The 144,179-nt window shown below is 37.6% G+C and overlaps 4 protein-coding genes across 7 annotated transcripts in view; 3 read left to right on the forward strand and 1 right to left on the reverse strand.

Moving 5' to 3' along the window:
* rbpjb (recombination signal binding protein for immunoglobulin kappa J region b) overlaps window positions 1-13,242 on the forward strand; it is a 40,603-nt gene extending 27,361 nt beyond the window's left edge. For both annotated transcript variants that reach the window (XM_046852011.1, XM_046852012.1), the window contains exons 3-11: window positions 1,604-1,699; window positions 4,082-4,247; window positions 4,879-5,053; window positions 5,612-5,749; window positions 6,710-6,822; window positions 8,376-8,516; window positions 9,698-9,853; window positions 10,206-10,309; window positions 11,629-13,242. In XM_046852011.1, the coding sequence (XP_046707967.1) occupies window positions 1,604-1,699; window positions 4,082-4,247; window positions 4,879-5,053; window positions 5,612-5,749; window positions 6,710-6,822; window positions 8,376-8,516; window positions 9,698-9,853; window positions 10,206-10,309; window positions 11,629-11,911 (1,372 nt within the window). In that variant the 3' untranslated portion in view covers window positions 11,912-13,242. The remainder of the gene's footprint in view (window positions 1-1,603; window positions 1,700-4,081; window positions 4,248-4,878; window positions 5,054-5,611; window positions 5,750-6,709; window positions 6,823-8,375; window positions 8,517-9,697; window positions 9,854-10,205; window positions 10,310-11,628) is intronic.
* Window positions 13,243-20,510: 7,268 nt separating this feature from the next.
* Window positions 20,511-27,358, reverse strand: cckar (cholecystokinin A receptor). 2 transcript variants are annotated; one of them, XM_046850815.1, is made up of 5 exons: window positions 27,008-27,358; window positions 25,704-25,955; window positions 24,480-24,741; window positions 24,195-24,322; window positions 20,511-22,708 (listed from the first exon to the last, which is right to left on the reverse strand). In XM_046850815.1, the coding sequence occupies exons 1-5, from the start codon at window positions 27,147-27,149 to the stop codon at window positions 22,104-22,106; spliced, it is 1,389 nt and encodes a 462-aa protein (XP_046706771.1). In that variant the 5' UTR covers window positions 27,150-27,358; the 3' UTR covers window positions 20,511-22,103. The 2 variants fall into 2 exon arrangements, with proteins under 2 accessions (XP_046706771.1, XP_046706770.1); XM_046850814.1 differs by having other exon boundaries at window positions 25,704-25,958.
* Window positions 27,359-31,846: 4,488 nt separating this feature from the next.
* tbc1d19 (TBC1 domain family, member 19) lies at window positions 31,847-52,520 on the forward strand. Of its 2 annotated transcripts, none has more exons than XM_046852558.1 (21): window positions 31,847-32,064; window positions 32,209-32,312; window positions 32,436-32,481; window positions 35,891-35,966; window positions 36,076-36,150; window positions 36,481-36,544; window positions 40,361-40,407; window positions 40,821-40,931; window positions 41,093-41,165; window positions 42,910-42,948; window positions 43,376-43,488; window positions 45,146-45,220; window positions 45,679-45,741; window positions 47,394-47,478; window positions 47,932-47,976; window positions 48,122-48,154; window positions 48,567-48,676; window positions 48,771-48,862; window positions 49,244-49,359; window positions 49,559-49,629; window positions 51,149-52,520. In XM_046852558.1, exons 2-21 carry the CDS (start codon window positions 32,255-32,257, stop codon window positions 51,221-51,223), a joined length of 1,467 nt encoding a protein of 488 aa, XP_046708514.1. In that variant the 5' UTR covers window positions 31,847-32,064; window positions 32,209-32,254; the 3' UTR covers window positions 51,224-52,520. The 2 variants fall into 2 exon arrangements, with proteins under 2 accessions (XP_046708514.1, XP_046708513.1); XM_046852557.1 differs by having other exon boundaries at window positions 32,209-32,281.
* Window positions 52,521-57,534: 5,014 nt separating this feature from the next.
* stim2b (stromal interaction molecule 2b) lies at window positions 57,535-108,782 on the forward strand. The gene is made up of 12 exons (XM_046851645.1): window positions 57,535-59,288; window positions 89,111-89,241; window positions 95,485-95,596; window positions 97,055-97,166; window positions 98,239-98,354; window positions 98,515-98,692; window positions 99,351-99,528; window positions 99,940-100,101; window positions 100,933-101,033; window positions 102,494-102,732; window positions 102,853-103,036; window positions 103,271-108,782. Exons 1-12 carry the CDS (start codon window positions 59,162-59,164, stop codon window positions 103,797-103,799), a joined length of 2,169 nt encoding a protein of 722 aa, XP_046707601.1. The 5' UTR covers window positions 57,535-59,161; the 3' UTR covers window positions 103,800-108,782.
* Window positions 108,783-144,179: the final 35,397 nt, after the last annotated feature.

Below are 144,179 nucleotides of genomic sequence, written 5' to 3' on the forward strand. Positions count from 1 at the left end.
CTCCTACATCTCTTTCTCACTCTCGCTCTCTCTTTCTCTCTCTCTCTCTCTCTCTCTCTCTCTCTCTCTCTCTCTCTCTCTCTCTCTCTCTCTCTCTGTCATACACACACACACACACACACACACACACACACACACACCTCCAAGTCTCAGGGGCCCCTGTGCTTTCCATAACAAAGGACTGTCGAATTTGAGCGTGTGGAGGACGCTTGTATGGCGAGGGAAGACTGTGTGTGAGTGCTCCCCCCCCAACCCCATCCCACCATTACTTTGTGTCTGTGTCTTCAAGGCGCTCTTGCGTGTCAGGTGTCGCAAACATCTGTGCAAACGGTACGTTTTAGGCGTGCATAATTGAGTCCAAATACTTCATGTGCATTTTTAAAAGGAGCATCAATTATTTCCCAATGAGTCAATAAGGTTACATATATAAATTCCCCCGAGCTGGAATGGCGTAGTGGTATAAATCTGTGTGTGTGTGTGTGTGTGTGTGTGTGTGTGTGTAGAGCACTCCACATTAAGAGATTACACGTGTGCATGTGCAGCACCGTTTCCTTTTGTTTTAGCTGAAGTAATTGGAAATCAGAATTCTTCAGTTATGAGGTCGGATATTCATCTCCTCCTTCCAATCTTTCCTTCTTAGTCGTCACCCCCCTTCTTTTCCGCTCACACGCGTACACTCACCGAGGAACTTTCATTTGTCCTTTTGCCCTCTTCATTACCCCCTCTCAAACATGCACCCCCCCTTTTTTTTTTTCACTTTTTTTTTTATAAAGACCCCCCAGCTGTGGAGGTTGAGGTTTTTGGCCGTGCTGCTCATATGCTCTCAGCAAGCAACACATATTTGTGCTCACCAGAGAATTGGCTAATCAAAGTTGGGCTTGTGTTTCCAGTCAAGCTCTTGAGGTTTGGGCTATAAAGCACATGCGACCTTTCTGCAGGCTTTCTCTTTAAATATATACACACGGTCCCAGAACAACAGAAGGAACATACAAGGTTGTGCACACGAACAGTGCTAATTGAACCGATAGTTGTTTTAAGCAATAAGTTGATCACTGTGGTTAATTTAGAATCTGCATAATGGGTCTTTATGGAATGCTGAAGTGATTCCAGCAAAGCACAGTGTTAGGCAGGGGTGTGTGCAGCAGCAAAATACTCGATGTAACAGCTAATGTCTCAAAATGCCTTCAAATGTAACACATGCAGCCTTTTGAGCAAATAAACATAAATATGTCGTGAAAAGTGGAGTAGTCCAAAAACATCAAGTGAGAAACGGTTTGTCCTGGCTTGTTCTTTAAAGGAAATATCCACCCGGAGTGCCTCGCATTATAATAATAACATGATCTTCAGTGGTGTCATAGATTTATTTTCTATTGAATTTTTATTGTACTATTGACTTTTTTTTTTTTCTTTCCAGATTGCACTTTTCATTCAACTTATAAAGACTTTGCCTTTTCCTCAGCAAACGTTGAGCACTAACTAATGTAATTCGATTTAACATGGGTGGAAAAAAAACATCTTGTGTTCCTACATTCTGTGAAACCTCACCATGTTTACTCACTCTCTCTCTCTCTCTCTCTCTCTCTCTCTCTGTGTCTCTCTCTAGAGAAGCGATGAGAAATTATCTGAAAGAGCGAGGAGACCAAACCGTTCTGATCCTCCATGCTAAAGTTGCACAGAAATCCTACGGCAATGAAAAAAGGTAACACGCACCCACACACTTTTTTTTTTTTTTTTTTTAGTTCTCCAGCCCATGAGATGAATGACTACATTTCAGCGAGGATGTTTTGTGTCATGCTTGTTGACCTCTCGCTCCGCGTCTCCCCTATGAAGCAGTGGAGGAAATGAGGTTTTCCTTCGTCCACAGCGAATCGCAGACGAAAAGGGAAAATGAGAGAGCTGGAAAAGAACAGGGGAAAAAACGAGAGCGAGGAGAAAAGAAAGGAAAACGTGGGGAGGCAGGAAGGTGTGGACAGATTGATCATAGCGAAGAAGAGTCAGTATCTGGGGAGCTCCTGTCGTGGTTAGATCTTGGCTCACTACTCTTGGCTAGGAAAGTGTTTCCCTTGTGATCACACCAGAAGTGCCTGACTGTTAATCCAAAAATTCACAGCCAGACAGAGCTGAAAGAACGAGAGAGCGAAAAGAAGACAGACCAGAAATCTTAAACCTGATGTGCAATGTTGTCCGTTATACGAGTTACACACAGAGGGATTGAGAGATGCTAATTGGAAGTGTGTTTGAACTGGCTTAACTTTAGTCATTGTGTCGTTTCTGCTTTCGTTTAAACTTTTGACCCCCGTGTGACAGGGATCGTTGGCGTACCAAACAAACATAGTAATAGATAAGGGAAGCTCAAACGTATGAGTGTGCGATCACCTGATTTACTCTCGGTTCTAAATGCAGAGTGTAACGCATGGAACCTGGTTCAGAGACAGTGTTTTAAACCTGCACACGCAGCATCATGAGCGTTTCGAGTGTTACGCACTAGCAGGATGTGAAAGCAGACACCAGAACCCTGTAGGAGGAACTTAACACTCCTGCGCTAGACTAAATACCTTTTTAACCCCACCCCCCCCTCCAAAAAAAAAAAAGACAAAGCATTTGAATTGATACCCTTAACCATGTCTTCGATTCCACCCAGACACTGTTATGACTCATTAATGATTTGTTTGTCTGACCCTTACAAGCACTTTCGTTTTGAATAAGGCGCCGCGTGGGGACGTTATTTAGACTCGCATACCATCGCCGCCATCTTTCTGAACAGCAAAGTAATTATTATTAATATTCTTTTTATTCTAATAGGGGTGCGTATGTAAACAATCAGTTCAGCATTTCACTTTTATTCTGTCTTTATCTTTTATTTTTTTTTATATCCTTTTACATGGATATGTCCTCAGTGAGCACTTCATGGCATGGATACCAAAAGATAACGTGAATCTCATCCTCTATCACACTGACCACTGAAGAACATATTCTTAAAACCAGTGGGATTTTAAACTCCCAGGATGGGATTTACATGGTGACCATTGATAGATTGTGGCCTTCAAGTGATGATTAGTATTGAGGGGTGAGAAATTCTCCACACTGTTACACCACTTCCACCAGTCTGGACTGTTGACATTAGGCAGGTTGGAACATGCGTGCCTTAGTAATTGTCCACTTGGTTCTTTGGTGACAAAAGTGGACCCGATTGTGGTCTTTTGCCGTTGTAAATAATTCTCCTAAAGAATCAACATGTTGTGCATATTTTTTTTTTTTACAAATGTGCGGAACGATTATTTGGGTTACTGTGTCCTTTCTGTCCGGTTTGAACCGATCCGTCCGTTCTGCATTCGTCTCGTGTCAACAAAGTGTTTCAGTGCACAGAACCGCAACACTCTCGATGTTTTCATCATTGCACTATTCTCAGTAAACTCTAGAGACTGCTGTGTGTAAAAGAAAAATCCCAGGAGATCAGCAGTTAGATAAATACTCAAACCTGTATCGCACTGTATGAGTGTATTAACGCAGTGATTAGATAATTGGCTGAAGAAGTGTGTTCAGTTGGTTCCTATTACATTGCACTTCATTCAGTGGTATTTGTTGACGGTTGATCACCATACTCATGAGATCCACCATAAATCGCTGTGGATGTGTGAACAATGTGTTTCATATATATTTTATATTCCAGTGCCTATTATTATATTATAAGGACTAATATAATCTGTGCAGCAAATGTAATGCTTTTTCTCCAACACACATAATCTGCTGAAAGTGTGCAAACTGCTCTACCGAGACTAATTAATTTTTTATAAAAAAAAAAAAATATATATATATATATATATATATATATATATATATATATATATATATATATATATATATATATATTTCCATTGTGAATATTGGACGCCCGCTTTGTCTTTAGCCCATGAAATCATATAAACGTTTATAGGGTGTGTGCTGCCATCTCCTGGAGACGTGACGCAAATGATAAAAAAAAAAAACATTTTGAAATCATTGCGTCTGTGCTTGCATTTTTAAAACAAGGTTTAATCGTATTTGTGATGAGATTCTCTGCCATTTCTGTGTGTTCATGCAGGTTCTTTTGCCCTCCTCCCTGTGTGTATCTGATGGGCTGTGGCTGGAAGAAAAAGAGGGAACAGATGGAGAGAGATGGCTGCTCAGAGCAGGAGTCACAGCCATGCGCCTTCATAGGTATCGGGAACAGCGACCAGGAGATGCAACAACTCAACCTGGAGGGAAAGGTACAATACAGTTAACACATACAACTGACACAGATGAGAATTACTCTGTGTACAGAACTGGTAGTTGCTGCAAGGGTTTGGAATAAAATAAACAACGTGTGAACATGCAGCAAGAAATCAACCCAGAAAATTTTAAATACTGTACAAACCTGTTACTTTTGGCAAACCATTTTAAAGTAGTATTTACCGCTTTCTAAAGGAACATACGTAAACATTTCTCGACTCTCTCTTTAGTTCAAATGAAGTACGTCACTGTTTTTTTTTTTAAATTAATATTTATATTTTAATTGACACTATTGATAATGGTGTCGGTTACTTTGTGCATAAACACATAGTTTACAGATAAGATGGATAATGGGGTTCAAATGCAGTGGAGTGGTTACAGGCTGATACAGACTTAATATTTCTGATTAAGATATAGATAGCAAAGATATCTTTGATGGTTTAAGTGCCGACACTAAGCAGATTTTATAGCAGTCATTAAACCTCGAGTGGTTCACTTGTCCCTGAAGACGAAAAGCATTGCGTTTGTAACATGCCATTTTATTAACTATCCTTGATTATATATATATATTTTTTTTTGAATATCTGTTTACTATATCTCTAATTTTCTCCCTGATCCCCTCTGCAGAATTACTGCACAGCCAAAACGTTGTACATTTCGGACTCGGACAAGCGCAAGCACTTCATGTTGTCGGTGCGCATGCTGTACGGCAACAGCGCCAACATCGGCGTCTTCCTCAGCAAGCGCATCAAGGTCATCTCCAAGCCTTCCAAAAAGAAGCAGTCGCTCAAGAACGCTGACCGTGAGTGTTACAAACACACGCCGCCTAATCCTCTCTCTCTGTTTTTTTTGCTGAGTGTGTAAGGATTTCAGGTGCGCTTCCGAATGTTTTCTTTTCTCTTTGTCTTTTATGATGTAAAAATGTAATGATACACATTAAAAAAAAAAGAATTATGACCATGAGAAGGGGCGCTTTAAATAAGCTGAGATTGACTGGCATCCAATCATCTGTCCCTCGCTTATTGTTCTCATGACCTATTGCTATACCGGACCAAGATGAGAACAGGGGGTTTGTTTAGATAAAGATTGCATCTCCACCAGGGGGAGCCACAGCCAACATTTTTTTTCTTTCTTAATACATTAGATCGGCTGCATGATTAACAGGGTCCGAACATCAAACCTTGAGCAGTGTGTTGTTTGGTGTGGTGCTCCATGCACTAGCAAATAGAGCTCTTTTTTATAATTGAACCGCTGCCTCTTAAACTCTTAAACATAAATATTTGATGAAGTCTAGAAATGCCAAGCTTATGGCTTTCTTTCTTCCCTCTCTCTCTCTCTTTGTGTTTGGGTGTGTGTATAGTGTGTATAGCGTCTGGAACAAAAGTGGCACTGTTTAACAGACTGCGTTCTCAGACAGTCAGCACACGCTACCTCCATGTGGAGGGCGGGAACTTTCACGCCAGCTCACAACAATGGGGAGCCTTCTATATTCACCTCTGTAAGTCTCCCTCTCCCTCTCCCCCTCTTCCCCTCTCTCTCTCTCTCTCTCTCTCCCTCACACACACACACACACACACACACACACAATAAGTAACCTGTCAGATTAGTTTTAAAATACTGACTGAAGTTTTAAGCTTCATATTCCTATGTGTCAGATACTCTTACAGTGATACTCCCACAATAACACAGAGGACTAGATGACTTCATTGAGTAGCAGAAAGACAAGCAGAGGGTGCTTCATTTTAAGTGTTCGTATAAAGAGCACATTTCGATAGGTTTATAGAATTGCATTCAATTTGAAAGAAATACTCCACGATCGACAAAACGGACGAGGATGGCGGGTCATTTAAGCCGCCTGTCAAGATGATAGCAAAAAGCAGACTTGTGCACTTCAGCAAAGCTCCATGTAAAGACATGTTACACAGATGATTGTCTTGTAAGTAAAGGGCCCTAAGCCCTGCAATCTGGATTTATATTTAGGTAACAATTTCATCACTGTTATTAATAAACACTTAAGCGGGATGAGTAGCCGAGAACCGTGTCAGTTGATCTTTTATCTGTTCATTCACAATGCTTAGAGCTTTAATTAAAAATCATTCTGCACATTTTTGGCTTTGATTACATAATCTTGATTAGTGAAAGCAGTTAATGCACAGCGGACAAAATATAACAATTCTGTTGAAAGCACTTAATGCTTTAATTGCCAAGAGAAACACGCATATATAAAAAGTCCAGTGAAGACACTGGCTTTTTTTCCAGCCTTGTCCCAACACATAAACAGAACTCCATCATCCAGACAGACACAGTTACACATGCTTACAAACCCACACAATCATAAACATCTTCATCTTATAGCTGGCATGGCCAAAAAGTAAGAAGACTGCTAAGGAATGCACAGACTGATTTCGTGCTTTCTCTGTGTGTGTGTGTGTGTGTGTGTGTGTGTGTGTGCACGTAGTGGATGATGAAGAATCCGAGGGAGAGGAATTCACCGTGCGGGATGGTTACATTCACTACGGCCAAACTGTCAAACTTGTCTGCTCTGTCACGGGAATGGCCCTGCCACGACTGGTAATGTCTGACTTTTTGTCTGTCTGTTTATTAAATCGCAGTAAATGTTAAGACTAGGGGTAAAACATTTTTGTAAATAATGCAGAGGTGGGAACAATTACAGTTTAGCTACCCTGTCAATTTTTAGAGAAAAACAGCAGCCAGACTTTATGCTAATAAAATGTACAATGCAGAAATGACAATTCAAAGACGGTGAAAGGAGACAAGATGAAAGAAAACTTTGTTAATATTAATTTATTTTAATTTTGCACAAATTTTACACAGATGAAATTTTGAGCTCTAAATTCACAAGCCTCTGTTTTGTGAGTCAATAGAATCCAAAAAAGTCTAATGGTTGAGCTGTTTTTTTTTTTTTTTTACATAGCAATAGGTACAATAGGGATTTTGTTGTAAATTTCTTTTTTCTTTTCCTTCTTTTTTTTTCTGACACTTCAAGAAAAATTTATCCAGAAGCATCCCAGAATTTTAACAATCTAAACTAGAAGCTATCAGCATGAATCCATATATTCGATAGTTTTTCCAGGTTGCGTCTGCGCTGGAGCCACTGGGAAGGTCCGCTGTCATTATACAATATGAGAGTGGCCTCTAGAGGCGTATCACTGACTCAATGTGCTGTGTGTTTTTTGTTTTTTTTGTGGTTTTTTTGGACTTCTCTTTCATGAGTTTATAATGCATTAACAAAATAATGTTAACAGATAAAATAAAAATGTATCAAGCATTCATTAACTTCAATTAATGTTGCAAATGTTACTTTAAACCATTATCATTTGACATAATTCCAAACGTTCTTGCTTTAAATGGCCATCTTCAAAAGGCCAAAAATTTTAAATTACATTTATTTTTCTTTTTTTTTCATGGAGTGTTATTTTTATTTTATTTTTTATCCTGGTATCCATTTTAAAAACTGTCGGTTGATTAATCGGTTATTGGTCGGCCTCCGATTTAAGACTTTTTTCGCTTGTCTTTTTAACAAACAATTAATATTGCTCTGTTTTAATTAATCCTCCAGTGCTATTTAGTCTCCCTTGTTCTAATGCATCAGCAGTAGCACAAACAATCATTTTTGAGGTGTTGCTTTCTACTAAAAAAACCCATAAAATCTTAAAAACTCGCTCATTAATGGACATTTAACAACAGCTGTAGAGTGCTTTCATGAATTGTTCAGGCAGAGGTATTTACTGTGTGCATTAGTCCCTTAAGAGACTGGCTTTCTTTTTTTTTTTTTTTTAGAGTACACTGTGATGCTTCATACAGCATAATTAACGCTGTGCAAAGTGAACATGAATGTGTGCACATGCATGTTTTGGTGATCAAATTAAGAGTCAGAATCTGATTACAAACCGTGTAAGGAAACCGTGTCTCCATGTAGGAAAAGTGCATGTCATCAGAGCTTGTTTTAACTGCATTGCTCAGATTCTGGAATGTTGTATAAAATTGTCTCTTGACCTTCTCTAGTGTCTTGTGTGGAAACTCGATCATGGATTTTATTCAATAAACCCCTATCATTTAACAATTCTTTTATGTGTATGTGTTTTGGAAATATTTCTGTACAGATCATCCGTAAGGTGGATAAGCAGACGGCCTTGCTGGATGCAGATGACCCCGTGTCTCAGCTGCATAAGTGTGCCTTCTACCTAAAGGATACAGAGAGGATGTACCTGTGCCTTTCCCAAGAAAGGATCATCCAGTTTCAAGTAAGAGCTCACATTGTGTTAAAGAAGTTAAAGAAAAAAAAAGTGTCCAGGTCCTGATTGGTACATAAATATTAGGATTTTTTTTCTTCAAAACAAATGGAATCCTAGTGTCGGAGAGGATGTGTGTTTATAAGAGATGGCACTGGTCCTGATGACCAGTATGGCTATCTAAGATTTATACCAGTTTAAAGTGGTCGGATTCGGAATTTTGTAAGCAACATCGTAGATTGCAATTGGATTTGAAAAGTTCAAATAAAGAAAGAGGATAAAGGGAATTGTTTTTTTTTTTTTTTTCATTTTTACATTTTACTATATTTAATAAAATTAAACTTAATATGTGACTGACAATATAATTGAGTTTAATTGAAAAATATTTTCAGTTACAGATTTTTTTTTTTTGTTTTAGAAGAACCGACATTGATCCAAATCTTAAGTGTTAACTTGACTTGAAGTGACGAGAATCTTTTTTTTTCCCTCTTCTTTTTTTTTTCTGTTCACAAGCTCAGATCCACAATACAGTAATTTTTTTATTTTTTACTGTTTAAGCCATAAATCATCCTCCCACACACTTTAAACACACGCAAAAAACATTTGCAAGAATATAGTAATTATATTTTGATTAATAAATTTCATTATTTCAACATAAAACTCCATAAAAACGGTTCCCTTTAAGTTTTTTGGTCTATCGTGCTTTTAGTGAGAGACCGGGAAAATCAGCCAAACAAATGAGTCATGTGGCGAATGCAATTCCGCATTAAACCAACCGGGGGCGCGAGATTCGACCCGCGGTAAAGCGGGGGATTACTGTACATCATAAACCATGTAAAAGTTTTTGTTTCCCAGTTTCATTCAATACAATAAGGATTTACCCTAAACTGCATCCTATATTCTATGTATGCTCACCACATAAACCATTTACCATAATAACATTGTAGTTATTCCATCTAGTAGAACCCAGAGTTTGGCAGTGGAAAAAAAAAAATCCATACACACGCACGATTGCATTATTGCACTGTGCTGTAATATTTATCAGCTCATCAATATTTTTTATCGGCTTTCCTAGGTTGTCTTGTCTCGAAATATTTATAATTGTTTCATCAATAATGCATGCACCCATTTACTGCATTATCTTTAGCTCTCGTGTGTGTGTGTGTGTGTGTGTGTGTGTGTGTTTTGCTCAGGCCACTCCATGCCCGAAAGAACCAAATAAAGAGATGATCAACGACGGTGCCTCTTGGACAATCATTAGCACAGATAAAGCAGAATACACCTTCTACGAGGGAATGGGTCCAGTTCACTCGTCTGTCACCCCTGTGCCTGTGGTTGAAAGCTTACAGGTACACAAACACATTAGTGCAATAGAACTGATTCTTAGTTATCATTCATACAGATAATGCAATCAAAAAATGTGTTGTTGTTGTATAACATAAGGGGAAAAAAACCCCTTCCCTGAAAAACGAATGCGCTCATTTGTAAGTCACATGTGGTGTAATTTATCCCATCACACAGCGTGCCAGATTTCACCTCTCTGCAACCGCCATTAACTGTGCAGATCTGTCAGAGATCTTCACTGAAATTAATCGGCTGCAGCAGGCAGAAATTACACGTAGCCACGCTTGATGAGGCAGCCTTTTTTTTACGTAAACTAATGGACTGTGTGTGTGTGTTTGTGGATTTGCCTGCATACAGTTGAACGGCGGAGGAGACGTAGCGATGCTGGAGCTAACAGGGCAGAACTTTGCTCCAAACCTGCGTGTGTGGTTTGGGGAAGTGGAAGCTGAGACTATGTACAGGTAGGGTTTTTAATATGTTTATGTTATTGTTATTATTATTAGTAGTAGTAGTAGTATTTGATTGATTGATTGAACTGAAAAGTTCATTTCATACACAAGTGCACACACACACACACACACGGATTGTAAATGCCGCCTGAACTGTTCAGAGCCGATAAAGCTTTTAAAATGTCTGTTCAGGTGAAAGTAAAATATCAAGAAGGTTGTTTATGTTAAGTGCTTTCACTGAAATGATGAGCCATCCTGGTGTTTTACTTTATTATCAGCGCTGGAATTATTGGGACCTAAGATGAGTTTTAAGAAAGAAGATGAAAGGCTATATAAATAAAGCAAAAGGCTTTAGAAGAGTGTGTAAATGCAACAGTTTGAATCCTGATATGGCCACAAAAGTGAATTCCTAGGGATGGTTATGACTACTGTATGTCAGTTATATAATCACTAACCAGTCATATGAATCATATTGTTTCATATAATGAACTAATGATTTATTTTTTGCCATATATATATATATATATATATATATATATATATATATATATATATATATATATATATATATATATATATATATGTGTGTGTGTGTGTGTGTGTGTGTGTGTGTGTGCCACCGGCACTTTTCTGGGAAGACGTTCCATGAGGTTTTGGAGATTTGTGGTCATACTGCCACAAGGTTTATTTTTTTTTAGTTCCAGTTCATCCCGAAGGTGTTTGTTATGGATGAGATCAGCGCTTTGTTCCAGGCCACTCAAAATGTTCCATTCCTACCGATGTAAAGCATATCTTCATGGAGCAGGAGAACACCTGAACCTGTCATGACACAGAAGACAAGAACATCTGACCATAGCAATGCATTTAAGAAATATGTCTTTAATCCCCCACGCAACCGCCTTCACCCACCAACATCTACACACACATGGTTTTATGGACCATGGTCTCCTAGTTTAAGTGAATGGAAAATGTAAATCTTATACGATTTAGTGCCTCCAAGTTTGCGGAAACAGTTTGTGGAAGAACCGTGGATGGAATTCTGGTGTCCCAATATGTTTGTTTATACCAGGGGTGTCCTGTCTTTTCCACTATTGGCCTGTTGTGGGTGCAGGTTTTCATTCCAACCAATCAAGAGCCACACCTGATAGTCATTGAAAAGATGACAGTCCTTAGATTTAAACAGGTAGAATTTGTTGCTTGTGGAAAAGACTGGACACCCCTGTTCTATACAGCGTACATCAAGTCATGAAGTCACTAATGCTGTTCCTCTAAAACACTTGTGCATTCAGTGTGTAATACCGTGAGTAATATACCTCCTGTTTGTGTTGCAGGTGTGGAGAAAGCATGCTGTGTGTTGTACCGGACATTTCAGCATTCCGTGAGGGTTGGCGGTGGGTGAGACAGCCGGTGCAGGTTCCTGTAACACTGGTGCGGAACGACGGCATCATCTACTCCACCACACTGATGTTCACGTACACTCCGGAGCCGGGCCCGAGGCCTCACTGCAGCGCGGCCGGGGCCATCCTGCGCTCGGCTAATAACACCTCCAACACTGACACACCAAATTCAGTCACGGCAAACTCCTCCAACGCCACAGCCGCCGTGGTCTCGTAACACACGTGGTGTTACCAAACAAGAACTTAGTACGCGGTTGGAGAAAAAAAAACAGAAAAAAAACTCCAGGTACATTTCAACAAAGTGCTGCATATAGAGTTCAAAAAATGATTTCAAGAACAATTTTATTTAGGCACCGTCAACACAAAAGTCGAGGAATACGGCGAAAGAAAAGAAAAGAGGGGAAAATGAGGAGGTAAAGGAGGTGATGAGATGTTTGCTCTTGGTGATGGACGTGGCCGTGAGAACACCTGAACCTGTCAAGATACAGAAGAAGAGAACATCAGACAATAGCAATGATGCATTTAAGCAAGAAGTCTCTACTCCACCTTAATTTAAGCCCCACCCCCACAAAAAAAAAAATACACACACACCCAATTTGTGCTTGTGTGAAAGAGTGAAATCTCCTGTGGCTCGATCTGGACGTTATGAGACGAGGGTCAGGTTCATTTGTAAATGAAACGTAGTTTTTATGGACCAAGGTTATTGTATAAGCTTTAGTAAAGGTACATTTTTCCTCCATACTTTTTTTTTTTTTTTTGTATCTAAACAGTAGTACGCTTTTGTTACCAAATAGTTTCTTTTCCGACTTTTTACACTTTTTCAGTCATTAGGGATGTGGGCATAGCAGGGCGCTGTGGCCCATTCTTGATTTTGTGTATAGCTTTTTTTTTAATCTATATACGTATAGATTTCTTTATACGTATTTCCTTTTTTTCACATTTGCTCAGAATTTTTGATATGGGACTTTCTTTTCTTTCTGTTCTTTTTTTTTTTTACTTTGAAGTTGTTTTGCTTTTCGGAAGAAAGTCAGAGGGTCTATTTTTTATTATTGATTTTTACAAATTCTCTGAAAAGAACAAAAAAGCTTTAAGCAACGCCTCTGCCTTGTCTGCAATATGATGTGTATATGCTTCCTTTAAGGATTTTATATTAGTGTGTTTAGGTATCGCAGGAGGTACAGTGACCTCCCTCTTCCTCCTGTTCAAACCAGTGAAACCAGAACGCACCGTTCGCAATACAGAGGCGTGGGACGTGCGCGGCCGCTGAAACGTAGCCATTCAGTACTGAGCGTTTCAAGCGCGCACGCGGTGCACGATGTCCCGAAGCAGCCTGCTGCGTTCGTGTGCTGTTACTATCAAAGTGTCATAAGTCTGGATGGACAGATTTTCTATCGCTTGTGGTCTGAAATCATGCTGTCTCCTACAAAACTAAACAAAAAAAGTTTTTTTTTTTTTTTACATTTCTTTGTCTTCCTAATTTTGCTAAAATGTTTTTAATTTTTTTGGTTACAAAAAGACTGGATTATTCGAATAAATAATATTCTTCCATTAGACGTGGCCTTACTGTAACAACACATTTGGTTCAAGTGCAGTTCACACCTTAAGATCGTGGCCTGTGACTGTAAACTCTTGAACTCAGCCTTGTGTTGTTGTTTTGTTTTGTTTTCCCCCAAAATCTTTTTTTCTCGATAGTCATTAACAAGGCTGTTTAAAGTTCAGACTGGTCAAAAAAAAACGTTTAGATGCTCTCACATTACCCAAAGATGTTGCGATACGTAGTCGTTTCGGTGTGTGGACATTTTTTTGAAGAGTGTGTTGGCAGCCGTGGCCTCTCGTACACCAAAAGTAGAGCTTTACTTCCGTCACTTCTTGATTTGTTCCTCGTGGCCTTGCTAACACACTAATGTATATGAAGATGATTAATGCCAGCTAGGAGAAACTAACCAATCAGCCTGCTGTAGTAGTTTTTGTACAGTAGATTAACTTATGAGGAGCATCACTCTGCTTCCGTTTTTTGCTAAACCTGTTTGTATTTTCATTACGCCTGCATCTCCGGCTCGTAGCCTAGCAACTGTGGTATCTGTTTTCCGAGCAGTTTCGGTGTGTGGTGACAAGAGACTAGAAAAGTGCTCTAATAGAAGCTTAATGCCCTTTAGATGTATGTTGGTTGTTCAAAGATATATGCATACAGCAATATTGTATAGGTTCTGTGTCTTGGTCTGTGGGAATAACCACTGAATTTCACCAGCCTGATCCACTGTATAGTGGTTATGATCAACAGCATCTCGTGTTCACTTCGCCCATCACATTCCTTTAGACCACCACTTCCCTGCTCAAGAAGAGAAAGCAGAAGGACGGTCTTGAGCAGACAGGCATCTAAAACCAACAGAAACATTTACAACGTTTTTGTGTTTAATACTAGTGAAGAAAGCGCTAGTCAGTTGTGCTGTTTGTCCATTCCTGACTATTGTTCACAAGACAGTTTACTAAAAGACATCGATCCTCCCTTTTTTTCCCCTCCCATTTCCTTTTTTTGTTATTGTTTTTGGTTTTTTTACTAATATGAAAAGTAGCTTTAAAGTGTAATATTGTATTTTTTTAAATTATTAATGAACTCTCCTCCTTGTTTCGAGTGGCGTCACCGTTGAAGTGCTTTAATGCCACCTTGCTTCCAAGTTGGGGAAAAACGAAATCCCCGTAGTGTTTGAATTTACTGAAAACGAAAAAAAAAAAACAGCCGTCGCTCCTGGTTGTGTTCTCAGCTGTTTGAGGACGACAGCAGTTCAGCCTGTATAAAACGTTCTCCAGTAGCTCCATGTCTCCATTCGCAGTGCTCACCTGAAGCAGTGGCAAGTCTCACTTTTTTTATTGCTCTCCAAACAGGCTGATATGACAATCCTAGCTTCTTTTTTTGTTGCTGTTGCTGCAGAGCTTTAGAATGAAGGAATTTTCAAGAAAAATGAAAAAAACAATCTGAACTGGTCGTGCTTTTTATTACTTACCATGTTGAAGATTGACTAATCTGACAAAGCTTTGTTTACTTGTATCCATGTCCTGGAGAGTTCAGACGCATAGAGTTGAACAACACCGCATATCATCCCAGCTATCGACCGTTACAACCCTTAAACAGTAGGAGCTGCGACCCGGCACAAAACAACCTCTCATTTAATCCTCTTTGTGTCTGTGACAGCATTTATAGTCCAGTGGTAACATTTCTCGCATCGCACTTGGCTTTCCATGTTTTACTGGCTCTTCCAAATGCAGCTGTTTTTTTATGAGCTCTGATGGATGTATGTGCGTGTGTATGTCCTCTAATATGCCAAATGACTTTTTTTTTTTTTTTTTTTTTTTTTTACTGACTTTCATGCACTGCCCAAGAAAAAATAGCACCAGAGGCAGCTTTGGGGAAAAAAAAAACAACTTTCATTGTATTTTATGATGAGTTGTAAAAGCAAGTTGAGCAAAGCGTTACAATTTTGAAATGATAAACAACATGCAAGATCTCTCTTTCTCTCTCTCTCTTGTTCTCTTTCTCTCACACATTTTCTTTCCTCCCTTTGTGGGTTTGCTCTGTGATACTTTTGCACTTATTCATTGTACCTACAAAGAATCTAATTTCTCTTGTTCCTTCTAGGTGACTGTTGTGTGCCCAATTCTACAGTTTGTGTGTGTGTGTGTGTGTGTGTGTGTGTGTGTGTGTGTGTGTGTGTGTGTGTGTGTGTGCATGTAGGAAAGCCTAGCTTACTTCTGCATAATACTCACATTCTTACACGAGTAAAAGCCCCGTCTCTCTGAGTGTATTGTTTTAGTGATAATAAGCCGAGGTGTTGGTATGGTAGTGATATCAGTCCTGCCAGTAGGATCCTGTGCCGTCTGTGATATTTTAGCAATAACATGAATCATGGGGGCAGTTTGTTATCTCGTGTGTGTGTGTGTGTATGTATGTGTGTGTATATATATATATATATATATATATATATATATATATATATATATATGTATGTATATATATATATGTATATGTATGTATATTTGTGTGTGTGTAGAGCATAAGTTTCAGTTGTATGTCTGTTTGTCTGTTTTTGTTTTATTTTTGTGCATTATTGCACCTGCTCAGTTTCATATGTCATTAAAGGAATAAAACAACTTGCAATATTGGCATAAAAATCAAGAAATAAAAAAGTGAGAAATATTAATATTGAATTGTTTTTTTTTTCTTTTCTTTTCTATGAGTCTTTTTTGCACTCGATTTGTAATGAAAATAAATAAAATAAAAAAGGTGCTCATCAGCCAGATGGTTTGTCTGATAAATGTCCCCACAGTGGCACATATTGCAGCTTAATCCACATCTGTTTAGATGGTTTTCAGCTCACTAGTCACTAAAGATACTAAACACGAAAGAGCTGTTATCCTCACCGGTGCACTGGCTCATGGGTAATGTCAGTGGTGCCTTGTTTGAGTGCCATCCTAATCCTAACTCTTTAACTTCTCTCCACTAAGGCTGTTAAAAGCTATATTTTGCTTGTTCTGATTACTGCAGTGCAAAGGAAAGTATTCCACACGAGCACATGTGCGACAGTAAGCGTTCCACAGGCACCCAGAGACATTTCCATTTAGCTGCCCAAACATTTTATTGGGTTGCTGTGTGTGTGTGTGTGTGTGTGTGTGTGTGTGTGTGTGTGTGTGTGTGTGTGTGTGTGTGTGTGTACAGAAGAGCCCCCAATTCAGAGCGCTTAAAAGCTTTATTTAATCCTTTGCCCTTCAGAAGGTAGCCATTTTACCTTCCAACATGTACTGTTGATGGATAGGAGGAAAAAACAATTTATACAGTCCACTCTAAAAGCACTGGAGCAGCATGGCCAGTTCTTTTGTTCTCACTCTATACTGAAGACATTTTTTTCTTGTGTTCTCATGTTATATCTAGAGATGTATAAACAACTTTAGAACATGACACCTTTGGGTGGCATGCGGACAGAATGATTCTACTGACTTCTAAATTTGCTGCTGCTACCATCATGACTTACATAATCTATTAAGATTAGTGAACATGTCCTGAAGCAGCAAACAATCCGTGACACAACCGCCACCATGCTTGACTGATGAGCTCATATGACTTTGGCTTTTCCATTACTTTGCTAAACATGATTCCAGAAATTTAGGGGCTATATATATATATATATATATATATATATATATATATATATATATATATATATATACAGTACAGACCAAAAGTTTGGACGATTGGGTTCAGGTCCGGTGACTGTGGAGGCCAGGTCATCTGGCGCAGCACCCCATCACTCTCCTTCTTGGTCAAATAGCCCTTGATGCCTTCAGTGTGACTCTACAATTTTCATAGTCATGAAAATAAAGAAAACTCTTTGAATGAGAAGGTGTGTCCAAACTTTTGGTCTGTACTATATATATATATATACTACTTTGCAAATCCACCCTCCTTGTTCTGAATACTAATGTGTATTTTGCATCTTGTGGTATGGCCTTCTTTGGTACACTGGTGCATTGTTCTACCTTTACCTTTGCCCCATGATGTTATTGGTGACCTATTGTGTATTTATCATCACAGTCCTTACAATGTTATCATCAACTGCATTTTTCCTATGGGGATATTTCAAGATATTTTATTGGCTATGCCCAATACTTACAGTGAGGAAAATAAGTATTTGAACACCCTGCTATTTTGCAAGTTCTCCCACTTAAAAATCATGGAGGGGTCTGAAATTGTCATTGTAGGTGCATGTCCACTGTGAGAGACATAATCAAAAAAAAATCCAGAAATCACAATATATGATTTTAAACTATTTATTTGTATGATACAGCTGCAAATAAGTATTTGAACACCTGTCTATCAGCTAGAATTCTGACCCTCAAAGACCTGTTAGTCTGCCTTTAAAATGTCCACCTCCACTACATTTATTATCCTAAATTAGATGCACCTGTTTGAGGTCGTTAGCTGCATAAAGACACCTGTCCACCCTATACAATCAGTAAGAATCCAACTACTAACATGGCCAAGACCAAAGAGCTGTCCAAAGACACTAAAGACAAAATTGTACACCTCCACAAGGCTGGAAAGGGCTACGGGGAAATTGCCAAGCAGCTTGGTGAAAAAAGGTCCACTGTTGGAGCAATCATTAGAAAATGGAAGAAGCTAAACATGACTGTCAATCTCCCTCGGACTGGGGCTCCATGCAGGATCTCACCTCGTGGGGTCTCAATGATCCTAAGAAAGGTGAGAAATCAGCCCAAAACTACACAGGAGGAGCTGGTCAATGACCTGAAAAGAGCTGGGACCACCGTTTCCAAGGTTACTGTTGGTAATACACTAAGACTTCATGGTTTGAAATCATGCATGGCACGGAAGGTTTCCCTGCTTAAACCAGCACATGTCCAGGCACGTCTTAAGTTTGCCAATGACCATTTGGATGATCCAGAGGAGTCATGGGAGAAAGTCATGTGGTCAGATGAGACCAAAATAGAACTTTTGGGTCATAATTCCACTAAATGTGTTTGGAGGAAGAAGAATGATGGGTACCATCCCAAGAACACCATCCCTACTGTGAAGCATGGGGGTGGTAGCATCATGCTTTGGGGGTGTTTTTCTGCACATGGGACAGGGCGACTGCACTGTATTAAGGAGAGGATGACCGGGGCCATGTATGGCGAAATTTTGGGAAACAACCTCCTGGCCTCCAGCAGCACAGTTCTGTCCCTGTCAGAGATCTTTGACAGCGTAAGCTATAAATGCCTCTCTGTTGAGGCAAGGGTGGCCATGGACCGGCCAACGGCCTAAGTGGTCTCTTTACGGGCTCTGAGAGCCAAGTCCACCGTACGGCGGAGCTCTTGCACCTGACCGGCACAAACGCATAAGGAAGCAATAACCAGGGAGAGATAGCTTGCTAGCATCTCTTCAACCTGGAGCATCGCTCTATAACTGTGATCTTTTAGCCCCATGACATTAGAGTATAACGTCGATTTGAGGGGAAGGGCCGAAAAGCTTCGTCCATGTTCAGAAAAGAATGGTAGACTTCGACGTGGAGGTTGTGACACCGGGAGCAAGAAGCGTTTATCGAGCTTACTGGACGGAAGGGCTTTCCGCTCATCGGCCGGCCAAGCTAGATCCAGCTTATCCACGGCACATGTCACAACTTCCATTAGCTTCTCTACTTCTGATTTGCATAGTGCAGACAGACAGACTCCTAAACCCTTCAACCGCTCAGTGAAAGTGAAGCCAGAACCACGAGGAATCAGGGCACCCTCCTCAAAGAGTGCCCATTTGGGAGCGGAGCGATCACATAAACATGCGAGTGCAGTGCTCGCAGTCGGCTCCCTCAAGAACTGACTTAGCATGCTCTGCTCCCAAGGAAGCCACACAAAGACTGTGTGTATGTTGCCGGCTTTAATCCAAAAGCATTTTATAGCTTCCTGGTCACCCCGCCGGTGATGCCGCCTCTTCTATTGGACAGATTACACACGTGATTCAGAGCGTGGACAACACGAAAGCTTTCCAAAGCGTTGCAACGCAGCTAGAGTTCCTGAAAGGGAAATGCACTCTTCAATAGTGACATCCAGGCATCAGGCCAAGAGTAGGTATTCAGAGATTGAATAAACAACAAAACAAAAAAAACCCTGTCACTTAAATGTTCCAATTTTTTTTAAACTGATTTCAAACAAAAGTTATTATGTTCTATGTAGTGCAAATTATGTAGATGTAGATCTCAAGAAACGAAAGAAGAAATTCCCATACATCGTCGCTTACTCTTTTTCGCTCTTTTCCCCAATGTCTTCAGTTTAAAGTGAAAACAAAAGGAATGATGTTGCTCTTACAGTACTTTTAGAAGGATTCAATTCCATGTCATGAATACTGTCCTAATATAGATATTTTCTATATTCTGTGCATGTCCTCTGAATTTCCCCAAACAAAACTGTTTTCTTCAAATCATATTACTTTTAAAGGTATGTGTGTGATAAAAATTAGCAGACTCACATAACCTGCCAATGTTACACTATATGGACAAATGTATTAGGACACCTGACCTTTCGTGCCATATGTGCTTTTTCCCCAAAATGTTACCACATTGATGCGGTATAATACAATTTTGTGTTCACTTGAACTTGGAAACCCAAACCTGTTCCTGCATGGCAATGCCCCTGTGCAAAAACTGACCGCTCCATGAAGATATGGTTTACATGTTTTGGAGAGTTTTGGGACACCTGACTTTTTCAGCATATGTACTTTCTCCTCAAACTGTCACCACAGAGTTGGAGGCACACAATTGTAGAGGATGTCTTTGTATCTTTACATGACTTCGAACTGGAAGGACCCAAACATGTTTCAGCATAACAATGATGTGCACAAAGCCAGTTCCATGGAGATATGGTTTACATATTTTTGGTTTGAAGAGTGAAATCTTGATATTTGCCTGCTATAGAGCTCTGACCTCAAACCTACTGAACACCTTTGGGATGAATTGGAACACTGACCGCACCCCAGGACTCCTCACCCTACATCAGTACATGACTTTACTAACACCCTTGTGCCTGATGAACAGAAATGTCAACGAGCACACTCTAAAATCACACTAATGAAGCATCTTTCCAGGAAAGTGGAAGGAATTATAGAAGTAAATTTGCAGGTGTGGAATCCAAATGTGGAATGCAATGCTCAAAAAGCACATACCATACTTATGAGCAGGTGTCCACAAACTTTTGGCAGTATAGTGTATGTCTGCAAGATAAGTGTTTGCATAAGTAGAATGAGGCTGGGTTAAAATATCAGAGACAGGTTTTACACGTAATCAAGCCTTTATTATGGTCAGTGTTCCATACATGAGCAATTACACTGTTCCGAATGCACAAAGTAATGCGATATATTTCAAGCATTCTACATACAACAAAGGAAACAAAAATAAAACATGTTTCAGCAAAAATTGCAAGTCATACAAAATGCTACATTTTTCTTTTTGAGAGGTAAATGTCCAGGTGCAAGTGACAGGCCTTGGCTTGATGCGTCTCGTGCTGCTCACAGGTGAGAAAAGTCTCATGGTAAGATAAGAAAAGGGGGGCGGCAGATCTAATAAAAGGTACAATCTGTACAGGTTCAAAAAACACGCAGTATTTGGATAAAGAATTTACTGTGTACCTTAGCAAAAAATGTTGGTGTTCTGCTGAACATAGAAGCTGAACAAAGAGCGTCAGCAATGAACTGGACCGAAGCTTTATTTACACGTTTCTGCATATTTGTGTGGCAATGACAATAGATTGTAGCTACAGAGGAATGCAGGCTTGCCAGGATGATTCAGTGTATTTACATATAAACAGATGCAAATGCTGTTATATTTGTGAGTTGTGTTTTTTTTTTTTTTATCTGAAAAATAGCCCAAAAGAGAAAATTATGCATGGCTAATAATATGTACATAGAACTTTAAAGTGGCTTCTGGATATACTCATTTGACATTATACTGAAGGGACTGCACGTGGTTCGGCTATACTGGAGGTCTGTACAGCCTCGGAAAGTGTTTGCTGTGTGTTTTCGTTGAGCATCTGGACAACCTCAGTGCCTTGTAGCTGGATTGTGCCACCGAATCTACATCTAGTGGTGGGAGGTTTAATGCTGCAATATTTATTCCTAACACCCAAAAATCAGATAAAGTCATCAGTTTTATGTGAAAATGGCTGAGTGCAGTATATCCATCCAGTGAAGGGGAAAGAAACTGCTAGACTGGTGTCAAAGTTGTTTATTTCTCTGCTAGAACTAAGTATACCATGACACAACTCAAGTTTTTCCATATCTTATCGTTTTTGCTAGATGAGTGGTTCCACACCTATCAAACTTCACAGAGGATAAAATCATATCGATGCACAGATACATTTCAGCTCCTTAAAACCAAAAAGAATCCTCTCTTCGTTATCTGCGCATGATTGAAGATGGGCCAGGATCAATCCATCAACTCCTATGCTTTATAAAAGGCTTGTACACGAGTCAGTGCCTAATGCAGACTAGAGCCACTCTCCAGCCATGCACAGTCATGCTCCATTTGATGTGTCTGTTTACTCACCAGTGACATGAATTCAAATTTAAACACTGGAGTCTAACATCAGTCTCACAATGTTCTTATCCACCAGCGCATGCAGGCTTAATGTCTTATATATCGGTGAGTGGTTTGGTTCGCAGTTAATGCTGGGTTTTTTTCAGGTTATAAGTCCTTTTCCGAAAACTGCCATCAAGCCGCCAGGATTGAAAGTAAAACAAAGAAAGAGGCTCCTCTTAAGAAACAGATTAAAAATAAGTGTTTGTTTCTCACTTAACAATCTTATCAAAATCCAGCATTCCAGAAAAAGAAAATTCTCAGATTCAAACTAAGTCCTACAAACCTCCTTCTTTCAGGTCGCTATGCCTGTGCTGACCCGCGGACGCTGCTGGAGGTCAGCCTGGTGAGTGTACCACTGGACTGTGTGTTCTCCTTCCCTTCTCCAACAGCGCATCCCAGAGTTCCAAGCGCACCACCTCCTCCTGCACCTCCTCCGGCACTAAGGCGCCCGCTGCCGCGGCCCTCTCTCTCGGGTTGCCCGGTGCAGCATGGGAATGTGGCCAGCATGCCTTGACGAAAGCGCTTGTTCATGAAGCAGTAGATGATGGGGTTGACGCATGCGGAGGTGTACGAAAGCAGGTGGATGAAGGAGATGGGAGCTCCGGAGAGCAGGCGGTCAGCCGAGCGCTTGTCGAACGCCCGCCAGGCATTCGCCGCAAACACGGGTGTCCAGCAGAGAAAAAAGAGCACCACGATGACCAACAGCATGCGGATCACACGTTTTTTGGCCATCAGGTTGGCTGTGGGGCTGTTGCTGCATACACGGTTCAGCTTGGGTCTGCTGCTGGAAACGAGAAGGGCCGACTGCTGACTGATGGATGCATCTGAGCGCTTCTTTTTGGAGGGCTGAAGATAGCAGCCATCACACTCACTGGGCTTTAGGCTTCCTGTGCTGCTCTGTCTCTCTGAGAAACATACAGGAGATGAGTGCTGTTTATATATTATATATATGCATTACACAAAAAGCTACAGCTTTAGTAGAAAAATTGCTTGGTTTCAACTAATACATAAAAAGACAATAAAATCCCTAAAGCATGTGGACCCCAATCCTACAGACCACTTGTTTTTGGTATAATATAATTTCAGTTTAGTACACATGTATCTTATTATTCATTTAAAGATTTTTTTCAGCCAATCACGTGGTGTAAATAATATTATGCAGATAACAGATTCAGGTATTGATATCAGCTCCAACTATCAGAATAGAGGGAAAAATGTGATCTCAGCAATTTTGTCCAAGCCAACGGTGGATTGGATCGTTTCTTTAACTGCTGATTTTGCTCCTTGAGGCAGATGACCACATTGAGTTCTGCTTCTGAGAACAGAAAGCTGATGCTTCTGTAGACGATGACTCACCATAACTGGACATTCAAAGAAAGCATTTCTGCTAAGAAACACAAATAGTAAGTTCAAAATGTTTGGCACCAACAGCATCAATCCATGAACCCCTTCGGCCTTATTTCAACAGTGGTGTAATGGTGTAGTTTTATTTAATAAAAAATAATCATCACTTGAACGCCATAGCACGTTTCAGTATCACGTGCATCCCTTCATGTCCACGGTTTTCCATCTTATAAAGGTTGCTCCCTGCACGATAATGCACCAGGTCACAAAGCAAACGTCATTTCATACTGGTTTCATGAACATGACAAAAAGTTCACTGATTCAGTTTTCCCAATCACCAGATCTGAATCCAATAGAATCTAAAAGTGCACTTGAGAAATCTGCAGGATTTACATTATGCATGACCCAGAATATCAAAGGAATGTTTCTAACATCTTATGGAATCCATCTTTCTTCTCATCTTCTTTTTATTCTTCTTCTATCGGTTGCTCTCATTAAGGGTCACCACAGCAGATCATCTGTCTCCATACCCCTCTTTTCTCCACATCTGCCTCATCTTGTGAGATTTTATGCAGTTAAGAGTGGAGGCTGTTTAAAATCAAATCAAAGCCAAACTTGTTTTAGTATAAAATTCCTCAAGTGCTTCATTAGGGTTTACAGATATGTTGTTATATTAATATAACTCTGAGCGAAATATAGAAAATTCTTATTTCTTGAAGCTCACTCAGAACATGCCAGGGGTCCATTGTTGAAAAAGGGTTGAGTACCACTACTATAAAGAAGAATCCTACCACAGAGTATCATTTACTTTTATTGGCAAAGCCCTTATCTCAGGCAATTGCCAGGAATGACCTGGTAATTTTGGATCATAAAATCTATCTATCTATCTATCTATCTATCTATCTATCTATCTATCTATCTATCTATCTATCTATCTATCTATCTATCTATCTATCTATCTATCTATCTATCTATCTATCTATCTATCTATCTATCAAAAGGGTGAAAACGGTTGTATAATTAAAAGTGTGTAAATCATATGTTTACCTCGGCTTGCCTTTCTGTTCGCCATTTCAAACCTGATTCCTCTGTATAGCTCAACAGAGATTAGCCCATATGCTGTCATCATCACAATTCCTGGCACCAGGATGAGGATCAATAACAGGAACACGTACCTGAGAAAAAGGAAAGTTGCACAGCTCGGCGAATCAATACTTTCCAATACACTTTCACTTTCTACAGGATAATGTTTCTGCAGTTATGTCTGCAACACAAACAGTACGCAGGAAGCACAATCCCGGCATAAGGCTGAGGGGATCATGTAAATGTTACCATGACTGCTGGATGATGTCGCTGGGCCAGATGTGGCGGCACATGTTGCCCGTGCTGTTGTTGGTGCGGCGATAGGGCACAAGCGTGCTGGAGATTGGGTACGGCACCATGAGCAGGAAGGACAGCAGCCACGTGGCGCTGATGACCTTGGCGGCGTGAGATTTGGTCTGCCATGTGCGCGATGTTAGTGGATTGCAGATGGCGCTGTAGCGCTCCAGAGAGATGGCCACCAGGTTGAACGTGGACACGGTCACTGAGATACCTAAATGTGTGTTAGAAATGTATAACTCGTGTGAACTTACATCATAAGTTTTTCACTTAGTGAGCATGGAAATCCTGAAGCATATTCCCCAGAGTAGGTATCTCAGTGCTAAATATATCAACACAAATAAAAGTGTTGAAAAAAGCTGATATGCTGATATGATTTGCTGCTGCTGCACTTGGCAAAGTTTACTAACGAGAAAGAGTGCAAGAGGCTGTTGTATTGGGCTGCCTACTAATGAAATTCAGACCTGATTTTACACTGAAGATGTAAAGACCAGAGTTTTTAGTTGCAAGTTATAATAACCGCATGAGCTGATGTTAAAAGTATGCTGTACTCAGTATGCTAAGAGACTCTGATGTTTGACATACTTATTTCAGCACTGGCCAGACGCTGATCTAACATACTGTCCTTACAAATGATCAACAAAAACGATCTGTTACCTCTCAGGCCTGACAGACCCACACGGCTATAACGATGTGGCTGGTAAATCTAGGTTGCTTTATCATATCAAGAGGTGTATACACATGTAAAGCATGAGGCTAACTATTACATGTGTGTACAGCTGTAGTACTCCAAACAAAACAAAAGGTTCTGGCAAAACAGGAGCTTGCATTTACAGTTCTCCGATATATTCTCACCAAAGGAATGCAAATGAGCACACAAGCGCTGAGTAAGGAACACAACACTTCGTTAATAGTTAAGTATGACCCCTGAGAATCACCACTAAGTCCACTTGCTAAGCAGGCACACATAATGACAGAGATATTTCATCATAGGTGTAAAACCCTTCTCAAGAACCATTGTGTACAGCACATTTCCCCTTTCTTCCAAACTCTTCATTTATTTTGATTTATACATCCTGTCAAACTGCAGTATTCCCAAAGGAACAGCTGCAACTCTACACTCCCAGAATACGACATATATTATTTACGCCTGATACGTCCATAGGTGCTACTCACCCATAAAGTAGGTGGCCACTTTACAAATACCGCTGCCAAAGACGAAGTTCTTCATCAGGTTGGGAATGAGGGTGAAAGGCATGCAGAACACGCACAGCATCAGGTCGCTGACTGCCAGAGAGAGCAGGAACAGGTTGGTGACGGTTCGCATGCGTCGATTCCTCACCAGCACTGTGATGATCAAACTGTTCCCCAGAACACTCAGCAGGAAGATCACACAGTAGAGAATGATCCGCACCGTCTGGTTTATATCTGCTTTTCCAAACGAAGGACAAGACAAATATTTTGATAGAACTGTTGAAGAAATCCGCAGGTTCTATGCCTTATACAGGTCTGGCTGTTTCTAATAAAGGGTTTCTTAACTTCAAGTCTCTATGCTTAAATATATACTTTAGAAACACTTCAGATATGCGTGTGTAAAAAATAGATAAATGGGAAAAGCCAATTTTCAGTGAACACTTGTGTAAGTGGCCATATGCTATGGATACAGTTGTTCATTACAAATTTTAACAAGGGATTTTTTATTTAATCACATTCTTCAATCAACAATCAACAATCTTCATATTAAATAAAAAATATTTCATTTCTTTCGTTTAGATTGTTTTTCTTTTTTTTTATTTCCCAAATTGTTAATCAAATTTTTACTTGAAACCCTCTCCAACTCTTGTAAAATCTGCTTTCCATATGCTGATGACTCAATCACTCATCAAATGTGCTTTCTCTAAAGGCATTATTATTGAAACACAACTTGATCATTTCTATTTGTGCACCAAACAAAACATATTTCAATAAGGGTTCATAGCTTTTTAGAAATTGATCAAAATTAAAACATGTATAGACCCTGTACACAAATCCTTTCAACAAAGAGACACTCCAAATGATGAATGAAGGATTTAGATGTAGGGAATAAATAATGCATTCCATGCCTTTTGTAAACACAAAACTCATATTTGCTTCTCTGATGAAAAAACTTCAGCAACTAAAATTTGAAACAAACGCCATAGATTTATATCGTTGTCCTATTTTAGGAATGGATTTATTTAATTCTTGCAGTGATTTGCGTCAACTTGCTTATATTTATTTAGATTTTGTCGCATATTTGTTTATTCCACGATGGAGAAAGTGACCTGCGATTGTGCGCACTGGAGATTTTGTGCGTAATTTTGGCGATCATCCGGCACATGGATGCGTATTGCTTTTCCACAACTGGAAATTGTGGAAGATAAGATAAGATTGTGCCGCAAATAATTCTTTAATAGTCGGAAAATGTTTTTGAATGAGCTGTAATGTATATCATGTTTTACCTTTAGGCTCCAGGGAAGGTGAGAAGTTTGTCGGGTCGCTCGCGTTCTCGCACTCGGACATGTTCCTGAAGGCGAATTCACACAACAGTTTGTAGATGTCCGTGCTGTTAATGAGCATGTCGTGTATAGTGAATGTCTCCATGATGTCCAGATCTCCAGGGGGGAACAAAAATCAAAAAACAGACTTCTTCATTGACAGGAAAACAAAAAACAGGCGATGCGCGACTGCATCATTTCTGTTCCATAAGAATGTATTCTGGGATCAGGTCATGGTTTATTTCTTCGAAAGAAAAGACAAAATTCGTTTTTTTGTTTTTTTTGCAAAGTGGTTCCACAGAAACGCAAAGTGTGTGTGTGTGTGTGTGCTGGAAGGTGTCCTGAAGTGAAAGTGGAGAAGGTGAAGTGTTCAGCGGCATGTCCTCTCTCCAGCAGCGCGCACACCACAGACCCCGCCTTGCTGAAGAAATCCTCCCAGTCCTCTGTGCATGAAGCTCATCTCCCTCAACCTCTACTGCCTTCTGTACAGACACCAAAGAATGCAAGGCGCTTCATCCAAAACACTATGGCAAAATAACATTTCCATCTTGGGCTGAGCATCTCAAACCCCAGACCTGTATGGGGAGCTCAGTGGTATCGGCAAGCTGCCACTCTTGGGGCCCTTGAGCAAGGCCCTTAACCATCTGTAATTCATCTGTGTATCATGGCTGACCCTGCCATCTGACCTCTGCTTGCTTAAATTGCTGGACTATGCAAAGAAAGAAATGTACCGTGCATGAAGTACATGTTTCTTTTCTTTTATCATTGTTACAAATACAAAAATTAAGCATAGATGGAAAACATGTATTGATCAATTTAGTCAAGCAATAAGGGAACTGGAAAGTAACTGACCTAAGTAATTGCTGGTCTACAGGCTGACTAAGCAGGACTGAGCAGGGATAATACTGTATGTATGTTTCTGGCTTGTCCGTCTGATTTACTGAAATTTTCAGCCCACCCTAAGTGACCACCTTATCAGAGAGGATCACACCTACATTTGGATGTACAGTTTCTGGTCATGTATGAAGTAAGCCTGCTATTTATTATTAAAAACATTTAAAGGTTTGTTTAGATAGTTTGATATATTATATTTATTAAATAAGTTGGTTAAAGGCTTCATTTACCTTTTGCCTAAAAGTGTAAAAAAGTTTGTTACATGATTACTGAATAATCCGTTAGATATGGTGTTGGGTTCACAGCCCAATGTAACATATTGATTTGACTGTTGGTGGGGATTGGGGGTAGCACTGTCACTGTCATAAAAATGGTACAATAGTGGTGATAATCGAATGGAAGTGCATGGCTGAAAAAGTGTGCATAGATGCAAGATGAGAAACTGCATACTTAATTCTACACTGCTGGTATAGAGAAAAGGTGTGTGTAACTAATAATAATATAATCTGCCATAGTGTATAATACATTGTCATCATCTTCCAGAAAAGTATTTAGTAAATTGAATGTTGACCAAATGGTAATGAAAACAATTTTTCGAGCATGTATTTAATAAGGTTGTCATTTATACAGTTTTTGGATGGAGCCTTATATTCTTCTTCAGGATTCATCATCCGTGTCTCTTTAAAAGTCTGCAGTTTCCACTATCCATTTCCTAGGCAGTGCAAATGATTTGTGAAATCAGCCAGGACAATTTTATAAATGCATGAGAACAAGTTGAGAATTACATTTCATCCAGTGTTGCAAAACACTTCATCATAACAACTGTATACACCCTTTAAGCTTGCAGAATATTAGTAAGAAGCTCAGTTATGAGAGTCTAGGCAACTCTAAGAAGCAAATAACTGACAGATTGAAAAATAGGACAAAAATCCTTTTAGTTTGAAAATACCAAGCGAAAATACATTATATAAACTATTCTAGGAAAATCTATCATGACACATGATTATACTTTTATCAATCGCCAATATGTTTAATACAAAAAGCAAAAAAGTATCAGCATTTACATACTATTTTTCTCCCCAAATAGGATGTTATGTTTACTTGGTAAACACGTACAAATCTATGAAAAGTATGTAAAACTTTTTTTTCGTGAAAATTTGAAAAATTGTGGAAAAGGCTGAATATTGGGAAAAAAGATGCATGAAGTATTTGTTATGCATTTCCTAACAGTCTGCACTAATGATTTAAATCACACAATTTAAAAAGCCAATTAGAACTCTTGAATGACGAATCATTTAATGGGACTGTTTCCACCCGTGGTTCCAGTAACGACGCTAATGAGCTCATAGATACTCAATTAAACACGATCATTGTAATGTGGTGTTGAAAAAGAATCAATGATCACTGTTTCTTGGTATCAGCTAAGAATATGACAGTCTAATTTTTATAGTAGTGTGTAAAAGAATAGTTTTATCCTGAATACATAAATAATAAATGCTTTTCAGGTTTTGTAGTCTAGAATAACCAGATTTCTTTATTATTACTTTATAAAGACTTAAACAAAAGATAAGAGAAACAGAAGCATGAAACATGATATTATTTCTTCAGTTTTGTTTGAATGATTTACAGGTTGCACTTAGGAAATTTTAAATAATGGTTTGGACATCTTCTATTAATTCAATTGACTACAATAAATAATATATAGAAAGTAAGCCTCAAATATTTAAAAATAGGAAGATTAGTGCAACCAGTTTGAGACTAATCAGTTAAGACTGGCTGAATATATACTTAATAATGTTATAATCAAAATAAAGCAGAGCCCATGGCATTTTAGAGTGGACTCAGATCTAACTAAACTCTCAAATATACTAATAAATATAATGAACTGGCCTTAGTGATGGAGAATTTCTATTAATATGTCATTATTACAGCTCTGCACTGCACTCACCTACAAGATCAGTGTTCACACCTATGCCAAATTTCACACCTAAACTGAGACTAAAGGTTATCTTGTACTCATTTGTGTTAATTGTCATTTTCTCCTTTATTAGATATATTTTGTGGACTGCTATATTTAGTGTCCTCATCTGTGGTTCTTGTTTAGTCTTTTTTTTTTTTTTTTTTAATACGTTTTCAACATCGAATCTTGACAACCATAAGGTTTCTTTTGGTAGCATTTTACATCACAAAAAGTTTTTTTAACAAAGCACGTACAAATTGTGATTAGCTAAAATCCCTGATAATGACACGAGGAAATTAAAGATATTTTAATAATAACAGGATAACAGTAGCTGAATTCAGTGAGTTTGCAAATTTTTTAACCAATAATGGCTGACTCATGGAAATTAATGTTTCAATCATGCAATGTTAAATGTATGTATGGATTAATGATTATAGGCGATTTTAAGAAAGAAAAAAAAAACTGCAGGCTTTTGCTGTCAAAACAGCTTTAGGACCTTAGATTGGGATTTATTAATATTCAAGAAAACACTGTTAACATATCTTGTTTTCTTTTATTTTTGTACTAATTTTTATATCTAATATCAGTTGGGCACAATAGTCCCCCAGTCATGGACTCAATATCACTAATATGTCGGTGCTGGTCCTAAGAATAATGCACTTAAATACAACCACGTTGGTGGTAATTAGACAGCCTATTGTCAGTAACCGTATATCCCCATGTGTTTCTATATAGTAGACTTTTCTGATAAAAGGATCCATTAGCCCATTTACAAGGTGGATATAACTAATAAGGTACATCAGGAAGAGCACAGGTTATCCTCTGTGTCTAGTTACAGTACTCTGAAGATGTCTTCCTCCTGTTATCTTGGGAAGTTTTCTTCTTTCCACTCTTGCTTCTGGCTTGCTCATTAAAGGTCAAAATCAATTTCTATATGTCTGTAATGCTGCTTCATGACAATGTCTATTGTCAAATAAAATTATATTATTCTTTATAATTTACAATAAAAGCATTATGGTGGAATATCTTACAGCTGAAATGGCATAGTATTACAGCAGAAACGTTGAGGTGTCTGTGAACTTATATCCGGGCTTGTGATTTTTAATTTAAGTAGTGCAATAAAGAAGAGGTGGAAATAAATAAACGTTTAAAAGTTTTTTTAATATATATTTTTTATTGGGATATATTATTTACTGCAAATCAATACTATATATATAGTTTAAAGGACACCTGGTCATAATTATGGTATGTGCTTTTTGAGCATTGCATATGACATTTAGTCCCGAATTGCTTTTATAATTCCCTCCACTCTTGTTCCACTAGATTTTGGAATGTACTTGTGAAGATTTGTGCTCATTCAGATACAAGGGTGTTAGTAAAGTCAGGTAGTGATGTAGGGTGAGGAGACCTGGGGTGCAGTCAACGTTCCCATTCATCCCAAATGTGTTCAGCAAGGATGAGATCAAAACTCTATAGTAGGAGATCTTCACTCCAACCCATAACTTCATGGTTTGTTTTGTGCACAGGGGCACTGCCATGCTGGAACAGGTTTGGGTCAGCTAGTTCAAGACTGCATCCAAAGACATCTTATACAAATGTGTGCTTTGCGATAACAGTTTGGAAAATAACCACATATTGCCCTAAAAGTCCGGTGTCCCAATATTTTTGTCCATATAGTGTATATAAAGACTTTGTCATTAGTGTGGTTTATTTTACAGGGTTGAAAGCAATGGCGAATACAAAGAAGCACACTGAACAATATTGTAAATATTTCTATCGACCTGGCAAATTATAGTTATAATCCTTAAAAGAAAAACACAGAAATGATGCATCAGAGCTTACTACTGTGGTAATAATGAAATGTGCTACATACTGGGTAATACAGTATGAGTGCGTATGGGGAACAGGAAGTAGAGATTGGAGGTAGGAACCGTGTTTCAGGGTCCTTGTTTCCTTCCGCGTGCGCCCTTTAGTTGCTAAGATACGGTGCTTCGTGCATAGATGATGCTCGACTAAATGACGCTGAATTAATCCCATCAGAAGAGATTTCCGAAAATTATTATTTATTAATATGGACGAAGGAACGGAAATATCTGTCACCATTGCTCAAGTTGTCCAGCGGCTGAGGGGAACTCATTTACACTCCCAGCTGGAGAAACAAGCCAAAGTGAGCAGGCGCAGTGTGCGCATCCTGCACACATCACACTAACAACACTGATTTTCTTCGTTATTAAACTGCCAGCAGTCGCACAGTGAGTAAAACGGTCAATTCGATACGGGGCTACTAATGCAATTGTATATTTGATTGCAGGAATGTTTACACAGCCCGGAGATAAAGCTCGAATCTTTAAAAGAAGATGTCCGGAATTTCCTCAGAGCGGCAGGTACGCAGGGTGCGCCGGCTTCCTCATCCGGGTACTGCAGAGACTCTCACTACAGCGATGATGGAGAAATGCTGAGATTGTTATTTTTCTCTACAAACACTTAAGCTAATCTTTTTCTTTTTAATTTTTTTTTTGCACTTTTCCTGGCTTATAGGTTGGGAGAGGAAGTTGCAAAATGCAGTATACAGAGAATTGCACATGTAAGTTAAAATATGTATGTTTTAAAAATCATTTTTAAAGGTAACACTATAACAAATTTTGTAGGTGATGCACTTTCAAGGTACAAAATATGTACACTGGATGGTACCATGCCATAACCGAATGAAACCCTTGTTTTTGTTTTCTTTTTACACGCACTGACGCACACGAACGAGATGCACTGTATGGGAAAATGTTTGGAACTAAGGGGTACAAACCTGTTTGAGCATGACATAGTGCACAGATTACGCTTTATGAAGATGTTGTGTGTTCAGGTTGATGTGGAAGAACTCAGAAGTTCTGACCTCAGCCCTATTGAACACCTATAGGATGACATTTTGGCCTCTTCACCCAACATTGTCTAATCTCACTAATACACTTATAGCTGAATCAGCACAAATCCACAACGCCAGGCTCAAAAATATAGTAGAAATCCTTCCCAGAAGAGTGGAGACTACTATAAAAGACAAACGTGACTAAATCCTAAATCAACAAGCACATATAATATATGGCCTAAGTATTGGGATATGTAATATGCCATATGTGATTCTCCCCAAACTGTAAACACGAAGTTGGAGGCACGCAATTGTATAGGACGTCTTTGGATGCTTGAACTAGGAGACCAAATATGAACAAACAATATGTGCTCTGAATTGATATTTATATTGATATTCACTAATGGTTTAACTTTAAACATTGTGTGCTCTCACCATTCAGCAATGTTACGACATTTTACAAATTGGATTTGAGAACCCCTGGATCATTAACAACCAACAGAAAAAAGCATTACTCAGATAGACCAATAGAGGTGCCACTGAGCATGTGCAGAGTTTTAAATAAAACACAGCAACACTACTCAGCTGGGGGGTACAAACTTTTGCACGTGACTGCAAAGGGGTTGCTGGATTAACCTTCTCTGATTTTGCCTATGACTTTAGTTTCTCTTAATGAGAAGGATCAGAAGTAATAAAAATAAATAGACTAGTTGTGCCAGTTTAGAATGTTATTTAATCTAAACTAAATATCAGTTCAAACTGGCTGATGAACGACTTGACACTAAGTGGTGAGTAAAAACCTTTGAATGTTTTCTACTATTGTCATATGAGAGCTGTGCTGAATCAAATGACCTCTGTCCGATGTAAAAAGAAAAAAAAAGAAGAAGAAGAATGGAGATATTCTGCTTTGAGCCAGTGAGCCATTTGTATGCCATTTCAAGATGATGTGTTTATACAAATTCTAGTGCGTTACAGTGGTAATGGAGCTCACAGGAAAAACGTTTCTGGAGCTGCTGCTGTTCAGTCACTTAATGGGATGGACAAAGATAAATTGTGTCAGGTTTCCTGCAGATTGTGAAGAATTCTCATAGCAGTTTATAGATTAGGTGAATCTGCTATATATCATTTATTCTTAGGAATTTAGCGATCTGATCTCATTGTTACAATTTTCCTATAACCCTACTACTATGGGCTATGACTGGGATCATTTAAAAGTCTTTTTTGGCCTAAACCTTTCCTAAGAACATTTTGCATCCATCTGTCCATTCCTTAATCCATTTCTCCATCCATTATGTTTGTCAGTCAGTACATTTTCACGGTGGAGCCAAAGTCAAGACATGAAATACACTGATTTATTTCTGGGGCAATTTAGAATTCCAAAGGCAGTGAAAAAACATGAAACCCAAATGCTATTGCTTTTCCTGTGGGTCACGTGGACAACAAGCTGCAATAAACAAAATCAACTTTAAGATGTAAAATGATCCTCAGGGTATTTTGTTTTAAAAATGAAAAAATAATAATAATAATAAAGTTTTAGAAGTGAATACACTTTCAATGTATTTTAGTGATGACACTGGAATACAATCACAGGCCTAAGTTGTACTCAGGGGCATGCTTGTACACTGAGAAACATCTGAAAACTCTGATGTCAGTGCATAAATATTGTTGAAAATGGGCCAGAATTTCATTTCATTCATTCATTCATTCATTCATTCATTCATTCATTCATTTTCAGTTCCAAGGATTGTGGTGGTTTTACAATCTATGCCAGTGCAAGTGGGTGCCAGTGCAACTACAGAAATGTGCCATCAGAAAAAAGGTGTATGTGAGCACAGGTGCTACCGTTACTGTAGTTGTAACAGTACTGTATTTGTTACTGTATTTGTGTTGAAGAATATCTTTCAACATTTACAACCATTCAGCTCATTTTTTACAGCGTTGTCTCTACAAGTGAGGAATCTGGCAACCAGTTTGTTTATTTCCTGACAGGGGGTAGTAAATTAGGCTAAATAAATCTAATGGGACCACCCACAAGTCTCCAAAAAAATCACTGCTTTATTTATCCTATTCCCTACCACTCATCTGAAAATAAATAAACAGGCTTACAGATTAAAAGTCAATTGTTTAACCATGGCTTTACAAATGTGTAAAGAACTTCATGGTGGTTTCCTTAGGATCTCCCCCTTGGCTTGTTGTCTTGCTGATTTGTAGCAGCAGTGATCACCACAAGACTGTGACTTCAGGTGCATATCCTATAAAAGCTTCTTACTATGTCATATTTTAGAATTGTCCCGTGTATTGCAATTGTATTCTGTATCGCAGTCGTCACGCTGCTTAAGAAACTATAGTCAGTGCAGGATTAACTGAGATTAGTAACCCGATCTCCAATAGCCAAATGAATTTACACTGCAGAGTTTGATGAAACTTATTTAACATATTGGTTCTTTGTCATCTTCAGCTGTCTAACAGGTTTTCTCCCAGGATAAATTGGTATTTGGATCAAACTATGAGTCCTTCTGTCTTGAATAGAGCCATTGTCACAGCTAAAAAGAGCAGACCTATAGCATGATTCTGCCACCACCATGCTTTACCAGGTGTATTGTGTTTTAAATCTAATATTTTTGCCTCAAATAAATATGACCATAATACATTTTGCCAAACTTTAGGCAGGTTCTAGGGCTTCCATCTTGCCACTCATAATATAGCCAGATGAAGAATACAAGATGTTCTTATTTTTGCAGTTTCTTAGCTGCTGTAGGTCTCTTGGCAGCCTGACGCTTAGTGTTTCTTTTGTCCCTTTGTCCTATCTCCTGTTATTTGTAATGACACTATGGTGTCCCATTTTGTCCTCTTGATCATGGACTTCCATGGAATGAACATGGTGTTCCATGGTGCAATAAGGTTTTGAAATTGTATTTATTTATTTATTTTACTACGCTCATGATCAGTATCTTTCCACAGTGAGATCCTGCGCGTGCATTGCAAGCTCTTTGCGGACCATGAGCTTTATAATATACTAACATATATGTTAGTTTAGTGTTACTAATTAGATAACATGAGCATGTTCTTTTTTTTTCCGTGGTGTGTGTGTGTGTGTGTGTGTGTGTGTGTGTGTGTGTGTGTGTGTGCGTTACAGTTTGCCTCCACCTGCTCACCCTGCAGCTTCCCCAGAGCACATAAAAGAACCACTGGAGTACATGCGCAGAGCCCAGGTACCATTTTCTCCCCCAAACACAGCAGTCATTCCACTTTTCTTTTTCAATTCAGTCTGTGCTTTAGCTCACATCTGCACCACACTGTGTGTGTGTGTGTGTTTAAAAGGCATGCTGGGAGAAGAGGATCCTCAAGAGTCTGAACAGCATGTGTACTGAGTTGGGGGTTCCTCTGGCCCACAAGGTACTTTTCACACTAAAATACTCAGGCCACATGCAGTCAAAAGCTTTACCTCCGAACAGAAGCATGTTTCACCACCAGTATTAAAGCCCTAACCTGCCTTAATTTTTTGAAACATTCACACCTATAACTTCTTATAGAGTTATGTTTAAGTTCTTACAAAGTTTGATTTTGGATCCATACATTTAATTTCTAATGTCTCAAAACCCAAGTTTTATCTTAATTAATGTTTTAACTTAACGTTGCTTTACTTTTAAGAGTCTAGAACCTCATCATTAACTTATTATATTTCTTCCATTGGGTGTTTATTAAATATAACTACTGATTCAACAGCGGCCTGTTGCAGATCAGAGACATTTAACTAACAAATGGAATGAATTGGGCACAGATGAACCAGGTACTTCATTGTTCATTCAATGCATGTCAGTGCAATGTGAGTTTTATGTTATTTTTGTTTGTCAGAACATAAACAGGCACAATTTATAATATATATATATATATATATATATATATATATATATATATATATATATATATATATATATATATATATATATTTTTTTTTTCTTTTTTTCTGCACACATGAATTTGATTGGATGATTATATAATAAATAATACATAAATATGAAAGAGGCCAAATGAAAACCTTCAACCCAACACACATTTATTTATGACATCCTTTCTTTATTTGGATTTTTATATATATATATATATATATATATATATATATATATATATATATATATATATATTTTAAAAAACTCCACCGAAAAATAATTTGAAGTCACTAAATATTTGTTTTACTGATGCACCAAGTCTCAAATCAAGCAGCGAAATCCGACATGATGCACACACCCGGCAATTAAAACCGTCCGTGTGGAAACATAAGTTCTGTTTGGTGTCCTGATGATTTACGTAATTTAAAACACTATAATTACTTTAAAAGATTTACAAGGATATTTTGTCTGCATGCTCTATGTTGAATGTGGTTTCACTAATAATAAACATGCATTTGCATTAAGCATTTATATTTGTCCATGCCCATGTTGATTAGAGTATTAAAAACTATATATATAAGTTTTTATTTTTTAAGTGTGATTGTGTGCTTGTTCTTTACAAACTTCACAATCTCAATCACAGTATTTATTTCATTGCATGTTTCATTTCAGAATGTGGTTTCCAGACTGATTATTTAAAATATTCAAACCATGTCTGATCAGATTTGAGCCTGACAACCTTTTAAGTCAATACCTTTGAAAGAAATATGAAAACCTGTTTGAAAACCTGTAAAAAATTTACTTAAAGTATAAATGTCTGTCTTTCTGAGGACAGAGTTGTATAAATGAATGTGACTGTTTCTCCACAACCCAAAATTTTTAGGATTTGTAATGTTCACTACTTAGCAACAAAATGCTATACTAGTTCAGGACAAGTCTCTCTATTTTATAGCAATATGATTTTAGTATTCAGTTTGTAAGTCAGAGTTTATAGAGTTACCACCCTCACATGCTTGTGGAACTACTTAATCGCTCTGTGTGTGTGTGTGTGTGTGTGTGTGTGTGTGTGTGTGTGTGTGTGTGTGTGTGTGTGCAAATGTGAAACAAAGATGATGCGATAGGAAATAAAATCCCCTTTCTGATTCATATATTTTTTAGTGTTACTACTACCAGAAAGATCAGAACACAATCTCAGAGAAAAATCAAAATCAAAAAAAAAATAAAAAAGGATTATTATTATTTTCTTAACCTAACACATTTTGAACATTTTAAAGAATTACATAATTTATAACACCATAATTACTTTAAAACATTTAGAAGGATATTTTATTTGCATGCTTTATGTTGAATGTGGTTTCACTAATAATAAACATATATTTGCATTAAGCATTGATATTTGTCCATGCCCATGTCGATTAGATTTTAAAAACTTGAAAAGTATTAATTTAAGGTACATTTAGAACAGATAGAAATGTGCAATTAAGTTGCGATTAGTCACTATTACAAGTTTCATATATATATATATATATATATATATATATATATATATATATATATATATATATATATATATATATATACCTCCATTCTCCTAGATTTTAAAGTGTGATTGTGGAAATTATGTTCTTCACAAACTTTACAATCTCAATCACAATTTTCTTTTTCAAACGGAAGCTCATTTTTATACTCAAAGGATTATTTTAATTTGTACAAATATGTATACATCAGAGGTAGTGTGTGATTTTTCACTCTGGCACTGTGCTAAGTGTGCAGTAACAGCACCATCATCCCCAGACGCCCTCAGTCTTTTTACACATTAGCATTGCGACCTCCCCATGTGTGTATTACTGTATTCCCCTGTGTCTATTTTTTGCCCTTTGCTTGTTTACAGTTCTCTAGTGGAATATAACAGTTCCATAACAGTGTTATCACTCCACTCCTTGTGCGATAACATTTGCAGCTGTTCTACTGGACACTGGCATAAACAGCTTAGCTTGTGAAACCGGAGCGTGTCCAGACTGTTGGAATGAGTCCCGATAAGCAGAGCTCACCTCCCAAAACCACTGCCTGGCTCTCTCTCTCTTTCTCTCTCTCTCTCTCTCTCTCTCTCTAGATCATGACCACTGGAGAACAGTTTCTTTAATATAGTTATATTTAGCATTACCATATAACTTATTTAAGGCTAATTGTTTTAAATGTAACAATATACCATGAACACTATATTAGTTCTACAAAACTGTTTTTAGAACAAATACAGTGCATCCGGAAAGTATTCACAGCGCTTCACTTTTTCCACATTTTCTCATGATACCGCCTTATTCCATAATGGATAAAATACATTCTTTTCCACAATATTCTACAAACAATACCCCATAATGACAACATGAAAGAAGTTTAGTTGAAATCTTTGCAAATGTATCAAAAAGAAAAAAAGAAAAGAAAAAATATGTACATAAGTATTTACAGCCTTTGCCATGGCACTCAAAATTGAGTTCAGGTGCATCCCATTTCCACTGATCACCTTCAGTTGATTGGACATGATTTGGAAAGACACACACCTGATTATATGAGGTCCCACAGTTACCAGTGCAGGTCAGAGCACAAACTAAGCCATGAAGTCCAAGGAATTGTCTGTAGACCTCCGAGACAGGATTGTATCAAGGCACAGATCTGGAGAAGGGTACAGTAAAATTTCTGCAGCACTAAAGGTCCCAATGAGCACAGTGACCTCCATCATCAGTAAATGGAAGAAGTATGGAACCACCAGGAGTATTCCTTGAGTGGTCCAAACTGAGCGATCAGGGGAGAAGGGCCTTAGTCAGGGAGGTGACCAAGAACCTGATGGTCACTCTGAAAGATCTGCAGCATTTTTCTGTAAAAGAGAGGAGAACCTTCCAGAAGAACAAACATCTCTGCAGCACTTCACCAATCAGGCCTGTATGGTAGAGGGGCCAGATGGAAGCCACTCCATAGTAAAAGACACATGACAGCTCACCTGGAGTTTTCTAAAAGGCACCTGAAGGATTCTCAGACCATGAGAAACTAAATTCTTGAACTCTTTGACCCGATTGCCAAGCATCATGTTTAGAGGAACACATGGCCAATACCATCCCTACAGTGAAGCATGGTGGTGGCAGCACCATGCTGTGGGGATGTTTTTCAGTGGCAGGAACGGGAGACTAGTCAGGATCGAGGGAAAGATGAATGCAGCAACAGACAGAGACATCCTTGATGAAAACCTGCTCCAGAGCGCTCTGGACCTCAGACTGGAGTGACTGTTCAGCTTCCAACATGACAACAACCCTAAGCACACAGACAAGATAACAAAGGACTGGCTATGGGACGGCTCTTGGAGATCTGAAAATGGCTGTGCACCGACGCTCCCTATCCAACCTGATGGAGCTTGAGAGGTTCTGCAAAAAAGAATGGGAGAAACTGGCCAAAAATGCTCGAGGATGTAATTGGTGCAAAGGCTGTGAATACTTATGTACATATGATTTTTGTTTTTGTTTTAATACATTTGCAAAAATTTCAAACACATTTCTTTCACATTGTCATTATTAGGTATTGTTTGTAGAATTTTGGGGAAAAAATTAATTTGATCCATTTTGGAATAAGACTGTAAGAAAAAAACCTGAAAAAAGTGAAGGGTTGTGAATACGTTCGGATGCACTGACCATTATTTCTATTACAACTTAACGGTTTTTCATTTGCAGATCTGACCAGGTTCAGGCCTGTATATGCACCCAAAGACTTTCTAGAGGTGAGTTTCTTTTGATTGAAAATATCCTTTTAGTGTTAAAGAGTTTGAGGGAGGTTTGAACTCGCTGATTGGATTCCAGGTGAAAATATTACTCTAAATAACTTGGTATGAGAGATGCTGTCTGTGATTGACAGGCACAGACATGTGCTTCCTGACAACATGATGTATTCATTGAGCACACCCAGTTTCATTATGATTACCAATGATTGCTGTAACATACACAGTGTTTCTATGGTCAAAGAGTAATTTTGTGTAGGTAGGGATGATGAAGAGCTTTTAATGTTATGAATGGCATAAATCATATTTATATAACTACGGATGCTATATGTGGTATGTGTACCTTCTACTATATGAGATATACTATAGGTCCTATATGTTACTGCTGTATATAAGATTTTTGTCTTCTTTCAAAGGTGCTGATTAATCTGAAGAACCCCAATCATGACATTAGTGAAAGGCTCACAGCTACGAGCCACCGGGGACTTATTCAGGTTTCTCTTAATGTCCGTGATATCCCACAGCTGGTGAGTTTTTTATTTTCTCTTTTCTCTTTTTAATTGCTTAACTTCTTCTTTTTTTTCAACACCATAATCAGACTGCACACTGAAGTTCTTCTAACTGCATTTTTGCACATGTTGCAGTTCAGTCACGAAGCAGCAAACTCAAATCCTGCATCTGTTTTCAGAGAAAGGCTTATCCAGAACTGAGTCTGAATTGCAGCCAACTCGGAATAGACGATCATGCGCACATCTCCCCCGGTATTCCATTATTCTGTCTATCCATCTGTAAATGTCATGTCATTTAAATTCTTCTGACTTGCATCCATTCAGTTTTTTTTTTCCTGTCTTATACAGTATAGTCATTTAAAGTAGATTATTAAGATCACAGCACAAGATGAAACACTAGTTCTTTTTACTTCATGTTTTTACTATAAACACATGACAGGTTATGTTAGTAAATGCAGTTCTCCATTGTTCAGGCCATCCATCAAACTGTTTGGTTAATTGCTAATTTTTTTTAAATTTGCAGATTAATCTTAATTTCTTTTTACAATCTCAAAATGATGGACAATGTTTTTCCTGCCGATATTGTTTTTTGAGTAATTTAGTAACTATACAGAGCAGTCGTGTTCAGTCAACAGAAATGGCTAACAGAGGAGCAGAAGAACAATAAAAGCCTCCCGCATCATTCAAACTGCATGTATGAGAGCATTTCCTTGCTGTAACTTTTCTTGTAACACATGGGAAGCACATTACATTTGTCTCCTTCACCCCTTTTTTTGCTGATCTGAAAAATGATTCGATCACTGAACCAAAAACCGTAATGTAATCGGAACGGTGAGTTTTGTGATCTGTTGCACCACTAAATTGTAGTGATTGTTCTTTATTTCTGTAAGTGCCTTTAAGGGCACCCAAAGAAATCTTAAAGGAAAAACTGAAGATTCTAATGAATACACAAATTCTGCACAATTAGAAATCTAGATCACTGAATAGAAAATGATGGATGGCTATGGACATTGAAATTGAAAGTTATATTTTCCTGTATCGCGTTTGATTTGCAGAACAACTTGCAATTATCTCATTTATACAACTGAGCAGTTGATGGTTTAGGGCCTTGCACAAGTGGTCACCAATGACAGCTTTGGGATTTAAACTCATAACTTTCATAAAGTTCAAAATCTTATCCACCATCTCCCAGGACAGTGAAATTAATTTCTTTGCCTTTCCCAGCTTGTTAGGAAGTTTGGTTCAGAGATAATATGGCACCCCTTTAACCTAGTAGCTTAAGGGCCTTGAACAAGAGTCCTGTGGGGATGACTTTGGACCATCTGACAAGTAACCCAGAGCCTTGCTCTTTAAACCATAACTGCCCCTTATATTGGTTCCTGATTTCAACAGGTTTATCCGAAATCCAGTACAGAAATCCCTTATGTTCCAGAAATTTCCCCGAAAATCCGCGAAGTGGCAACCTAATATGCATACAGTACAGTATACAGAATACCTGTATACCTTAAGGCTTAATAAACCGTCCCGACACTCTTATAAACCTTTCCTCTGCTCTTAAACACTTTCAATATTCTTAAACCTACATAATTTTAGCATAAACATTTCTATATGGATACTCACCAGTAAAGATACAACTTGAATGATGAAGACGGCGATGAATTAAGTGTGCAGTACTAATGATGATGAGGGTGATGACAATGAAAGGAATGTACTGCATACCCAAGAAGCACATTACAGCTCTTCTGAAAGCTTCATTTTTTAGGCCAAAAATGCTTATTTTAATAATTTAAATAATTAAAATAACTCAACTACCTTTATACCGCAAAGTCCAGCGATAGAGTGAAAAATACGCAAAACTAAATTATATATGTTGCATGTAAAAACCCAGTGAAACAGTGAGACCGCGAAAGCTGAACAATAGTTAGATGATGAGCACTTACAGTATTTCTAATCAGTCACATGCACTGCTTACTGTTCTCTCTTTTTCTTCACACAGATTTATTTGAAAGTGAATACCTTCATATTGGAAATAAAGGTAAAAAAACAAAAACAAAGCAAAGTTTTGCTGAGAGTGTTTGCATTATGTCCATCATCTTAGTTTTAACTGTACATAGCACAGCTGCTTACCTGGTATTTATTAAAGAGAGCAAATAGACACCATTTTTTATGATCCTCTTTAGACTTACAAATGCATATCACACTGAAACCTTTTCTGTTTTTGCTGCTCTCTCTCTCTCTCTCTCTCTCTCTCTCTCTCTCTCTCGCTTCTAAACCATACGTCATACATTATTCATTTAAAGACAAAAGAAGAACATACACCTACATTCAGATCTCTCATGCTTTTTATTAACAATCCAGAGGAAATGGAAAGCTTGTTCAGTCTGTTATTTAAAAATTTTACTTTATAGCTTTCGTGAACCTTTTTTTCAGAGTGTATACAGTGACAGTTTTCTTTGTGTTAGTGTTGAGTGAGCAGGACAGTGCAGCCGCTCAGCAGTACAGCAGACAGGGATGTCCCACTGGCCTCCGAGCGCAGTTATGGGCTCTGATCCTCAATGCCACTAATGATCCAGAGGTAACATATTTCTTGCTACAGGTATCACTGTGCAGTTGAACGTATGGTAACAATGAAGGCAAATGTGACGAATTGCAAAAATAAAATATTCCTGATATAAGTATGTCCGAAAAATAAAAGTGCTTATACTGCAAGTCAAAAGCTTTTACATACTGTACAAAATTTAACCCAAGGAATAGTTATAATTTAATCAGGAAATGTTTATTGCTAATTGTTCAGGGAATAGAAATTTTTTGAAACAACTTTATTGGAGCAATTTTGAAAGGGCAAAATCCTTGAGTCTTTTAACCCGGTTTATTAGGTAAACCTATTGGGTATTTATTGGCCTGATTTGAATAAAGCAGAGATTCTTCAGTGAGTTTAAGCATGACCAGTCAGTTTCACAGACACTTAATTTTGATTGAATTGCTGTTCCGTGTTATTTTGTTTAGTCTGTGACAATAATAAAACAAAAAAGCTCCAGATGTTTACAAACTTTTGATTCGGCAAACATGTGGACTGTGAGAGCTAAACTAAAAATGTTGTAGGCTTTTAACAAAACATTATGTTTGATGGATACCGAAGCATATCACAGTTAAACATTTTCCAACATTTTAAATATAATACATAAATAAAGTTTAAGTATGAAATATTAAATCAAGCCAACACAATAAAAAAACAATTAGAATCTCTTTACAAATAAACAGTTCCTGTCCTTTATTTATTTTCCAAATATAATTCCAAAATGCTATTTGTTATAGTATTCAATTTACTATCTCTGATATCCAATCCACTATATTTTGCTGTTATTACCTTAATACTGATGCTGGCTATTAGAACAATGACATCTCTTATGAAAACACCACTGCCTATCAACAACAAGGTTTTTGCTTTTTTTGTAATAAACTTTATGAAAAATATGTGCATCAACTAGAATTAGTTTTAAGCTGCCATCTGTTATAGTATAGGAACAAAAACATTTTACACTTAAGATCTTTAACAGTCTTTTACAGTCTAAGTCCAGCCCTATCGATTCTTATATTCAAGTGTGCGGTGATCTGGCACATTTCCTGTAAATTATAGGAGCATTTAGATTTGCTTGACATGCTCTGGCTGGTTTCCTCTTGCACTGTTTTCAATCTGGTGACAAGACCCCTATTTAAGAAAACTCCTAAAAACCATTAACTACTTTCATGTTGAGATTTTCTTTTTTCATTTTTCAATTGCAGCGGTGCTTTTCTGACATAAACCAGACACCTGATGGCTGTAATTCATAGGTCGGGATATGAGCGAATTGTACCGACAGTTTTCCACATCTTTGCTTTTTCATTTCCATCCTTCATTTGCTGAAGAAAAAAAAAAGGACAGGAAATGTTCTTTGTTACTTCCTGCTCCATGCTTGCCCTTATGTTCAACGGCCAACATAATAATAGCTGTAATTCTTCTGAATTTGCAATAGTGTGCTATTATCTAAAAATATATGATTGATTCTAAAAAAGGGCACCGTTAAAGTATAGTAATGTTCGACAGGGAATTGTGGGTAATGCTTTCAGTTTCCACTTTGGATTCTAAGAAAAAAAAATCAAAGTCAACTTACAGCATCTTCAGGTTTAGCTTTATGGTATTCCATCATTCCGGTAAGATTTAATTACCTGTCGTTTCTTTCTTTTTTTGCGAGGACGTCATGCATTATGAGCAACTGAAGGCTGCAGTCATACACCACGACCTGCTGGTGGATAATCTAATATATAAGGTACACACGCAAACACATTTAAGAAGTTTTGAAGGGTGCAGTTTATTCGATAAAAATAGATTTTGTGGTCGCTTGATTTATATGATGTTTTAGGCGAATTGTATAATTTCTCTTGTTGTTTAAAGTAGGCTTTTTAGATTTTCTTCATTAGGTTTAGAGTTCAAGCGAAGTTTGGGGTCATGAGTTTTTTTTTATGTAAAGGTTATGCTTTCTTAAAGTGGTACCTTTAATATATGAAAGCAAACCAGGTCTGGAAATACTGTATAATTAGCTGAATCACTTTGCTAGAATAAAAGGCGCTTTCTTGACATGAGTCATGAGCATGCTCCTCTGTGGTTGGTAGTCAGATTTGATCTCGATTAGATTTGTTAAGCAATTCTCACAACATGTCTGACAATTAGCCTGATAACTGAATGAAAAACAGCATGCCAATTGTGCTTCTTTTCTATCGCCCTTAGGACGTGAAGCTGACTGCGAGTAATGACGACTATTACTTTGTGTTTGAAGATTTTCTCTATCAGGTGAGCAGAACACACTGCATATTTCTGTTCCCAACATGTTTCCTTGGACACCTTTCATTTAGGCTACTACATTTTATTTGTATTTTTTTTTACCTGAAGCATGTATATCATATAGACAAAAGTTTGTGGACACCTGACTATAAGATTTGTGTACGCTTTTTGAACCTTCCATCCCATATTAAGTCCCCATTTGTTGTTATAATAACCTGGGAAAAACCCGGGAAGCTGTTGTACTAGATTTCAGAGTGTGGTTGAGGAGATTTGTGGTCATTCAGCTATAGGAGTGTCGGTAAAAGTCAGGTACTGATGCAGGTAAGGTGAGGAGGCTTGCGTTCCAATTCATCCCAAAGGTTGTGATCAGAGCTCTATAGCAGGCCACTCAAGATCTTTCACTCCATCCCATGTAAACCATATCTTTGTGGAGCTTGCATTGCGGAGAGGGGCATTGGTCATGCTGGAACACGTTTAGATCTCCTACACACACACACACACACACACACACACACACACACACACTATTCACATTTAAATATTACGGAAAGAAAAGCAATAGTAATCAAATCGCATGACTTTTTCACTACTTCAGGCTTCATATGTCACTGCGTAAGATAATTCTACATTGTTTTAATAAAACGGTTTGTAAAAATGTAAGTGAATGTCCTCTTTTCACGACTCAGCTTTTTTTGTTCTAGTGAGATACCATTGCATTATCAGAAATGTGTCATTCTCTTTGCACACAGCACTATAAACCAAACTTCTAAAGTACATCATTCGTTCCAGGCCACATTTCTTCTCATGATAATACACAGAACAGATTGGCCCGTTTAATGCCTGCACATGTGGACGAGCCCTAAAAATATCCCAAAATCTGTTCATTTATAAATAGAAAGATTTTCATGAATAGTTTCACTTACAGTGAACTTTTTTTTTTTTTGAGGTTTTAAATACGTCTGACCCAAATTCGGATAAATGTAATTAATTCCCGCAGCACCGAAGGCAGTCGTAGTTATAATCCTGATTGCATTTACAGTTAAAGATCATTCTGGTGGTTTCATGTACTAGTGAAACTTCAGCCCCAAACAAATGTAGTGAATCATTGCAAGAGCAATATTCTCTAGCCCGGGGACTACAGGTGTGGAATGATTAACTCAGCATAAATATTGGTTTTTCTACAAAGTTTTTCCAAGTAGATAAAACCATGTTGTCTTTTGATGTGTTGAGTAATAGCAGTACTGTTTACAGCCAGTATTTCAACAGTTTAGTTGTGGGAAGATTCGAAATTACAAATGAACTTTTGACTCTCAAACAGAATTCGTTATAGATCTTTTTTTTTTTTTTATCTTTTATAACAATGTGAGGTTTTCTGCCCTTAAAGCATTTAAATTTTGTTCCTATTATTGGAATCTGTAGGATGCAGGGAATGACATGCTACTGGCTATGCATGTGATCTTAAGTACCCCGCTTTGCAAACTGCACCTGAGCGATTTGCCATAGATGTAAAAAAAATCATTCAAAATAGACTTCTGTAGCCAGGAGACTTAACTCTCTCTCTCTCTCTCTCTCTCTCTCTCTCTTTCTCCGGGGCAGGTTTGCAAGGACAAAATGTACCTATAATGACAGTAATTTATGTCAATTTGTGTGTACTTTAACAGGTTCTCCTGTGTTTTTCTCGAGACACTGCAGTTTTGGAGCACTTTAGCTACAATAGTGCCACTCCTCCCAAATCTTACATCCAGGGTAATGTCTATATAAGTTCCTATATAAGTCTCTATACAATATGACCGTGTACTTGAATGTACATTAACGAGTGCATCAGTGTTTATTGTTGCTGTTGCCTTTATTGGAGCGGCATTGTTTAATACCCAGTGGATCATTGTGTTAGTATTTTTATGTGATGTGTAAGAACTGAGCATACTGTTATAGGAAAATAATCCACAACTGTATGCATGAAGACTATTGGGATGGATATATATATATATATATATATATATATATATATATATATATATATATATATATATATATATACCGAAGTCTCTTCGCTTTGCCTGAAATTAATATGACAGACAAATGCAGCTTGTATTTCAGAAGTATTTCACGTCCAAGTGCAGAATCGTCTGTTATGATGACTTTCCTGTGGTTTTTGTATCAATAATCCTTCTAATCAATAAAACACGCTGTTTTCCTCAGGCAAGACCAGTACAGAGGAGTTTGCTGTGGTGTATCCTCCGAATGGTACTTTCATTTCATTTATACTCTGCTTTTAATATCTGTTTCACCTGCAATAAGCTTCAAGTCATAATATATAATACTATTCAATGCTGTTTTGAATCACAGCAGCAGCTTTTGTCTTAGATCATTTGTCTCTTTTGTTTATTAGGTGTTATCCCTTTCCATGGCTTCTCAATGTATGGTGAGTGTGAGAACATTTAGGTGCTTTGCATTGAAATATTGTCACATATTTGTGCATTGATGCAAACAGGGAAGCATGTGCTCACTAAAAATGTGGAGAAGTGAAGATGACCAGGTGATCCAACTGCCCAGTTTCAGTGATGCTGAACCCGATGTGATCTTTTGCTGTTGTATGTCCAACTTGTGCATTTTGAGATGCTTTTCTGCTCACCGGGGTTGCAAAGAGTGATTGAAACAGTTGTCGTAGCCTTTCTGCCAGCTAAAATCAGTCTGGCCATTTTTCTCTGAACTTCTGATCATGTGTAAAGTACAAAAAAAAGACTCTTGTTTGCACTTGCAAGATTTTAATCATTACAGTTACGAATGTTATGAGTATTTACTCTGTGTTTATATGTCTTTTTTACATCATGCAGTGGCTCCCCTGTGTTTCTTGTACAACGAACCCTCAAAGCTGTACAGCGTATTCAGAGAGATGTATGTGCGCTACTTCTTCAGACTTCACTCCATATCCTCCTCCCCCTCAGTAAGCATATGTTTCAGAATGTCTCACTATGCGGCTGGCGGGTGTGTTTTTCGAGGTCTGTAAATGTTCGTGTGTGTGCTGGTATGTTTCACAGGGTATAGTTTCTCTTTGTCTGCAATTCGAGAGGTTACTCCAGAGCCATCTTCCCCAGCTCTCCTATCATTTACAAGAGATTGGGGCTCAACCGTAAGTCTGAACTGCAGCGTGTCCTCCCCGCATGATGTATAGTATTATGTAGGTCTTTGAATATATTATACACATTTATATGCAATGATAATTAATATTTCATTATACTCTGCTATTGGGTCCAATGAGTCCCAGAAAACCTTCTTGGATTCACTATTCGAATGGCCCCATCTAGTGTTGATGATATGCACATACAAGTCTCTCCTATGTTATATAATATATTGAGTGTCCCACATAATGCATTTACAGGGTTGGGACTAACATGGGACACAGATAAATTACTGCCCTATGTGAAAGAAAAGCTGCTCAGGACTTTTGAAAGACACTTTATTAAATATCTCAGCTTTCATACTTGATTATAAATGGAAATTCTCACCGCAGATTGCGTATCGCGTTTAAGTGGATGGTTCGGGCCTTCTCGGGATACCTATCCACCGACCAACTCTTGTTGTTATGGGACCGTATCCTTGGCTACGGGTCTTTAGAGGTAGTAGCAGGTGGGTCAGTGCTTCGACTTATAATCAGAAGCTACTTGGTTAAACTTGTATACCGAACTGATCTTTTAACAGATTCAAAATAAATAAATATTGAACCTAAATGTCAGTCTGCTGCCATTTTTCTTTATAAACATTACAGAAACAAAGCCTGTTATTTTGACTGACATTTGATTTGCCGTCCTCCTCGTTTCTTCCGTAGTTCTGGCGGCTGCCGTGTTCACGTTCCGGGCTGAAAATCTGATGGAGGTGACGTCACTGGCCTCAGCCGAGGTGAGCGTGTGTGCATGAGAGAAGGCGAAAGGTACTGAAATAGCGTGCTGACTTACAGCCAGCACCAGTAACCCAGTCTCCCAAAGGCACGCCTTTAGAATCGCTGGCCTGGACATTTTTAAATTCAGACCACCCTCCCTCCCTCCCTCCCTCCCTCACGGCCCCTAAATGTCCAGAACCAAGTGCGTTACAGGTTGGGAAAAAGCATTTTTTTTTGCATTTTTTTCCCTATACAGTCGATTTCTTTAACTTGTTAAAGGCTTGTGATTAAACTTAGTTTGCTTTGCAACGATTTTTTTATTTTCCCCCTTGACTGTAAGACAGATTCCTATAATGTCTTTTAATTAGTAACACTTTAATATAGTGGACTGTCACATGAATAGCTAGCATTTTAAAAGCAGCATCATTTGTTGCTGTATCAGGCGACAGTTGGATTGACAGCTGTAGTAAAATTTCATCTGAGCCTTTGGCGTGGCCCCTGGCCGTAACCCACTGACGCACAGCCTCGAGGCGAGGAAGGGAAGATGCTGCTGTGCTCTATCTGCTTGCTCACATAGCACCTGGCCCTGAAGCCCTGAAGAATGTATCATAACATACAATATTTTTAGCACCTAGGCCCTTGGGTCTGAAACTGTAGAAGCCTGCAAACATGATAGGAGCCTCTAAATTTACTCGCCACCAAGCCTAAAAGGCCAGAGCTTGAGAATGATAATGCAACTTAGTCTCAAACTCGAGCCTTTTAGGCTTTATGGCGAGTAAACAGATTGATTCTGCTTCCACTTCTGAAATTCTTGCTCTGAATCAGGGTGTGCAGAACCTGACTCTGGTTGTAGTACGCACACTTTTTTGTCCTTTCAGGGTGGCTATTGGACACCATTTTCTGCAGCAGAAACACAAAGGAATAACACAAAAGTAGGTGTGGTGGTTTAGAACAATAATTAAGACACAGTAATGTAACCCCTCTGACACTTTTCCAACAACCCCATGCCTCAGTGTCTAATTCCTCACACTACAGAAATTTGCAGATCTTTATTCATTAATGAACAACAAGATGCTCTTTCTCCTGAAGACCCTTGCACGTACACACTTTACTGGTGTTGTAGTGCACGATTTCTTTTTGTGTAGACAATCTTTTATCGATCTAGGTGTGTCAGAGTCAGAGTATGTGATATGTTCACCAAACATCCCTGAATGAGCTATTACTATAGAAATCAGTCACCAATATAAACATATTGTATTTTTGTTATAACTAGAAATATTGTCAGGACAGCTCGGTGGTACATCAGGATTTAATAGACGTAAGGTCCTTGCGCGTATACCGCTCAATTCAATTCCTAACGCATCCCACTGCTTTGAAGATTCTCATTCAAAAGAATAAACTGGCTTTTGTTCATCTCTCTATGTGTTCAGTAATGTGTGCCTACAAATCACCCTGACCCCATTGTGCCATACATCAATGTTTTCCTGCACTCAAACGGGTGTCGCCTTTGGTTATTTATTGTGTCCTTTTTTGTCACAGGCTGTCCTTGCTGACCTCTCAACCCTTAAGGTTATGCCCCTCCTGCAGATATTCCTTTTTGCTACAGGCATCTGAGGAGCATGATGTGAAGATGCATGTCCTTTCAATGGGGTCAGCTGTGCCCATGACAACCAAGTCATTTTTGTTGTTGAAACTCATAACAAATAAGTGAAAAATGAGGAGCAGATGTGAAGAGCAAATTGTCTGTGCCATTAAAACCAGGTTTAATCCCTCTGCACCCGTCCACAACCACGGTCTAATCCAGCAGGTCTGCAGTGAATATGCAGCTTCGCAGGATTTAATACTGGCATTCTTCAGATGATTGATGGCGTCATATTACAACCTAATAGTATTTGTGACAAGTATATTGCAGCAACTTTCAGCAGTGAAAGATGTATTACTCAGCGGCCGTGACCTTCAGAATTCTTTCGTGAAAACGATCTTAATATATGAATAGATATAACTTGCACGTTATATTATAAGTAATATATGGATGTTATGCAGGATTTTTTTTTTTCAATAAATACAACTATGCCACACTTGCAGTTTTAAACTGATAAACATAAATCGAAGGCAGCACCGGAGGATCCTGGGAACTGAAAGCCATCCACAGTGCATTTCCACCCCAGTCCCAGTTTCCCCATCATAGGCTCACAGTGCTATGAAGCTGTTACTGGATAGAAATGGGGGAATTAATGAATCTTTTGTTGCCTCTTCATAGAATAACATGTTTATGAAGTATATAGCACACGTTTGAGAGGAAGTGTTATCATTTAAAAAGTACTTCCTCCAGGACTGCGTTTCATCAGACGAAAAATCCGAGCTGTCTGTTGTCTCATATATTGTTTACTTTGCTTTTCTTGGAAGGGTGGAATATATAAGCTTATAATAGACCTATATGTAGTTTTTGGCTTATATGAGGTATTAAATGCATTTAAGATTGTTTCTAGTGAAAGTAAAATTCCATGTAATAGACAAGACTAGGAAATAAAGATCCTTGATCCGGGAGCGAAGCTGTAATAAAATAATTAGCGCCATAAACTGATTGTGCCAGCAAATTGAAAAGGTATGCATGCAGATAAGACGCATGCCTCGGATAAAACAAGCTTTCTCCTAAATGCCAGTATATACATAGTTACATATTTAATGCACAATCATTTTGTGTTTATTGCGTTCACTGCTTGTGTATTATGTATGCTGGCTTTTTATGTCTGAGGTTCTTGATGCACACCATGGAGGCAAAAAGAACATGCTTGAAAAACAGACCTGTTGTTATGTGACAAATAAATTTGCCTAAAGCATATGATGTGGATTTTCCTTGTACTGGTTGATTACATAAATCCCTCCAAATATATAATATATCCTCAGAACAGGAAGGATCCTGGTGTGTTTTGTTTTTTGTATGATGTTTTATACCATGATGTATCGTTGCAAAGGTTCAATATTTAACATGCCAATAATTAAAATGTTGATCCTTTAAACACTGATGTATAAGAGTGGAGGAAGGTGCAGAATTGGGATCGACAGATTGATGAAAAAAGTAGGCAGGAGTACAAGGAGATGCGGAAGCAGGTAAAGAGGGATGTGGCGAAAGCCAAGGAAAAGGCATATGAGGAGCTGTATGAGAAGTTGGACACTAAGGAAGGAGAAAAGGATTTGTACTGGCCAGGCAGAGGGACCGAGCTGGGAAGGATGTGCTGCAAGTTAGATATAAGGATGCAGATGGAAATGTAGAAAAGCAGGAAGTGGATAGGATTAGTAAGGAGGAAGTGAGAGCAGCGATTAAGCAAAGGATGAGTGGAAAGTCAGTAGGACCAGATGACATTCCGGTAGAAGCATGGAGATGTTTAGGAGAGATGGCAGTGGAGTTTTTAAATTTTTGGAAGGTGAGAGGATGACTGTGGAATGGAGAAGGAGTGTGCTGGTACCGATTTTTAAGAATAAGGGAAATTTGCAGACCTGCAGTAACTACAGGTGGATAAAGTTGATGTTGAGGAGTTGTGGTATTGTATAAGGAATTCAGGTGTGTCATGTGAGGGTGATGATATGTGAGGGTGGTGCAGGACATGTAAGAGGACAGTGTGACAGCAGTGAAGTGTGCAGTAGGAACGACAGACTGGTTCAAAGTGGAGGTTGGACTGCATCAAGGATCGGCTCTGATGGTCAGACAGGAGTCTCCATGGACTATGATGTTTGCGGATGATATTGTGATTTGTGGTGAGAGTAGAGAGCAGGAGGAGAAGAGCCTGGAGAGGTGGCGGTACGTGCTGGAGAGAAGGGGAATGAAAGTCAGTAGGAGTAAGACGGGCAGTGGAGTGGTGCGGTTGCAGGAAGAAGAGGTGGAGAAGGTGGAGGAGTTCAGGTACCTGGGGTCAACAGTCCAAGGTAATGAAGAGTGTGTTAGAGAAGTGAAGAAAAAAGTGCAGGCAGGGTGAAGAGTAGTTGCAGGAGTGATTTTAGGACTGTGGTGAGACCTGCGATGTTGTATATTTTGGAGACAGTGGCATTGAGTAAAAGGCAGGAGATGGAGCTGGAGGTAGCAGAGTTGAAAATGTTAAGATTTTGGTTGGGAGTGACGAGGATGGACAGGATTAGAAATGAGTTTATTAGATGGACAGCGCTTGTAGGACGTTTTGGGGACAAAGTGAGAGAGGAGATATTGAGATGGTTTGGAGATGTGCAGAGGAGAGACATGGGGTATATCGGTAGGAGAATACTGAGGATGGAGCCGCCAGGAAGGAGGAAAAAGGAAGGCCAATTGGGAATGTCTGCAAAACAGGTTAGTTTGTGTTTTCATTTTATTATAGCAGCTATAAACAGCTGTTACCTTTTCAATCTCGTTAAGGTAACAACAAAAAACTCACAAAGCCTTGAGGCAAAAATAAAAAACAAAAAAAAGCTGACATTGGATACTTATTCCAGAAATGCTAAATATTTGTCTGCCGTGTCAGATAATTTTTTCGTGTAAATCAAGAAATGATTAGGTATAAACACATTAATATAAACTTCACCTTGCATTTACCGGAACTATTTTCATCAGCATCCTCCACCCATTTTGAATCATACTAACTCCATATATTTATACACAGATATAGCAAAAGTACACACATCCTTCACTTAAGTAGAAGTACAGATACTCATGTTTTAAAGACTCTGGTAAAAGTTGATGTACTGGCTACACTTTTTTTACTTAAATTAAAGTTAAGAGGTTTGGGCTCTAAAATGTATTCAAGTAAAAAGTAGCCATTACTACTAGCTGTTTTAGTGTCACGCTGGTAAGTGGACCTAACGACATATTAATATATTAATACAAAAGAATGTACATTTTTCTATTTTTTTTTTCGCTGACTTCTTCGGTCTCATCCATGTTAGTCATAATTCTTCTAGCCTTTGTAGGTTAGCCTACGTCTGTGGTGTGTGAGAGCCAGGAAATGATACACTGGTAGTAGAACGGAAAAGCCGTGCAATGACAAGAAATATGTCGATAGGCTAAAAACGGCGCAGTGAGAAGAAAAAACATTGACATTTCAACATATAGATTAAAACTAAAGTAACGAGTCTGGTTTAAAAATGTAAGAAGTAGAAAGTACAGATATTTGTGACAAAATGTAATGTGTGAAAGTAAATGGTCCGAAAAATAAATAGTTAAATAAATAGATACCCAAAAAACCTACTTAAGTGCAGTAAGTATTTGTACTTCATCAGGGGTCGCCACAGCGGATCATCCGCATGTTTGATTGGGCACATGTTTTTACGCTGGATGCCCTTCCAAATGCAACCCTCCCTATTTATCTGGGCTTGGGACCGGCACTAAGAGTGGCTGGGGTTGGTTCCCTGACCGGGGATCGAACCCGGGCCCACCGCATCCTAACTACTAGACCACCAGGGGACTTGAAAAAAGCTTCATACATTTATTTAAATTGATCATTGTCATTTCTCACATCTATGCCAACTGTGATGGTCACTCATCCTCTGCTAGATAATACAAAAAACCTTCAGAAACACGTTACAGTTCTCGCTATGATGAGCAATAATGAGAGGAGAGGTTTTTACTTGTCACATATACATTACAGTTCACTGAAATTCTTTCATCACATATCCCAGCTTGTTAGGAAGCTGGGGGTCAGAGCACAGGGTCAGCCATAAAGTAGAGCCCCTGAAGTAGAGAGGGTTAGGGACTTTACTCGAGAACCTTAAGTACAGAGACACCGTTTTAAAATGTCCACCATTTGTTACATACCTATGCTGATGTTTTGAACAAAATATTTAGATTGTGGATTTAGACAAAGCTCATTTAATCATCATTAACTTAGCAGCGAGGCACTCAGACTTACAGTAAAGCTCTCGCTTAACTTCTTTGCCATGTGCTTAGCCTGTCCATATCCTTCTGCACATTGCTTGGCTGTCTGCCTCCTTTGCGCTCGCCTGTGTGCTCATATCAAATTATGCCTCTCTTCAGTTTTTCTAAGCTGCTTCTCACTCTCTGTGCCTCACACACACATACACACACTGGCTCTGCAAGGTGGCCTTTCTGGGTCTATCTGCCACCTGTTTGCACAGCTTCCCACGCCATGACCTGCTCATGGCTTATGAATCCTTACTCGTCTTTGAAGATCTGTTATTCTTGTATTGAACTTTACATAGCATTGCCTAAAGGGTTTTAAAGTTTTCCGTCTGAGGATCAGAATCTCGGCAAAGGCATAAGAAACTGAATCAGACCTGGCATCTAATCCAATTCAAATTCAGCAGTTAACTATAACAGTCTGAAATGCTTTAGACATTTACATTTAGTATGTGTTTATTTTTTTCCCTTTATTTTGTTTTATTATTAAGTACTAGAAATTAAGCATATCTCTGATATCTCTGATTTCTTTTTTTTTTTGCATGTTTGTCACACTTTAATGTTTCAGATCATCTAACTAATTGAAATATCTGTAAAAGATAACACAAGTGAACACAACATGCAGTTTTTAAATAATGGTTTTTATTATTGAGGCAAAACAAAATCCAAAACTACAAGGCTCTGTGTGAAAAGGTGTTTGCCTCCTAAATCTAATTACTGGTTGGACCACCCTTAGCAGCAACACTTGCAATCAAGCGTTTGTGATAACTTGCAATGAGTCTGTTACAGCGATGTGAAGGAATTTTGCTCCACTCATCTATGCAGAATTGTTGTAATTCAGACACATTGGATGGCTCTCACTGTGGTTCGCTGGAGTCCCAAAGCTTTAGAAATGTCTTTATAACCTTTTCCAGACTGATAGATGTTAATTTCTTTCTTTCTGATTTGTTTCTGAATTTCTTTGGATCTGGGCATGATGTCTAGCTTTTGAGGATCTTTCGGTCTACTTCACTTTATCAGGCAGGTCCTATTTCAGAGATTTCTTTATTTGTGAACAGGTGTGGCAGTAATCAGGCCTGGGTGTGGCTAGATAATTTTTTTTCCCTCTCAATAATAAAAATCTTCAAAAACCAAAAACTGCATGTTGTATTTATATGTGTTATCTAAATTACCCATCAGTATTTCCCCTGGTGACTAATCAGTGCACACCATTGTCTGTCCCACATGTGCATTTATTTATTCTTTGTTTGATTTGTTTCTATGCAACGTCCATAAGTAATAAAAAGTCTTGGTATTCCATCATTAACCAGTTCCTTCATTTCTATTTCCCAGGTACTTTCTGCCTTTATTATTATATACAAATTATTTTAATTCCAACATTTAATGTGATATACATACACACATGCAAATATATTATTATCTTCTTTTTGAGTATGTCTTTGATAAAAATAATTGTGTAAACATGTAATAGTTTAGATTCCCCATAAATAGCTTTGTTACAGTAATAATACATGTATTACTATTTTAATAAACCTTTATAGTATGTAAATGCCTACATAAAATCTACCTCCCCACAGCATTTAAAAATATGCAAATGAGCATATCAAACCTATGACTATGCAATTACTAAATGAGTCAATGGTGTCATGCATGCATTTATCTATTGGTAGGCTTTCAAAAAGTTGAAACTCAACTCAATACAGATAGATAGATAGATAGATAGATAGATAGATAGATAGATAGATAGATAGATAGATAGATAGATAGAATCAAACAATACATACATAAAGATAGATAGATAGATAGATAGATAGATAGATAGATAGATAGATAGATAGATAGATAGATTTAAACAATACATACATAAAGATAGATAGATAGATAGATAGATAGATAGATAGATAGATAGATAGATAGATAGAATCAAACAATACATACATAAAGATAGATAGATAGATAGATTTCTAGATAGATAGATAGATAGATAGATAGATAGATAGATAGATAGATAGACTCAAACAATAGATCTGTCTGTCTGTCTGTCTGTCTGTCTGTCTGTCTGTCTGTCTGTCTATCTATCTATCTAGAAATCTATCTAGAAATCTGGATCACTCTGGTGTTCACATTCCCGCTTCCTGCATTTCGGACGCGCTCGTGGGTCTCCCAGCAGCGGCCAATCAGATCCTGCCATGTTGGGAAAGTCTGACCAATCGGCGCTCACCTCACGGAGGAAAACTTGTCTGGTTTGCCAGGCGGCATTGTGCTGATGCTGGGCAAACTGGCACCAGATTGTCGTCGTTTGTTGCAGCTGAAGCGTCGCCCTTTCCTCGTAACACGGGTGAAATGAAGGCGCTGCGCGATGTGAACTCTCTCTCCAGCCATGTCGCATGCAGCACGCTGTACCGGCGCGAGCAGTAAAGGCGGAAGTGTTGGACAATAGAGCAGCGAGGTGTGTTTCCGTGTTGGCGCGTCAGTGTGCAAAGAGGAGGATTCCCACAAACACAACTTCTGGCGCGTCCTCTGTCCCATTTCACATTCCGACACTGTCATGTCACACCAGTATCATTTTATACCAACACATGCACTCCGCTGTTCATTGTTTGACACGGATGACAAGGAAGAAGCCCGACACTGAACATAAGCCGAGTAGAAAAGTGTTAGCCCCCCCCATGGAGCTGTCTTGTTGATCGCAGCGCCTCATGTTGTGAAGCGATTTGCATAAGGACTTCCGCCCCTGCTTTTCTTTCACTTCTGTGAAGCAGCTGGAAACGATGCCATGCACACGCTGACACTACAGCAGGCGGCACGCAGCCTCGCCGATCGCGGTCCGTGCGAAGATGCTTCCTAGGAGCCCGTAATGATTTGGATACGGCTCAGGATTTTTGCATGGACTCCAAAGCACGGGATGGGAGACACTGGACCTCGTGGAGGCGGATCTTCTGGACGCCGTGTCTTCAGATCGCTATGCTGAAGGGACTACAAGCGGTGTTCGTGTCCTCTCTCCCTGGAACTAAGAGACATTATTTTGGTTGACGCCAGACACGATTTTCCACGCACTGGATACACATTTACCTGCTGCTGCTGTTGTTTTTTTTAATCGGATTGTATCCTGTTCTTGTTTTTGTTTCACCTGGTCTTTTTTTTGATGATCCTAGATGGGGAAATCGTCCTCTCCAGCTCACACTTTTGTCTTTGGGACTTAGTTGAGACACCAGGTTTTAGCAAAACTCACCCACTCGTCATGAAGGTTTTTGGCGCAGTATGAACCATTTCGGACTCAATTGTGGCTTTGGAAGCGTTCTCTAAATGCCACCTACAGACTTCCATGACACACACTAGTGTATATATCATATAGTTGCATATGTAGTGAATGTGTTGTAGGTATTTTATAGCTGATCTATAAACATATATCTATAATCTATAAAGGCGCCTGAGCCGACAGCAGCCTGTATGAGATGGTGACTACTCTTGGGTCAGGCCTTTTTTTTTTTTTTGGTGAATTAAGGCTACACTTTTTTCCTTTCTGTTTTTAAAACCGAACACTTTGGACGGCGAAGCTGGCTGATTTTTCCCCAGAAATTCAATAAGCCTTCCTTGATTTGTGTGTGTGTCTGTGTGTGTGAGTGTGTCCTCTCCTGCCGTGGGAGGAACTGAAAGCTTTCGCGTCCATCATGTCTCACTTGTCTGGGTTAGCCCTCGCTGTGCTACGTGGACTCTTCATCTGTGCACTTGTGGGATTAGAGCTGAGCTTCTCGGGATCTCTGGCTTCTTCAGACACCACCATTGTATCAACTCCAGGTAAGTTAAAGCCTCGAAAAGCGGTGTCCCCCCCTTTTTTTTTATAAGCAAAGGAAAGGTATTGTACACATCCTCACACTGCTGTTCAAAAGGCTGATCCTAAAGCCAGACACGGACACGGCTGAAAATCTCTCTTCGCTGCTGGAGCCGTGATGTGCAGCGGCTCATGAAATGTGCATGTGTGTGTGTGTGTGTGTGTGTGTGTGTAAGAGAGGGAAAGGAGAATCCCAACAGCAACTTAATCACATTTTACAGCAGAACCTAATTTAATGGCTCTTTTCATCATGTCGTCATTGCTTGGAGAAGGGGACCAAGTCTTCCAGGCAGGAGTGAGAAGGTAAACCCCCATCCATCCCTCAGGACTCCCTCTACAGTGCACAGTGCAGGGGATTCCTCTCTCTTTCTCTCTCTCTCTCTCTCTCTCTCTCTTTCTCTCAGCCTACTGTTGCCTGATAAACTGTTTCTCCAGCTTGGATCTTTGCCTATTGCAGCATTCTGTACGATTTTTTTTTTCCTCCAAATAAACCCTCCATCCATATCGCTTTTCCAAGCATCTACCTTTAAGCCTTTCAGTCATCCCCAGTCATCCGCAGTCAACTGATTGTCTTTGTCTTGGTCAAGGTTCAGATCCAGAATTCTGTCCCACAAACAGTAGGGGGAACCCGTTACGGACGGGATGCCAGTCCATCACAGGGCTTCATGCACACCATCATGCATTTACATACTTTCTCACACCACTCGCATGCCACCGAGAGCTGCGAGGAAACCGGAGAACCCGGAGGAAATTACTTGTAAACGAATAAATATTTACAAGTAATAATATTTATGATTGATTATGAGCCCGTTTCTTAGACCCAAGGACACATTAGACTATAAAATAATAGAAGCATTAGATTAGTTTAGATTAGATTGTGCAAGGTACATGTACAGAGTCAATGAAATGCAGTTAGCATCTAACCAGAAGTGCATAAGTACCTATTTACAGTAGATAATAGATAAACAAGGTATGAGGTCTATATATTCATGTACAGAAGGTGCAGTAGGTAATAATATAGATATATACAACTTTATTGTAATTGCATTGTACAGGTACACAGCAACAAAATGCAGTTTGGCATCTACTAGAAGTGCAAAATGTAGCAATCGTCCAAAAGTGCAGATAAATATGTAGCATAATTACAGCATGTGATATATATATGTAAGCATATGTACAGTGAATAAATATAAAGGCTATAACAGTGTGCATATAGTATATATATATATATATATATATATATATATATATATATATATATATATATATATATATATATAATATACAATATACAATATACTGTACAAAGATCATGCATAGATAGACTGTCAGAAGAATAATATAAACAAAGGTCTTAAAGTCAGCCTAAAGGAAAATATGATTACTTGCCCAATAGAAAGCAGAAAATGTGTTATGTAAATAATACAGAAAATGAGAAGTGAAATTAAGGGTCTGTTGTAAACTACAGTACAAATATAAAGGTGTATACCGTCTGTATTTCTCTCTCTCTCTCTCTCTCTCTCTCTTTCTATATATATATATATATATATATATATATATATATATATATATATATATATATATATATATACCAAATATATCTGCCACTGCAGGCTTCATGGTTCTTTTCCAGCTTTTCTAACAAATGGCATAATGAACTTTTCAATGGAGCATTAGACACCCAGCTAGCTTTTCACATCGCTGTGGTTTTACTTTTCTGAAAGCAAAAGCCTGACTTGAAGTGTTTTTAAACCACAAGCCTGATTGCGCTGTGGTTGTGGAAAATGACCAGATGAGACAAGGGTTAGAGGGGTTGAAACTTGTTTAGGCCAGAGATAAAGACTTTGGTGTAAAATGTCTGATGTTCCTGCTCTGGTCTCCGCTGTAAAGCACAGCCCAAAAAGACTTAAGCCGAAGTTTCTCTTGAGGCGCTGCAACTTGACACTGCTGTCACTGGGTACCAGGAGCTTGTAAGTGAGAATATGTACTCGGTACACATTCCTGAAATAAAAGCTAAAAGAAATCAATCATAAATCTTGAACATTTTAATTGCAGGAATGATGGTGCTTGTTCAGCTTTCTACATTACTGAGGGACAGCATATTTAAAGCAAAACAGTAATCACAGCCTGGTTCGTAGGTGTATAGTACAGGTATACCATGCTGGAAGCACGTGAATGGGCCATAGGATAGTGAGGTTGATGTGGCTAACATTGCTGAACGTATGTGGCACAGATTCAGTCTTGGCTAGGTCTGTCACACACAGCTGTTTTCTCAATCCCGGGCCAGGGTTTAATGACAGTGTATCGTTTCAGCCGTCTGGCCCGGATCAGGCTGACCTGACAGATTGCTGTCTCTCCAGCTGGAACTCATTCTAGCCTGCCAAGTACACACTCTAGATAGGTGGGTATATCTAAATCCTGACTATCAAAACTGTTAGATTTCAATTTGCATGGTAATGGATCTTCAAGCACAGGGTAGTTCATCACTGCACCTCCAGCCGAAACAGCCTTGAAAAAAAAAAAAAGGAGAAATCATGATAAATGTTCCCTCACTAATGACTTGTTCTGACTTTATTTATGGCCCCCTTAATGCTCGCCTGATCTCTGTTTGATGTTAAAGTCTTGTATCAACGCTATTTAGCATGATCGCTGCATGGGGGTTGTTGTAAGCATGTCAGAAACTAAGTCAGGTTAATGCACCTGGCTTGTGAGACGTCTAACAGCACCTCTTACATCAGGGGCACTCAGATGCAATGTAGTATACAGGATACATGATCTAGGATACATGGGTTAGAATAATTGCAATAAGTATGTGCTACTGGAATTTTTTATTTTTTATTTTGATAGGTTAAATGATTTATATTTATTTGTGCTGTACATCTGGTTCTGGCAGCGGCAGTCTGGGATGTTGCTGTATCTGGATTCTGGAAAACAGCCAAAAGAGACGAAAAAGAGATGTAATCACATAATGCCTGTGCTACTCCTGCACTGCAGTGCTTTTTTTTTTCATTTCTTTTTTTTCTTATGGGGGTTAGTTAATGACACGTTCTAATTCTAGATACATGCAATAGGGTTTAGAAAAATGGGCAGTTTTTAACTGTATTTGTATTAGAAAATATCTAATAAAGTTTTCTAGGTTGCCACAATGCCATCATTAACCCCATAACCTTACATTCTTAACATACAAACTACACACCAAATACATTTCCTGTTTCAGTGTAGTTAATATATAATACATAATTACAAATGTATTTAAATATGTTTTTTTTAACATTTACTGCATGCCTCTTATGAGTTTTGGAAACATCTCCTCTCACGTACTTCTTCTGTGTATTACATATCAAATATTAGTTTATAATATACCATGATATGTCTAAATGCTCGTTTCCAATTGGCTGGAAGGTGCCAGTGTGGTTTAAGGACCAGCTAGCGCCCATCAGTTCAATTGTCGTTGGAAATAAATGTGCTGCCGTATAAACCGATATAACTATACAAACGTAGTCTCAGTTGCATACAGAACGAGACTATTTGAAACATTTCCTTATGACCGTATTTACCTAAATGAGTGATATTTGAGTGTCATGAGAAGAAAAAACGGCACAAGGAGGTAACACCAACAGCTTAGTTATTAAGAGAGACGTGGCACAGAAACATTCAGTTCCACATATCCACACAATCTCTCTCTTTCTCTTTTTTCTCTCTCACTTTAATACCTGTATATTATAAATCATTCGAAATCAATTGTTTTGTTATGTCCGTGTGTATATTTGTGATTCCTGATCTGATCTGATGACATCAGTGACGGCTTGTAGCTTGTGAGTTAACAGTGATGGGAGATGACCTCAGTAAGCGGGATAATCCTCCACTTTGCGTTGGTGGTTCTTTGCCTCTACATCGTGCATTAAAGTCGCTTTTATTTTAACCTCTTACAAATACAACTGTTGACGTTTGTGTATATTGAGGCAGTTTGTTGTATAGTTACATCTAGCTACTGGCATTCATCTAGCTATCACCATGAGGTTAGGAATAAAGCTGTTGCTAGTTAGCACTAGCTACTGTTTTCCCACATCTCTTGGAAAAACAAGAACAAACAATTGACTCTAACAAGTAACAAGTTATTGTATGATCTGAGGCCATCTTTTATTTTCACTTTCACGTTGTATTGTTGCAAAGCAGGAATTCGTTTTTTGTACCCTAGAGCCCTCGTGGCTGCCGTTCATGTGATGCTTAATTCATCTGTTTTGTTAGACTGAAATGTTTACTGTTTCTAAAGTTCTATGCTCATAGGAGATCTTTGGGAATCTGGTGGTTGCATTACACCCCCTCCACCCCCCATCATTTCTCTTCAGTTTTGCAGTTCTGTGGCTAACCATCAAACCTGTACTGTGCTGTAGGTGTGCATTCGGCAATAAACGAGCAAGAGCATTTTTTTTTCCCACTTCCTGGTCAAACTTCTTCCTTCCCTCTTCTCCAAAGAAGCCATAACAATTGAAGTAAATATACGACTTTGATGAGATTAAAGATTTAAAGCTTTAATGATTTAAAACACTTAATAAATACTTGGGTAATAGTTTTTTTAAATTAATGTAGTTTTCTTTTTTCTAGAATTTAGGTTTTAATTTTTTTTATTTTATTATTTTTTTAACCTTCTCTACTTGTGAATAGTTGATGGTAATGATTAATCATTGTGGCAGCTACCACTAGTAACCATATTAAATAAACTCTATGGACAAAACTTGGTTGGTTGGAACACCTGACCATAAATTTTGTATGTGCATTTTCAACATCCCATTCCACATTTAGTCTACATTTGCTGTTATGGTAATTGGGAAGATGTTCTACCAGATTTTGGAGTGTGGTTGTGATGATTTGTGCACATTCATGTACTGATGTAGGTTGAGGAGGCCTGGGGTTCAGTCACCTTTCCAATTTGTCCCAAAGGTCTTCAGTTGCGTTAAGATCAGAGCTCTATATCAGGCTACTCAGTATCTTCCACCCCAACCCATATAGACCACGTCTTCCTGGTTCTGGCTTTGAAATAGGTTTGGGTCTCTTAGTTCAAGTAAGAGGGAAATTTTAATTCTACTATATTCCAAGACAGCAGCAGTCATAACAGTTTGGGGAAATTCGCAGGCTATTTTCTGTTTTGTTTGTGATGAAAGAGGCAGGCGGATCAGCTCAGGCTCAGGCTCATGCATCGCATGCAAAAACACATTGCACGTGGTTAGAGAGAGTGCAGAGGGACAAGTGAGTGTTTTTGCGATTTGTCATCAAGCTGTCTTGTATGTGAGTAAACATTTATCGAACTTGAATTGCTCTCTCACTATCTATCTATCTATCTATCTATTTATTTATTTATTTATTTATTTATTTTTGACACAAATGGGGCCAAGCACATAGCGAGGTGGTGTGAATTTATTCAGGCTGGCCTTGCTGCTACGTGTGAGAAAATATTACGCCTCTTTTCATTAAAACATAGATAATCATGTCCTGTGAAAGATCGGGGAATTCCTGAGGCATCACAGCATTATGTTTATGTCTGTGTGTGTGTGTGTGTGTGAGAGAAAGAGAGAGAGAAAGAGAGAGAGAGAGAGAGAGAGAGAGAGAGAGAGAAAGAGAGAGAGAGAGAGAGAAAGAGAGAGAGGAGAGAAAGTGATGTTTAGGTACGAATGTAAATAGCTGGAAGATGTGTTGCATAATTCTGTGGTTTAATTCCCACACTTTTATCAGGCTTCATTACTTGATGTATTTACTTAGTCATTTTACACTCTGCGTTTGTTTATAGCTCCTGCATGAGCTCAGTGCATCAGCTTAGGGATTTCTGGTAAACTTTAGTGCAAATACTGGTTAGTATGAATGCTGTGCTGAGCATTGTGGGTGTGTGGGTGTGTGTGGGTGTGAAGAGAGTCAGAGAGATGCACAATTCCCTGCGGGTGTGATTTTTTTTTTTTCAGGCGCGCTGGGATTTACCGAATGACCCATTTTCCATCCGCCACTTTGCGAGGGTCATCTGCCGCTATGCAGAGTGCCATTGTGTGTGTGTGTGTGTGTGTGTGTGTGTGTGTGTGTGTGTCTGTGCATGGGAATGGCAGTGTGACAAAAAAAAAACACAATTATGCAAACAACTCACAATGTTTGCTAATCCCTAAGAATAAAAGAATGTTCAGATTATTTGAGAATTCGGCAAAGCAAACGTGCCTGTGTGTGCACGTGTGTGTGCGCGTGTGTGTGCGTGGTGGGGGGATTAAAAGAGCAAATGAGACTGGATGTTTGTATATATGTAAATAAGGGAACTTGGTCAGTAAAGGGCTCCCGGTTGCGAACCGAGCACTGATGGAATTTCCTGTGCTGTTCTCGATGGCTATCATGGTGACGGCTCTGTGTATGCCAGCGTGTGTGGCCTTTATACTGGAATAATGGAATAATGGCTTAGGATCTGTATTCATCCGTCAGCTGCTCTTAAACCTAAGAACGACGAAGGATACATTGTCGAAAATGTGCACATTTCTATCTTGTATTACTTTTGCCTTTAGACCACAACACTAATGATACAGAATATAAATGAAATGAGTCAATAACTGCTCACTCTCAGATCGGTATGAAATTAATTAAAGGCAGGAGCACTTGGAGGGTAAAACTGATGTGTATAGAGGATATATACTCACAAAAATTTGCTCTTTTAATAACCTTCTTGGAATATGTTCTACTAGATTTTGGAGTCTGCTTGTGGTCATTTGTGTTCATTCAGCCACAAGGGTGTTAGTAAAGTCAGGTACTGATGTAGGTTGAGGAGACCTGGGCCTTTTCAATAGGGTTGAGTTCAGAGCTCTATAGCAGGCCACTCAAGATCTTCTACTCCAAACCATGTAAACCATATCTTCATGGAGCTGGCTTTAGGCACATTGTCATGCTGAAGCATATTTGGGTCTCCTAGTTCAAGTGAAGGGAAAATTTGTGGATAGTTTACCGAAGAACCACATATAGCTGGTAAAGTCAGGTGTCCCAATACTTTTTGTCCCTGTAGTGTTATGTTATAATATCTAAATTGAACTCGGAGCTAGCTAGTACTCTAAAATCTTTTGAATTTTATTATATATATATATATATATATATATATATATATATATATATATATATATATATATATATATTTATTTATTATCATATTTTAAATCATAAGTAACAATTACTTAAATTTAAATTAAAAAATAAATTGCAGAAGGAATATAGAAGTAGTTCTAGGTCTTTAAAATTTCTCTGGTCGATAAGCGGGGTACCACTGTACTTTCATATATTTAATATGTCGCAAACAACTGAGTGAACAATGTGATATTTCAAGAAATATGACATTTCATTCAACAAATATTAAAAAATCACAATGTTTACCACTTGTCTTGACCACTCGTGCCGTATGCTTCTGGTCATTATCATACTGGTAGGTCCAATTCTCTGACAGGTTGAGCTTTTGTGCTGACGCCACCAGGTTTTCATCAAGAATCTTGAGATAGTCTTAATTCCTAATTTAATCTGGCAGAGAAGCATCCCCATAGCATGATGTGACCACTACCATACTTGACCGTTAAAATGGTACTCTTAGTATTAAAGACTTCTCCTTTCTTATGCCAAACAGGTGCAACATCCATATGTCCAAAGTTTGGATCTTTATCTAGGTGACCCCTCGCAGGGTGCAGGCCAGGCGTGCATCCCGGTGTGTCTGGGTAAGGAGTGGTGTCTTTCTGGGTCGATGTCTGTGGGGACCACCTCGATGCAGAATTTGTTAAATGGTGGATCTTGATATTGTTTCCCCTGCTTGGTTAAGGGGTCTATTAGGGCTTTGGTGGTGATACAGGGGTTGTTGTTTGCATTGTGGCAAATCTTTCTAGCGACTCTAGAGGATACTTTGCACGCCCATTCAAGTTTTTGACAGTGTTGAACTTCTTGATGATACTCTGTATGATAGAAACAGGGACATCCTTTTATTTTGAAATGGCCTTGTAGACTTTGCCTTCACTATGGGCATTGACAACACGCGTACGAAGATCATGACTGAGTTCTTGCTTTTCGGCTATGGTGACAGTGACTGAAAATAATTAAAGCTTTGCCCCTTAATTATACTTTACAGTGCAGGTATTACCATTTAACATAATTAGGCCTTAATTGATTAGACCTAAATTGATGAAATTGATGATCACTGGAGTGTGAAACCATGTGCACTTTCAGAAAAGAACGAATGTTTTCAGAGATTGGGATTAGGGTATGATTCCTTTTGAACAGGCTCAAGAGAGAATCTCTGGCCATCTCTATTGGTATTTAAATGAAGTTTAGCTAAGACATATGTGGGTTTGTGCATAGCAAATAATGTATGTTTAATACAATGGAGGTTTTGCCAACATAGTTTTCGCAAAAACAAATTTAAAGTATTGATTTGTCCAAGGCAGGGGTCACCAACATGGCACCACGTCACCCGCAAGGACCACATGAGTCTCCCATGGGCCTTTTCTCAAAAATAGCTCACCATAGTGCCACTTACCAGTGAGCTGCATTAAATTGATTTTGTTGCTATTCTTTTTCAAATCACACTTGCGTTGGTGTGAATTTGAAAATGACAGTATTCAAATAAAGATGACTAGATATAGATAAATATCATTAATTATTAATAATAACATATGATTGAGCAAAAGTAAATTGAGTAAATTGAGCAAATTTGTTTCAGAAGTGTGTATCAAACTGTAGGCCCTTCACATTAATTGGTACTTAAGAAGTATATCTTAGTTTCAAAAAGGTTGGTGACCCCTGGTCCAAGGGGTATGAATAATTTTGAGCACTACTGTATGTGTGTGTGTGTGTGTGTGTGTGTGTGTGTGTGTATATATATATATATATATATATATATATATATATATATATATATATATATATATATATATATATATATATATTTTTTTTTTTTTATTGCATTATTTAAAATAAATGTAATCAGTTTCACATGGATGTTGATGTTTCCCTGATGTTGCATTCTTATCGGTGTCATTCCATGAACGAATTATCACATAACCTGTTATGACTCGTGACAGGTTTTATTTGCTTTGCATTGTATATTTAGACTGTCTGGCATTTAAACATCATTCCTGTCTTTGAGAGCCTTTTTAAGCAGCTGTCGAAGCGTAGGAGCAAAAAAAAAAAAAAAGCCAGGTATTGTCTTATAGTTAAGTCAGACTGTCAGAACAATAACAAAAAAACACTTTGTAGTTTTTACTGGCTTGTCTGACTGGTTCATGTGTTTTTTTTTCTCTTAAAATGAAACTGCTCTCGTGTCAGCTCATGCACATTTCATATTCATGGGGAGATTGTTTAATAATTAACGACTCGTTTGAGGTGAATTCAATAGGTTCATGAAGGGATGAATCATTTTTAGTGAACAGGGTCTTTATTTTCAACTGCTTAGCCTTCGTTTGGCGCTGAGTACTCCATAAATGATCTATTAATTATACAATGGCGAGGTAAAAAAATGAATGAATAATCTTTCTTTTGGTCTGTAGCATACATAGTTACACACTCACAGCCCTGCATTGCCTTAAGCTCTATCTCACTGACCATAATACATTTTTTTCATGAAATTGTAAGGAAGAATAAACTGCAGGTATAGAGAAGCGCACTACAGGCCATGCTTAAGGGTCCAGCAGTGACTTGCTGTCAGTTTTAAACTCACAGTAGTTTTCCTTAGTACCTTTAAATAAAACAAACAAACAAACCAAAACTATAACGATTTTCAATCACAGGATTGTCTATTCGATCACATTTCTCAGCACATACTGCAGCAATTCTCACAATGCACAATATTTATTACAGCGAGACTTGTGTCAAAGGAGCCCTTTACAGTAACGCAAGAGGCTATTTGAACAGGAAAGTCAACATTTGGTGCAGCCACAGTGTTTGTTGACTCTTCTCCAAAGTGAGAGAAGACGACTGTAGAGCATGTTTGCATGCTGCCGGTTTCATTGCTTTAGCCTGGAGACGCTATCAAATACTTAACGCCGTAGTAGTGTTTGACAAACACAGTGACTAAAAAATGGTTTCAGAAAATCAGCTAAGACAGTATTGTGCTCCTGTGCTTTTAAGAATGAGCTTGTTCCGAGTGTGTGTGTGTGTGTGTGTGTGTGTGTGTGTGTGTGTGTGTGTGTGTATTTATATTAATATACATATATATTGTATATGTATTATAGTACATATACTATAAATATTCATAATTACTATTTTATTGTTATATACCAACAAGGACCATGCTATACAGTGGAACCTCGGGTTACGAACGCCCCGGCATACGTATAATTCAGGTTCTGGATACGAACGTCGCTCACCAAAAAATCGCAGGCAAGTTGGTTGTTTTTGCTCTATCCACGCAGCTCGTCACATCAGTTAGCGTCCTGTGTCCCTAGCGAGAGCATCGTGTTACTTATCCGCTTGAACTTTTCCCGGCGGCAGCGTAACAACTCGTTAGTTGATGCTCGTGGAATGATGAGATGGACAACATTAGCCGATGCATAACCACTTTACTTGTTTTTATGAAGATAGATTAGCAGGGTTACAGTCTTTTCCAGTACAATACCCATAATGAATTTCACTCTGGACTTCAATACCAACTGATAGTAGCCTTAAAGAAACAGCTCTCATTTTCCTCTAATGCAACAATTGTCTCAGCGTTCGTGTTAATAACACTGTCTTTAATATTCTATAATATAATATATAATAATATATAATAATATAATATAATAAGATTCTCCTTCAAACAATAACTCTCCCTCCTCCCCCTTCTACGAACGTCGTCTCCCGCAGCGAGTCTTCTCAAAGGGAAAGTACCCGGTAAAGATCTTTTCCTCTTTTGTATGTTTTTATGTGGTATAATTTTAATATAACATGTTAAAAGTAAATAATATTAGTGAATATTGGCTTTATTTTTATTTAAGTAATATTTTTGGTTGTCCAGAACGAATTACCGAAGTTTCTGTTCATTATTATGGGGAAATTTGTATCGGGATACGAACTTTTCAGGTTACGAATAAAGTACCGGAACGAATTAAATTCGTAACCCGAGGTTCCACTGTACTTTGTTTTACCCTTTGTTTTTTATCATATTATGTATAGATATTGTATCTCTTTATACACACAATGCAGAAACCTTATCTAGAATTTATTTTGGTGTGTGGAATTTATTTTATTTTTTTGCAAGGAAAAGGTAGCATAACAATGTAATGCTGTATTAGAGTAATGCTGAGTATCAGGTGTATCAGGTGCGGTCACAATGATGGAATTTTATGATGGAACACAGATTTATTAAGTTTAACTTGTTTGCTGAACATATAAAATATGCAATAATATATTACCCAATATGGGTCATTTTCATCGCCATACAGTTTCAAAATGGTCAGTCATTTTAAGATGAACTGTAAAAAGTGATGCATTTCATACATTTGTATCACAGCAAAATACATCAAAAGAATCCTCCTCATTGTCCTTCAGACCTGTTAGGTTCACTTTTGAAGTCTAGGGTAGGGAAGTAGCATATGGTGTTTTTGTGATGGATCTTGGAAGAAAGAACATACAGAGACCCAGTTTAAGTTTTTCTTTCGCTTTACTGTCAAGTCTATAATACAAATGTACATGTGTAAGGAAAAAGACTAAATACAACAAAACAAAATAAAGAAACCAACAGGGATCAATGAACTTAAAATAGTGAATCACGGAGGTGGACTCAATGACGGTGCCAAAACAAAGAACTAAACAAAACAACTTCCCCACCTATGTACAGCCTAACCTGCCCAAATATACAGCGGGTGGCACTCGCCTTTAACCCTAGTGTGTCTTAACAGAGAAACGCTTACGTGGGATTTGTAGAGACGCACCCAAAACGACCTGTCCACACGGCACATACGAAACCGGTAGGACCAGCAGGTTATCATCAGGAGTGGATGATTAAGGGTGACTATAGATGCCGAAGAGAAGTTACACTGCAGGAGTATAAATTGCAGACAATGTTGCTTTATCTTTTGGCGCCAAAATTTTCGGGTTCCCTCCCCCTAGCTTCTCTTGCTATCAACCCCCCCTTCCTTCCTCCACAACGGCGCTTTAATCCTCGAAGACCCATATGTGTTTTTTCTCCAAACTGTTGCTACAATCATGTACATTTATGGCATTTGGCAGATGCTTTTAAGCAGAGCGACTTAAAATTAACTAATTTATACGACAGAAAGTAAGTTGTATGGTTTAGAGACAGTGGCGTTGACTAAAAGACAGGAGGTGGAGCTGGAGTAGCAGAGCTGAAGATGTTGAGGTTTTTGTTTGGAGTGACGAAGATGGACAGGATTAGAAAAGATTTTTTTTTGAGGGACAAGTTGAGGGAGTTGATGTGCCGAGGAGGGACATTGGAATGGAGAATGATGAGGATGGAGCCACCAGGAAGAAGAAAGGAGGAAGGCGATATATGGATGTGGTGAGGGAAGACATGCAGGTAGTTGGCTTGGAAGAGGCAGATGTAAAGGGCAGGGTAGTATCAAGACGGATGATCCGCTGAGGCGACCCCTAACGGGAGCAGCTGAAAAAAGATATGACGGAGCAGGTAAAGGGTTAAGGGCCTTGCCCAAGGGGCCCAGCATGGGCAGCTTTGTTGTGCTAGGATTTGAAATTTCTGATCAGAAGTCCAAAACTCTTAACCACTAAGCTACCACCTCCTCAAACAGAATTGTATTTAATTTTTAGTTTCTCTGTGCACAAACTGAGCTACATGGTTTGACAAGCTTAGTGTAGATCTTGAGTGGCTTGCACAGAGCCCTGAACTGGAATGATAACAGAATCCCAGGCTTCCTTAGCCATCATCAGTACACACTTGTTGCTGATTGAGGACAAATCTACACAGCCACACATCAAATTATAGTGGAAAGCATTTCCAGAAGAATGAAGGCCATTTTAACAGCAAAGTTGGGACTAGATCTTGAATATAACGATCAGGTGTCCACTTACTTTTGGCAAAGCTACCAATCCAGCATCGCTTTTGGGAATGAATGTCCAACAGCTGGTCAGCGGTGGACCATTTTCTATCACTGTCTACTACAGAGGGTTAGTTGGGATAATTAGATTTGCTACGGAAAGCTACGCAGCTGATAGTATCTGAGTCTGGGTGACAGCTGTCATGAAGCTTGCATGCACATTCAGAAAATGAACTATTAATAGAGCATTAATCATTGATATCACAATGCTATCAGGTAATCCATAAAAAGTCATGGTAGCATGATTACAGCTAATTTGATGTCCTACTTTGATTACAAGCACATAATATGGAAAAAAGTATTGGACACCTGACGTTTCCAGCCAGATGGGGTTCTTCCCTAAACTATTATTACAAATTTGAGGAACACAATTGTACAGGATGTCATCAAATTCAATAGCATTGCATTTTTCAATCACTTGAACCTAAATCTGTTCCAGCATAATAATGAAGATATGATCTCTTGATATCGAGCTTTGCATCCCCCTGCCCAAATGTGTATCCCATGAGTTTATTTCTTGAATTATGTTGATGATAATGCTTTGTTTTATCATCCCCACCAGATTTGTAAAGGTTCATTTCTTTTTTAAATGTATGTAATTGCTAAACGGATATGGCCTCATACTGACAAGTGATTCATCCTGTAATTTTATAACGCATTATATCACTTCCCTGCATGACATCACCTCATTTAATTCTGACACTGCCAGTAAAGCGATGACTTTTCACTTAACCATTATGGCCATTTGGAAGCAGGGGGATCTTTGATACACATGAGTATTTTTACAAACCATGATCATGTTTTCCAGTAAGTTGTGACCCGGTTGAACAGTGTGTGTGTGTGTGTGTGTGTGCGTGCGTGTGTGTCTACCGTATTAGGACCAGGGACAGCGGATGATTGCTGTGACACGGTCACTGGCCCTCGAATGTTCTTCATAACTAAGAGGTTCTGTCAGACTAAATGGCAGCTTGGCCATAGGGGTAATTAATTTTGTCGCTGAGATCCAAAGCTGCCATAAGCACACAAACATGCAAACACTCATATATACACACACACACACACACACACATATGTATGCTCTGAGCTGTAGTGAGCCAGTCGGACTAGCTATGGATGGAATCTTCAGAGTAATGCCTGTTTGAAGAGAGCCAGTAATATCTTTCTAAACTGATAATTAGATTTATTTCGACTGCGTCCTCATGAGCGAGGGCTGCTTTCATGTTGCCTAAAGAACTGAATACAGTTGCTTTAAACATGATTTATATTAGTGCTGGTGAAAAATTGCGTGACCACCCACTTTTCTGTAATATCGTTTTATTTTAGTTATTTATTTCTGATCATTACAAACTATCTGGGAGCAATTAAAACTGATACAGTTGATAAAATCTTGTTTTTAAATGTAAAATAAAATAAAAACAAAATCAGTTGCTTTATAAATGAATAGATTTTTTTTTAGAATAATAGCTAAACTATATTTAAATATTTGTATAGCAATAAAAACAAATGGATCACTTATAGTACACTAATTAGTTTGACTCATGTACAATAGAAATGCTTTTAAAAATGAATCTCTAATTTAATGTATACAGTTGTATGCAAAAGTTTATGAACCCCAGACAATGTCCATGATTTTCATTTATAAATATTTGGGTGTTTGGATCAGCAATATCATTTTGATCTATCAAATAACTGAAGGACACAGTAATATTTCAGTAGTGACATTAATTAGAACACACAATTGGTTTGGTGAGCACATTAAGCCTTGAACTTTATAGACAAGTGCATCCCATCATGAGAAAAGGTATTTAAGGTGGCCTGCCACTTCTGGCCTTAACAAGAACTGTGCCTGTGTTCTTCCATTTCCCCACTATGTTCCTCACAGTGGACACTGACAGCTTATATCTCTGCGATAACTTTTTGTAGCCTTCCCCTAAACCATAATGTTGAACAATCTTTGTTTTCAGGTCATTTGTGAGTTGTATTGAGACCCCCATGTTGCTACTCTTCAGAGGAGAGTCAAAGAGAATGGGATGCACCTGTCTATGAAGTTCAAGGCTTAATGAGCTCACCAAACCAATCGTGTGTTCCAGTTAATCAGTGCTAAGTACTTACAGGTATTCAAATCAACAAAATGACAAGGGTGCCCAAATGTATGTACCTGTCTAATTTCGTTTTGATGCATATTTTCAGTTAATCCAATAAACCTTATTTCACTACTGAAATATTACTTTGTCCTTCAGTTATTTGATAGATCAAAATGAAATTGCTGATCCAAAAAAACAAATATTTATAAATGAAAATCATGGACATTGTCTGGAGTTCCTATACTTTAGTTAAAATGGTCTTTTTTGTCTGTTTACCGAAAATAAGTTTTAACCTTATAGTTTATAAAGGTTCGATTAGTGTGTCCATATTAAGTTTCTCACTCAGATGTGCGTCGTATATTGACATTAGTGTTTCTTTGAATGAAGGAACTGCTGTGAATTATTTTCTTGCTCCAAATAATCAGAAAGTTCAATCAGTTCATCTGAGTTTAGGTGATTAGTAAATACATCATACAGTATGTGCTTATAGTGTATGCTTCTAGTGAACCTATGCAGTGTGCACTGATATCAACACACACTCAATTTACTCTTTAATCACCATCAACTTCTTCAGTTAGAGCATGAAAACGGACTTGAGCATTATCTGTGTGTCCTGGTTACTTAAGTCATATCGAAAAGATTTCTTGATAAATATGTAGACTAACTTCCTTTTGCCCTTTTACCTATGAATAGAATAGAAACATTTGTTTGCATTCTAATATGTCAGATGTTTTGATGCATTTTCAGGAAGAAACCATTAATAATATTATGGGATGGGATCACATAGAATGTAGTGGTAGTTTCTTCTGTACTGTGGGTGGGTATTATACTGTACACTGTACTGTACACTTTTAGGCAATGTGTGTTTGTTGATTAATGCTGTGGTTAGAGGATGTAGCGTAGTGTGATTTTGTGGCATAGCGTTGACTTCCGGTGACGGCTAGGACAGCGCTGAAAGAGGAATTGCATTTAAAGTGGTGAGACCCACAAAAGGGGAACACACACTGTATTTGTTCAGCTGTGCACCAAAGCTTTCATGTCCTTCAGTAGGACACACACATATACATTATGCCAGTGGATTTTTTTTCATTGGATTTAACGTGGTGTGCATACAGGGTACATGGGAGACATCTTTATGTATGAGTTAAGTGCCAGCTTTTTTCACTAGTTATTTAGGCCAAAGTAGTTACTGTGAAAGTACATCTAAAACATGTGTAGTTGTGAGAGTGAGGACTGTCGATGCTTTAGGTGTCAGAAACATGTTTCACTTGTTGCCTTTTCCTGTTTACCTCTGTGTTTCTAAGAATACCGAGCAGTCTTTTTTTTGAGAATCGAGCTGAGCATCTCCTGAGACAAATCCATTCACAAAGTCATCTTCCACTTTGTCTCATCTGCTCTTCATCTTGCACTCCTAAGAGTTTTTTTTCCTCACTCATTGGGGAACACTTAAAGTTCCAAGTAGGACACGTTTAGGAAAGCTAGAATCCATAGAACTGTTTAAAAAAAAAATAAGTATAATGTTCTTTGGAAGGTAATGGAACCCAATGCTATTCATCGAGGTAAGTACAGCAGTTAATGTGAGGACGCTATGTTTAGGGAGAGAGAGATATCTCATCTCTGTGTCTGCTAAAATAAATCCTAAAGTGGATTTCTCACGTGAGAGAGAGAGAGATGGAGGGGTTTGGATGTAAGGAATAGCTGTGCCATTTTATTTCTCAATGAGGGGAAAGTCCCAGACAGAGAGAGGGAGAGCTGACTGGTTTGGATTTCTCCATCTTGGCCAGTGCTTCTCACATTGCAAGACATTGCATTCTGCTCTTAGGGGCTGTGAATAACTAAAGAGAGAGAGAGAGAGAGAGAGAGAGAGAGAGAGAGAGAACAGCTAATGACTGCAAAACCTACTGAAACAGTCAGAGAGGTAAATGTGTATATATTTTGCTGAGGTAAGGCTCAGTTGGATCTCCTGTTATATGAACACACAGTGTGCAGTAAAGGACAAAAAAAAAACCTTATGTCATTGTGTGACTGGTCGTTTTCGTTTGTCCTTTAGTGCCTCTTTCAGCCGGGGAGGGTGATACGGACAGGAACACCTCAGCAATGAATGCAAAATCCGAACGCACTTTTCTCAACCAGAGCAGTAATTTTGCATAACCAAGTTGACATCCAGGGTCAGGGCAGGGATCACACTGTCAGACCTGCTTTAGAATTGAAAAAGCCTAAACAGGAACACATTGACCGAAACCAAAGTTCATAGAGAAATACAGTCCTATTTATTTGGAATTTGGTACGCCTGATTTTACAGGCGCAATGTTATTTTGACTCGTATGTTCACAGCACCAGTGTAGTTTCTGCCCAGATTATTGGATTTTTATTTTTTTGTAAAGCAGGACATACAGGTTCAAAGCACTCATCTAAAGGTGTGCATGTCCTGTAAACAGATACAGGCATCTTGTGCGTGTCACTATTTAGACTACTGTCTTAAACAGCATTAATACTTATAACTTAGCAAATAGAGACATGGGTTAAAATAAGAAAGCTCAGTTTTTACCCAACCTTTGTTTATATTGAAGGTAGACTCCATTACTAAGTTTAAAACTCATTCATTTTTAGATAAATGTACAACATTTTTTAAGGCGTTGGCATTTAAAAATCCAGCCTACAAGAAACATACGACACCAAGCCATATGTGCTTCTTCTCCAGATTGTTACCACAATTTGTATAGGATGCCTTTGGATGCAGAGGAATAACATTTTCCTTTCACTTAAACATGGAGACCCAAAACTGTTCCAGCATGACAGTGCCCCTGTGCACAAATCAAGCTCTATTAAGATGTGGTTTACATGGGTAGGAGTGGAAGATCTTGGGTGACTTGCCATAGAGCTCTGACCTTAGCCCTTATGAAGACCATCAAGTCAAGTCAAGTTTATTTGTATAGCGCTTTTCACAACAGACATTGTCTCAAGCAGCTTTACAGAATTTAGCAGTTAAGGTGAGTGATGTGTAATTATCCCTGATGAGCAGCCATATCTATTGTGGCAAGGAAAAACTCCCTTAGATGTTATAAGGAAGAAACCTTGAGAGGAACTAGACTCAAAAGGTAAACCATCCTCATTTGGGTGACATTAAAAGTGTGATTATAGTCTTTAAACAATATAGAACACTGGAGAGTGAGAACTAACATAAGCACCGGAATATAAGATTATAAGTAATGTTCTTTCTACAGTCTTATATAGTCATTTGAGATTATGGCACCAGGAGCTACTGAGCAACTCATAAAATAGCTCAACATTTTCGATCATCACAGATCCAACACCATCTTCTCCATGCCAGAGCCTTTAAACACTTAAATTGGTCTACTGTCCAAACTCCACATAAAGTGGGATTTAAATGGCACTGGTACGTCTCTAGATGGTTCGGGATCTTTGCGGGGTCTGCATCTACTTCTTTAAAGGTCCAATATCTTCATGAGGTGAGACGTCAATGGCGCTGTTGCAACCTCAGGATGCCTCGGGATGGGTAAAGAGAGAGAAGCAGTGGAGAGGAATTAGCGTATCTGCTGTTCATAATACAAGCATAAGTTGATAATGTGCATGTGATCAGATGTACTGGAGCACAAGTTGTGATATGATATGTGATGTGTGTTATGTGTAGGCTTTGCTAAAAAGATACGTCTTTAAACTGCACTTAAACTAAGAGAGTGTGTCCGAGCCCCGAACGCTGTCAGGAAGACTATTAAAAGTTTAGGAGGTAAATGTGAGAATGCTCTACCACCTTTAGTGGACTTTGCTATTCTAGGAACTACTAGAAGTCCCTAGGCCTCCTCACCCTACATAAATACTTGACTTTACTAACGCCCTTATGGATGGTTGAGAAACAATCTCTATAAGCACGCTTCAAAATCTAGTGAAACATCTTTCAATAAGAGTGGAAGTTATTGTAACTGCTAATGGGCACTAAATATGAAATGTGATGTTCAAAAAGCACATGTAAATCTTTTTGGCCAGGTGTCAACAAACGTTTGTTTATATATTGTATTTGTTAAAACCAAAGAATCGTACTAGAGCGTTAATTTGGCACATTTAGCTCGAGTCAGACATCTGGTTAATAGCAGATCGGGTTAAGGGCCCAACAGTTGAAGCATTGGGGCTTGAACCCTTGAACTTTTGATCAGTAACCCAGAACCTTAAGCACTGTGCCAGCACTGTCCTTTAGGTTACATTAGGTCACATACTGATTTTCTTGATGCCATTTTAAAATATTTGCTAAATAATACTACAGTGGAACCTCGGGTTACGAACGCCCCGGCATACGTATAATTCAGGTTACGAATCGCAGTTCATCTAAATTTTTGCCCCTGGTTACGAACAAAATTTCGGGATATAAACGTCGCGCACCAAAAAATCACAGGCAAGTCGGTTCTTTTCTTATCGCCACCCACGCTCTATACACGCGTATCGGGATACGAACTTTTTAGGTTACGAATAAAGTACCGGAACCAATTAAATTCGTAACCCGAGGTTCCACTGTATTTAAAAAAAGAGCTTATGAATGAAATAAACAGACTGCCGCTCTACATTGAGGATCAGAATCTGCAGAACCACCATGTCTACCCTGAGACATCAACCAGAATTTAAATCCAGTATATAGAGGCGTCTCTGATTTTCAGAAAAAAAACAACGCTTTATGTGTAAAGAAAAGATCTGCAGTCATAATATAATGGCTGCATTAAAAGTAAAGCATGTTATTGTTCCTGGTTAAATCACTTTGTCCAGGTACTAAATATAAAAGAAAAAAATAACCACTCAATGCTGCCAAATAATTTGGGGAATATATAGGCCAATATCTGTAACAGCTGATTTAAAGTTTTTATTTATAATTCACATTTGCCACAATGTTGTATCATAATATTCAGTAAACAAATCATAACACTATAAAATGTGATGCATCATCTTGTTTGTAGAAAAACAGTCTTCACACCTTTATGGTGAAGCTCTGCTTTGTGAATTAGTCTAGTAATCTTCGTAATCCATATTTTTTTATACTAATAACTGTCCTATTATTTGTATGGCTAGAAATCTATATGTCCATTAACTGTAACTTAGGACAAGTAACATGACTTTCCTTTCTGTAAATGTGACACATTAAGGCCTTTTGTAATAGTAGCCTTTCTGTGTGCAGTGGGTGTCTATTCTACACTATAAATCATTCCTAGGCTGTTAACATCACTGTAGCGAGACAGGTGTGTTCTGAGAGGACTTAAATGTAGCCTTTGTCTGAGTTCCACTCATGTGTACCTATGAAAAGATGACCACTTCGTGCTTCCTCGTGTCTGGTACTGTCAAATTCATTATAGTTTGTTGAAGGTCTTAACCTAACTAGTAACCAGCAATGAAGAACAAAAGGACTAAGACAAGGGCAGTGAGACCAGTTGCATGTACACAAACTGAATTATCAAATACGTACAAAGCAATCCTCATATAGAGGTGATCAAACACTGACCTTGAGTCAATAATTCACAACCATACTACTAGTAATACTAATAATAATGATAATAGGTAAGGATAATGTAGCTCTCCTTCCTATAAATTGATGCACACACATGCAGATCTGCTTCCATATGATTTTATTTCAGAATCTTCTAGTGATCACTTGTTCAATGTAAATGGCCACGGGGCACACTACAGAGGAAGTGTTTCCTGACTGCAAGAAAGTCAAAGATCATATACAGGAAGTTTAGTTCCGGTAGAAGTGTAGAGACACTTACTTATAAGACAGCATTAGATGTTGGTTGAAAATGTTTAATAGATTGTATGGCTGTTGTCAAATGTTCAATAGCTGCGTTTAGAGGCATGGAAATGACATACAGGGTTGATGAAGTCATCTGAAGGTGCACTTGCCTGATAGACAGAAACAGGCATCATATGAGTGTGTGAGTATTTAGAGTACCGTTCTCATGGTTCTAATTGGTTAGGCACACAGTTTGTGCTAATAAGGACTGCCTCATGTGACCAGATGCTGTGAGGCAGAGTGCAGAGCTGCAAACTTATACATCATATTATTAAACTGGCCTAGGAGCTGGAATTATCATAGATTTGGTGCACTTTTTTTTAGGTTCACAGGCTTTTATTTGTTTTATATATATCGAGATAGTGACTAAACACCTGGGCAAATTATTGAGCAAAAATTGGCCAAAATATTAAGCCTTTAATAGTCTTCACAACAAATCCTTGGTGAGGAAATGAGCATGAGTTGAACTATTAGATAATAGTAATAGATACTAAATGCTGAGAACATTTAAATCATTATCATAACTTTACTATTTTGTACAAGAAGAGTACACAAGTGAATTTCACTGTGTACAGCTTTTTTTGGGTCTGGGCCCATATTTTTGACTAGGTGTATACATAAACATTTACCCACGGTGGTAATAGTTGTGTAATAGCCCTTGTAAATAGGCACATCACATTTTTACAATTAAACATTACCTTAATAGTTTTAACCACTTTGGACGAACAATATATATGGAGTAGGTTTTTATTAATACTGACCATAGTTCAGCTGTAGGTAAACAGTCAGATGATATAAATCAGCTGTTACCTTTTTTTGATTCAGTCATAGAGAAAACTACAGCACAATCTTCCACAATAACTCCATATCATTTAATATGGAATAATGGAATTTCTACATGATTGTAGAACTCAGTTTGAGGGGAAAAAAAGACCTACTTGCTTTAGTAACACATAGATGTGTTTTTTTTTTCCTTTACTTGCACTCATTCTGACAAACCTCCAGAGTGATTTGTGTCCTAACCCGAATGGCCTTGTTTACTTAGAGCAAGTAGAGAGACATCCTATTTCCTGTCACGCCAGAGCTGCTTAAGGAAGCGCAAGGCCTGGAAAATAACATTGTAAAAAAAAAAAAGGCTTTCTGTGGAGTTATTACCGTAAATGTTAATAGTGTATGTAAATCCAAGGTTACAGTGGATTATGTTGAAGTGTGAGATTTTGCTGTAGTAGTAATGCATCAACAAAAAACTGAATTTGTTTGTTCTATTAGCTAATTATTTATTGACTTAAAGTATTGACTTAAAGTATTAATTTAATTATAATGTAAATCAGTAATTATTGCAGCCATGTTGTTTATTTGCCTGTTCACACTAACTGGGGTAATGCAATGAAACAAACTTCTGAAATCATCTTTCTGCTTCAAACTAGACCTCTGAGCATATTCATTTTGAAATATTGATTAATGTACACTATTTGATATCAACAAAAACACTAAATTGAATGTGTGTTTACACTCACTGGCCACTTTATTAGGAACTCATTCATTCATCTTTTAAGCCAATTATGCGGCAGCAGGGCAGTGTATACACTCAGGTGACGAGCTCCAGTTAATGTTCCCAGCAAACATCAGAATAAAGAAAAAGTGTGACTTTAACAGTGCCATTGTTCTTGGTGCCAGATGGGCAAGTTTGGGAATTTCAGAAACTGCTGATGTCCTGGAAATTTCACACACAACAGTCTCAAGAGTTTACACAGAATGGTGCTGAAAAAGTGTAAATTGTGATGTTCATGAGCATGTGTGAATATCAACCTGAATCAAAATGTATTATACAATTCAAAATGTATTTGAAAATATATAAATAAAGATCTAAACTTATAGGGCTCAAGTTTTAGGGAGACATTTTTCATTTTAAATGTATATTTTTACTCCGTTTGTGTCTGTAAAGCTACTTTGTTACACTTTTATGACACAATTCTGAGAATTCATATTTGCTTTTTGAACATCCCTTCTACATTTAGTCCCTTTTTGCGGTTATGATACCCACTCTGTTAAGATGTTCCACTAGATTTTGGAGTGTGGTTGTGGAGATATGTGCACATTCAGTCACAAGGCCATTAGTAAAGTATGGTACAGTGCTGTTGAATGGTAAGATCTTTAGCAGGCCACTCAAGATCTTCCACTCCAAACCATGTAGTCCATATCCTCATAAAACTAGCTTTGGGCACAGGGGCATTGTCATGCTGGGGCAGGTTTGGGTATTCTAGTATCCTATCCTAGTAGAATTTTCAATAAGTCCTGATACATGTTGTGTTCAGAATAACTTGTGATTTCATGCTAAGACATGTCAGTGTACTTTACAAAGATTACTGCAAAAAAAAAAAAAACAAGAAAGAAAATGTAGTGGCTGTGCCAAAAACCAGCACACAATCAAATTGCCTTACAGTTCTATATGGTTATGGCTTAGTTCTTATGTTATTTCAGCAGAAGCTCGCTCTTCACTGAAGAAAAGTGAGGAAAGAATGTGTAGTGAAGAAAAGAGCGAAATAGCTGCCGAATGAGACTTCCAGTGGTGGAGGTTCTTTCTGCTTCACTGACACACCTTTGGCCTCCTGTTACTTGCTTATTCAGATCTGCATGAATGTTCCAGAGTTTCTATGCTTCATTTGCATCAACCTCAAAATTCAGTGCCAAACTGAGAACCTGTTCTATTTTAATATGTCTGTAGTTAAATAATTAGGTGCTGTCTGCACTGTTGCTTAGCATTTGAAACTAACCATGGACGCTTAGAATGAAATTAATTTGACGCAGTAGCCAAATTAAAGTTATCCTCTTTAACAAATTGTAAGCTTGTGATTTTATGCTTTTGATTTAATATATGTACAGTATATATGTACAGTGTGTGTGTGTGTGTGTGTGTGTGTGTGTGTGTGTGTGTGTGTGTATATATATATATATATATATATATATATATATATATATATATATATATATATATATATATAGTACAGACCAAAAGTTTGGACACACTTTCTCATTCAAAGAGTTTTCTTTATTTTCATGACTATGAAAATTGTAGATTCACACTGAAGGCATCAAAACTATGAATTAACACATGTGGAATTATATACATAACAAAAAAGTGTGAAACAACTGAAAAATGTCATATTCTAGGTTCTTCAAAGTAGCCACCTTTTGCTGTGATTACTGCTTTGCACACTCTTGGCATTCTCTTGATGAGCTTCAAGAGGTAGTCACCTGAAATGGTCTTCCAACAGTCTTGAAGGAGTTGAAACTTTATATAGTCATGAAAATAAAGAAAACTTTTTGAATGAGAAGGTGTGTCCAAACTTTTGGTCTGTACTGTGTGTGTATATATATATATATATATATATATATATATATATATATATATATATTGCAAAAACCAACTCAGATTTAAATGAATGTGATCATATTGATTACTGAAATACCTTTGTTTTATTCTGCCCTACTGTCCTTGGTCTAATTACTCACTTCATCCCTCCAATAAATTAAAAATAAATATTGATAAAAAAAAAAAACCACTGCTATTGCATGTCAAGAGTATAGCCTATGGGTAGAGGTGTTTGTGTATATTGTTAACTCTAGGCTATCAATATCAAATATTTTGTGTTTTATACTATATTTAGCATGTCTACATTTCAGCACTGAGGTACAATTAACACTAATTAAGCCGTTGTTTTCCTTTTGCTCTTTATTCCATCTCTCTTTCCGCTCATTTTGGCATTAAGCCGCAGTCAGCTCATGTTCATCTCCGATCCGCACATTCCTGCTGTACAAGGTCTAGCTGCTTCTCCTTTTCTGGAAGTCTGGGCTCCTGGCTTACGGATTCTGTCCGGATTTAAAGACAGTTTTTGGTCATTTCTTTCCTTTGGTTAATGCTGGATCCTGAGCAGAGAATTAGACGCGTCCTGCTGATGTTGTCCAGCAGTGCACCTTTTTTGGAGACAAAGGAAAAAAAAAATTGAACAGCACAGATATTATGCAAGAAGGTTTTTTTTTTTTTTGGTCTTTGTGTAGCTTGGAGCAATAAGAAGCCTTCCTGTAACCTATAATTGTTTTTTTATTCGTCTTTCATATACTGATTCACAGCTATTACAACATTTAGGAGTTAAATCACTTCACTTAATAGTGCATTGTGTCTTAGTGTGTCATCTTACAAGCCTGCTTTTTGCCAGACACTGAATTAAATGGTAAATGTCTAGGCAGGCCTTACATTGTGCTTAATTTAGATGAAATGAGCTGAGGGTGATGGGTCTCCGGAGGCCTGTGGCTGGACTTGATGAGGGAGAGAAGAGGATGAAACCTGAGCACTGTTAGCACTGTAAGTCTGGCATTAGACATATGCACCATGCCTCTTAGACATGTTGTGATGCATGTCGCAGTGTAGGTCACTGACTGAGTGCAGGTGTGGGCTTTTGCATTGATAGTTGCTTACTGATGACCGGCTGTGTTAAGCTCAATTATAAATTCGACTGCCTTGGGAATGTTGGACAAGAATAAACTGTTCTTGATTAACCATCAACATCACTCAGGCAACATTACAATTAATATTTGTTAATAACAATCTGTCCATGCAGTACAAGTCAGGAGTGTTAGTATGTTAGCGTTAGTAAGTTGGTGTTGAAGCATCTCTTCATGTACAAAACTCTATATACTGTACACTAAATGGACAAAAGTATTGGCACACAAATTTAGAGGAACAAAATTACGATGTCTTTGGAAGAGGCAGCATACAATTTTCCTTTTACTTAAACTAGAAGACCCAAACCTGTTCCAGCATTACAATGCCTCTGTGCACAAAGCAAACTCCATAAAGATATGCTGTACATGGGTTGAAGTTTAAGATTTTGAGCTGCTGGCTATAGAACTCTGACCTTAACCCTACTCAACACCTTTGGGATGAATTGGAATGCTGACTGCACCCCAGGCATCCTCACCCCTACATCAGAACCTGAAACACAGACCACACACACGATCACACTTGAAAATCTAGTTAGAGGTTATTGAAACAAGTGGGAACTAAATGTAGAACGGGATGTTTAAAAAGTACATACATATATTTTAGTCAGGTGTTTACAAATGTTTGTCCTTATAGTGGATGTGTCATAGGTAGGGTAAATTACGCCACTCTTGAGTAATGTTGTTCTTGCTTTACAACCGAAACAAAAATTATTCTCCTTTCAAACGTGGTTTCAAAAAGAAGCCATTATAAAAGTTAGAGCTAGACAACAATGCCTATGTTGCACTGCACTGCCACTCACTTCTCAAAGAACCCCATTTTTAGTCAACCCTCACCCCTCTTCTCCAAAATGGAGTATATTCACCATAAAACCTTAAAACCAGCATAACCAGTATGACTTAAGTCTATACTTGCAATATAGACAAGAGTTAGTGTAAGACTTTTTGTTTTTTAGTTTTACATTTGGAATATTAATTCTTTTACTATAATAATCATAATATTTTTATACTTCAGTTATAATTGAGTGAGGAAAAATGCTTGCATTGGTAGTACATATGCTACAATAAACAGTGGTGGAGCATTCCTTTAAGAGCTGCTGATAGACAACATCATTTTAACCTAATTTTATTACTTCTTTATGTCTCAGAGACAGAGGTGCATATTTAAAGCCATGCGTTTTAGACACAAAGCAGGTTTCTCCAAAGAAAAAGGAAACAAAGAAAGAAAAAGCCTTGGCCTTTTTGGCAGGATAATTAGAAGGTACACATGTTACCAAGCAGTGATTACCCGCCAGAGTATCGGCTTCAGCCCATTAATAAAGCAACTTGCCTTCTTTTTTCTCAGTGTGACTCCTGACATTCTCTGGTGATTTTGGAGGTAAATGTTCATAATGAAGGACTGGGGTTCTTCTAGGACACCCACTACCTTTTTTTTTTTTTTTTTAAACAAAACTGTTTACTTTTAACAGCCCAATTACAGTTCCATTCAAAATGTTGGAAATATAGATTAGGTTAATAAATGTACTTATTATTTATACAAGTATACAAATATTTCCCAATCAAATCAAGTGTTCAACTTATTTGTGAGAAAAAAATCCCTCTGGTGTTCACAAATGAAGGTTGAGGAAAGACTTTGTGGTCACAGTGTTTTATCATATTTTTTATTTTGGCAGTATAAATGTAGAACATTTAGCTGGGTCTGAAGATCCACATAATCACACATGTTCCTGGAGTGTGCCTAAAAACACTTGGGTATGACTCAGCCTTAAGAATAATAACCATGCTTATAACTTTTTCGGTTTATTCATTACCTTCCAATTATTACTAAACACAGTTTTTCTTGGTTGTCAGAACTGTTTCTCTCTGCTTGCTCAGCATTTTTATTTAAACCACATCCTGAAAGCCAGCTTTTGTCATATATTTCCATTTCTATTCATAGTACTCTGTTCTAAATTTAGCCCACTTTTTCCCCCCACTCTCTTGCGTACATGGTGTTGCTTACCATCTTATCCCATGCGTGTCATTTCCTCTTGCGTGGGTCTCTCCGCTGTGTACTTACTCAGATAGCAAACACACTGGACAAAGCAGAAAGCTCTTTCATTCTGCCTGACTGAAAATAGATTCACTGTCAGTATTCAGTTAATGGAAAGCATCTGTCTGTGAAAGGATCTGTTCAGACTGTTCATTAAGACTGTATAATGCTTGTAAATCTTTTAATGGGGTATGTAAACACGGTGTAACAATTTCTGATGAATGCACATTAAGCATGTGTATATAAATCACTCAATGAGTTTATGTAAACAGTTTATAACATACAATAGACAGAGTTATGTATCAGTTAAGGATGTACTTATGAGTGGATACACACAGTGTGGTCAAAAGTGTGTGGACTCTTAGATAAGGGTGTTATGGTCACGTGTTCGCAAATTCTATATACTATATACATTTACTGTCCACTTTTTTGATAATTTTTTTCTTAGCGTGTATTATTACTGGGCAAGCCTCTAGATTTTTCTCAGAACTGCCTCCGTACTTCATGGCATGAATTCCACAAGGTGTTAGAAACATTCCTTTGACATTCTGGTCCATAATTGCGTCGCATTGCTGGAGGTTTGTTAGCTGCAAATTCATGCTGTAAATCTCCTATTCTACCATATCCCAAAGGTGCTTCAATGGATTCAGATTTTGAGAGAGAACACTGAGGTACACTGAGCTCATTGTCAGGTCCATGGAACCAGTTTGAGATGACCTGTGATTTGGGACATGGGGCTGTTTCATTCAGGAAGACTTCGGCTTTCAAACAATGCTCAATTGGTATTATCTGTTTGTCAAGAAAACACCTCTCCCCACCATTCCTGGATTCCTGTCAGTGATGCCCAATTCTGCTGCATTCAGCATTTCACAACAGGATATTGATATTCTAACTCTGTGTGGTCCCATCTACCTCAATGTTTAATGTGTTATTAAGGTTATAAGGTAATGCTTTTCTGCTCACCACAGGTGTAAAACGTGATTAGTTAAATTACACAAGGCTCCCTATTAGCTCTGACTAGGGTGACTATTCTCCTCATCTTTTTCTACACTTATTTGATTTATTAATGAATTTTTTGGCACCATCTTTTAAACGCTGGAAAACCAAAGCACCAACAACTTATTCCATGGTCCAAAATCACTAATATAACGTGCAAACACAATTTTCTGATTGATACTAATTAGCAGTGTTCAATTACGAACGACTGTGTATAATAAAGACACGTATAACATGCAGCAAAAACATTTTATAGTCATGTTTAATACACACGCACATTAAAACTTTTTTAATTCACAACATTACACTGTGTTCAAAACATCTTTCGGTGAGGGTGAGCGATTGTTATGTAAATAATATCCAATGCAAATGATTCTGCTGAGGGACCTCTGCTATGCAAATGGTATTATTATGTAAGCAGAGGGAAACACATGCAAGCTACCATGCAAAACAAAGGCGATATCTATGCAGGCGAAATTCGCCTGCTCTCTTCACAGAACTTCTCCATAGATGTGTAGTGTGTGACTTATTCTTTGTATTAATTGTGAAATACTTTGTATTTCCACATATTCTTAGGCCCTTTTGTAATACTTTTGGTTTCTGTGTACTGTGCATTTATTACGTTGTGTTTCATTTCACTTCTTCTCAACCTCGTTTCTAAATAAGTCCAGGTCCCCATCCAATCAAATCACAGCACCACTCATCGTATCAACAGAAGGTAACACAAGAAGTGCGCCAAGACATGTGAAAGATCATTGCTGTAAACAGATCCTACATCAAGCACACATACAGTACATTCAGCATTCTATGAAAAATTCATGCTGCATGATAAACATGCAGCCCTGTGCTACACTTTATAATTGTGAAAAGGCAACATTAAAACTCTGTTTGATTTTATTTTATTAAAGTAGAGCTTCCCGAAGCATTGGGTATGTGCGTGTTTTACTGTGGTGCAAATGACAACTCAACATTATTAAAAAGATATTATTATCATCCAGTTTGACCGGTCACTTAAACATTAAAAACAAGTAGGGTTATAAATAATGTCAGCTCGGACCTGAAAACTCTGAAAACAAAGCCCATATAATGATCCAGATAATTATGGTACACATGTAAATAAGGAGTTGGATTATGTTTAGAAATAAGTATTTGAAATGTTATTATTTTTTTCTTAAAAGAGACCTTGACTAGAGGAATTTGAATATAAAATTGCTTTTACGTAGCAGTAATTTAGCAATAATCAATGCAGAAATACGATTTATCTCCGTTATTTGTTTATCATATTGTGTGAACACTACTGCTTTCCATTTTAAGTGACGTCTCCTGTCTGTTCTTTTAAATTTTACAGATCCTTGCCTGACTGTCATCCCACCCTGCATAAACGAAGCTGATCGCTTTAGCCTTGAAGCACTGCGTCACATCCACAAGCAGCTGGATGATGACAACGATGGCGGCATCGAAGTCAACGAGAGTGTGGAGGTCAGGCAGCACTGTTATGCATGTCCTGCTAACAATCATGTGTTCAGTTCTACACTCCTAACCGTATGGCCTTGTTTATAGTTGCCTTGACACCACGTGTGTGGCCGTTTCAGCATTATTCATTTTTTTGGCCTGTATTTATTACCTACTTCTTTGTTAAAATGACATTGTCCATCAAACTTCCAGAATCTGCCAGGTTTCAGTGTCGAAATAGAAAACAATATAAACCTACTGCTGTGATCTTGATTGTTGACATGAGCTCCATTTAAAAGTCTTGATCAAACAAAAAGAGGTATTTTATTCAGACACCCTATAATATTTGTCAATACGTTAATAGTTTTAATAGTTATGAAGTAGAATTATACAGCATGCCATGCATACAGAATTATATGAGTGTATATAATTTGGGAATTCAGTTCTAATTAGTTGCTATTGCATCACACTGTGCACACTTCATAATAACCTGGACATAAATGTATAGGTGTTTGCATAGCAATTCTTGTCCACATGTTGCCTAGTACTGACTGACATCACTTGTTTTAAATTAAATATCATTTAAAATGTTAATGTTACATTAATTGGTTAATATAAATTGACACTCTGTCAGCTGATTATATGTTCAAAGCGAAAAAGGGTATAAAGTATTTTTGGAGACATTTACTAAATGAAATGCACAGTGCCTGCAATGAGCTGAACAAATAAGAAGAAGGAAAGGAAAAAAAAAAAATTAAGAAAACAAAGAGTGTAAAAAAGCTAAAAAAAATAAATAAAAAGGATAGAGGGGACGACAAAAAGAAGTAAAGGTAATGAAGAGTAATGAACAGAGAAAGGGAGCTAAACGTACATATAGTGCTCACATGTTTGAGTTTGCATTCACGTTTATGACATTTGGTAGACGCCCTTATGTGTGACGTACAATTGTCATCCGAGCGTTTCAGGATTAAGAGCTCAGTGGTGGCGGCTTGTTGGATTTGAACTCATGATCTTCTGATCAGAAGTCCAGAGGCAGGGATGCTGATTAAAAAAAGTTGAATAGAAAGATGATCATCTAGAATATTTTATACTTATATCTAACTTTTTATCATTCTAATAAAACGATTTCTTTCATTTTTTTCTGAACAGACACTCAAACTGTTTGAATGTGGTGTGTACATTAAAAGGTTCAGGTTTAAATAATTCCTAGTGTTACCTCTCATTAAAATGTTAATAAATAACAATAACCAAATACTACTATTACTACTACGCTTACTAATAAAAATAAGTTATAACAATGCAGTGCTTGCCTTGTAAACACTGTATTTAACCGTGCACATAAACAAAATCAGGTCACAGGTCAGCTAAAGTTATGCACCTAGGGGTTAAAGGGTGGATAGGTCCCATCCTTCAATCTCTTCAACTTAGCTCAGCCTTCATGAAATAGCCTTAGTGTAGAAGTAGTACCAGGAACATCCTGGAATCAATTTGCCAATTATTATTAAAAGCACACTACATTCACATGTATTTCTTTAGGAGACGGTTTAAATCAATTTGGACATACAGAGCTGTTAAATGACAAGATACAGAAGTAAGCTTCCATCTGCTGACCAGATGCAAGTGCAAGCCGATTGCAGAAATAACAAAAACAACAACAAAAAAAAAACAGTCTGATAATGATCTAACTACAAGCGTTTACACGAGTGTACTTTCTCAGAAATGCGACACAAAACCACACACACGCGCACATACCCACAAAAAAAGAACTAATATTAGAGTCAGTTTAAGCTCTCAAGAACACAACGCCCTTAAGCAAAGCCCATGTAGCATGTTCGCAGTCTGGTTCAACAGGTGTGTTGTTAAGCAGAAACTCATGGGTTCTTCCCGCTGTTCCACAGGTTGGCATGACGTCATCAGGCCACGTAGAAATGATTGACACTCAACAAAAGATTTGTGGTTTTGTGTTGTAGGATTTTTCTCTCTGGCAAGGTCTTACTGCTGCCCCACCCAACACTTTGGTATTAGTTTGACTGTGTATGTCGTGCAATATAGTGTGCTTGTTTGTCTGTGTGTGTGTGTGTGTGTGTGTGTGTGTGTGTGTGTGTGTGTGTGTGTGTGTGTGTGATTTCTTTCTCTTAAGTGTTGCTATGGATAGTTGCTGGGCATGGCAGGTGCAAGACTTTGCAAGCCCTTCTTCCACCTATACTCTGTGTGTGTATGAATTTGTATGTGTGTGAGACTGAAGGAATGCATGGGTAAAAAATCCTTTGTTGATATGCTTCCAAAATACAAAGCTTAAAACTGTGAAGTGCCTTGTGTGTGAGTGTGTGTGTTCCATATATATAAATATATATATATATATATATATATAAAAGGTTCTAGTGGCGATCGTCTCCACTGGAATCGTCTTTAAGAAGTGGCCTCATGGGAGATTGAAGCATTTCCCTCCTCTGCAGCCAGTGGGACACGGTGTCATCTTTCATACCACAGCAAATTCCAGAGTGTGCAATGTGTATGTGTGTGTCAGCGTTCCGAGGAAACCTGAATAGCTTTAAAAGCACACTCGCTTTATTACAAAATCAACGTTGAAACACAAACAACTGTTTAAATCTATCTGAAATATAAAAATTCTGATCTGTAGGAAAGTCCAGCTGCCTCGGTGGAACATTAAATATAGATTATCTTAACAGTCAAGACTATAACACAGATATAGTGTGAGCTAAGAAGGTTATTGATATAGACATTTCTTGTAATCTACTTTTCTAAGAACTTGCACTAATATGCAGATGCATTTTTTTTATATGATATATTAGTCTTGTTAAACAGATTGTGTTTTCAAAACAAATACAGATATGAATGTTAGGATTGTGAGACTAGTTGTTTGCACCAGGACTAGGACCCCACGGGATAAAACTGCAAAAGGATGAGGTTTTTAACTTTCATGCAAAGCTTGAAGGTGAAGCTTGCAGACAGCAAACATTCAGCTACATCTTAAAAACCTCACCAGCCCAAATATTTCAGTCTTTAGACAAAGAAGCTGCATTTTCTTTTACCATTCCGTTTAAAATCTAGATCTTAAAATCTTATCTTTTGAGATAAGCAGTTTTGAAAATACTCAAACCAGCTTGTCTGGTACCAACATCCATGTCATGATTAAATTCAGATAGGTCACATTTTTTTACTTTGATGTGTAATGTGAACTTTAACTGAAACTCTTGATCTGTTTCACTTTATTTTGGATTCCACCTTAGTACCAGGCAGAACGTTCCTCAAGGTGTCTGCTTAATATGTTATATTCTGCTAATTGCTGTAGGTTAATATATATACTTATCTTTTGTGAATAATAAATCAGTTCTTATTTTTAGTCCTTGCCGGACGTAGTGGTAGAGTCCACACTATGGAGTCTTAGATTCAAACCATACACACTTTGTATTCAAATCTGAATCCAATTACAGAAATTAATATTTGAAGTGCTAAACAATTATAGTTACAGATAATGCCATTGTGTTACCTTTCCAACACAGATTTCTGTCTCTGATCTATTAATGTTTGAAACTCATACCATATCTTATTAACTAAACAGTGAATGAAAGAGAAAATGAGAGCGAGCGAGAGAGAGAGAGAGAGAGAGAGGGAGAGAGCAGCTGATACAGACAGATAACTGTTTAACTGGAAGCTCAACTGGTTATTGTGTGTGTTGGCACACACACACACACACACACACACACACACACACACACACACACACACAGACACACACACAGAGGAGCTGTTCCCATTATACATCTATTACCGTGACAAAAAGAAAGAGCCTTTGAGAATCTGCAACTCATCTGGAATCTGCACAGGACAAAAACCTCTTTGTGTGCCATGTGTATACATGTGAGTTTCACTGTGAAATTTTCTAATAGGTTATAATCATTATTAGGGTGTAATGTACATTTATCAAATTTTTTTGGTACAGGGATTTTGGTTTGGTACACACGTAAATGCAAATTTTTTTCTGTGCGGAACAGTTACAATCTTGAGTTTCCCCAGGAACATAGTAGAGTTTGTTTAGTGCATTTATTATATATATATTTTTCATTATTAAACTTTAAAACATACACAGCAATGTCAGGGGTATAAAAAGTGTCATTGTGGCCACTCACTTCGTACCGGAAATAAGATTTGATTTGCGCATGAGTGAAAACGCCAAAGAATCCATAGCACTATTGATTCTTTAGCGTTTTATGTACAGCTTCAAGACTTTCTCTTAAAAGGAGAAAATCCTGCCAATTTCTCAAATCGATGGAGTGAATAAATGAAGGATGGAAGGAATGAAGACATTTGTTAAAGTGTGCTGAAATAAGTAGAACAGTTAAATAGATCATATCTTTAGAAAATGTAATATTAAAACACACACACACACACACACACACACACACACACACACACACACACACAAATAGGGTCTAAAAAATGTAAACTATTTAATTAAAATTTTCTATTTATAACATTTTTTATTTAATTTGTGCTAATTTATTTGATTACTCAATTTAATAAATATAATTAAAAAATATTTATTCTATTTAATTTTTATTAAATATTATAACATTTTATTTTATATATTATTTAACCAAGCTGGCATTTTATTTATAATTGTTTTAAAAATGTAAAATGGTGATTATCACACGTGATATCACAAAAAAAAAAAAACGACAAGCAATTGTATGTTTTGCATTTCTTACCCCTAACCGTACCGAACCGTGACTTAAAACCCGAGGTATGTACCAAACCGTGACACTCCTAATCACTATTGATCCCTGGAAAGTCAGGTCATTTGCACATCTAAGAGCTTGTGTACAAAAGGAATGGTATTTAAGATAAATAAGAAGCTCTGTCTATAGTTTATGATGCCATCCCTTTACAATGGACTGAGTGTCAGTCTTTTCTGACAGCTGGCTTCTGTCTTATCCTGCTTATCTGTTTAAACTGTTATATGGTTTTATATTGGGCTTGGGCTGTAGTAAAAGTTGTGCTGAGTTCTGAATCCAATATAATATGATATGGATAAAGAAGGACTAAATATTACATACAATATTTGTTTAAAACCTGAACAAATTAAATAATGCTGAAGGAATATATTCTGCAATATAAAGACAGTGGCATTGAGTAAAAGACAGGAGGTGGAGCTGGAGGTAGCAGAGCTGAAGATATTGAGATTTTCGTTAGGCGTGAGGAGGATGAACAGGGATAGCGCATGTATTAAGTTTTGGGGACAAAGTAAGAGAAGCCCGATTGAGATTGATTGGACATGTGCAGAGGAGGGACATGGGGTATATTGGTAGGAGAATGCTGAGGATGGAGCCGCCAGGAAGGAGGAAAAGAAAAAGACCAAGGAGAAGGTTTATGGATGTGGTGAGGGAAGACATGCAGGTAGTTTGTTTGAAAGAGGCAGATGTTGAGGACAGGGGGGTATAGAGACAAATGATCCGCTGTGGCGACCCTTAATGGAAGCAGTCGAAAGACAAAGAAGAAGAAGAAGAAGATGACATTGTTGTATTTCTGGAGGCATTTAATCTTTGTGTGAAATTCCATATATAGGGTTATTATAAAGTAGAAAAAAATAAACTGATCCTGCAAATCACATACTATACGGACAAGAGTTTGTGGACATCTACCCATTAGATTTATATATGCTTTTGAACATTCCACATTCAGCCCCCATTTGCTGTTACAATAACCTCCTCTCTTTAATTGTAAGGTGTTCTACTAGATTTTGGACTGTGTTTGTGTTGATTTTTTCTCATTGGTCCACAAGGGTGTTAGTAAAGACTGGGGTGCAGTCAGCTTTCCAATTCATACCAGAGGTAAACAAGATCTTCATGGAGCTTGCTTTGTGCAAAGCAGCATTGTCATGTTGGAACAGTTTTAGTGTTCTGCATCCAAACAGGAACCTGTTTGGCCTACCACATAAAATTACATTCTATGTAGTTATTTTGTCCATATAATGTATCTTCATATGTCATTTTTCCACCTTATTATGTCAAGAGAGTGTCAGCGAACAATATATAATATATACATATATTATATAATTATTGCTGTCACATTTAGTTAAAATTCAGCTATTAGAAATCACATTTCTCTCACATTCTATTGAACCTCCTCCTGTTCTATGAACTCCATGTTGAGCTTTCTAAGGGTTACATTTTTTCTGTGTAGACTTTACATATTCTCAGTAATCATGTGAACGTTTGTGTGATCAAAGTGCATTTATGTTTCTTGCAGTTCATCATAGAGGACATGAAGCAGCAGCAAACGAACAAGCACAGCAACCTGCACAGAGAGGACCAGCACATTACTGTAGAGGAGCTGTGGAAAGGATGGAAGACGTCTGAAGGTGAGACAGAGACAGTTTAAAGCACATGGTTTCTGTTCAGAGAGGAGAGATGGATGAAGGTGTCAATAGAATATGCGGGTGTCTAACTAAGAAACATCCTTTGCAACTTCCATAGTGACTGGCCATCAGATATTTTATCCATACACAGTATATACTAACATGGTTTGAACAGAGCTATGGTCTGTCATAAAGCACTATAAACAGTGTGTGCAACCTACACAACTGTGAATCACATGAAATGACATTTTCTTGAATTGAAGCCTGCGTTGTGTTATGCAACCTGACAGATCCTGGGTCATCCCACTGTGTGTGAGTAAGAGGAGAAACAAGAAATTGTGTGTGTGTGTGTGTGTGTGTGTGTGTGTGTGTGTGTGTGTGTGTGTGTGTGTGTGTGGATGATATAATGGTAGGATGGCCCCAAGTCAGTGATAAAGAATTAGCTATACCACTAGTATTAGATTATCTTCATTGCACACATCGTATTACTCACCCAATAGAACTAAGATGGAAATAGAAACTTCTCACCAAATCACCAACACCTCCTTTTAGTCCCCAGAGTTCTCAGAGCTGACCATTTGTCATTTTCTTTTTTTTTTTTTTTCATTTTCTCTTTCTCATTCTCTTTTTCTGCTGATTATCTGTGGCTCCTACCAGTCACTGTAGAGTCCGACTTTTTTTTATGATCACATTTCCAATCAGAAAACCCTGATACTGTACTGACTGTGTATATATATATAATGTAATATGACTAAGGAAGAATTTATATTCTATAAATAAAAAGGGACATGATCATTTTTGTATTTAGACCTAATCTAGATTTAAGTTCACATTTAAAGTTGGCCATCCTAATAAATTGTTTCAAAAAATGATGTTGCAGTTTCAATATGTAAAAAATAATAATAATTTTATTGTTGTTTATTATAGGTTATATCTTTTTTGAAATTTTTTATATGTGTGTAGGAAATTAAAATATATGATTAATTTAAACTTTGAATTTGGCATATTGCAGTCCAAACAAATACTTTATACATATTGCATATACAACATTTTTATCATTACTTTAATCATAGACTTTTAGCAGTTAGATCCACATACATGAGTGAGGTTTCTGCTGTATGAAAATATATTAATATAAACAATTATTAGAAAGTGGTCTAGTGGTTAGGATGCAGCGCTCTCACCGCTGTGGCCCGGGTTCGATCCCTGGTCAGGGAACCAACCCCAGCCACTCTCAGTGCCGGTCCCAAGCCCGGATAAATGGGGAGGGTTGTGTTAGGAAGGGCATCCAGCGTAAAACGTGCCAGATCAAACATGCGGATGATCCGCTGTGGCGACCCCTAATGGGAGAAGCCGAAAGAAAGTTTATTGGAAAATCTAGTAATAATTGGAATGCCTAAAAAAAGAAAAAAGTGACACTATCTGAATGTTTCACACTAACACTGTCTCTGTTACACTTAGTTCACAACTGGACGATGGACGATGCGGTCCAGTGGCTGAAAGAATCGGTAGAGCTTCCACAGTACGAAACAAACTTCAGAGAGTTCAAAGTTGATGGCAATACGCTACCTCGGTAAACACACACACACACACACACACACAAAGTCCGCATCCAACAATTATTTTAATAATCAATGAATTATTTTTCAGATTAATCTGATTTAAAAAAAAAGGAAAAAAAGCTGTTTTGCTTATTAGAACTATATAGAACCCTGTACACTCCGCCATTTTGCAAGAGGCTTTGTAATCTTGCCGTCACGCATAACAGAGCAGCCCAACTAAACGATAACACTATTCGCTGACAACAAATTTAATTATTGATTATTATCGATTTTATCGATTAGTTGTTGCAGCCCTAACACACACACACACACACACACACACACACACACACACACACACACACAAACACACACACACGGTCACATGTCTGTTGAACATAGCCAGCAAATGAACTAGGGAAAATATATTTTAAGCATCTGTCATAATTTCTTTTCCAATAAAAGTCACCACCAACTGAAGTCACCACCAACTGATACAGTGATACAAGAGAAAATATTAGTGCGGTACTGCCCTCTTCTGGTAGCTTTGTGCGGGTGCAAGGAGAGGGAGATTGAGGATAGGAGATGAAGCAGCATTTAAAGATTGGGTTTCATCCCTCTAGCAACACTTGCTGACTCATGATATGATGTCACAACGCCAGATCCACACTCCCCCATCTCTCTGCTTTGCTGTAGGCTCTGCACATATGGCCTTTCAGCCATTTTGTTCTTTCTATTTAAATAGGAACCTAGATACCTAGATACCTCTCTTACTCATATGTTCCTGACTGTGATTTTATTTGAAACTGTCATACTTGCTTCAGAGTGCTGACTCCATTACCAGAAACAGCCTGAATGACTTGGTATTTTGTTCCGGTGACACGTTTTCACTTAACACGCTAACCGATGTCTCTTGTATGGATTCTGTTCTGTGTGCAATACTGTATCATAAGTAACTAATGAATCAGAAGCCTTTTATGTATATTAGCAAAGACTAAGGATTTAATGTTTGAGAAAGAATTCCATTTGGCAAAAGTGTTTAGGTTGTTCATAATTACACTTTTTCTCTCTCTATCTCTTGGTATCTCTCCCTATTATTTGCAGAATAGCGGCGAATGAACCGTCGTTCATGTCATTGCACCTAAAGATATTGGATCAACGACATAAACAGAAATTAAATTTAAAGGCACTGGATGCTGTGCTGTTTGGACCACCATTACGTAAGTGCCCGGTTATAAGCGTGCGAGCGCCACGTTAACTAATCCTGGTTGTTACGATGTCATGGAGTATGATGCCTTATGTTTAATACAGTTATATATGTTTAGTTAAGCCATAGCAAGCTACATAAATGCTCTATGTTTGCGCTCATCTGTTGTACAGGGCCACAGCATAATTGGTTGAAAGACTTTGTCCTCATGGTGTCCATCATCATCGGGGTAGGAGGCTGCTGGTTTGCCTATGTGCAGAACAAGTCGTCCAGAATCCACATCTCCCGCATGATGAAGGACCTGGAGAGCCTGCAGAGCGCTGAACAGAGCCTGATGGAGCTGCAGAGCAGGTATACAGAAAAATCCTATTAGACCTGGCTGAGGACTTCATAATTCCAGAAATGTTTCAGTGTATTCTGTTTTGCTGTGGGGTTTTGCTAATAAACTATGATCAAAATCTGAAAATTCTAATCTAATTTTATATATTAAGTAAATTTTTATCAGAAGAAACTAAAAGTTAATTAAATGTTCCCAACGCTTGCTGTTATTTTTTATTTTTTTTTATAATTTTTTTTTTTAATTCAATTTTTAAATTTTTTTCTCAGAAACTTGTACAATATATGATATTGTGAATAAGAAAGATCTATCATTTATCTGACACAAAAAAGAAACATAAGTAATACATAACTTTTTTCTTTTTCTTTTTAATTAAAATCACATACATTAGACTAGTTTTTCCTGCCTTATGAAAGGCTTCAACCTCTGGACTGAACTTTAACTAGAGATTTGCAGTGATTTTGAATAATGTAAAAAGGAGGTGGTGTGAATGGTATACAATAATATTATTTTATATTATATTATATTATATTATATTATATTATATTATATTATATTAATTATATTATGTTATGGTATATTATTTTATGTTATATAGTTGCTTTTATCTCTAGTCTGTGTGTGTGTGTGTGTGTGTGTGTGTGTGTGTGTGTGTGTGTGTGGCTGTTGTAGACTGGAGAAGGCACAAGAGGAGAATCGCACGGTGGCAGTAGAGAAGCAGAACCTGGAGCAGAAGATGCGAGATGAGATCCACGGTGCAAAGAGGGAAGCTCACAGACTGCGAGAGCTCCGCGAGGGAGCCGAGTGCGAACTCAGCCGACTCAAATACGCTGAGGAGGAACTGGTGCAGGTAGGAGCAAGAGCTGAGGACTTGCATACTAAAGCCTTTCAACAGTCACATCTGTCCATCATTTCAAATGTACTCTTCTAACATTTAACCCCCTCAATACGCCAACTACTGCTTCACCTGGTAATAAAGTTATTGTCTTCTGCAATATTGAGGATGACATAATAATACAAGAGCTAGCCTCACAGAGACTTCAGTAGCATTAAGTGCATGTTTTTCAGTCAACTAAGTGTGCATTGTATAGGTTATGTTTCATATGAGCTTTAAACCTTTAGCCAGATTGAAAGATGAAATCCTGCAGTTTATTATTGAGTGTTTGTTAAATATCAGCTTCACTGACATGCTTGCATATGAGGCTGTAATTCTATTTGTGTGTGTGTCTGTGTTTGTGTGTGGGCGCTCGCATGTGTGTAGGTGCGTGTAGCTTTGAAGCGAGCGGAGAAAGAGTTGCAGTCAGAGCGATCAGTTCCTGAAGCCTTACAGATGTGGCTGCAGCTCACACATGAGGTGGAGGTCCAGTACTACAACATCAAAAAGCAGAGTGCTGAGCTACAGCTCACTGTTGCCAAGGAAGAGGTGAGTGTGTTTGCATGTGTCGGATATGATGGGTAACACATGATAGTACTGCAGAAAAATCTCTTTATTTAAATAATATAAAGTGCATTACAATAGTGTAATATGAACATTGTGTAGAATAAGACTGTTTAGCTTCTGGCTTTTTTTTGCAAACATTTTATTACAAAAATAAATAAATAAACAACAAAAAAATCCAACAAGTCAAACACAAATATGCACTATAATTATTTTTATGTAATGAATGTATTCTTTCTAATAGCACTAGGAAAATATTACTAACATTCATAGAGAGCTCTCACAGGTATCTAACCCAGGTCAAACCCAATCACATTGTTAATTAAAGCAATGAACACTTTTTCCCCCCTGATTTCAGCCTGTTTCATTATTTATCTAGAATTATATAGATCTAATAAATGCAAAAACCAACCAAATGAAGCCAATTTTTTTTCCACACACTAATTTGGCTATTTAATGATGTGAGTAAATTACTTTTTAATTAGATAGTTTGTTTTTGCCTTTTGTCATTTACATTTGGAATGAGTCACTAAGCAATTAGACAAAGCAATTAGCACACACTGCTGTGAGCCTCACACTCCACAAAAATTAATACTTTAGCAATTTCGGTAATAAAAAAATTTCCCTTTTTTGGTTGTCCATTATTGTCTGTTTTCCATACATATTAGTATGTTTTTTACACATTATAATTAATAATAATGCACTTTTATTACACCTGATTTATAATGTTCGTATAGTGGATGAAATTAGAGTTTGATATAATTGGACAGTTTCATGCTGACAAAAGTCAAGAGTATGTCTATTTATTTATTTCAGGCAGAGAAGATCAAAAAGAAGAGAGGTTCTGTGTTTGGTACTCTCCACGTGGCTCACAGCTCATCACTGGATGAGGTTGATCACAAAATACTTGAAGCCAAGTAAGAGTACATGCACACAATGAACTCACACTGTGCCTCTGTCTGTATCTGTTTTATGTTCCGCTCTGTGTGCGTCTGATTTCTCTGTGTTTGGGTGTGTGCGTCTGATTTCTCTGTATTATTTTTGTGTGTGCGTCGGATTTCTCTGTATTGTTAGGCTGTGTGTGCGTCTTGTTTTTTTTGTATTGTGTTAGGGTGTGTGTGTGTCTGATTTCTCTGTATTTTTTTAGTGTGTGTGCATCTGATTTCTCTGTATTGTGTTTGGGTGTGTGCGTGTATTTTTCTCTGTATTGTCTTTGAGTGTGTCGTCTGATTTCTCTGTATTGTGTTTGGATGTGTGCGTCTGATTTCTCTGTATTGTGTTTGGATGTGTCGTCTGATTTCTCTGTATTGTGTTTGGATGTGTCGTCTGATTTCTCTGTATTGTGTTTGGATGTGTCTGATTTCTCTGTATTGTTAGGCTGTGTGCGTCTTGTTTTTTGTATTGTGTTAGGTGTGTGTGTGTGTCTGATTTCTCTGTATTTTTAGTGTGTGTGCATCTGATTTCTCTGTATTGTGTTTGGGTGTGTGCATGTATTTTTCTCTGTATTGTCTTTGAGTGTGTCGTCTGATTTCTCTGTATTGTGTTTGGATGTGTGCGTCTGATTTCTCTGTATTGTGTTTGGATGTGTCGTCTGATTTCTCTGTATTGTGTTTGGATGTGCATCTGATTTCTCTGTGTTTGGGTGTGTGTGTGTGTGTGTGTGTGTGTGTGTGTGTGAGATCTCTGTATTGTGTTTGGCTGTGCATCTCATCTATCTGTATTGTGTATGTATGTGTTTGTGTGTGTGTGTGTGTGTGTGTGTGTGTGTGTGTGTGTGTGAGAGAGATCTTTCTGTATTGTGTATGTATGTGTTTGTGTGTGTGTGTTTGTTCTGTCTGTATTGTGTTTAAGTGTGTGATCTCTGTGTTGTGTTTGGATGTGTGTCTGATCTCTGTATTGTGTGTGTGTGTGTGTGTGTGTGTGTGTGTGTGTGTGTGTGTGTGTGTGTGAGAGAGAGAGAGAGAGAGAGAGAGAGAGATCTCTCTGTATTAGGTGTGTGCATGCATGTGTGATCTCTGTGTTGTGTTTGAATGTGTGTGTGTCTGATCTTTACACTACTTCCTTTATTGTGTGTGTGTGCGTGCATGTGTGTGCATGCGTGTGTGATCTCTCTGTATTGCGTTTGGATGTGTGTGTGTCTGATTTCTCTGTATTGTGTGTGTGTGTGTACATGCATGTGTGCTCTCTGTATTGTGTTTGGATGTGTGTATGTGTGTGATCTTTCTGTATTGTGTGTGTGTGCATGCATGTGTGTGATCTCTCTGTATTGCGTTTGGATGTGAGCGTGTGTGTGTGTGTGTGTGTGTGATCTTGCTGTATTTTGTTTGGGTGTGGGTCTCTGATCTGTTTTTATTGTGTTTGGGTGTGTGTGGTACAGGAAATCCCTGTCTGAGGTGACAGCATGTCTGCGTGAGCGTCTTCATCGCTGGCAGCAGATTGAAAGACTGTGTGGGTTCCCTGTGGTGCAGAATTCAGGTCTGCCAAGCTTGAGTGCATCACTGTACTCTGAGCACAGCTGGGTGGTGATGCCACGCGTCTCTTTACCCCCGTACCCCATTGCAGGGGGGGTGGATGATGTGGATGAGGACACGCCCCCAATCATCACACAGTATAACTGTGAGAGCTTATATTATATTCATATATAATAATAATAATAATAATAATAATAATAATAATAATAATATATCTATAGGTTAATTCATTTATTGGTCCTCTATGTGTCTACCTCTTCTGTAGCTCCGTTGGCTCGTCCTCCTCTGCTTCGTAACAGCAGTTTGTGCCGCTCTCGGCGAAGTCTTCTTTCCCATCAAGCTTCTCTTGTCTCAGCTGATCCTGACCTGCTGTCGATGGCCTCAGCACCAGGTGTCTACAGACCAGAGCCAGATGATGAACACATTTTTTTCACCATTGATACAAAAAGGTATAGCTTTGTCACATAAAATCCATCAGTCTTTCAATTTTTTATACTTACAAATGTGATCGGAAATTTGAATTATAACAACATACACACTCTCTCACACACACACACACACACACACACACACACACACACACACACACACACACAGAGAGAGCACAAGGAACAGACGAGGGAACCACGTGTAAAATGTACTGACTTGAAACCTGGCTATGGTTTATTCTGTCTGACTTACAGAGACTCTCAGGACACATGTTCAGATTCAGACTCTATCAGTTCCTCCTTGGGAAGGAAGCAGATGTCCAGCTCCTGCACTCAAGGAGCAGATACTCCGCAGCGGAAGATCTCCCGCGATGAGCTTCTCTTGTTGGCTCAGGAAGCACAAGCCACTGTCTTGGAAGCTGCCATTTCATCACAACCTCCAGCTCCATCTTCCATTGACCCCACCTCAATCCGCAAGGGCTCTCCTGACCTTACCCGTTCTTCGACTATCCCAGAATCTCAGAGTTTGACCTTTCACCCTGTCACGAAGGTGGCAGCATATAACGGCATGCTGGAGAAGTCATTCAGCTTGGGTCAGTTGCCTGCTGGCGGGACGCCCCCAGAGGGACGTTACACTTCTCTAAGTGCTCTGGACATGGATGGAAAGGCGAGCAAAGAGGCTAAACAGCCCCTGTCTTCCGCCAGTCCTCCAGACTCCTGCGACAACCCTGAGAAAAAGCGCTCAAAAATCAAGAGCTTATTCAAGAAGAGCAAAAAGCAATGAAGGAAAGGAGAGAAAAATTAGATGAAGACATGAAAAAAAAGCCTTAAATTAAAAAAAAATGTAATGGACTGTCAACCAGATGCCAAAATGTTTAGTTCTATTTTTCTTTCGTTTTTTTTATATTTTATTTTTATTAAAACAGAATGTAGCTCCGTCTAGGTGCTATCCTGGGTTGGAAGCCTTTATTAGTCCACTCAGACTGGCATGTTGTCATTCAAACATCACAAACAGTCAAAAAAAATCGAGAGCGATTTTAATCAATTTCAACCGAGTAAAGAAGAATTATGTACTTCTTTCTATGTTGTGGTTTTAGGGTTGACTGTGAGAGTTGGATCATCATAAAGCACCAAACAAAAATGAGACGAACATGCGATGTAATAAAAATTTTATTCAAAGAATAACATACTTTATCGAAATATGTCATTACCGTAACTTACACAAGTTGTCCACTTTTATGGTGTATAATGTAAGTAATAAACCAATAAAACCTACAGAAATTTGACAAATTCAGTCACATCTCAAAATGCTAATGATGCTGTATATAATATACAGGGCATTGCATGAATTCCTCCTTGTTTTGTAGTGTTGGAACTGACATGGACGCAATTAGGATTATAGGTCATGAAGCTACACAGAAAAGCCCATATTATTGATGTCTACATAGTTTGCGAACTTATTTAAAATGTTAAAGCTGCGATGGCACAAGCATTTTCCACTGTTGTCGTGAAACCGGTAAGTTGTGGTGCAGCCGGTTGTTTTCAGAAGTTACATAATTAACTGTGTGCAAATAACGCATTCTGTAATCTCAATATAAATACACCCGTTCTCGAAAGACCCCAGAGAGTGAGGAACTGTATTCATTGGCATTTGGCTCAAAAAAGGTCATCAATAATAAACATTCCAAACAGCATCATTATGGGTTGTGGTTAGGGTTAGTGTTATTTATAATATGGAAGGATATGACACACCTGCCTAAAGGAGGCCATCCATTAGACAGTGGCCGGGTTAAGCAGGGCATTAGGCGGAGAAGCAGCCGAACTCTCAACATGATACTACCACCCTTTTGCTTCTCTTTTTGGATGGTTTTCTTTTGTTCGCTTTCCACTAAAAATAGCTTTTTGTAGCAAGTCTGGAAAAACGATCACTTCTATTTTTGTCTCATGACCCCAGATAAACTTTTACTAATTTTTACTACTGCAAACTTTATATTTTAATATTAAATGCATTTTGTATATTTATTTAATTCTGTAAATCTGCTTTGAGACAAAGCCCATTGGTAAAAGCACCATACAAATAAATGTTAATTGCATTTCAATTGGCTCACATCCCTTTTTTTGTGATAGTTACTCTATCTGAACTGTTCTCTATCTGAACTGTTGCTCTTTTCAACCTTTTCATAGTTACCTTTGGCATTTTACTTGATTAATTCTGTCCTTAACGGGTTGCTGAAATTTGGTGGAGCTTCTTTAGACACAGTTGCAACAGTGCCCTATTCTAGCGATTTTTGTAAATAATGACTACTTTGTGGGATGATCAAATTTTAGCTCATTTTTAAACTATTTTTTCTGAATGTTTGTGTCGAGAGCTCCATGGGTTTATGATGCTGTTTGTTTATGTACATTCTCTAATGATTCTGGAGCCCTCCAGCAACAGGTGTATTTAAACTGATAGCATATGATAATATGTTAATTGCATACAGCTGAACGCCATTAAAACTAATTTTGCGACTTCTAAAGGTAACTGGTTTCTCTTTTCACAGCAACAGGGCTAATACTTTGTTTTTTTTAGTTTCTAAACTTTCGCTTATTTCGAAGACTGTGAAGTTCTACTATTATACGTGGGCTACTCTGTGTAGATTCATGACATAATGTATAATCCTAATGAAGTTCAGGAGGGCGAATACTTACGCAAGTCTTACTTATGTATGTGCCAATGTCATAAATCCTGGTGCCTTTTGCCAATCCACCTCAAAAAAACGTCAACTGTTTTGTTAGTTGGTGGATTAATAATGAGAAACATGATTGATACAGATTTTTTTTTTGTTTGTTTGTTTTTGATCAGTTTAGCTCTAGTGTTCTGGAGGTGAAACCAAAAAGAGCCCATAATTGTGAAGATTTAGGGCTGAACGTGGGCTTTCAGCTCTATATCATTTCCTGTTTACTGATGCCTCAGAGCCCCTGTACTTGACCTATTACCTGCAAGGTAAAATTAAAAAAAAAAAAAAAAAGGTAAGACAGAGGTAGCACTTAGAGTCGAGCAGACAGACAGTAATAATGCCTGAATAATACAGTCATTAGCATGATGAATTGAGGCTATTTATAATGAATATTTAATTAAGGGATTTTACACCAAATCTTATAGCTCGTATGGCACAATACATACGTTATAAACCTGACTGTGTTATTGAGGCATAATGACTGCTGCAGATAAAGTGCTACCAAAAATCCTGCTAAAGGTTGTTGCACTACTGCTTTCCCAGTTCGGAAAGAGCTGCTTTTTCGCAGAGTAACAGTAAGTTTAGTTACATAGAAGAGACGCGCTAAGAAAAAATGTAATAACGTAAATCGATGGAGCCAAAATGATTTGATGCATTTTTAGCACGCTTCTTAGCTTATTTATTTTTCAGTGCATTCTTTTTTCCCCCCATGACAATGATGTTCAGATAAATCTTTTTTTTTAATTGTCTAACATGCATTTGTAATGTGCGGAATACTCTGTATTTTATATATGCATATGCAAATTTAAAGACAACCCATCAATAATGCCTATTCCTTGGACTGAATGCTCTGTTTCAAGGGCCTAACCATCACTGTGATCACAATCCTCATCCTCACGCACTGTAACATTTAGCCTGGCACTAAGTCGATAATATTTTGGCAAACATTTTCACAGGCTTTTTTTTTTTTTTTGCAGTTATTTATCAAGTGTCTCATGTACAAAAATTGGAGTCATCCTGAAGCTGTCACTGTAAGGAAGGCCTTTGTACAATCCTGTTGAGAAAAAAAAAAAAAAAACCCCACAACTAAAAACATGTTACATGTGTGTGAACCTATTCACCTGTTGAACATAAAAAGTGCATCAAAATGGGAAATGTATGTTTGTTGATGCCCTTACATTAGTTACAGCTGTTTTACATGTAAGAGGATTACCAGGGCTAAGTAGGTATCGTCATAGTGAAATATTTCTCATGATTTCTGACAAATAAAAAAAATTTGTATAAGCCACTTTGTATGACAAGCTATGAATATTTAAGTTTAGATTATAGGACAGGATTTGTGGTGTGAGCTTATTTTTACATTTGTGTGGAATCTAACAGAATCCTCACAGGGAATCATCCACACCGTTTCTATAAATTGTGAATGAGAATATGTTCATTCAGCAGCTATTGCCTTATTTTGCAACCCCTCACACACATACATGGCAACACTGCTAAACCTACATCTAAAAAGCTAAAACTACACATATACACAAGAAAGCATATTTAAGTATACTCCATTTCTCTGTTAGGTCAAAGCTTTGGAGCAGTGTATCCCCATCTTGTTCCACTTCACATTTACATTTTTTCTGAGCTCTAATGCACCCATTTAGACTTCAAGAGTGCTTTTATAGGGCTCATATATTTAAGTTCATAAGATGAATCATGTGCGTTGAGAGCAGGGAAAACAAAATTGTGCAGTGCAGAGATACTTGAGGGCCGAGATTGGTGCTTCGTTGCATCACCATTACAGCAGCAGCCCTATAGAGATATTCCTGCAGAGTCGCCTTCTGAAACACTGGGTAGTTCAATCAGGTTTGTCATATTAAGGCTGGAACTAAAGATTCAAATGAGGATTGTTGATATTGCATCAGTTCAGCCACCGCTGATTCTTCTGCGTCTTCTGAATAGTGTTAAAGACTTGCATTTCTTATCGCACATATTTATTATAATACCCAAGAACATCTGATATGTGCAGCTGTGTGTCCAAATGTGTCCCAAATGCATCCCACAAGACAGGACACAACTGACCTGCCGGTTGTAACACAATCAACATTGGTGTTTAGATGAAATATACACAGCGTGCAATGCAGCTTCACACTGTATTGATCAGCTTTTCATTGTAAACACATGAATGTCAAACTCGGTCATAATAAAATGAACTCAAATCCAATGAAGGCATTTTTGATCTGTTAAAAAATAATGTCTTTCATACTAACCTGTGTCAAAACGTATGTCGTGTCAAAACAGTGCACTGCCATTAGTGGTAAAATGTAGCGTGGTGTTTTTAGATCTGTGGAAGCCAATACACAGACCGTAACTAGGGCTTTGGCAGGATTTCAGCAATTAGGACACATACTACTGCCATTTATCACAGTCTTATTCATACTGCGGAGAAGATATTACATATATATTATCCTATATTACTTCCCATACACACAGACTCCCTGCTCCTATACAGCAGCACACACGACTCCCTTATTTCATACTGTAAGCATTTACTTCTATCGGTTCCTTATTTGGGTTTGAGCACAGGACTGAAGATACGTGGAAATGGTGCTGGAAATGGTGCGCACCCCGTGGCAGTCTTTACACTAATTGGATAATGGCTTTTTAGCGAAATAAACAGAACAAGTAATGGACTTTCCTTTTCCTCCTTCACAAAGAGCTTAAATATTACCAAAATTAAATAATAAAATGATGTTTACACAAGACCTAATTGTTATTTATATGAAATCTGAAATTAATATTTTATACAAAATTATAGGTTTGTAGCTCAGCATTATACAGTAGGGTGGAGAATTTAAATATGAATGGGAATTCCAATATATACATTTTTCTTTTTTTTTGTTGACTTATAGAAGATTGAACACTTAATTTCAGTGTCACATATATGGGTTAATGATATGTCACCTCACCCCCTGACCAATAGAGTTTGCTGTGTGGATATTTGTATAATGTACAAAATATTTGGTTAAACTCTCATCAATAAAGAGCTAAGCTATGAATTTTTTGCTATGAATGCTTTCTGTTTGTTTTTTGTAGGAACTCAGTTCTCTTGTTTTGAGTGAAAAAGAAGTAAACAGGAAGTAGGTAGACATTCGTTAAATGTCCGATAACATAATCACTAGTAATTAGGAAATGTACACAAGCTTTGGTGCTAAAACGTCACAAGCTTCATAGTAACAATGCACACATGATTCTTTATGAAAGGCAGATGCTTAAGTAACAGATGTATGGGTTTAATATGGAAATTTAAAAAAAGTTGTGCCATCTTCAGCAGTAGATGGCAGTGATGATCTGCTGAAGTGTGGACTCAACCCAAACAGAACACTTTGCATGTAATTAAATGTAAAGTTTGCAATACTGATTTCAGTTTCAATTGATTTCTTATAACCAGGTCTTTTAGATGACTCATTAATGAAATGAAATCAGTAACTGCTTCAGCTCAAGTGAGATTGGCCAAATCTACTATTATATACTATTAGATGAATCAGGAGTGTTGTAAATACACTGGTTTAACAGGAGTGAACTGTGTAGCCTGATGATCAGCACACAGTATTGCAAAGAGGAGAAAAAATTGAGTGGCAAATGTAGAAAATAGAAACAGGAGGAAAGAGTGAGCTTGTACTGACATGCACTAAGGTTAATAGCTGGTGACTAGCTTCTGACAGGCTGCACAGCTGACGAGAATAATGAGAGCATTTTTCCTTCTTACCTCCACATTTCATACGCACACATTTTGATACACTCGTAGGAAGATGCAGGCTGAAGCTCAGCTTCTGCACGAACCCTTTAAATGAGCCTTCAGAAGCAGAAAAGGTGAGAGGATAGAGAGTGAATGTTCCTATTTTCTTAGTGTCGCACGGCTTTAACTTTCTTTCCAGTGGCTCAGGATTTGAGAGTGAGCACTGAACGAACACATGCATTAAAAATGCCCGAGAATATTTAGTGGTAATGTGGTCTAGTTTTTTGGTGCATTGGAAACAAAAAGGCGGCTTCTAACATGGAATATAGAGAGAACTAATACTAAATGATCTTAAGGCATGGTTTGATTTGGCTATAAGATTTTACAGTCAATTTAAAAGGAAACAGGCAGCAGTGTGTTTGTTGTAGGCTTATTAGCAATGCATTAGAGTAGTCAAGAGAGAAAACTAATGCATGAATCCATTTCCTTGCATCTTGTAACTGAAAATAGGGTCTCATCCATGCCATATTTCACTGATGACAGAATGCAGTTTTGCCAAAATTATTAATATGCAGAGTCCAGAACCAAATTATGATTTGTAACTTTAGTTTCTCTTTGTAGAGGCAGATTTCTGTTATATTCTCTTATATTGTTAATTGAAATGGAGAATGACCAGACTGGTTAAAGAACTACAACAACGGAATACCTCTGGTTCCACTTCTGTCAGACAAGAAAAGTTACAGTGGTGTGAAAAAGTGTTGAAGTGTTGATTGAATAAGTCCTGATATCTTATTTTTTTTGCATGTTTGTCAGACTTTAATGTTTCAGATCATCAAACTAATTCAAATATTAATAAAAGATAACACAAGTGAACACAACATGCAGTTTTTAAAGGTTTTTATTATTGAGGGAAAACAAAATGAAGACTTTGGAGTGGCCTAGTCAAGTCCTGACCTGAATCCTATTGAGATGCTGTGGCATGACCTTAAAAAGGCGGTTCATGCTCGAAAACCCTCCAATGTAGCTGAATTACAACAATTCTGCATAGATGGGTGGTCCAAAATTCCTCCACAGTGCTTTAACAGACTTATTGCAAGTTAACGCAAATGCTTGATTGCAGTTGTTGCTGCTAAGGGTGGCCCAAACAGTTATTAGGTTTAGAAAAAATAAAAATGTTGTGTTCACTTGTGTTATCTTTTACTAATATTTGAATGAGTTTGATAATCTAAAACATTAAAGTGTGACAAACATGCAAAAGAAATAAGAAATCAGGACACTTTTTCACACCACTGTAAATTGTGGCAGCAGTGGGTACAGGCTAAACAAAACTGGACAGTTGAAGCTGGAAAACATGTAGCCTAGTCTGATAAATCTTGATTTCTTCTGAGGCACACAGATGGTAGTCAGAATTTGGTGCCAACAGCACCAAACCTGCCCAGCCTATTGGAGGTGGTGTAATGGGTTGGAGAGTGTTTTCTTGGCACACTTTGGATTATTTACCAATCAATCAAGACAGATTGTGTATTTCCTTTCAGGCCACAATTTGCAATCTTCTAATTGCCAAAACCCCATAAACTACATGGATAATGGACACTTGACAAACCTGGAGGCACACAAGTGATAAAATGCAAAATTGTGAATATAAAGGGTTCAAACTGGTTTCAGCATTTCAGTGCCCCTGTGCACAATCTGAGTTCAGTGAGGTCACGATTTCCTAAGTTTGGAGTGGAAAAGCTTAAGTGAACTGCACAACACAGAAAACCTTTGGCAGGAACTGTACTGCTGGCTATGGCATAAACTACAAGTGTTACATAAACTAACAAAATATTAGTAAAATAGTCTTGCAGTTAAAAAAGCAGAAAAACATTTTAATACAGTCCCAGAAAGATCAACCATGGTCATCGTGTTCTTTCAACTAAAGCTTCAAAAACACCAGTTCAAAATTAAATATATCACATGATATTGAATGCATCAGCATTCAAAAACAGATCATTAACTACTTTCACAAATGCTCAGTGTTTAGTGCTGTGATCAATTAGGTGCCAAATTTGGATTTTTCACGAGTACTTCTTTTTTAAGACTTTGTTCAGTTGTGAGACAACTAAGTATTTGATTTAGAAATAGAATACAGATTCTTTAGCAACACTCTCATAACTGTTTTTCAGTGTGTTACTTTCTAGAGAACAGCATATAATGTATAATACACAAAGGCTGTCAAGTATTTGTTTTAATATATGTTGATGGAAAAGGATCGAAAGTACCATTGGATAAATCAAACTTTATAAATAATCTCACTAACCTTTTCCCATAGCATTTTACCACTGATTAAAAGCAGAAATATGATTTTCCCCTATAATTGCAAAATAGGCTTGGATGTTTGTCAAGTTTGTGTTTTGAGGTCTCAGTGAGATAATCATTGGTTGATTTAGGATTTAGCAAACAACCAGTAATTGAAAATAGCACTCATGTGTTGTGTCAGTTATCACAGGAATTATCAGAGGAATAAGCATGTCTTTGTTTTTAATGCATTATTGTAAATGATTCTATAATTTGTTATCATAGTGAATAGATAGTTTGGTGTTCAGCATTGTGACAGTCTCTTTTATCAATTCATATTTAAACACCATTTCTGTATTCAAGGGTTTTGTTTAAGATTCTTTTGGTACAACACTAACTAAAATGTCATAATCTAAACCAAAGATTACTTATTATATCATGCAAGAATGGATTAAAATGAGTGAAAACATCAAATGGTAACATTGTATCAACAGAATTGGACATACCTAAACCATACACTGACAGATAAACCCTGAGCTGATTAGATTTATGTTGTTACCATGAATATAATTGTGCTATAATTAAATTTGCTGAATAAAAACACTGTATGTGCTGTTTTCGGTGGTCTATGTTTGCCAGCATGAACATTTTAAATGTTAGAAGAATCCTATTCTGATTTTATATACATGTGGATAATATTTCAGGCAGTTCTGATCAATTTATGAGTATTTGTTTGAAAATAAAATGATTTTGCTGTTTATATGTTAGAAATAAGAGTAGTCGATGCCTCTTCTAACCCACTCACACAAAACAGATATAATCACAATAATCTGAAATACATAGAATCTTGTTTGTTCATGAATAAAATAGTTTTGTCTGCACGTTTTAGTAGAGTCCTGAGATTTTTGTTCTTTATTGCTTTAACTAAGGTTAACAAACAATTTCTGCTCTTAAATTCTTTTGTGATAGGTTGTGGTTGGTGACTATACAGTAGTTTGAATAGACTTTAAACAGTTTAGCGCATTTGTTTTACTATGCATTTTATTTACCTCTATTTTCACATTTGACTGATTGCAAACTTATAACAATGGACATCTCAAAGGAACTTTACAAAGATAAAGCGGTTATAAAAGAATGTATAAGTGCTATACAAATAGAAATTAATTGACAAACATTGTTTAACGTTTTTCCACTTAAACTCTAAAGTTTAGCTGTATCATTTCCTATTTTTGTTTCCTTGTGATATGAGACACACCTGAAAGCGATGCTTTTTCTAATTACAGCAGTGACCTGAGTGAACATGATTAATGTTTGGGTTGCAAAAAAAGAAGTGTACAGGAAAGGCTGTGAAATTGGAATGATGCACATTTGCTTCTCATAGCTGTAACTTTAACCTGGGACAAGAACATTCTTTGAAATTTATGAACATTGGTTTGTGGTGGTTTTGCTGCTCTTTATTAAGTAGCAGTGAACAGAGAAAACAGTAATTTCATCCAGTGACCTACACCAGAGTTTTTGTGGTAAATTTTTGTTTTTGTTTCTCGCTTCCTCTAATCAAAAAGTTCAGAGTCATTCAATTATCCACTCCATTCCATAACTCTGACCATGTAAGTGTTTTGCACGAATTTTGTATTATGCAAATCCCCTTTAGGTGACTATGCTTTTACTAAAATCTCTTATGGGAAATATGGTAACTATATTTATTTCTTATCTTTCTGTGTATCCATAGTAATGCTTGTTATACTCTTGCCCATGATATTGCCACTATTTTACTGTGATATTAAATTGTAAATAGGTTTATGTAACATTATTATCACAAGTTGCTATACAATTAAAAGACATACAATCAAACAACGCTCTAGACCCAGGGTTAGCATTAAACTTTAATATAAATTTTTTATACGAAAAAAAAAGTATGCTTTCTCTGCACTTGCTCTATAGTATCTACATTATTAGGACACAAATGAAATAAGAACAGAAACACACAACTACAAACCAGGAAATACAGATCAGATGTTTCAGATCAGTCATTATCCACTTAACCTCTACCTCTTGAGACCACACTTTCACCTGTTACAGTCAGTTTAAGCTAATATAGATATACAGAGTGATTACAGTACAAGTATAACTATTAGAAATATACCATAATACCATTTTGTTTTATCCCAAAACAGTTATAATGGCAGTAGTCAAATGGATGGATAAATATATAAAACCTAAGAAAAGGGTGTGACGTCCTAGGAAAAAATGGGAAGAAAATGGCAGTGAGTCAAAAAATGAACAATATAGATACAGACAGCGTCTGTTATTTTTTTTATTCCTTCATTATTCCTCCTGCACCCTGTATATCACAGCTTCACTCCCACTTCCTATCTTTCTGTCTCTCATGCCCTTGTTTCTTCCTTCCCTATTGCCACGAACTTTTCCATTTTCCTTCATCTCCTTTCTCCTCTATGAGAGAAATTCAAGCAGTTCCATGTGTCAAAGAACTATAGGCCTGTCAAACAACAGGAGTTTCTATTGGACTTTTTGCGAGCTCAGCGGATGAGTAGCAATGAATAATACATGTGGCGATCCTTTAACTTCCCCATCCTTATTAATCCATTTCCACCCACCCCCATCCTTCCCCATTCTCCAGGCTCTAAGTCCATTTTCTGCCCACCATAACATGCTCTGGGGATTGCAGAGCCCTTACCATAAGCCTGTGGAAGAGGACTGGGTTGAGGAAGAGAGCTGTATATCACATTTCTTTTGGTAAAGTGGATGTTAATGTGGTCGAAAAAGAAGTCCTTTTTTGGACTAAATGAATGGTTTTGGGTGTTTTGCTGCAGCTTAGTTCAGAGATCCGTTACGTGACCTCCACAAAAGCTTGCCACTCAAGTCATACCACCAAGGGTGCTCAGTTTCAGAATGTGTGCCTGCATAGTGTTTCTGCTTTTCTCTTGGCTTTGAAGTTGGTGTAGCTGGTATACCTTGCGAGATCAGAGTCCTCATCCTGTGCAGGCACCTCATTATCAACACATAACTCTGTGTGGGTAGGTGTGTATGTGTGTGGGGGTGGTGGGTTGGTTGGCTGGCTGGTTGATCGTGTGTGTGTGTGTGTGTGTGTGTGTGTGTGTGTGTGTGTGTGTGTGCGCGCGCACACATGGGAGGTGAGGGTGCAGAGTGTATTGGATGAGTACTGACATGTAACATCCTGTTTCTCAGTAGATGGCACACTTGTTCCATAAAGAGCAGCAAAAAAAAGAGGGTGCATGAGGTACAAAAGAGACATAAAGATTGAAAGATTGAACAAATACATGAATCATTCAAAAATGAAGTCGATATAAATGTCCCCAGAAATGCATGAGAACTACTTTCAAATATTATTATATTCTTATAATTGAAAGGAAGCAGTCATTAGTATGTCATTTACAAAATACTGTACTACAGAGTAAATTCTGATTGTTACAGTGTATTCAGTCCAGTCTTACAACATAACCCAACATTGAGAACAAATAGCTTTCTCGAGAGCTTGCTAAAGAAAAGCTGTGAGGTAGCATTTGAAAGACAATCCTTTGTAGTGTCTAAACCTTCAGAAGGTGATAAGGCATGTGTCAAGAAACCCTCACAGATGTAGGAGGAAAAGTTTTTTTGACTATGGGTGAAATAAGACAGACGATCAATACTATTATCAAGCAGCTTTTGAAGCATACAAGACACACACAAAACACACAGTGACAATGCCACTATTATAATGAGGGCATTTGATTTCTTTAAACACTGAACATGAAGGACTGAGGCAATGACATGACATCATGACAACATGACAGTCACAGACCATCTCACAGAACAAAAACCTTTGCCACAAAGCCCTGGAATGAACTGAAAGGTCTTATACTCATACTAATAGCCATTGTCATGGAACAAGATGTACAACAAACATATATTAGTTGGCCTAGTGTCCACATACCTATGGCTATTCAGAGTGTGTGCACTTGTTTCTAAAAAAAAAAAAAAAAACAGAGAGAGAGCGAGAAAGAGAGACAGAAAGAGATAAGTATAATAAACCTGTGAAATTCACCCTTTCACAATACCACAGAGCTTAGTGGCATGCTGCATTTCCCTTGCTTTCTTTGCTTTGCTCAGCTCTTTCGCAAGCTACAGATCACACCGGGGTGTATGATAGCAGCCAGTCGCAGTCGTTTTAAATAAGCTTTAATATACAAACACAGGTAACAAATAGAAATAAAGTCAATGCTTAAACTGCCTGAGAAGGTGAGAAGATAGAATGAAATGGAAATGGTGTCATATTTCCAAAGGCACATTTTTGCCATTTCATGACTTTGATTAGTTTTTTCTTTTCTCTCCAAGAGGGGAAAATTGACAAATAAATAGAATGAGCTGTATCACTCATATCATTTGTGACAAATATTTTGTCTGTACAGTTGGGAAAAATAATAATGCAGGCTATCGTTGCCTTGTACTTGTACATGTGTAATGACAATAAAGTTGAATCTAATCTAATCTGTAGGTAGCTCAGTGATACATCACAGTACATATGGTCGGCTAAGAAGTTTGTCATATTATCACATGCTGCTCTTTTGCTCATTTGAAAAATGATGACATGGCACTGTTTTCATTTAATAAATGCACTTAATATGCTGTATATTATTGATATTATTTATAGCTGTAAACAATATTGTAAACGTAAATTTTGGGGTGCACAAAGTAGGAGACATGGAGCCTTAAGATATTTTGCAACATTTTACGCATAGATTTAGTTTTGCAGTATTATAAAAAAATCTCAGTTAGATAAATTGGCTATTTTTATTGATGAAATAAGGAAAAGACCCTCAAAAAAACATTTATGTTAATTTTACAGTATGCATAAGTTTTACAGATAAAAAAAACAAGGAATTCTCGTATATAAAATAAAACAAAGGAATGACATATTTATGGATATAATATTAAAGTACTATGCTTGGTCAGCTTATTCTTCTGTAAAACATAGAATTAAAACAAAAGTAGTTCAGTTGTGCTACTGTAATTATGTTCATTCATCATAAAACAGCAATATATTGCAAATATACTAGACACATATTAGATGTCTATTACAGTGTCGGCCATGTTGTTGATCATGTCAATACTATTTTTTTTTTAATTATCTCATGCTTTTATTTTACATAGGATTATAGAGCAGCAAACAGGAACAGAAAAAAATAATTCCACTATTTCCTTCTGTCTGCATTTTATATCCACAATTATTTCTGGCTTAAAGGCAAGTGCCTGTGTATAAAAGCAGCGATTTAGTTCAGCAAGCGCAGAAGCGTGGACTTCATGCAGGTAATTTGAATAATCTGAAAAGCAAATCCAGAAAATTGATTTAAGTATGTGTGTAAGCCATCTCTGATTAAGAACAACTTTTCCAGCATAATAACTTTTGGACTTGCCAACTCTGAATATGAGGCAGTGAGCAGTGTGTACAGGCCTCAAAAGTTACTTTATAAGTAATCAGGTCCTATTGTTTCTCAACAGATTATAAAACATGAGAAGAATAATGCAATAATGATAACTCAATTATTTATTTATTTTTACATACTAAACATCATCCATTGAAAGCATATTTTTTCATTATTGAAAAATGTTTGCTCAGAAATAAAAGTAATGTTCACATTTCACATTAAAACCTATTTTTTTTTTATTTTGTTTTGGTGTGTGCATTAAAAATGTAGTAGAATAGCCTCCCTTCCACAGGCCATTAGATTGTGTGCAGTTTGGGTTTGAAATTGACTTGTACATCAGTTATACTGCGAACATACTCCGATTAGGCACATGATGACATTATAACATTATGACTGGTGAAGTAAATAATATTGATTATCTCTTGTTCATGGCACCTGTTAGTGAGTGTAATATATTAGGCAGCAAGTGAACTCTTTGTCCTCAAAGTTGATGTGTTAGAAGCAGGAAAAATGGGCGAGCGTAAGGATTTGAGCGAGTTTTACAAGGACCAAATTGTGAAGACAAGACGACTGGGTCAGAGCATCTCCAAAACTGTAGCTCTTGTGGGCTGTTTCTGCAGTGCTCAGTATCTATTAAAAGTGCTCTAAAGAAGGAACAGTTGTGAACCTGCGACAGGGTCATGGGCAGCCAAGACTCATTGATGTACGTGGGAAGTGAAGGCTGGCGTGTGTGGTCTGATCCAACAGACGAGCTCCTGTAGCTCACATTGCTGAAAAAGTTAATGCTGTTAATGCTCAATGGATCAGGACTGTTTTGGCAGCAAAAGGAAGACCAACACACTATTATGCAGGCGGTCATAATGTTATGCCTGATTGGTGTAACTCCAAATAAACCAATGAACAAAATCTTTCACTAGGTTAGGTGTGAAATATGAACAATATGAAAGCCTGTGCAATATCTCAGCTACTATTTACATTTTCTCGTCATAACTACAATACATGCGAGTTGGCGAATATTGTCAGCAACAGGTAAGTAACAGCAAGTCAATATTCAATATTTACACAGGATCGCTCAATATCAACACAATAAATGCTACTCATTAACACATTTATTCAAATAATGATAAAGGAAGAATGTTGAATCTTAATGTATATCAAAATATATTTACTATGACTTTTTCTAAATTCAATTTAACCTTGCCTTCAAATGAATTTTGAATAAGACCAGAATTGTAATTATTGCTTCATGTTGTAAACAAACGGCACAGATTTACTTAGAATTAGGGATGTTCCAAAACATGAATTTTAAAGTTTAGGCAGTGTGCTCTTTTCCATTCTTTATTAAAACTATGATAAAGCACCATAACAAACAACTAAATATTCAAAATATAAAACCAATTTAAAGACATAAAGTGCAGTATACCTATTTTTTATTTTTACTTTTTTGAATGCTAGCATCATATGTTTTTCTTGTTACAGGCATTTTAAACACTGAGTTTTGAGTTTTGAGACAAACTGTGAAAGAAGAGAAAGTTGGGTGGCAAATTGCAGGCGTGCCAGTCAAAGAAAAAGAAAAAGGTGTCAAGAGAGACAGTGTCCAAAATTATGACAGCATATTTCAAACAAGGAAAAGCAGCCTTGGGTGGGAAGAAGGGCTGAAATCTGAATCGCACTGACAGGCCTGTATGTGAATACTGAATCAACTGCCTAAAAAACAGCACAGGGCTATAGTAAAACCATCCCCCCACTCAGTTTCAACCAAAACTGCACATCATTAGTTTCCCAACGGTAAGATTTATGATAGGGATGCCATTTGGAAACCACTGCAAGCAGTGCTATGTGGAACCTGCTGTAATCAGCGCAAAACTTCAATCTCCGAGCAGTAGAAGGAGGCAATGCAGTATGATGAGACATATTCTCTTATTTTTTATCACATGCAAATGGGTTTTCTTTCAAAAAGACTTCCACCCACATCAACTGTTTCCAACTGTTCCATTGAATGGAAAGTCTGTTATCTTACTAATATAAAATACTAACAGAAAGACAAAAGACATAGCAGCTCGTTATAACCGATGTATGTATGACTTGTTTGGTGCTTCTTTTATTGCATCGGTGCCCTGGATTTTTGTACGTGAATCTCTTTTTAATTTTTATTTCATCTGCAATGCTCAATGTAGAAGTAACATTGATACCGTGAGTGCAAGTCAACTTACAAAAAGTTATTCACGGAATGAAAGTAATTTATTTCTAGGCTACCCCAATTTGGGTCTCAGTCAATCAGCAAAAGAATAGCCTATGACAAGACTTGAAAGACTTAGCTCACAGAAATGATATTTCCAGTCACAGTGCTATGCTCACACACACACACACACACACACACACACACAATAACCTTTTGCTGAAGTATAGAAAAAGAAGTGTAAAAAACTCGATTCTTACTACATAGCACTTGATCCAGCTCATCCATGTCAGAATTTCAGACTTGTCATGTGGTGTTTTGGCTACTAGAAGCCTTCATTGTACCCATGTCATCTTTTTGCTGTGTGTTATTATATCATTACTGGCACTTGTGTCTCATTCCTCTTTGTTAATATTTATTTGCTATGTTTTTTAATTCCTTTTGTTCAATCTTGGAAGATGAGTTCTTAATGTAATTCCAGTGTTTTTCTAGCTTCTTATTTTTTTATTATTATTTTTTTAATTGTGTTTTTGAATCTGAACTTTGTGGATAACCTTTGTTGTTTTGATTTTCTGTATTATTTTGCATTTTTTACTCTAAACTTTGAGTAAAACCTTTTGTTTTCATTTTGCACCTCATTGAAATCTTTGAACATTTACCTCATTTGATTCCAGTGTGGCTCAGTGATAAGGCACCCTTCTTTTACCTTGGATACCTAAATTTGCAGTCCACTTTTTTGTGTGTGTGTGTGTGTGTGTGTGTGTGTGTGTGTGTGTGTGTGTGTGTGTGTGTGTGTGTGTGTGTGTGTGTGTGTGTGTGTGTAAGTGTGTGTATATGTGTGTATTTTTTGAATATTGTTTATTGATAAAAACTTAATGAAGATATGATAAAGTCAATAATGATCATGAAATTGTAATATATGTACAGGAGGAAGGCAATTTTTTAAATCATTAGTTAATTAATATCACAGTGCCAAATTTTCTGGTAATTTTCAAGAAGCAAAAGTCCTACAACAACAGCAATCCTCTTCTGGATGAGTGCTTTCACTAATGTGCTGTAAATGTCCAGTGCTGCCAAAGTCTGAGTGAGTAGAAAAGTGATTGCAAATTATATATATGCACCCTAAGGCTGCTGACTCATAACTGTGCAGACATGTTTCCCTTATGATTGTAATCGTTGTCATAAGTATGGAAATAATCGGTGTCTCAAATAGTATGCCTATATACTGTAGAATATACCAGAGGTTGTCAAGTAGTTGACTGTGGTCTGGATTAAATCATGTCCTCGAAAAATACTGTAGGAAAACCAAGCACTGTATAAAAAAAGCTGTCACTAATTCAGCAAGTCCAGTTTTTCAGACATTGCTTTTTCTTTATGAACAATATAACTGATGTTAAAAACATTAAAAGATAATTGTTGTTGCCATTCAGTCTATTAGTTGCTTATCTTGCACACAAGGCATATTATGGATCTTTACAAATTTTAGTCAAATATCCCTGTTACAAATAATTAAAAATGATCTAAGGTATTTAAGAAAAAAAAGGTTTTCTGGTTAATAAAGTATACTTTTCATTATTTAGATGTATGGATAATTGCTTTAAATCATATGATTGGTTATGGGGAATGATTCAGATCATCCTGAACATCATATCTTGTTATGTCCCAGTCTAGGGTTGTGCTGCACAGTAATTAAAGGCATGGGGTGATAGATGTAAGGTGGATGTGATGGTATCTGGTACTATGTGAGATAAAAAATGGAACACAAACACCTGGGTATCTAAAAACGAGAGGTACATTGAAATATGTACAGTACTGCACCAGGAAAAACCTCAGGGTGGACCAAGGACAAAATAACAAGCAAAGACACTCTTTAACCAAACCCAAATTACCTATTAAAACCACTCCAAAAGAAAGACAAATCACTTCCCTAACTCCCTCACACTCACCCAGTTTCAGACAACTGTTTAATACAATAATTTTGTTATGTCATTGTTATGACAATGCTTCCAGTGTGTCAGCAGTTGACCAGTGCTTATAGGGGTAACTGTTTAATTTAAACTAAAAGATTGTTAGCGCATGGTTTGGATATACTTGCTGTAAAATGTCTCTTCACTTGACAGCAGGAAACATTGACTTTGAAAGAGCATCCCAGAGCATGGGGATCAAAACAGTGGAGCTCCTGGGAATCAGGACGGAAGCCTGCTTTCTGGATAGTAAGAAATATTTTATTTCATTCCTACACTCTTTGTGTGGGTTTTATTAAATGAACAAGTGTTTATGGTCCTCTGACCATAAGATTTGAATCAGAACAGAACTTTCAGAACATTCCATTTCACGTTTATTCCCTTATTTGCTGTTATAATTCTCTCCACTCTTCTGGGAAGATGTTCCAATAGATTTTAGAGTGTGGTAGTGGAGAATTTTACTCATTCAGCCACAAGATTGTTAATATAGTCAGTTACTGATGTAGAGTGAAAAGACTTGGGGTCAGAGGTGGGAAGTAACGGAGTACAAATACTTCGTTACTGTACTTAAGTAGATTTTTCTGGTATCAGTACTTTACTCCACTATTTATTTTTCAGACAACTTTTTACTTTTACTCATTACATTTTTACACAAATATCTGTACTTTTTACTTCTTACATTTTCAAAACCGGCTCGTTACTTTAGTTTTAATCCAGCGATTTGGTGAAATATAAAAATTTTACTGCGCGTCGATTTCAGCCGAACAACCGATTTCCTGTTACTGCGCGTCTTTTTCAATCTGCTGGTGTATAAAGTCCTGACTCTCACTCTTTACAAAGATAAGAATCAGCAGGCAGAAGGCAGTAAGAAGTTTGAGGTTGATGTGGATGAGACAGAGGGAGTCAGTGATGTAAACATGACTGAGAACAGACACATTCATGATCATCATTATCTTTTCTCTGCTTGTGTTCTATATGTGGATCTTCAGCCTGGATACATTCATTAGGTAACAACATTTTTATTTAGTTTTGTATATATATATATATATATATATATATATATATATATATATATATATATATATATATATATATATATACAGTGGAATCCGCTTATCTCGCCCTCGGTTACCTCGACAACCCTATTAAGTCGACGTTTTTGAAGTGGAACCGCCAAATTCTCGCTTTTTCTAAGCATTTTGTATCAGTTATGTCGACTTTTTTTATGTCGCTGAACCCTAATATCTCGAGCACAAGGGGGGAAAAATTTGCCATTTAACGTCGGTTATCTCGGTGCAGCCGCAGAAGAACACGCGGAAGTGGCGGAAAAATCAAGGCTTACAGCTGCTACAGGTGTTGTATTGTATACTGGTGAATCTCTGCTGTTAGTTAGTGCTAGTGTTCGTAGTGTTAGTAGGAGCGCGGTGCGCTTTGGGAAGAAAAGCGCAGCCATTGAGAGAGTGCCGGTGGGAAGGCACGTACCGGGATACGCATGCGCGATAACAACGACCGCCGTGAACCAACATATACCAACAATAACGGACAGTGAGAGTGTGGAAGTTTAAATAGGAGCTGGTGATGATGATAAACGAGCACCATATGTGCGCGATTGAAGCCGAGAGCTTCAGAGAAAGCGGCCGAAAGCACCTGCCACGCTGTAGGGGGCCGAAGGGGGCGTGGCAGGTGGATTCCTGACAGATAAACATGTACTGTATGTATTTTTATAGCATGCCTTCATCAAACAAATCGCGGCAACGTTGTTGTGTAAAAAACCCCTCCAAAAACACGTGCATGCACATTCTCATTTATTAACGCACATCATGAAATTTCAAGCACGTTAATATATTGCCGCCATTTTGATTTTGTTTATCTCGATCATCGGTTACCTCGATGCTTTTGGCAACCCCTAGGACATCGACATAACTGGTTCCACTGTATATATATATATATATATATATATATATATATATATATATATATATATATATATATATATATATATATATATATATATATATATTTGGCTGTCAAAATTCTAATTATTTTAAACGGCACTAAATGTTATTAACACGCTCAATTCAGCGCACATTTCTGTTTTTACTATAAAAAAAAAATTTAATACATAAATAAATAACTAAATATAAAAGAGGCGAAATTAAAACCTCCAGCAAAACATACACTGATTCACGACGTCCCTTCTTTACTTAGATATAAAATAAATAAATAAACTCCACCGAAAAATATTTGAAATTAGTAAACTTTTGTTTTATTTCTGCGCCAAATCTCAAATCAAACACCAAATCCGCCATGATTCACACAATTAATCCTCTGGGTGGCGTTTTGTGGGTTTTTCCCTCATATTGGTGACACGAACTTAAATTACTGTCTTTATTGATCGTACAGATAAAAACAAAACATTATTCAAATCTGTAAAATGTCTATGATTATAAATATAAAAGCTTCTTAAATATCACATGCTGTAAATATGATACATATTTATCTGCACTATTTGCACGATTGCTAATTTTTGCACTTCTGGTAGATGCCAAACTGCATTTCGTTGCTGTGTACCTGTACAATGCAATGACAATAAAGTTCTATCTATCTATCTATCTATCTATCTATCTATCTATCTATCTATCTATCTATCTATCTATCTATCTATCTATCTATCTATCTATCTATCTATCTATCTATCTATCTATCTATCTAATAATAATAATAAGATGTGAGGGCCATGTCAGAGCCAAGACTTCTTTACTTTCACTTAAGTAAAAAGGTATAATTAGTACTTCAACTTTTACCCGAGTATTTTAAAACATGAGTATCTGTACTTCTACTTAAGTAAAGGATATGTGTACTTTTGCCACCTCTGCTTGGGGTGCAGTCAGTGTTCCAATTCATCCAAAAGGTTTTCATGTTCAAAGGTTGAGGTCGGAGCTTGATTGCAGGCCACTCAAGATCATCCACTCCAACCTATGTAAAGCATATTTTCATGTAGCTTTGTGCATAGGGACATTACCTTGTTGGTCTCCTAGCTTTAAGAAGGGGGAAATTAAAACCATCCAAAGACATTCTATACAGATATGTACCTCCAACTTTGTGGTAATAGTTTGTCAGGTGTCCCAATACCTTTATCCGTATGGTATGTACATACACACACACACACACACACACACACACACACACACACACACACACACACATAGTTTTACAGTATTTTTACAATGTGACCAACAGTATGTGGACATCTGATAATCACACTGAGAAAAAATTGACATGTTGACATGGGCATGTCTGAGAGGACTCAAGCTTTAGGATTTCTGTCAGAAGAAACTTCTGTTATGTCAAAAAAAATAATAATAATCAACCCATTTCACTACTTGCAGTTGTCGTTACCTGACCATCTTTCATCCTCACAAACTAGAAGAAAAGGAAGTGACAATGATGTGAGGGTTTTGCTACAACTCTGATAGCTTGTTTGAGACAGCATAGACACACTCTAGTGGATTCCTGCCTGAAAGCTACTTTGTAACATATTAATCCCAAACCTGATTCAAAAGGAGCCATGTCCAGGCCAGTCCATAAGAAATTGTAGTATTATCCAGAAGCAATGTTAATCAGTTATAAGCATGAGTAGTGCTGTTATTACTATATCATCTAGCTACATCTCTATAAGTGTGTCACATGGGTAAATGTTAGTGCTCTGTCCTGATTCAGGCATGAAGGCATGTATTGTGGATTCCAGGTCTGTGGCATCTAAATAAAGGCATCTTTATTAAGAATTTACGGCCTTATGTGGGTTCAAAGAATAGGCGTGAACGTCTGCAGGGTTTTTGTGTGGCATATATCTGCTTGCATATGAATTTCAGTGAGTATCCCTGTGAAAAATGCAATTTTCTGTGTAAAATTTTTTACCATAATTTGCCCATCTGCACAGCTCATCTGCAGTTCAAATTTGCTGCAACCCATTGTGTCCTTTTCACGTCGCACATTTATGTTTGCCACTTCTTACAATTCATTTCACACTACCCAGGCGGCATAAATTTTCAATGTGCTATTTTTTTTTACCCTTTCTCCTCACCTTATTTTAAAATCTTGAGGTCAAAATAATGGAGGCACCAAAGAGAGTGGGAACAAAGGAACTGAAAGAGAGGGAAAGTATCTTCTTGCATTTTTCTATTTTACAGCAAAATTAGATTGGGCTGACCTGGTCCTGACCGATAGGAAGTCTGTGGAAAAGGAAAAAAAATAGATAAGTGGGTTTTTAAATTAAAACAATCAGTCAAAGAAGGGAAGGATGCAGAGACGGACAAAAGAACAGAAAAATGAAAAAAACATTGAGGGCAAGGTTGTTATTTCTAAAAAAAATATTAAAAAAAATAAAAGAATGCAAGAATAGTGTTTGTATTTAGATGTGGCCTTAGCTTTTTTAGAGAAAATATTATATTTTTCTATTGTTGAATATGGCTGAATGGATATCTGCATGATAAAATTGTTGTTTTTAATAAACTCTGTAAATGTTCATGCACTATAAAAATACTGAACCATGACTACAGACACTTTGTTTACTATGATTGTGACACTGCTCACATATACAGTGAGGAAAATAAGTATTTGAACACCCTGCTATTTTGCAAGTTCTCCCACTTAGAAATCATGGCGGGGTCTGAAATTGTCATCGTAGGTGCATGTCCACTATATGATTTTTAAACTATTTATTTGTATGATACAGCTGCAAATAAGTATTTGAACACCTGTCTATCAGCTAGAATTCTGACCCTCAAAGACCTGTTAGTCTGCCTTTAAAATGTCCACCTCCACTACATTTATTATCCTAAATTAGATGCACCTGTTTGAGGTCGTTAGCTGCATAAAGACACCTGTCCACCCCATACAATCAGTAAGAATCCAACTACTAACATGGCCAAGACCAAAGAGCTGTCCAAAGACACTAGAGACAAAATTGTACACCTCCACAAGGCTGGAAAGGGCTACGGGGAAATTGCCAATCAGCTTGGTGAAAAAAGGTCCACTGTTGGAGAAATCATTAGAAAATGGAAGAAGCTAAACATGACTGTCAATCTCCCTCGGACTGGGGCTCCATGCAAGATCTCACCTTGTGGGGTCTCAATGATCCTAAGGAAGGTGAGAAATCAGCCCAGAACTACACAGAAGGAGCTGGTCAATGACCTGAAAAGAGCTGGGACCACCGTTTTCAAGGTTACTGTTGGTAATACACTAAGACGTCATGTTTGAAATCATGCATGGCACGGAAGGTTCCCCTGCTTAAACCAGCACATGTCCAGGCACGTCTTAAGTTTGCCAGTGACCAATTGGATGATACAGAGGAGTCATGAGAGAAAGTCATGTGGTCAGATGAGACCGAAATAGAACTTTTGGGTTATAATTCCACTAAACGTGTTTGGACGAAGAAGAATGATGAGTACCATCCCAAGAACACCATCCCTACTGTGAAGCATAATACACTGCACTGTAATAAGGAGAGGATGACCGGGGCCATGTATTGCGAGATTTTGAGGAATAACCTCCTTCCCTCAGTTTGAGCATTGAAGATGGGTCGAGGCTGGGTCTTTCAACATGACAATGACCCGAAGCACACAGCCAGGATAACCAAGGAGTGGCTCTGTAAGAAGCATATCAAAGTTCTGGCGTGGCCTAGCCAGTCTCCAGACCTAAACCCAATATAGAATCTTTGGAGGGAGCTCAAACTCTGTGTTTCTCAGCGACAGGCCAGAAACCTGACTGATCTAGAAAAGATCTGTGTGGAAGAGTGGGCCAAAATCCCTCCTGCAGTGTGTGCAAACCTGGTGAAAAACTACAGGAAACGTTTGACCTCTGTAATTTCAAACAAAGGCTACTGTACCAAATATTAACATTGACTTTCTCAGGTGTTCAAATACTTATTTGCAGCTGTATCATACAAATAAATAGTTAAAAAATCATACATTGTGATTTCTGGGTTTTTTTTTTAGATTATGTCTCTCACAGTGGACATGCACCTACGATGACAATTTCAGACCCCTCCATGATTTCTAAGTGGGAGAACTTGCAAAATAGCAGGGTGTTCAAATACTTATTTTCCTCACTGTATATTAGGTACATTTGACTGTTATTTATTATTTTTATTGTTGTTTAAAGCACAATTCAGTCCACCATGCCAGTGATACATTCTATTATTGACCTGTCAAATTAATAGGTAGGACTTCTTAAGTAAAAATTCAACTTGTTCCCCCAAAATCCCTTAGTCAACTTACAACAAGCTCATGCCAATGTGCTAAGGAACCACAGAATTAACTTGTATATGGCCAAAAAACAATATAAAATACATACCAACATTTGTGCCTCCAGTTTTCCTGTGTGCCACCAAACAGTCCATGCACTGAAGACATGCTTCATTAGAGACAGAGACAGCAAGAGCCTGTGGCAGTTTCCATACTCACTAGTCAGGGCACATGTAGACATCCCATACTCATTTAATCTCTTTTCTTTCCATCATTTTATTTCATAAACCAGAAATGAGATACTTTGGAGAGTACCTTCAATATGTAACTTGTTTTTATTTGATTTTTCCTGCAACAGATATCTAACTATGTATGTACAGCATAGCTCTGTCAGAATATGATTTGTTGCCATATCATTATAATTTTCTAAGCCATTTTCTGTGAGGCAGGAAAACACTAATATCAGTCACGATGCAGCCTGCAATATTGAGATTAATGAGCATTTTATCCAGTTGACCGTTAGCTTGTAACAGAAAAAGGCTTTCACATACGGACAGGAAACCAACGAGTGTCAAAAATAACCATAATTTAGACAACTTGGACAAAGTTAAAAGAAGAGATGCTTTAATGTGTGTATGTTTACTACAAGTGCTCCTCATTCAGAAAAAAAACTACTTTAGCGCTTAGTGTGGAAGAGGTGAATTATAGCTACGTACACAATAATGCTAAGACGGGAAGATGGTGAGAGAAATGGAGTGAAGGACAAGTCGTAGAGCAGAAAAGGGAAGAAGTTGGCGAGAAAGACCTGGAGCTCACAGGGAACATGCTGACAGAGCGACAGTGCGAAATGCAGAAATGAAGAAATGACAGGCCGATGTTTTTCTCTGCTCAGAGGCCCGAGGCATATTTGATGTGTGCACGGCATAAATTCTCTTTTGTTTTTCAATATACCGTAACTTAAACTTTGGGTGGGTAACTTTTTGGATGTCTGGCTGCCTCATTGGGTTTGTTTTAGTTAAGCTGTGTTTTTTTAGACATTGGACTTTCTTTGGACAGCATAGGTATATGGTAAATATTATGGATAAAGCCAGGGTTGTTATAGCCTGCTGTAATTGTGAAAAAAGAGCCTTCTTTTGTCCTTTTCTTCCTTCTAATTTGCCAATCTATAAAAAATGGTTATCAAAGGCAAGGTATCTTCCTCAGATAAGGGAGGTCATCTCTGTCTCACAGACACCGAGTGGTATTAAAGACGAATTTTAACACTAGGGGGTTAGGAGTAATGCTGGTGTGTAGTCTGTAGGGAAGCTCATTGCTGAGACTATTAAGTGAACATTTTCTGTAGGTGTATAAAAAATGCATGAGCATCAGAAGTGTTTCATGGTTTGGTAAGGGTGAGCCAGTGATGCACTCATTCATTCGTTTCCTCAGTTCCTGGCTGTTCCAGTCATTTGAGGGTCTGAATGCACAGGTGCACATGGAGTTCGCTTGGAGATCACTGTGTCCCATGCTGTTTTATAGCTTTCCTTAGAGATTTTAAATGAAGGTGAAGCAAAATTCAGTGACAAAGAATCCAATTTAAATGTTTTATTGGAGCATTGGAACATTTCCATTTCCATTATTTACAACAATCTGTACCTATCCTGTTTTAGTTTTTAACAAGAAAAATTACTTGCAACGTTTTTTAAATTTCTACTTTTGAATGAAAAATAAACAATACAATACCACTTTTAAATTATGTGTCTTTGTGCATAAGATTTCAACCCTCTATGATTTGGCTTGCATACAAACAATAAACAACACGGTTATATTCCAAATAAGGAGTCAACCATCAATCCATTTCTAATACTTATATAACAATAATAGCAATGTTCTTATATTACCCTTACAAAAACTGTCAGAAATAGAACATAAACTGAAAAAAGGCGAGATTATAACAGGGGAAACTGCATAAAAGATCATATCCATTGAGAGTAGTTGAACTTTGTCTGTCTGTTCTCTCTCTTAATCCATCTTTTGCTTGATCCATTTTTTTCTCCTGGGGCTGGTTAAACAAATGGTGGCTCCTTTATTTAGTAATAGTTTACAAATGATTGAAGGTGATGTCAACAGTTAAGGGCTAAGAGGGAGTTTGACCAGATTATTGTGCTGTGTCTGTCACCTCCTCCCCTCCTCCCTCCTTTTTTTATTAGCTGTGCTGAAAAAAAAACCCACCACAAATTATTCCCCTGCTATGCACCTACGTAAGCCTGACTGAATTTATGACATTCACACAGTACCTGACACATGAATTTACTGTCCCAAGTAAGAGAGAGCAAGAGAGCGAGAGACAGAGAAAGCGAGAGAGAGAGAGAGAGAGAGAGAGAGAGAGAGAGAGAGAGAGAGAGAGAGAGAGAGAGAGAGAGAGAGAGAGGTTTTCCAGTGGTATTAGGATGTTGCCATTTGTTCCTGCATAATAGGAAAGTATGCAAACTCTTTATATATTACATGCAAACATCTGCATGCTTCATTCACACAGTTTGCAAAATGATATTTTGATGAAATGCGGATCAGACAGCACACTAGATATTTGAAATATATATTTAACACACACACACACACACACACACACACACACACACACACACACACACACACACACACTCCTTACAAGTAGCATACATTTCCAGTCTAATTTAATACTGTTTACAGATTTTAAAATGTATACTTTTAGCTGACTGTCTCTGGAATGTGTGTAGTGTGTGAAACTTACAAATATAATACATATAAAATGTATTTTTTGTATTAGTAATCAGCTATGGGTGAATTATGCAGCAGCTGGTCATTATCTGAAAAGAAGCTTTATTGTACAAAATGATATTTCTCTGTGAAAATCAAACACATGTTCATGAGATCAAAACATGATGCTATAAAACTGAAAAGGCTAGCACGGCTGTTTAAATAGCTGGAAAATTAATCCAAAGCCAAATCTCAAAAGGCCTCCTACAGCACTGCCTGCATACATACTACAATTAGTGCATGCAGTTACTATATGTGGGGTCTAAAAAGCCATTTTTGGTTTTGTTCATTTACGCGCTGTAGTAATAATCTTTTACGCATTGCACCCTGCAACCTATTTATAGAAACAACTCACTTGGAAAATTGTAAAGTGTTTGACACAATGTCTTCGCTGGGAAGATTGATGGTTTCTATTGATCTAATCACTTGGAGAGATGCTACTGGCACACACACACACACACACACACACACACACACACACACACACACTGAAGCTAAAAGGGTTTTGTGTGCTACATCCGCAAATAATTTAACCATTTAATTATATGGATAAGGAGGTTTATAGGAAGGTGGTGAGACTATTTTGTATGGTTTAGAGACAGTGGCATTGACTAAAGGACAGGAGGTGGAGCTGAAGGTAGCAGAGCTGAAGATGTTGAGGTTTTGGTTGGGAGTGACGAGGTTGGACAGGATTAGAAATTAGTTTATTTGAGGGACAGCGCATATAGGACGTTTTGGAGACAAGATGAGGGAGGCAAGATTGAGATGGTTTGGACATGTGCAGAGGAGGGACATGGGGTATATCGGTAGAAGAATGCTGAGAATGGAGCCGCCAGGAAGAAAGAAAAAGAGGAAGACCAAGGAGGAGGTTTATGGATGTGGTGAGGGAAGACATGCAGGTAGTTGGGTTGAAAGAGGCAGATGTAGAGGACAGGGGGGGATGGAGACGAATGTTCCACTGTTGGCGACCCCTAATGAGAGAAGCCAAAAGAAGAAGAAGAAGAAGAAGAATTATATGAATAAGGATAATAGAGGCTAACTGCTACCAAACATTACATCCAGCTTAGAAAACTGCATGGTATGTGAAACAATAATATAAACTGCCTTTATATACAAATAAGGAGATAAATTGCGTGTAAAGAAAATGCGGGTGGCAGCATTATTGTCACAAATGATTCAGTAAAACATGGAAATGTGAGTTTCTATTTGGTGCTCAGCACAATTGTATTTGACTTGTGAGTCATACAGCTGTTTACGCACTGGAGAACATTGACAGTGGAATACTGATGGGAATTTTACATTTACAGTATTTGGCAGACACCTTACAATTGTAAACTTACAATTATTTAATTTATACTACTAAACAGGTGAGGGTTAAGGGCTTTTCTCAACAGCCCAGCAGCAGGTTGGTGGTGCTTGGAATTAAACTGAAAGTTTGAATTGAACCTTTCTTTCAGATGTTTAGCGCCTTAACTCCACTTGCCTTAAATAATCTTTTACATTTACATTTACATTTGTGGCATTTGGCAGACGCCCTTATCCAGAGCGCCCTTATCCAGAGCGACTTACAACTAATTCACCATATCCATCAATAAGGGATTTTTTTGGCATGTAGTCACAACATGATAAATTCAACACTTTGCAAACAATGAAAACACATCACAGACACTCAGCAAACCAAACATTACCATGACTTTACCTGCCATATGTGGTTTCTTTCTAAAACTGTTACCACAAAGTTGGAGGCACACAAATGTGTAGGATGTCTTTGGATGTGGTAGCATTAAATTTCCATTCACTTGAACTCAGAGACCCAAACCTGTTCCAGCATGACAATGCCTCTGTGAAAAAGCCAGCTCCATAAAGATATTTTTTGCACCCCAGGCCTCCTCATCCTACATCAGTACCTGAATGAGCTCAAATTCCTAAAAACACATTCCAAAATCTAAGGGCAACATCTTCCCAGAAGAGTAAAAGTTATTGTAACAGCAAATGGGGAATAAATATGAAATGGGATAATAAAAAAGCACATATAAATCTTGTAAATATATGTCCATCCTTACAAACCTGTCCATATAGTGTCTGGAATTAAACAACCAACAAAAATGATACATTATACAGTTACATGACCATGTTATAATAATAAAAATACAACATATAATATATGTGTATTTAATCAAGAGTATAAATGAATATATTTACTTTAAAATACATATACTACAGATAAATACTACACTTTTCTTCTAAGCAAATTTTGGATTTATTTCAAACAATAAAAAAAGAGTCAGTCATAATTTTGTTCATGAATATTGAAGTGCATAATTACACTACTACTTTTGTTTGTTTTAAAAGCAGGTTATACATTTGAATAAATAGGAAACTTCTTATGTCTGGTTGAACAAAAGTTTACAAAAATATGTTTATAACTGTTAGTTTTTCCCAAATGATGATTTGAACAATCTGGTTATCTGCTACACCTGATGCAGCTCATTAAATGTGTTATAACAAGCTCATAAATAAAACCAGGATTGATAGAGCAGGAACATCTACACATAAAAAAATAATAAAAGAAAATATATAAGCCCTTGTTCCACCAAGGTTCAGCTATAGCACAAATGAAGACAACAGCTCTATTCTGACACGGTACCAGCTGTTACGGTACATTGGTTGAAACAATTCTTGTACATCCTGCAGCCCAGGATGGATAATTCTGAGGAGCAAGATTGCAGGATATCCCCATTAGAGTCCCAGCTATAAAGGAGCCATTTTCTATCGCCTCACTGGCTGTCTAAAGCCCCACACACTGAAAGCCTTATTACGTTGTTTCACTTAAACCCTAGCAAAACACACAGAAACAAAAAAAACACAACCCCAAACACCACAAAAAATCATTCAACATATTTAATTTAACACTTTAAATAATTACTGCAAATTTCACTTTACTAGCTGTGTGCTTACTGGTTACTAATGCATGCAATTATGGCTAGACAGCAGTCAGGCCTTTCCGGCTCATCACAATGATTGGTGTGTCTGTCTGGGGGTGTATGTGCTTGTCATTGAGTACCAGTGGGGAATGAGGTTGTTTGAATATAAAGAAGCAGAGAGAGAGAGAGCGACCATGACTGCTTGTTAATACTGACAAAGTGAGGAGGAAGTAAAGCAGCTCAAAAAGTTCACAGAGAGACAGAGACAGAGAGAGAGAGAGAGAGAGAGAGAGAGAGAGAGAGAGAGAGAGAGAGAGAGAGAAAGATTTTAAAAAAGAAGGCTAATGCTGGTCTAATAGTCATATGCTTTTTAGCTTACATGATGCAAGTTGGAAATGCTGAATGTACTGTGTGGATTTCAGCCAAATAGGGCGAGTAATGCGTGTTTTGGGGATCATTTTAATCTTCTGGTCTCTCCTCTTTTTCTTCTTCCCTCTTATCTCCTTGCTCTCCCCCTCCTTTTTCTGATGGATGAGAATGGTAATTGCAGGTCGATTTGAAGCTTGTATTGTTTCCGTTTTGGCTGATAGGAAAGGGAAATCATTTTGCTGCAACGTGGTAGCTGGGAGAAATTCAGCTCGAGCTTGTTCTAAAGGTGCGAGTTAATGATGAGAGCCCTCTCTGATTACCCCTTTAATAACGAAGAAGTGTCATAATTAAATTCCCATCAATCCCAGTTCCTCTGCATGCTAACGAATGTTGGAGTCATTATGGAGATTAATAAGTCATATTCACATAATAAATTTAGAGTATTAGTGGATCCTGAGGCATTTCTTTCAATGGTGGACATTTGCATTATTCGGATCGTTGTGTGGGTGTGTATGTTTATGCCTCAAGTGCTTATAAACCAGTACTGAAACCATATTGTTTTTATTAAAACAAAAATAAAGACTAAAGAAACTCAATTTTTTTTCTCCAGAGGTCATTATTGGCAGTTATTTCTGCTCGAACAACCAAACAACAAATGAAAACATACAAATAGTAAAGAGCTTTATGTTTTGAAAAACACAAATTACCTTTAAACAGTTTGAGTAAAACATTAAAACTGAATCATTATGTACTTATGATTTATGTATTCATTGTTTGAAATGTTATTGCTTGTTATGCCTGTTGTGCATTATGTATGTTTGGAATTGTTGCTATTGCTATAAATTAGTAGATTAGTAAAGTCTTAAGTAATAAATAATAAGCATGTGGTTATTAGAGCTGGTATGTGATAGTTGAGCATGTATTAAGTACAAATAACAAAATATAATAAATATTACACAGTCAGCATTGTGTGTGTAAGCACAATTGTTATTGTAGTACTTGGTGTACTTTAATGTAAATAATTCCTATTAATCCATATTACTGTAATTAATCCCTATTACCCTATACTCTGCTCTAAACCATGAGACAATACGCATTGCAATACGCAAGAAAGTTTTAGTACAAAATATTGTAAATATCTTTTCTGTTCGCTATTTTCAGGACACAATAATAATTAAAACATTGTATACATAGTAAGATATTAAATATCTTACTATGCAGCCTGGATTCCCTGTTTATTATATTTGCAGACAACAAGGAGATTGAAATGGACTGGGAATTTTTATTATTTTTTTTTTATATTTATATGTCCTGTCATACATATAACAACTTCCATTTTCTCTTTTCATTAATGCATAGGAAAATAATCGGTTTACTAATTTGGTATTTATGCTCATTTCATGTGTATTTGATATGTGTATCTATCTCTTTTGATACTTAACAACCACCTTCTCTCAAATCCTTTTACATAAAAGATTTGATTTCTGTAAAGACGTCTGTACAACATGTGCTTGGCTGAACAATAAAGCCTTATTAAAAGCGCTGTCGTGCCTCTCCGCCTCTCTGATCCCTTTCCTCCTTCATTTTAAAACCAAGCAAATCTGTCTTTATGCTGCTCACTGCCTTAGTTGCTAGTGCAGTCCCATTCCCAGCTTAACATTAACGGATAGCCCATCAGGGAGTGGGCTCTGGGAGAAGAAACATGGCAGATATTATTGTTGTTTTGTCTTGAGCAGTATTTTACTCTAGAGAGAGCCTTTAAAATGTACACACATAGATCAATGAAAGAGGATAAACCCCAAATAAAGAATAACTCATATAGTTAACCACAGCTTTGAATCAGAAGTGAATTTATAAAGCCACCAGTGGTTTTGGTAAATGAGCATAAGAATGTGTTTTATTTCTTAAATCTTGAGTTGTAATTTACTTTGTAACATTTAAATGCTCATTGTTCTAGGCAAAATATATACTTTCCAGGTGTAGACAGCCAGTCAATGACTTATTTTTTTGCTTGTATAGATTAAAACAATGGGTTTAAACTTGATTTGCTTTAATTACAACTAAACTGGCACAGAAATATTACCTTATAATTCTGTTTACCTCTGAGTGAGAAAAGCCCATATTCATAAGATACTAAAGAATTTAAGATGTGTGGAAAAGCCAATTGTACCTGAAATCATCATAAATTTGTGAAGGAAAAAGCAGACATTGTAGTGCTATTGCACTACACTGGGACGCCAACCTATTCCACTACAGATGACAGGCAATTTGAAAAACTCAATCAACCAAAAGTATGTCTTTGTACTAGAGGTAGAAAGCGGAATAAAATCAGTAAAACTGGGATAAAACATGCAAATTCTCATTCTCATTCAGCCACAAGGGTTTTAATAAAGTCAGATTAGAGCTCATTCAGGTACTAGGTAGGGTGAGAAGGCCTGCGTTGTAGTCAGTGTTCTAATTCATCCCAAAAGTGTTCCATAGGTTTGAGGTCAGAACTCTATAGCAGGTCATTTGAGACCAATCTAAACCATATCTTCATGGAGCTGACATTGTGCATAAGGTATTGTCATGCTGGAACAGGTTTGGGATGTCTAGTTGACTCCAAAGGAAAGGTAAATGTAATACTACTGCATTCACTGACATCCAATACATTTGTGTTAGGAGTTTGCGGAGGAACCACATATGGCAGGAAAATTCAGGAAACCAAATATTTGTGTATATGAGGTGATATCAAAAGTTAAAAAAAACAAGTTTTGTAACATGCCAACAGATGGCAGCACAGGGCTGCATACACAATCACAGGAGCACCGACCTTCATAAGACAGTATACCAAATGACATCATCCTGTGTATATCAAGCGCAAATTTGAAATTCTGTGTGAAACTGGGCAAATCTGCCACATATACGTTTGACACGATTCAACAAGAAGGAACACTGCTTTAAAGTGTGCCAAGAGCTCCATCAGCATGCCATCATTACCGGTGACAAAACTTGGATGTACAAGTAAGGCCCTGAGAAAAAGCAACAGTCTTCACAGCGGAAAAGCCATCATCTCCATAACCATAAAAGGTGAGAAAGGTCTGCAGCTTGACCGAGTGCAAGCTCATGTCATTTTTCGACATTTGCATCAAGAATTTGTCACCAGGGCCCACAGCAAGTTCTACTGCCAGGTTTTAAGGCATCTGTGGGAGGACATTTGGTGAAAGCGACCAGGTCTGTGGCATGCTAGTCTTGAAGCTTTTTGATACCACTGCAAATATATGTATATATATATATATATATATATATATATATATGTATGCTTTTTGATACAAATTGACAATGTCTGATTTATAAAAGACAAAGGAAGGTTCATAGACATGGGACACTTAATAGAATCATGTGCCAGTGACTCCAAAATGGCCCAGCTAAGATTCTTAGGTCGCACTGTTTGGCAGCTCAAGGCTTCATTTTTACTGCTTTGATGAACTCAGAGTTAGCACAATGAAGTGAATGCAGTGAGTATTTGTAGCATTTTAGAAAATGTGATAAAGCCAAATAAGATGTTTAATTGTTTCAGGTTTTGGTTTGGTGATCAGTTTACTGCACCTCTCTATCTCTATAAAATCACAAAGCAAATCACTGTCAAGTCAGCATCTGATTTCAGTACAGTCCCACTCCTGCTTTCAAGATGCACTAAGTGCATGCACTGGAATTATAGTGCTGATTTCTATAATAACTCTTTACAAATGCAAACAAATCCTAATTATGCAAAACAGGGAGGTAGAACCAGTGGTTGCCATGGCAACGCCTATTCCATCTTTTGAGCCATACAGTAAACATGGTGCTGTAATTTGCCATGCATATGATAATCTGGGCTGTCAGCGGGAGGCTCATTTGTTTTGGGTTCATGCGCTGTTAAACACATGATCGCTCACGCTGCTCTATGTGATACGTGTTTGGTGACTTTTTTGTTTTTAAACTGAGATTGCTGGCAATTTGGAATGGGCAATGTATGAAATTACTGTGCTTAGTGTCTGTGTTTATGTGTGTGTGAGGTAGAGAGAAAGAGAGAGAGGGGTGGTGAAAATTGAGTAATAGGAAAAAGAGATAAAGCTAAAGATAGGGGTGAGGAAGAGGAGAGTACTAAATCTGCTTTAGGGCTGAGGAGTGTGAGAGAGAGAGAGAGAGAGAGAGAGAGAGAGAGAGAGAGAAAGAAGAAAGAAAAAAGAAAGAAAAATTTGCTTGAGGATAAGGTTTCTCTGGAGTGAGCAAGGATTTGGGTCATTTGGAAGAATATGGCTGAATCAGCTGCACTCAACTCTCAACACTGAACTTAATCTACTGGAGAGACGAAGAGGGAATGAAAATAGAGGGAGAGAAAAAAGAGGGAGAAAGGCACAGGGATTGGGTGGTCTGTAAGCTACAGGGTGAAAAAGCAAAGGGAGGAATGACAAATAAATGTGGGAAGAAAAGGAGAGCCTGAAATCTTACTCTGCTTATTTCCTCAGAGTACACACACAATATTCTACACCAACATGCCCGATTTCTAATGTTCTCCTGGTTATTTTAAAACTATAAAGATGTCATAAGGTGACTTGCATGATACTTATGTATGTTTGAGACATTTCATTTTAATAATAATTATTATAAATAACGATCATATTTTACATTTCTACACACCTTTCATTAGGAACATATGGACATTGATAGTAGGAAGTAGGAATTGTGTGTTACTGTAACAAATAATCAAAAATAATTTTAATACATAGAAATAAATAGGGTAAAAAAAAAAAAGCACTGAAATATTTGCTATATATTAATTGAACAATTGTGAGTCCTACATCCTCCTGGCCATCAGGTGTCAGTGTAGTACTGTGGTAGTGACTGGTCTGATTCAGTGAAACGTACTTTCAATTGTTCTCATTCCAGGAGGCGAAAAGAGAACTCCAAATGCATTAAAACCCCCCAAAACATGCGTTTTGTGTGTTGCGTCCAGTTCCACCTCAATAACAGAGGCACCTATCTGTTTGTATTCACTGTGTGTGCGTGTACATGTTTAAGGGGAGATCTCGAAGCTCCCTGGCCTATTATATACAATACCAGATGGGAGATACTTCTTCACATTACACCTCCTACACACTGGCACATGGGGTAACAGGCTCATGGCGGTATGTCTGTGTGTTCAATGGAAGCATATTTATGTGCACCTGTGAATATGACTGTGAATATTTGCAACATGCTGTATGCGTTTCAATACACAGTGACAGATTACAGCATTTAGCTGACCAGGAAGATGAGCTTACCATATTATAAGATTGTACAGCATCTCCTACCTTTTGTTGCACATGACTTTTCTTCAATGGATTCGTTTGTTCATCTTCAGGAAGCACTTTAACTTGGTCATTGTTTCTGGACCCTTTACCAGGAACACTGGGTGTGAGATGGGATCACATCGTGGATTGGATGCAGTCCATCACAGAGTACCCTGAGATATGTCCAGGCAATTAACCTGCTACCAAGCTCTTCACATGTTGGCTCAAGATATATAGGACAGGGAAATCCATAGGGTATCTTGTCTTTTTAAACACAAATCTGGCCCAACATGACATTTTCATTGCATTCATAATGACACACAACATACCAGCAGCTAAACCACCTTAATTTCTTTCAAACTCTTTAGTTTAGGTAAAACAGAGCAACCAATGGTTTAAGCCTTTCAATTTGGAGCTTGAATATTCATGTTTGTATGTGGCTTTGAAAAAAAAAAAAAAACATCCATGTGCACCCTCTAGAGGCCACTGGTACAGAAAAAAAACATCTCAGCACTATTTTCCAGTCTTCCCTTTTACTCACTCTTCTTGTCTCCAACAACCTTTTTCATTGCTCCTCCCCTTCATTTTGTTTTATACTTCTTTACCTAAAGTTTACTCTCTTTTCCTCTCACCTCTAATTCTTTCTTCTTCTAATAGGGGCGTATTAAAACACCCTGTATCTAACCCCACATTAGACTACATTATTATTTACAGACAAAACAAACAGATTCACTTTAATTGAATTCAGTACAGCTACCATATCCCACAGGGCAATTATGTTAGCTCATTGGAACATAAACACATTTACACCACAAACAAAATGCTGTTTGTGAATTCATAAACTATATCAGGGACAGGATAAATGTCTTAAGGAGCAAATTCTCATACAATGACCTTAAAAGTGGGAAGGACATCATGCAAGATGAAATATGTTGCAATATTTTGAGTAAACAATTTGCTGGTCACAAAAAGGAGCTAAAAACTTTGCTTCTTTCTACTGATTTTTGAAGAAAAGTATACAGATAAAGCAGCAGATAAAGAAGGCTAAGACTTCAAACTGATAAAAGCGGTAAGTCCAACTGTATAGACAAAAAAGTACTCACATAGTTGATCATAAAATATATTCAAAATGATAACAATATGAATATATGAAAGTATGATTTTGTGCTCATGCTCCACTCTGAAACATAGTATTAAAAATGCCACGAAGTGGAAACCTTTATAGCCTTTGTATAAATGCACAGCAGAATGTCAGTTCTTTGTCTTATTCTTTCTTTAGCTCATCCTTCTTTTTCTTGTGTTAAATACATTCAAACTGTTACATTCACAACATTTGCAACTTTCTAGCTTAAAAAAAATAAAAAATCTTAATACTGTCTGCCCCATTCTTACACTGGCTATCTGCTGTAGGACTATAGGCCAGGCAATAGCATTGATGTAATGGTTAACATTGCTCGCTCTTCCACATCAGTGCTAGGTAAATCAAACAGCTCTCCTGTGCAGTACTGGCAGGGGGCTGCAAAAGACCTGCTGAGTTAAACGGCCTCCTCTGTCGACACACACTGCTTGTTTGGCCTCTCTCTTAGCTGTGTGCTGTAAAGCAGAACTTCCTTTTCTTTCTTTTTTTTTTACAATACATTAAACAATGATATATCCAGCTCAATGTGGCTGCAGAAAGAGGTTGCGCATAGAAACGTCCCAGGATGGTTTTGATACACTACTACATTCTAAAGCAAATCATGCTGTTTAGTTCGGACGTTCCCTGTGTGCGTGTAAGGGACCGTGTACTAGGAAGTGTGGGTGGGGAGTATCCATTCTACCAAAATGAGATTTTAATGAAAGGCATTAAGTGTTCCAGTCGTTTCAAAGAAGTAGACGACAGAGAAGTTTGCTTGTCACATTTTCATGTTCATGTTTAGAATTTCAGGTTCTTGCACACATTTGTAAAATAACAGATACACAGACACGCACACACACAATTTCTTTCCATTTTTCACCAACTCTCCGGGGTCTGATTCTGTTTACAACTCCAGCACGACAAAACCAGAGATTGGCTCTGGGTATAGTGAACTCAGTCTCTGATGTTCCCACTGCTTTGTATTTCTCTGCTGCAAAGATTTGGACAATGGACATGTGTTAAACAGCAAGATCTTACTGTGACTCAGCATTAATACATTGAGTGTTTTAACTAGTTTAGCATACAGATTGTAAAATCTGAAATAGTTAATGGATCTTAATGGGAAACAGAAAAGTTAAATTTGAAGATAATTTTGATGTAGTATTCACCAATATTGAATTGAAACAATTATGGCATTTTATTGTTACTTCTTTTACACAGTCACCTGATGTGTATCTGATGAGACAGGACCTTAAAGTGTAATATTGATAGTAAAATTGTGTTTGACTCAACATATGGCTTCAGGACAACATTGCCAATATTAAAAAACATTAATTTAGCAGGTGAATAAAGATACATAAATTGTGTAATATATAAACAATATTGCAAAATTAAACTACATACTTTTTTAAATTAGCAGCTGAAAGTCTTTGTTCTTATGCAAATATAAAACAGCCAGAGCTGTTTTTACACTGTGCGTGATTTTTTTAATGGAATTGTGTAAATAAATAAATAAATAATTAATGCAGTCTGAATATGAAAGTTTGTCACATCCCAAAAACTATGATACATTTTGTATAAGTATTTCATTCAGCCATAATTAGAATGTTTATTTAGTCAACCGCAGGGCAATTTAAAGTTAATGTTGTGTTACATAAAAAAATTAGATTTCTTTTTGTTTTTTTGCAAATTACATACCATTGCAAAATGAATACTGTGTTTTAACTTACCTGGGGATTTGGATATCTAGAAATATCTGTAGTTTATTCATTAGCAATTGTGCTGCATTGATTATGATCATTATCACATGAATCAAGTGTAGAGGTAAGTGTTCTTACCTGTTTATCTTTTTCTGACTCCACCAGCACCCTTTCAGCCACCTACAGAGTCATTACCTGGGGGCCACTGATCCTTAATTTTTTGCTCCATATCCTGGTATATATCCTGCTGGTGAAGCAGTAACAGAGATGTCTCTTCTGCTAACCACTGCAGCTGACCTTTGGATCAGTTACTTCTATGCTTCTAATTTATTTCCTAAACCACATCAAAAGCTGTCCTTCTCTGTGTGCTTTGCAAGTTTTTTCCTACTATCTACAGGTTTTATCTCATCCTTCAAAAATCTATGGAGCGGTTGTAGTGGTTATCTCATGGCAGTTTTACTTGCTTAGATGAACTTGCTAACCTTCCACTCTTTAGCAAGGGGGAAGGGTCATGTTACTGCTTTTGGGACATCTTGGCACGTGATGTAAAAGAGAATGTTGCAGAGAATGCAACTGTCTTCTATCTCTGTACTTTACAACTGATGAGTATACTGGGTAGGCTAGAAAGTAGATGGCTCTAATCACCTCTACCACCCCAGGCTCTGTCCTCTGTTTTCTACTGGCTGTGCACAACTGATCTGGTTTAAAGCCTGCTTATTGTCTGACCACATCATGTTGGGTCTTCCACTTGCAGCTGATCCACACCATGGCACAAACATGACTCAGTGGAACCAGCATGGCCTGTTCACTTTCAAATGTACTTCCCAAGGAGTGTAATTAATTTAAAGGAGTTCTTATTGCCTTTCATACCTATTTTCAGAAAGATACCTTAACCTGAAAAATAGATTGCATTTATTATTTATGAAACCTTTTCTGAGAGACAGACTTCCCATCTTGGAGAATGTCAGTAGCTTGAATGTGCACACTTTTGCTGACAAGATGGTAGTGATTTTGTCTGTATAGCTTTGCAATGGAGGTAATCTCTGTTCTGATGGCAATTTCACCCCTCCAACTACCTGCCAATGAGGATGATCCTGCAGGCTACTACAAACAGGATGATTGAGCATCCATTGTGATTCCCACCTCAAGCTGTTACCACCTATTTATGAAGTCCTGCTCAGCAAATCACACTCCCAGGCCTTTAAAATCACTGGCTTCAGGTGCTGCCGAGTATGTGATAAAACCTCCATGGCAATGTCAGTGAACTATTAAGCATTCCAAAAAATGACCGGGTGTTTTCAAGGTGTAAGTAGGTAAGTATTTTTCTAGATCACACCATGTCTTGATCTTATTTGTTCCCCCTGGCATTTATGCTCTAAACTCTCTTGCTTAGCTTACATCTTTGGGCAACTTTCATTGCTTCTATATCAGTCAACAGCTACTGTCTTACCAGTGTGCTTTAGCTCACTGGAATCTAATCTTGAATCTATTCCCTTCTGGTAAGGTAGGATTCTGACTTTTGTATATCTACTTAACTCTGTTGATTCTAGAGTGTTATTTGCATTGTTACCTTGTATAGCATTATTTATTCTATAGTGTCCTAAAGTGTTGATTCTATAGTGTTGGTCTGTGCTTATTATTTCTCTCAGGTGATTAATCAAGGGTAGTTTCTGTCTCACTTGTGTACAGGGCTTACTCATTTATATTGACCAGTCCAATCTTCAGTGTGCTTTATCTCTATCTTGAATCTATTCTCTTCTCTTCTGGACTCTAGAATGTTATTTGCATTGTTACCTTGCGTTGCATTATTTATTCTATAGTGTCCTTTAGTGTTGGTCTGTGCTTATTTGTTCTCTCAGGTTTAATCAAGGGTATTTTATGTCTCACTTGAGGTGTAAATTGTGGGCAGGGCTTACTCATTTATATTAAAGCTACAGACACTAGTGTTTATAAAGTATCAGTGAATATTTTGTTCTTTTGTGTTCTTAAAAATCATACATTTATCTTAAATTAGTACATCAGTCATGTGTCTTCTTATCTCTGTACAAACCCATCTCTGTACCGACACAGATGTTCTCATCCACAGAACAGAGGTCACATTGCCAGTAACTTCATCTACCCTCTGTTGTCTCAATCTTCAGTCACTGCTCACAACCTTGGGGTAACTATGGATCTATGGAACTATGGATCAACTGTCAATCAACTGTCCTTCTCCTTACATGTTGCTAATGTGGCTCACTGTTGTCGATTCTTTTTCTACAACTCTTGTCCTTTCAAGACAAGAGTTTCAAATCAAATCAAATCAATTTGATTTGATTTGATTTGAAGACTGGACTATTGCAACTCCCTACTGGCAGGTCTATAGTACCTCACAAACACTATTCGTCCACTGCAAATGATCCAAAGCGAGCTGCGTGACTTGTGTTTAA

Source organism: Silurus meridionalis, chromosome 6 (assembly GCF_014805685.1).
Source record: "Silurus meridionalis isolate SWU-2019-XX chromosome 6, ASM1480568v1, whole genome shotgun sequence".
Lineage (NCBI taxonomy): Eukaryota > Metazoa > Chordata > Actinopteri > Siluriformes > Siluridae > Silurus > Silurus meridionalis.

What these genes read in the sequence shown, in the direction of transcription:
- cckar (XM_046850814.1), bottom strand. Translation starts at nt 27,149, where the DNA reads ATGGAGACATTCACTATACACGACATGCTCATTAACAGCACGGACATC. An exon ending in AGTGGCCACCTACTTTATGG is followed by an intron (nt 24,742 to 25,703) that starts GTGAGTAGCACC and finishes ACACACATTTAG; the next exon opens with GTATCTCAGTGACCGTGTCC. An exon ending in GACATCATCCAGCAGTCATG is followed by an intron (nt 24,323 to 24,479) that starts GTAACATTTACA and finishes CCTTTTTCTCAG; the next exon opens with GTACGTGTTCCTGTTATTGA.
- tbc1d19 (XM_046852557.1), top strand. Translation starts at nt 31,969, where the DNA reads ATGGACGAAGGAACGGAAATATCTGTCACCATTGCTCAAGTTGTCCAG. An exon ending in AGTACATGCGCAGAGCCCAG is followed by an intron (nt 35,967 to 36,075) that starts GTACCATTTTCT and finishes TGTGTTTAAAAG; the next exon opens with GCATGCTGGGAGAAGAGGAT. An exon ending in TCCCAAATCTTACATCCAGG is followed by an intron (nt 47,479 to 47,931) that starts GTAATGTCTATA and finishes TGTTTTCCTCAG; the next exon opens with GCAAGACCAGTACAGAGGAG.
- stim2b (XM_046851645.1), top strand. Translation starts at nt 59,162, where the DNA reads ATGTCTCACTTGTCTGGGTTAGCCCTCGCTGTGCTACGTGGACTCTTC. An exon ending in AATCATCACACAGTATAACT is followed by an intron (nt 102,733 to 102,852) that starts GTGAGAGCTTAT and finishes CCTCTTCTGTAG; the next exon opens with CTCCGTTGGCTCGTCCTCCT. An exon ending in TTCACCATTGATACAAAAAG is followed by an intron (nt 103,037 to 103,270) that starts GTATAGCTTTGT and finishes TCTGACTTACAG; the next exon opens with AGACTCTCAGGACACATGTT.